Consider the following 139,849-nt stretch of genomic DNA (forward strand, 5'->3'; position numbering starts at 1 on the left):
TTTGGAACCAGGGCCCCACTCCTGCCCATAGGGGGTTGGCTCCTGCCCTGACCCAGCCTGCCCGCAATGTGTTTTCCCAGGCAGCCCTAGAAACAGTTACTGACAACATCTGGCAACAGCCTCACCCTACGCCTGGTCCTTTCAGGGCCCTCCTGGTCAAATTTGGGATTTTAGAAAAGCTTTAGACATGAATGTTAATCTCTGGTGCTGCTTTCTTTTTCTCTTCTAATTTTTTTTTTGACAGGTCAGGCTGCTCTGATACAAGGTCTCACCCTGCCTGCTACCACTCAACTGCCTACCAGCTTGGGTCCCTTTTTAAGCTCAGCTAACAGCACACTAATCCAGGGGTGTATGGAGTAAAAGCTTGAGCCAGCTCTTGTCAGGCAGCATGTGGCTCTGGCTCTACCTGATGGCCACATTTTGCTTTCTGGCCACAAGCAGTTTGGGGCAGGAGAGGAGCTCAGGCAGACAGCTCAGATCACAGCTCAGACCACCTCCCTCCTCCCCACACCCCCTCTGTAGATGCCTTTCCTCTCTCTCCTGCAACCTTTTTCTGTGCCCAGCTCGGCTGAATCTCACTGCAGAGCTGACATTGGTGTGGAGGAAGTGGGATTGGTGTTTTGTTAGACGGTGCTTTTCTCTCTTCCTCTCGGCTGGTATTGAACTGCAGAGGCAAAGAGCACTTACTGAAGATGGTGTCTCGGGTGAGATGTCTAACACAGGTCCCGACTGCTCAGCAGTCATTAAACATCTCAGGGAAGATGTTCCAGGAAGAGGAATGTTAACCTTGTGGTCCTGGACCAATTCCAGCTCGTTTAATTACAGTTTTCATCGCTGAAATTTGCTCTGCACTTTTGACCAGTTATGGGATTTTTTTTCCCCATCTCCTTGAAGTTGTTGAGCAGCCTTGCTACGAGCTGACACATTCCCCACACAAGCTGAAGTAATACAAAACTACAGCTGCTCCATCTCCCAAGTTTCTCAAATTCATTGTATTTTCTGATTACTTAACTATTCAGGATTCTGCAAAGTATCACCAGCTAATTATACAGAAACATTTTATCTGTTTAATCTGGATATATGTATATACGGATATGTATGTATAGTGCTGAATATACATGAGCCAAATACATGCTGTTTTGGGAAAGAGCATGACCTTTATCATTAATATAAATATAGATATAAATATAATACATAATCATACAGAAATATAAAAAGTAATTTGAAAAAATGCTGTGATGCAAGCTAAACAACCTACACAGTCCCTTATAATGAAAAACTGTGAGTATAAAGCTATATAAAAGCACTGCATGATTACATACACTCATATATGAGTGTATCTGTTTATATATATATATAAACTCTATGAAAGTGCATTAAGGTGTTTCAAACCTCACACCTTTGTATATGTGGGATGAATCTCCCCCTTCAGCAAGCCTTGGCAAACAGTCCAGGGTTATTAAGGAAGTGTTCAAGGCCAGGTTGGATGGGGTTTGGAGCAACCTGGTCTAGTGGAAGGTGTCCTTACCCATGGCAGGGGTGTGGAACCAGATGAGTTTTTAGGGTCTCTTCCAAGCCAAAATTCTATGATTCCATGGAGAGGCAGCAAAATGCCACTGAACCCAGCTCATGTCAGAGACCAGACCCCAGCCAGAGGATGGATGTGTCCCTGCCCCACAGAAAGCCTGGAGAAGGTTGGTTTGGGCTTGGGGTGTCTCTCCAGCACAGGGAGTTGTTAATGAGGTGATTCGGAGAGAGAGACTCTTTGTTAGGAACTGCAGTGATAGGACAAGGAGTAATGGGTACAAATTGAAAGAGTGGAAACTTATGTGAAATATTATGAAGAAATTCTTCCCTGTGAGGGTGGGGAAGCCCTGGCACAGGTTGCCCAGAGAAGCTGTGGCTGCCCCTGGATCCCTGGAAGTGTCCAAGGCCAGGCTGGACAGGGAGCAACCGGGGGTAGTGAAAGGTGTCTCTGCACATGGCAGGGGCTGGAACTGGGTAATCTTTAAAGTCCCTTCCAGCCCAAACCATCCTGGGATTCCATGTAGAGGCAGCAAAAGGCCACTGAACCAAGCCCATGTCAGTGACCAAGAACCGGGCCGTGGGGTGGACCTGCCCCTGCCCACAGAAAGCCCGGATCCCCGCGGCTCGGGGGGTTGTTAGTGCGGCGATGCGGCCCCGGGGCCGGCACAGAGCGGTTTAACCGCCCGGAGCCCCTCGGCCGGGGCCGCTCCCTCACACCTGCCCGCGCTGCGCTGCGCTGCGCTGCCCGCCCTGGCCCGCAGGCGGCGCCGCGCGGCCGCCGTTGCCGCCCCCGCCTCGCGCCCCGGACCGCGGCGGGGCGGCCGCGCCCGGCGGAGCTGCCGGGGGAGGCAGCGGCCGGCGCGGCTCCCGCCCCGCCCCGCCCCGCGTCCCCGCCATCCCCGCCCCGCCGGCCCCGCCCCGGAGGCCGGCACGCTGGCTCGCTCGCTGCCGGGGAACATGGCCGAAGTCGGGGAGGACAGTAGTGGGGCGCGGGCTCTGCTGGCGCTGCGCTCGGCACCCTGCAGCCCCGCCGCCGCGCCCCCTCCCGGGCCGCCGCCCCCGGCCGCGCCGCCCGCCGCCTGCGCCGGGCCGGTGCTGGCGCGGCTGCAGGGCCGCGAGTTCGAGTTCCTCATGCGGCAGCCGGCCGTCACCATAGGCCGCAACTCCTCGCAGGGCTCGGTGGACGTCAACATGGGGCACTCCAGCTTCATCTCGCGGCGGCACCTGCAGCTCAGCTTCCAGGAGCCGCACTTCTACCTGCGCTGCCTTGGCAAGAACGGCGTCTTCGTGGACGGCGCCTTCCAGCGCCGCGGCGGCCCGGCCCTGCAGCTCCCGCCGCAGTGAGTGCCGGGGGCCGGGGACGGCGGGGCCGGGCCCGCTCCGCAGGGCAGGAACGGCCCCAGGGGCCGGAGAGGGACCCTCTGTCCCGGGGAGGGGACGTGGGGCTGGGCGGAGCGGGAGCTCCTTCAGGAGGGGACGGCGAGGGGATCCCTCGCCCCACCGCGCAGACGGTGAGCTGCCTGTGTCCCATGCAGGGGATGTGGGTCTGCCAGGAGAAGGGCCTGAGGTGATGGTGAGGGACCACAGCTGATGAAGGAAACAGGGGTCAAGGATCCCCCTGCCCACCAAGGGTCAGAGGGCATGGTGAGGGTCTGCCTCTGAAGAAGGTGGAGGGCTTGAGATAGCGGTGAGGGATCTCCTTGCTCACGGAGAGCCTGAAGGGACAGTTAAGGTCCCCTCCCTTGAAGCTGGTCACAGTGGGTGAGGGACACTCACCTGGTGGAGGGCCTGAGGTGGCAGTGAGGGACATCTGCCTGTTGGCGACTTCAGCATCAACAAGGGATGTCCTCGCCTTCCCGGCCTTGCTGCTGTCCGTGGCTGACAAAGGGATCGTGTTCATCGGGACTGGGGCTGCTCACTCTGCGGGAACCATGCCTGGGGAAAAAGTGTGAAGAAGTGTGAGCCCCTCGCTGCAGGGTATCCCCCATGGTCATCGTCCTCCATGCCTGCCTGCAGACAGACTCATGTTCAACTGGTGGCCCTTAAGGGTTTCAAAAAGACAGAGAAGGAGGGACTCTCAGTGGGCTAGAACTTGCTACACCCAAGGCTTGTCTTCGTTGGAAAAGATCTAGTGGAAAAAGTTGGAAACCACTTTGCCAGAGTGCTTACTTAAGGGTTGGCAGGTTAGGTGGTGTTCCTGGTGCCTCTCTGGAGCAGCAGAAAAAAGGAGTCAGGCCAGGCTGGGAGTGATGCTGCTCACCAGGACAGCAGGTGCCCAAGGTGTCTTTGCTTCCTTAAGGAAGAGGAGAAGGGTGCAGAAGGGTTTGCTATGCTACCAGGGTCTGTGTTCTGTTAGACTCTTGCAGAAAGAAGAACGAGGTTGATGTTAAGCTATTTCTTCCTCTGAAAACATTGTTTATGGTTGCTGAGTACTGTCCAGCAACTGCAGTGCTTCACCCCAGGGCAGCAGCATGGTAGTGGTGGGTGATGTAATTCCTGTGTGCATCTCCTCAGGTTGTACCAGACAGACTGTGCCTAATGCCCTCTCTGAGTGGAAACGCGCTGTAAAGGCAGGAGACTGGGGGTTTGTTGTTTGTACAAAACATCTCTTTGCATCTGTCACGTTTTGGCTTTGGTACTGTTTACCTCCAGCACCAGGGTCCTGGAGTTATCCCTCTCTTGCCAGCCTGTCGCTCAGGGGAGGGTTTTTTAATTACTCATTTCCTCTGCAGGCTGCTTCATTTTGTACTTAGTAATTTAGTTATAGCTCCCTAGCTGCTCACTCTCTGAGGCGTTTTGGTTTGTAATGTGTTTCATTTTCTATAAGAGATGTCCTTTAGTGTCTGTTTAATTAATCTGGCTTTGTAAAACAAGACCACCTGAAGCCCTGGGCACTTCTGTTGTCATTCCCTCTGGCTCTGGTGTCTGTGCAAGCTCTCTCCTCCCTGCCATTCATTCTGTTTCTTCACTTGGTTAATTATAAGCATTGTGATAGAAAACTATGTCAAGCAGCAACCTCGTTGCTTATTTCTATCCCCTTTGCTCCTGACTCCTGGAGTGGGAATGGCAACTTTCCTTCTGCATCCCTTTAAAGGGAGGAGTTTAATGTACACTTACGAACTGTACACAATAAGGCATCCTCATAGCTTGGCTGCTGTTTGAGCTACATAAATAAACTTGGTGCTCCTCCCTTTCTGACTTCCAGAGTAGGAAAATGTTTTGCATCAATCTAGAGGAATTTGCCCCCTTGCTTCTATCAGGTAAACAACTTACTGGCCAGTCAAGGGTTTGTAACCCAGACCAGGAAGAAGAAAATCTTGTTGAAGCTTGGTGTACACAGTCTTGATTGAGGCTTGAAACTCTGCTGTTGTCTCATTATCTCCACTCTTGAAAAATCAGACAATTCCCTCCAAGTCACCCTCTTCACTTGCACACACACAAAAATCTCCTCTCCCCAGTAAACACAAAGTGCCATTTCTTTTCTGTACAGAAACCTGTGTGCTTCCTGCCAGCTGATGTCAGGAGGACAGAGTGAGGACGGGTTGTAGTACACAGACTTTACACGATGTTTTCTGCATGTTATGGTAACACTCCTGCCCTGTTTGATACAGCCACACCTTCTCTGTGTACCAGCAGGATGTACAGTTTATATTAAGTTTCAGGAATTAGTGATCATTCCATTCAGTGTTTTAGAGGGAGGCCCTTGTGATGTGGGGAGCTCTTGCTGGTAATATTTTAAGAACCAGTTGTTTGCATGGTTGTCCTCCCTTTTTTCCCCCCCACACCTGCAAAGGACGGCAGAAATGTGCAAAGTGCTGTTTGCTTTGGACCACTGCAGTCACTGCTGCTGTTACATTACAAGCAAAGGAAATGCTTGTGCATCATGAGATCATGAATGGAAGCAGAGGGTTCCAGGAAAAAGTGTCTTTCAGTTTAGTTCATACAATTGGCTAAAAAATAGTTGCTGAGCTCATAAATTCTGTTTTCTGAGGTTCTGTCTCACTTCACTATTTCTGTATAGAACTTCTCTTTTCTAAGTTTAGAAGTAATTCCTGAAATGTACAGAAGATCTTGTCAGGAGGGGTGGGGAAGGAAGGAAAGGGGGAGTTCGAGACATCTCTTGAAGGCTGTACTTACCTCCTGTCTCAACAGCCCTACTCAAAATCGAGGGCTTTTGAAAATCTTTGTATCACTTCCTCCATCATCGTGGTGTGTGTGGATTATCTGCTGTAGCCAGGATTTTACTGCTGGGCAGGAGTATCATATTCCACAGCTGTGTTGTTACGGGAGGTTGTATTTCACAGATGTGACGACATAACTATACCATATAATTAAACAATAATAACCAACAAAGAGGACATTTCCTAGAGGTTAATGACACTTAGGAACAAAGTGGGTGGAAGAGTGGAGGGCCTATGGTACAGCTGAAGATCCTTAATCAGTTTAATTAATAAGTGCCACAGTGCAGCAGACATTACAAATACGAATCAAGATGAAATGATGGAAGTACTTACATCAAAAATAAGTGCTTCAAATCAAATTAAGGATTTGCTAGAAACTCTTTTTATAGCTTGTGATGTTTTTTTAGCTGTGCTGGTGGGAGCTGGAAATCTGTAGATAAATATCTGGGTATAAGATACCCAGAGAGAAAGAGAGGAACTCAAAACTACCAGGAGAATATGCACTAGATTTAAAAAACTATGGATACCAGAAAAAGTGTAAGATAGAGCAGGAACTATTAACTGGAGTATTTTTTCCTGTTGAAGACAGTAGTTTCTTCAAATTTACAGTGTAATCAGGTGTTTACAGGATCAGGCTAATGATGAATTATTAACTTTTTCTTTGTTGTCTTCAAAATTGACTCAGTCTTAAAAATAATTGGCAACAAGAAGTTAGGGGCTTTCAGTAACTAAAGTAAGCATTTGTTTGGTTATTTATTTATTTTATGCCTCAGAACAGAAGGAACTGTTAACAGCTGAAAGTTAAACTTGCTAACCTGAATTTTAATCAGCTATGAGTCAGGTCTTCAGATGCTCCTAAATACAAAAGTTCTATTGACTACAACCTGCAAATGTTGCTTGAGCATAGCCTGATAATAGCACTTGAGCCTTTTGAACTGTGAGCTCAATAGATTGGAAAATGATGCTTGTCTGGGAACGTTTCATGGGATATTTGCTTATTGCTTCTGTGACCATTTAGAAATTTTGCAGTAGTGTAATTAATGGAGCCTGAAGTTGGCGTTTTTCAGTGTAAATGGATTGTTTCAGTATGAGATTTCTAAGCATAAAAACAAGTTTTTAAACCTGTAGTTCTTTTAGCATTTAGGAAATAAATGGAGGAGCTTTTTTAGTTTGAGAATAAATACAAGAGAAGTAAATACATGGATGTATGAAACCGTATTAAAACACGGAGTTAAAAAAAATATGTATATAACCCCCATTATAAATTGAAAACTTACCATGCATGTCAAGTTTTATTAAGAGCATGCTGCTTTATTTATAATGGGATTTTTCTAGGTGCTCAATAAACTTGACAAAAATAAATACTTCAATACTCTGACCACACACCAAGGTGCTGATCCTGCAGAATTTTACCCGTGCATTGATCTTTCCATATTGTGAGTACACAAGTTCCCTTCAGTGTTTGGGTAGTGGAGGTGTCTCAGCAACTGGGGTTTAGTAATTAGAAAATGGAGAGTTAGATCCAGTTTCTTAGGGACATAGCTGTACAGTCTATTAGCCAGAAACTCGGCACTAATTCAAGTTTAAAAAAATGCCATATTCTAGAAAAATGGAGATGTGCACAATGCACTGCAGTGTTTTGGTGACCTCACCAACCACTCGAGCTCCATTCTTGTGGTTGGAGCGATGCCATCACGGTGGGTACGAGGGAGGGTGTCCTTACATCTGGGGGCAGCTGCACACCCTGTGTGCACACACTAAGGAAATGCTTTGACCACATAACCACGACTGCAGAACTAGTTGTTTCTGAAATGCTGCATATGTATGTTGTCTCTGGTAACTCGTTAGGTAGTTTTCCTTCTTAAATATTGCATTATCTGCATTTGCAACTTTTCTTTTTTGTTCTTTGTTTGAAATACGCTGTTTGCTGTGCTACAGCTTGTGGATGGTGGTTTTACTCTTGCTAGAAACCCTTTAAAGATTTGCTTTCTTAGTGCTTCATCTTGTATTTTTCATGCTCTTACTTAATTTCAAAGACTCTCTTTGAGAACAGGTTTTTTTAGTGCACAGCAAGATGTGATAAAGGATTACCTGATTTTAATTATGGAATTCATGTCAAGTAATAATTTTTGGCTAAGCAGCTCAATTTGTCATGAGTTATATTAAACGTTTAAGGGAAAGTTTCTCTCATGTGAAACTGCTGCTCAATTTGTTGATTCAAAAATAGCTGTGCTGTAAGTCAGGTTGTGAGTATAAACTAAGGTTATGCAAAACTCAGTGTATGTCCTTATGGATTCTTTTAAACCAGGCTTGGTTCAGCTTAGCTGATGTGTTGATTATGAAAAGATGAATCTAACAAGAACATGCCACACTTGTCTTGTACAGTTTTGTGTGGAGTCTCAGCTATAAAGTCATAAATGTGGATTCAAGTTGTGCTGGTGTAACTTCTTTGTGCTAGCAAACTCTTAATCATGGCATGTATCTTTAGGTGACTGTGGGATCCTTCCTGTGGGTACTGTTGTGTTTTCATATAAATCTAGAGGATGAATGAGTGTGAAAGTTTTTGCTTTTCTGAAAATGGGGTCTAAAAATGATGAAATCTTTAGTAATTCATATCTTAGTTATTTAGGTGCCAGCTGTGTGAGCATACTCACTGTAGAGCATCTGTCCTGGTAACAAATCAAAATATGCTGTTTGCTTTTTTTTAGCCCCTGCCCTCCCCGAAAACGTGATAGGCAGCCTTGCACTGAATCACTGAAAGCATAAATGACAACCAGATTAATGTGCTTGTTGTCTTTGTAAGCAAGCTCCCAGTAACTGCTCCGCTGGCCATTTGGCGTCAGAGCTGTTCTGTGGGACGCCAAATTCTCTTGCTCGGTGTTGCAGTTTCCTGGAGGAGTAGATGTGGCAACAGGATGTTGGTAGAGAACAGGAAACTACTTGAATTTGCCACTTATGCCATGCAAATAAAGGCTTATTGGTGGCCCAGGTGTGGTAATTAGTGTCTGTTGTTGAGAGGAGTTCGTGCAGTGGTGGCAGAGAGTGGAGCCAGAGAGGATTTGGGGGCTGCTGTGTGACACGGTGGGGTGACAAAGGGGACAGGCTGGTGAGGTGCTTGTTAAACCACTCCGATCTGACAGTTCCCTCCAGCTGGCTTTCGTATTCTGGGGGGATCTCTGCTAGCACTCAGCCCCATATCAGCTCCTCTGGCATGTGGTGATGTACTTTGAGCTCCTTCTAGCTCAGTGTCGGAGCAGTGTCTGGGTGTTCTGCCGTCAGAGCGATGGGGCTCTGTAACCAGAAATGCTTCACAGACCAAGCTTGACCTCACTGCTGGTTAGACATGATGAGACAGCTTTCCTTTCCAATCCAAGTGGAAATGTGGTTAAAAAAAGAAAAATCATGTGCTTTTGAGCTGGTGGTGTTAATGAAAAGGGAGAAATTTTCTCCGTTTCTTTTAGTACAGATTCTTTCTTTTTCCTTAATAGCCATCCAGAGCACAGAGGCTTCTCTCACATGTAGCCATGTCCAACACCAGCTTTGTTTTATTATCTTTGGTTCAGTCCCTGTACATCCAATAGTTTCCTGAGATTGCAGACTCATGACTAGGATATCCACTGTAAAGAAAGAAAAGTATGGAAGTGAAATGTGCTGTAAAGCTTAGTCCACGATGCATCAGGTGGTGGTCTTTGTTCTCTTACTGTTGCATATGCTTTGCAACAAATGCCTAAGAAGTCCCTTGAGCTTCTGCAGTGTTTTCTGACAGGTAAACTTAGGTTAGAATGTTGTTTTATGCATCTGAAATGGCTGATGGGCCCTTATGTAACTGAATGCAAGACTGAACCCAAGGAAAATGTGGAGCTGAAGGTCTGAGTGTCATTTTGCAGTGATTTTTTTTGGATTTTTTTTTTTTTTTTTTGACAAATTTGTAAGATGAAAAAGCTGAAGCATTTTTTTCTGTCTCCTGAATGTGAGCTATGACAAGACATCTTGATGTACTTCCAGACATGGTTAATCGACTAATTGTGAGTACAAATTATTGTCTGGTCTTAATGCATTCACTTCAGTCAATAATTGAGTATTAATCACTGAACTGTTTTTTCAAGTATTTATAGGTCTCCCTATTTCAGTTGACTGCAGACTCCTCATAAAAGCAGATTGATGAGATACTTATAGAGCAGATGAATTTCTCCCTTAAGTAAATCTGAGTGAAAATTTCCATCCAATTGTATATTCTTTGTTTTCATAGTACAAATACCATTTTACTGATGTCTATTCACTCTTGTCCACGAGTGCTTTTTGCTAGTAATTCACATCTTTGGTTTCTTCAAAACAACTCAGTAAATGCATGTGTACATTCCTTCTGCATGGCACTTAATTTTTATGAGATACATATTTTATTGGACAGTAAAACATTTAAGTATCTTAATGGCCTAATTAATACTCTGTATCCACTTCTGTCATGTGTATTTTGCTCTTCGTTATCCTTCTGCTCCTTTTTTCATGTCCTCGTGCATTTTTTATCATAAAAATTTCAAGCAGTCTTGAGAGAGCAGTCTATTACAAGGCTGTTCTTTGAATATTCAGCAATTCTAAGATTTGATTGATAGTCCCTTCCCTCCCATCCTGTCTATTTTTAGTAACTTAAAAGTGAGTTTAATTTCTTGGGTTGTCGTTTGTTGTATATGCACAATTTACTTTGGTGGTTTTCCTCCCTCCTTTAAATGTACCAGATATGTAATTTTCATGTTCTTTGAGGATATCTTGACAGTTGGGGAGAAATAATGTAGAAGTTAATTGGGAGCTCTGCCTTAGCTGAAGGAGTAAAGATGGACAGTCTTTGTCTGGTTCTGTTAATATATGCTGTGTGATTAGGATAAGAGGAGGAGTAGAAGGAAACTTTCAGCACACTGTTAGCACTTATTATCCTGCTCCAAGAATCTTCTAGCCTAAGAGCCTGTTTTCATGTAAAAGTGCAATCTGCTTCATTTTTTAGGACAGAATGAGGAGACAAAAAGCCTTGCAGAGGTGGTGTAAGCACTGTGGAAAAGGATGTCCCTCCATCTCTCTCTGAAATACAACCTTGGAACTGTACCCCTTTTTTCTGCTTCATGCCACTTCAAGGAGAGCTTTGGGAAATCTTCCCACACAAACTGTTTTAATCTTCTATCTCCCTTTAGGCCACATACAGAAGCCACCAACAGTTTGTCTAAGCAGGACTGGACTCCCTGCAGAGCCAGTTTGTGCACTTGCTGAAGGAATTGTTCTTGAGCAACTTCAGGCCTTTCCTCTCTCGAGGGTATAAGAACTCTGGACTCTTACACACTCGGAATCCTGATTGTGTGGGAGGAGAAAAGGACTAGACACAGAAAGCAAATTTTGTTTCTATCTGATGGGTAGACCAAAAAGGATTTTGCTTTTCATATTCAGTTTGAGGCGTAACCCAAACTAGTAAGGGTAGGCTCTTGGTGTGGGAGATGTGCCAACTGCTATTTATTTATTGATCTTGTTCCTTTTTTTACTTGTCTCATGGCTGGCGTAAAGTGGTGCTGGTGGCTGCCTGCCCACCATGTGTAAAGGGGTGTTGACTGTCAACAAGCCTGGCAATTGGGTAGCTTTGCCTCCTGCCTTGTCCATTCAGCTGGATAATTACTATGGCTCTTCTTTTCCCATGTCTCCCTCAGACACCATCTAATGAGGCAAGATAATGAAACTGTTTTAGTCCTGGGAAGACCTGCAAAGGAAGTCAAAGGCTGGCTGCTAATGCCTTTATGGAATATTAAGGCAAGCACTGAAGTTTCCTTCAGGCATAGGAATTTTTAGGAGAAAATTCCTGATTGTTAGTGGTTCAATAAAAGGATTGCTATCATTTTTTGTGTGTATTTTGTGTAAACAAGGCATATGCAAACTGGCTGTTGAAAATAGGCACAGTCGAGTAATTTAGACTTGCACATCATCTGTTTACAATCATGTGTCCCAGAGCGATGCTCACTGCGAACAGCCACGGGATGAAGCTGGGAAACAAGTTTGTTTTGATGGATATTGATTCTGAATCTGAGGTCCCTAGTCACCAAGTGGGTGCATCCTCTTCTCTAAGACGCTACAATTTCTTCTCAATTTCTTCCTGCTTTGTTCTCCATTGCAAGAATGAGAATTCCTATTAAAAAAACCTATAGCAGAGAAGGGCCAGAATTGTGTTCCCCAAAAAGCTGATACTGCAAACTGTGAAGTTCGTATAAATCTTCCAGGTAAGGTACATCCATTGAAGTAAAATGTTTCCCTAATTCTGTATATTCTCTTGAAGCAAAGGAAAGGGAGTATTAAACTATGCCAGTAGTATGACAAGGTAACTCTAAAATGTTCCTAATTTAAAAATAATGAAACCACTGTGGTGACAACTTCCACATGTGCTGCGTTTTGCAAGAGTCATTGTCACTTCAGTTGGTTAAACTCTTTGCAAGGATTAAACCCCTCAGCACAGTTGTATATACTGGCAGGATTTAAAATACCTTAGAAATCTTGTGATTGTTTTATATTGTTTGCAGTCTTAAACCATCTCCTGCTAGGTGGTCTTTCACAAGCCAATTCAGTGCATCATCATCTGAATCATAGTAAAATTATTCTCTTCTTTAGTAGAGGGAGGGAAGGTTGTGCCTGGGATTCTCTTTTAACCTTTATTTTAAATGTCAGTATTTGGAAGGATGCAGGTGGATGTCACTTTTGTAGACACTTGTGTAAGAGGCTCTGTGTTGCCCCAAATGTTTATTTGGCTCTGAGTCTAGAAGTTGTCAGCTTTTAAAACATTTAAACTACCCTCAGAGCTGTTTTAAAACAGTAATCCTGGGTTCCTCTACTGGGTATTGAATGGGTTGTGAAATGTCTTCAGAGGGAGCGGAACGGACTTGTGTGAACATTTTGCAAAGTCTTAACTCCATATGGGTACTTTTTTATAAAGTACATAAATAGTACATTAGCTTTTCCAAATCACTTTCTAAATGAACTGAACCAGCCTCAAAGGAAAATACATCATAGTCATGCTCTGCGTGTTAGAGCCCTCTTAGAGAGTCTGATTGAATTCAAAGGTTAGTACCATCCCACACACAGGCTTTTTCTGGCATATATATGTGGAAATTAGGATTTTTTCCTGAGCTTTACTGAGGTGATTTTGTTTTGCACAGCCTTCCCTAATGTGTTTATAGGTAGTTCCCTGGCTTTGGAAGGGTGAGTCTGCTAAATGGCTTGTGAGACCTTTCAAGGTATTGGGCTGGCTACTTGAAAGCAAACCCTACTAAGATGAATGGCCCATTAGAAGAAAGTTGATGGCATTGTAAATGAGATTTTACATGAGAATCAAACTGCTCTAGTGTATCCAGCAAAGATGCTGAAACAAGTGCCTCTCTCTGAAAAGGTTATTAGGAGATTTTATGAACTGCTATTTTAACGATTAGTTTTCCCTTATTCTCTCGGGTATAAAAATTTCCCAAGAGTCTGGATACTTGTACTAATAAAGAGTCTTCTCAAGGAAATGGGAGTTAAAATGAAAATGGGGATAGAACTGAAGTTGCTGCTTGCCTGTGGCAGCAGTGGACAGACTTGTGTGGTAAAAGGGGCAGGATGTGCAGCCAGCTGAAAGTTCCATGGCAGTTAAGCAAAGATTTAAAATTCTTGGTATTGAGTGAGGTATGGAAATGAATAACCAGTGCTCCTTGTAGAGGCCAATTGTGGCCCTGCAGTTAGTTCCATACTGTCAGTACATATTTAATTCTTGGTGTACTGTTTAATTTCTTATTGAAAACAGAACTCTGTGTAGAAGCTGGTATAAGGAAGTTCCTCTGAGTGTGGGTGCAGGTGGGGCTTTTTTTTGGCACTGAGGTAGGTGTTAATTGTGGTTTATGATTGAGGGGGAAACATAGTTGAGTGTCTCTGCCAAGATGAGCAAAGAAGGAAAATAGTTAATATTGACCTTTTTCATTTTAACCAAGATCGGTGGGACCAGCAGAGGCTTGGAAAACCTCTCAGAAGGGCTCTTGAATTTCACAGAAGCAGGGAAGGAGTGAGAGGTGGTGGCGAAGGCTGAGTCACTTCTTGTGGTCTCTGCTGTGGTAGAATGGAAGCCAGACTTAGGCTCGTATCTTAAGGTTTATCTTGGAACAGGGAAAAATTGAGTGTGAATGGGGGCTAGGCAGCCTTTTCTGGTGCAGAAACACTGCACCAGAAAGTGGGTAAGTGTGTGTGTATTACAGAGCTGGTGTTAGGAATTTCTGTGGCATCTCTGAAAAGCAATGTCAGGCTCACTGCCTGGTGCTGCCAGAGTAGCCACGGTCCAGGAGTCTTCAAGCAGCCAGGGGCTACGTGTTGTCATTGGGATTGGGAGCTGTGGTTTGGCAGTCTCCCTTAGGCCTGGGGAAAGTGGGAAAAGAGAAATCCTACAGGAAGGTGAGACACATCAGACCTCTAAGCCCTTGCAAGGGCTGAGCAAAGCATGCTCCTGATCCAAGACTATGCAGTGTCTGCCATTTCAGCCTTAGAGTGTAGAATTTGATGTTTAGGGAAGGATCAGTACAGGACGAGGTGGCCAGAGCAGAACATAGAATTAAGTGTCATCCTGCATTGTTTCATAAGAGTTGCTTTTCACTGTGCACTTGAATTAACTTAGTGGGACAGCAAGTTACCATGGGGGTGGATGGACTAACCTTATTTATCGCTCTACTGTATTTTTCCAATACCATAAAACCTTGGCTGCTGCCAAGCACACACTTGAAGTGTATTTATCTCCACAGAGTGCTTTTCTCTTTTGAACTTCTGTTCCACTCCATAGTTTTGCCAATTTGATCTGTACTTCAGCTTTGTTTAGTGGCTGTTATCTGGTGGGGTTGGGATTTTGTTTTGGTTTGGCATTTTTCATTTGAAACATCTCATTGGGATCTAAACTGAAGCTGCTTTAGAAATGAACACTTGGATATGATACTTACTTTTTTTACCAGTGTTGTCAGAGTGGCAACCATCTAAATGAAGCTCTGTGTCCTCTGAATAAGCCCCAAACTTCTGGGAATGAAGGGTCCTCCAGGGCTTTGTGGAGATGCTGCCTTAAGACACATTTTAGCTCTCTGTCAGAGCAGGAGTGACAAGTGTGATGTTCATTCTTCCAAGATGGACACTGGCTGAACAGGACTGAAATCCCCACTTGCATGCAGCCTGTTTTACAGAGGTCCATAGAGGCCAGTAATGAATAGAAGTTGTTCAGAAGTGTTTGAAATATTAGAGCTACTTATTCTGTCACCCAGTCTAAACAGCTACCCAACCCCATGATAAAAGTGGTTAAAATCCCTGGAGAGATCCTGTAAATCCTAAATATACATTTACCACATGAGCAAGGTGGGTTGCAGTTGCAGAGAGAAACAATTGATGCTGTTGCCCATGTTGATTTTTGTGGCTCTGGCATGTGTGGTGAGCAGGAGAGGAGTTAATTTTAGCTTGATTAGCAACACAGAAGGGAATCAAGATGACTGTTGTAAATGGCAGTGCGATGAGATCAATGAGGGTAGTTTATTTCCATGCATCTAAGTGGGTGTTCTAAGCAATTTAATTTTTCTTTTTTGTTTGTTTTTAAGAGAACCAAGAATGTTAATGCATTTAGTCCTTGAAATCCTTCTGGGGCAGCAGTTCTGGATACTTTGTTGTTGTTGCGTGGTCATTGCTTTAAATGAACACCAGGTGCTTGTGCTCTGTTCCCCAGCAGTTGTTTCCCTGCTCTCTGTTACCTGGCTCAGCAGCAAGTGGTGAGTGATTCTCAGTACTGCACTCTCCATTTTTCTCCTACTCACCTTTGTTTATATTCTGGAGCATGTTCCCAACTGTTTATGATTAAACATTGCTCAAACAGCCAGGTTAAGATTTATTGACACAAAGGAGGCTGGGAGGAGGGAGTGGCTGGCTGGTCATCTGTGTCTACTTCCAGCTGATAGTGATGTTATTGATGTTGTCCACGTGTCTGTGCAATGGCTGGGGTTCGTCACAGAGGCTGCTGTCCAAAAACACCAGCAAGGGACTGATCCTTGTCAGCACAGCCTTCTTCCCTTTGTGTGACACAGTAAAAGCCTCGAGCATGGCAGTTTGTGTAGGTGATGTACTCCTTTCTCTTCAGCTTGGCTTTCTGGAAACATCCCATGGCTCTTGAGGAGGGGGCCTCTATTTTTCTCTTGGTAGGAGAGGCTTGCTGATCTCCACAGAGAGAAGTCAGGATTTGAAACATGCTAAAAGGGTTGTGACCTATAGGAGTTTTAAGCAATTATCCTTTTAAAAAAGACATCTTGAAAAACAATGCTGTTATATGGAATGCAAGGAAGTTCAAAATGGAAGATTGGAAGGTGAGCACTATTTAGGAAAATAAATTTAAATACAGAAATACTAGCGTTAAAAAGAGACTGAGTTCAGTAAAAAAAAGCCTTCTCTGGAACTAAACCAATTTTTTTCCTGGCCCTTCTTAGCTATGTACTTAGCTATGTAGCTTTTGAAGTGTCTGTGTGTAGCATGTTAAGTTTTGGTTATTTATTTTCAAGTCACAGATACTGATAATTTTCAAGTTCTAGGAAAAAAATTAAAATGCAATATTGACAATATACTAAAAAATGAACAGATTGATCAGCCTAACATGGAAAGAGACTTTTGCACGTATAAGATTTGATAATACAAGTGAGATACAGACACGTGTTGCACGTAATTTACGTTTTCTCTGAAGATCAAATATTTCTTGGCTGGTGCAGAAATGGTTAAGATAGGATCTAGACCTCCACAGGCTGGAATACCTGATTAGAGCAGCCGTGGTACACAGGCTGTTGTGTGCTATATAGAGTCTCTTAACTCTCCTTATTTTTATGTATACAACCACACACACAACAAAATAACATAATAGGCTTGCTATGTGTTACAGATGGTATCAGGCATCTGCAGTGCTGATAGTGAAACTTTCTGGTGCTGGCAGCCAACTTCATTTAAATAAAAGCCTCGTCTGCTCTTTGTGCCAGCCCACTTCTTCAGTGGCAAACTTTCATATCAGGTTTTTGATGTCAGGCCACTCATTCTGACACATAAAACACCTCCCTATTCCCAAGCTTCAAAATAAACAGGAGCTTTATGGTTAATTTTATCTTCTAAGGACATCTTACTAAATGTTCTCTGCAGGTCTGTTAACACCCCTGGGAATGCAACTACAGGGCTTTTCAGCATTGTCACTGTACTGAGAGGCAGAATAAATGAGAGAGTGGAATTGACTGGCAGAGTGTGGTGCTGGGGGGGTGGTGAAGATGTGGTTTGCCATATGACACAGAAAAAAGTTCACTGTAACTTAACTGTGCTCAGAGACATGAAGTTGTTTATAGTAAGGACTGGACAGCAGAACAGAGCAGCTTCTGTAATGCTGTGGTGGAAGCTCTGGGGAGCCTTTAATAAAAAAAAATCAAACAAAACCCCTACCCAATATTGATCAAAAGGTAGATGTCATTGGTGCTGCAGATTAATTTATATTGATGTAAAATCACATCTGATTTTTGTGGGTGTGGGCAAGACCTTCTAAGGCTCATACATTTAGCACTTTGGCAGACTTGAGTTAGGTCTGCACTGGCTGTACTCCATGAAATCTGCCCTGTGTGCTGCTGACCTGCAGTGTGCTGGTGTGCAAAGGAATAGGAGCACTCGGGAAGGGAGCAGGAATTTGTCTTCTGATAGCCAGCCCTGTGCCCAGCGCTCCTGGTTTGGAATGAATGGCATATTTTGAAGCTGACTCCAATGTTTTGAAATGTGAAGCTGAGGGAGGTACAATTACAGCACCACCTCTTTGTTTCTCCATGCCCAGTGGATGGGCACCAAGTAACAACTATGTTATGTTGTCACAAGTATTTAAAAGGCAACTTTGGTGGTGGGCTTCAACAGAGACCCTTCACCTTAATGGTGTTTGTTATAAAAGCCGAGTAATTATATTCTTTTGATTATACCAAGGCTTGGTTTCTGCCATCATCTTGCTTATCATTTGTCTGGAAATAATTGTCAGAATTTTTCTGAATCAGTTTTAATATAAGTTTTAGTAGTTGAGGCTTTTCATGTTTTAAATAGGTAAGTGAGTTAATCCCTAGTCAGATGTGGATTCAGTTTGTAAATAACTGGTGATAGTGATGGCAGTAATGTGAATGAACAGACACTTAGAGCTGGATTATAGTTGCTGCTGAAAAACTTTAAGAAAGGTCACTTTTGAAAATGCATGTTCCTGACCATTTGAACTTTGATGGCTTTCTGGAGGAGACTGGAGCAGCTTCTGGTAGGTAGGGGATTTTTTGGCATTGAACTGAGCGGGATTATTATAAGATGCATCCTGCTAAGCTGGGGATAGTAGAATCTGGAGAAGACCTGTTGATAATGTTAATTCTCCAGGCAGGGTGGCAACTTCAGAGAGAGCCTCCTGCTATTCCTGCTGGCTCTCCATTAGCTGATAGAAACACCCTTCTCAGCAGTTTTGGCAATTTCTCCCCTGTTCTTCTATGAGATGCTATTTTGATACTCCATGAATTTATTCCCTGACCTTGCTGCAGTGTTTCATCACACTGAAAAAACAGCAACTATAATATCTTACCTAGTTTGCTCTCTTTTTCCCTTTTCTGCACTGTTTTACTCAAAGGGGAGAATCTGAAAGTGAAGCTGTGCTTGATGTCTCAAATAATTTTTAAAGAGTGAAATTGGAACGTTATTAAAGAGATGTAAGGAATGTAAAATAAAGACATATATACAAAAATACAGCTCTTGATTCTTCACTGCTAATTCTCCAGTGTGAAGCAGCCTCCAGTGTTCTCACTTGAATGAAAAATTAACTCAATTTATCCATTTGCTCTGTGACAGCAATTTAAAGGATTGCTAAGAAAGATAAGAACTTGTGGGAAAGATGCGTAGAATAAAATGACTGTTGAAGTTTCACAACATGGTATCTATAGTGCAAACCCTCCTGAAGGTTTTACTTTTAACATCCACTTGTTGGAGCCTAAAACCAAAATGCTCGTCTTCTTCTGTGTGCTTTTAAAGAAGATAATGTATGAACCAAACCAGCATTTTGTAGTTCTTTGGGTTGGGCTTCTGGGATCTCTTTTCCTTTTTAGCCTTCCTTATCAGCCTGGGGGTGTTTATACTCCTTCCCTCCCACCACCTGTTTGGCTGAGTTTTATTCGCTGCCTTTTCCTGGGATGGGCAGTGGCCGAGAGCTTGCTGTTCTCAGTGCTGTGAGGGAGGATGTCTGCAGGGACTGAAGGATCACAGATATTTTCTGTGTGTGCCGGCTGCTGGCAGGGAGAAGAATCCCAGAAGTTTGGCCAAACTTTGCCATGAACACTGCTGTCTTCAAAAGGAGTTTGCTGAAATACCTACTTGAAAATATGCCTCTGTGTGGAAGTGTTTCTCAATTTGTTTGAACCTTGATGAAATGGCATAGAGGGAAGCCCTGTGCAACTGTGCTCAATAGAAACATTCATTACAGCTAATTTACTTGGTGCTTTTAAGAGACATAGCTATTCATAAGTTGTGGTTTTGCCTGATGCTGCTGGTAGTATTTGTTTTAAGTAGATACACTTGCCTGCACACGCTCTTCGCCCATCTGAAATCTTGTCTGGCTGTGTTGGAAACCTTGTTGTAAACTTGGTGATCTGCAGTGTTAGGCAAAGCCCAGTGCAACCTGAGTGCCTTCTCATTAAGGGAAAAAAATCCTTTATCATGTGTACAATTCCAGCTAAACAGTAATAAGGAGCATAAAGAAAAGGTCTTGTCTGTGACAAGGAAATGGCAATTTTGAATTTTCCTGAAGCACTGTCCTTGTTCAGCCATTTTACTGCACTTGCTTTCTCAAGGCCGTTCAGTGAATAAGCTCAGGAAGCACAAAGGTACTAAAAAGTATTGATTTTGCAGCATGCAGAGCCTGTGTATCCCAGCTGAGATAACCACAAACCCACTCCTACTCCTGCAGACAGGACCTGCCAGTTGCCATGGGAGGATTGCCATGGGTACACAGCCACAGGAAGCTCCTGTTGGAATGCAGAAAACATTTTTGGTCTTTGTTTTGTCCCCTTGTGCACAGGGAAGTGACTTAGGGTTTGAAATAATGAGGCTGAATTTTAAAAAGACATGGTAACTTCTCTGATTGAGGAAGTTCTGAAAATTTCCAGTCTGAGAGTATCAGCATGTGGCTGATGTGATTTGCCTGATAAAGACCAGAGCTTTTCTCAAAATGAATGAATTGTAGTTTGTTTTCTGAAAGGAGAATGCAGTGTTTGGATCATGTGATGCTTAAATCTGAGTCTGTGGTTACATGCTCTGTCTTTTTTTATAGTCTGTTATAAATCTGCAACATTTTTGCTGGTATCTTCTTCTTTCCTTTGTCTACTTGATAATTTTCCCCTCCACCTTCTTTGTATTGGTGATGCCATCTGGAAGGCAAGCTAAGGGATCTGATCTGCCTGGCAACTTACTCCCAACAAAAAAGGAAATTAATAATTCTTCCAATTACCTGGTTTGCCTTGCTGTGCAGAGGTTTGGGTACTGTTGGCATGAGGGTGATACTGAGAGAAAATGGCAGAAGAGAAGGAATGGTGGTGAAGGAGATGCCTCTTACAGCAGAGAATCAGATTCAGATTGTGTTAAAATAAGTCTACATGAGATTGAATGACACAGTTGATATCTGTTGGGGGAGGTTATTTTTAAGGCTGAGGAAACCAGTGAGCCATCCACATGAAACACAGAATTTTGCCCAGTTTCCCATTACTTATCCCAGCAGGTCTGGGAAAGATGAGGATTTCCAGCTAACTCAGATGCATTTCAGGGGAAGGACAGAAAATCCTCCCAGTAATCTGGAAGCACAGGGTAGTTGATAATAATTCCATTGGATCAGATATAAGGAGTTCCTGATGACTTCAGTGTGAGCTTGCCTTTACTAGAACTGGGCTTACATTATTTCTAGTACAGGAACAATACCTAAGGCTTGGGTAAATGCCAGGGACCCCAGAACACTGCTGTTCAGCTACTTGGGCATCTGGTGGAACATGGCAATGGAAATAGTTGGGAATAGTTGGAATAGTCTTTTTCCAGAAAAAGTTCCCTGCAGAAGAAAATTTAAATTCATGAAGTAGAAGTAAAACCACTGTCTTTTGAATTGAACTAATTATTTCAAACATGAGCTCACTCACATATGCACACAGGGAGTTCTGGTTCAGTCTTGGCTGACAGATGAACTGCTTTGTGGATCTGCAGTGTGAAGCATGACAGCATATATTAAATACAGTGAGTGTGCTGCAAAGCATGCAGGGCAAGTGATTTGTGAGTTCAGGGTAACTCTGAGGTTAGGAACCCGTCCTCCAGATCTGAACTCATGTGGTGACTTAGAGAATAGTTGTGACCAAACATTACAATGGGTCTCTCTGTCATTGGAGCAGTGGGGGAGATCACTGTACTCCTTTATTTGCAGATGATCTCAGTACGTTTAAATCTAGTTTTCTGTCAGTTATGTTACAAAGAGTAACAGTGATTTTTCTAGCTTTTCCTCTCACTGAACAATAGTGGATAATACCAGAGGCATTTTTGCAGGGAGCTCTGCAGTTTCTTTCCTTGCCCTGCTGCTATTTGGCCAATTGCTTGTCTTCCTTTTCTTCAGATTGAGTTGATTCACTTCAGGAAGAACAAATGTGGATTCTGGACTTCACCATTTACTTGCAGACCCTTTGCTTATCTTCATGTATACAACAAATTATTTTACCAGCCACGAGGTATTTCACTGTGTGTTTGATAAAGGACTTTATGGGTAGGTCTTCAATAGGATTTCTGTGCTAAAACTGCTCAGAGCAGTAGAGCAGTTGAAAGGGAAATAACAAATGCTGAAAACTCTGTACTTCTAGACTGCAGTAATCTCCGAAATGAGCCAAGCACTCTTAAAAATGTGGTGGTTACACTGTGTATGTCCCGTAGCCTGTAGAGATGTGTAAGGAGAAGCATTGTAGTGACTCTTAAATTGCCATGGTGATAAGCACATGCTTGTTTTGTGAAGTGTTATTTAGACTAAAAAGAATAAAATGTATCTGTCTTCTTTCTTGCAGAACTGTCTGTAGTGTCAGTGCAATTGACTTTTTTGTTTGGAATGCAGATAGCACTACCCAAGTAGATGATATAACTGTTTTCTTATTGGTATTGCTTACCAAGTGCTATTTACAGGAAAAGATTGTAGGGTAGGGAGTGGAACAGGAAATGTTGGATGATTTTATTATTATTATTATTTTATTACAAAGGAGGGGTGAATAGTACCTAATCTCCGGTGACAGCTCAGACAGCTTTCAGAGCTTGTTGTATGGTTTTATGACAATCATTCAAACTGATACTCATTTTAATTCACTTGTGATTGAAAGGTGATTTTTGTACTTGTGTTTTTGCACACCTTGCTGCTTCAGACAGCTTAATTCCAGCAACATAATCATTTTGAGCAAAATACTTGTGTTGATTATTCCCGTTGGGGTGTAAGGGTCGAGTTTATTTTTGTGAAGGTAGAGAACATTGATTTGATTATTTTAGTTACTGAAATGGGAGACGTCCTTCTCAACATTTTGCAGTTGAAGTGTTTTGTGCTAGGTGATAGAGTGAGGCTTTGTGCTATAGAAAAGCTGAAGTTCTGAAAAGCATTACTGTCCCTGGGCAGAGTGCAGCATCACAAAGCAACAAGTCTTGGTAAATAAATACTCCCAGATCAGCTGTTGCAGAGGTCACAGCAATTCTCAGAGCCTTGTTTTTGAAGAAATTAGAATCTCAAGTAGTTCTTGTCTCAGTTTGCTTATCTCTCTGTGGGCAGACCTTCAGGGCTTAGATACATGTTTAGTTAAGTGAAGGAAACTCTTATCTTTTTCTAACCAAATTTAGTTTCATTTTTGGTGCACAGGTGCTTAAACTTTCCCAGTGAATCTTGTATGTTGTCCAAGGCATGTCCTTTCACACTGCTTCAAAGGGTTTTGTGAATAGGGAGTGGATTTAGGATTTTCATAGATGCAGGCTTGTGGTTCTTTGCTTAGCTGGTTACAGAAGATGAAGAAAATTAGTTACAGGAGGTAATTGGGCACTTTTCTGTAATGGCTGCTCTGCACAGCACCTGCACATTGATTGTAGCCTGAAATTTTGGTATTTATGGTACGCATTCGCTGAAAGGGTGACAAGTATCCACCTTGCCCTCCAGTAGAATTATGTCAGGTATCTTGAAATAGCTGGTAATAGCCTGACAGAGATGACTGACAGCAAATTCTCACTTTTACTGAGAAACACAATCTAATTTTGGAATTTTGTGCATGGAAATGGTACTGTTATCTTTGGGGTGAGCTACATGTAATTGGCACAAAACAAACGATTTTCAGAGAAATTACAGGGGACAGAGAAACAGCTGTTTCATGGGGGGGTTGGGATTTTTTCCTCTTTTACAAGGGTTTTTGTGGGCATTTTTGGTCAAACTTTAGCTAGTAATGACACAGTTCTGTTTCATCATGACGTGCTGCTGTGATTAGAGCTCTGGCTGGCCACCTCTGCTGAATCCAAGGTATTTATTGATGGTAGAGATTAACTGCCTCATCCTCAAGAGTTGGACTACTGTCCCTTCACATCACAGAATCACAGAATTGTGTAGGTTGGAAAGGACCTCTAAGATCGTTGAGTCCAACCATTTCCCCAGCACTGCCAATGCCACCACTGAACCATGTCCCCAAGTGCCACATCTACATGGGGACAGTGATTGTGCCACTGCCTTGGGCAGCCTGTTCCAGTGCTTGACAACCCTTTAGATGAAGAAACAGTTCCTAATGTTCAATTTAAACCTCCCTTGGCACAACTTGAGGCAGTTTTTTCTTGTCCTGTTGTTTGTTGCTTGGGAGTCTGAGCCCTCCCTGGTTGCACCCTCCTGTCAGGGAGTTGTGGAGAGCAAGAAGGTCCTCCCTGAACGTCCTTTTCTCCAGGCTGAGCTCCCTCAGCTCCTCCTCAGGGACCTGTGCTCCAGACCCTTCCCCAGCTCTGTTCCCTTCTCTGGACATGCTCCAGCCCTTCAATGTCCTTCCTAAATTGAGGAGCCCAGAGCTGGACACAGCATTTGAGGTGTGGCCTCACCTGATAGTGGACAGTCACTGCCCTGGTCCTGCTGCTCACCCGAATGCTGATACAAAGTCTAAGTGATGGTGGGAAAGGCTGAGATACTGAGTGTCAACTGGGTGGTTACAGTATCTGCATGTTTAAAAAGGAAAGGGGCCCTTGCAGCAGAGGGAGACAGTCAAGCTTAAGCAGGTTTTGAATGAAACCTGAGGCCTGTGGTACCATTGGATTCAAATTGTAAAAAGTGGTATTTTTAACAGAACACCTCCTGCAATGTTTCTTGCTCGACCTGCATCTCAGCACTGTACCACAGATGCTACTGGTGCAGTTATACCCCCAACATTCAGGAATAACAGGATTTAATAAATTATGGCGAGATAAAGTAGACAAAGATGGTACCAACTTGCTGGTTACAACACATGTGTAACAGTTCCAGCTTACTTTTCTGGTTATTCCTTTTGCATGATGAACTGGAATGTTTATATATAACATAACATACTACATTATGTTTATATGCATAACATTATATATATACATATGTATATAATTCCAAGTTTTATATATACATTATTGTATATTTTTTATATATGTTTCACCTTGGCTTTCTCATGATTTGCCTTCTTTTTGTCACTGTGCTTTTCCTCCATGTAAGTGTACAAGCATAAATCCAGCACAGTTTCCTGCCTCCTTTTAAAATCTTTAAATAGCCTTTTCTTGCTGTCATGGAGCAGATCTTAGCAGAAGTCATTTGGTGTTAACAGCACTCAGGGTGCTTTAACAAAGAAGTCAGTGACTGTAATAGCTTCTATTGAACCTGGTACTATGTTTTGGCAATTGCATCTCCGTTCCCTTTGCAACTGTGAGTAAAAGGTGCTTTGAGGAGGAGGAGAATGTCTGCTTTTTATAGAGCCATGCAGGGTATGCAGTCATTTTGTTGGGGTTTTTTCCCTAACCATCCTTCCTGAAGTCTGCTGTAGGGTGACTGTTTATGTAAAGTCTAGTGTTTCCTAGCACATTATTTTCAGACTCTATGTAGATGAAATGCTTGTGGTCACTGTCACTGGTTCACCACATGAAGGATGCCTTAATAGCATGGGAGCTGTGCTGTCAGTGGGAGGAGCTCATCCAGGAAACTTTTGGAAAAATCTGTCTTGTGTAAAACAAGCAAACAAAATTCTAGCAACATCTTTTATGTGACTGTAACCATGTGTGGAATGTGCACTCCTTCTCTTCCCCTTGGTCTCCAGTGTATATATAGCATGCATTGAGCCACTGCTATGGATTCTGTGCACTCCAGCAGGCAGCACAGAGCCAGCAATCCATTTTTCTCCTGCCTGTAATCTAAGAAGGCAAGGATTGTTTCTGTGCAGTTTTTGGTGGTTGGGGAGGCTGTTTGTGTGTCTTTAGTTTTAATACAAACTAAAAAGAAAAAGCTTTCTATTCTCACTGCCTTGCAAGGCATCCTAGAGAAATTAGAACCTTTTCCCACAAGGAATTATGTATGTGCTGTGCTGTAACTGTGAGTTCAGACCATATGGTTTCTATGGCCAGGGACTGATTGCAGCACGTACCTGTCTGTAGCAGGTTATTGAGTAAATTCAGCAGATCTGTAACTGAGGCAGGCTCTTCCTGCCAGTAACAAGACCAAAGATTTTGCAGACCATTAATTCATCCATCTAATCAGCTGGAAATTTCAGAGGTGCTTGAAAGAGTTGCTTCTTGGGCACCCTTGGAAATACCAGTTAACTCCATTATGCTTTTTATGTTGAGTCCAATCTGTGCTTTCAGATTGATCTCTTTCTCATCATGAAAATGTTAAGCGGGAGTAAAAATTGTTATTGCATCTTTGGTAGGAATCATGCAACATGGATCAAATAGTATAACTCAGTTTAAATAACCTGAAATATATACAGTAATCTTAAGGAATGCATGCTCAGTTCTGCTTGGGTTGTCTGTCTTGTCCGGCTTATCTTCTGTAGAAGTGTAATTCTCAAAGGCTTAAGTCCTGCACTAACGTGCCTCACTCCTAAATAGGACTACCTGATATAATTTGAGTTTATCCTCTTGGTTGGAAAGAGGGTAATTAAGGGAACAATAGAAAAGCTCATTAAAACTGTATTCAGGTTCAGTGTAATGAAAATTCCTGTGACAAGATGATTCCAAAATCATGTTTTTCTGATTCCTCACTGACATGGTTCCCCAGCATTAGGCTGTGTTGATTTGAAGCAGTTGCTTGAGCTGTGCTGGTGCCCCTGTTTGCATTGCTGTGGTGGTTGTGATAGACTGGAACAATAACCTTAATCCCAGGCACCTTCTCATCCCTGAGGGAAGGGAGGAGTTCCGCAGGAATTTACAGTCTGCTTTGCATTGCATTTCCATTTCTTGGGTCTCAGGTTTTTACATCAGGAGAAGCATAAATTCGGCTACATTACCCCCAGCTTGGCTTTTCAGGCAGTGTCAGTACTGAAGCCAGCACAGAGCAGGCTGCAGGACTTTCTAAAGCTGTGAGCACCCTTACATGTGTCCACTCCCTGGTTTTCCTGGGACTGGTTCCTTACAAAATGGCCATGTTCGTGCTAGTTACCATAATCCACAAAAGCTGGTTGTACATCCTGGGTTCTGCTTCAGTGAACTGGGAAGCCTGTCTGTCTAAAAACAAAATCACAGCAGCCAACAAATTGTTTGCTTGTGTAGTCAGCCCAGGCTCTGTTTCTCTCCCCTGGTTGTAGCCTGAGATTGCGGGTAAATCACATGGCTGGATCGGGTGGCTCTGGGGAGGCTCACAGGGAAAAGCACTGCTGGATGGGTCTTTTCAGCACATGTTTGCTGCCTTAGTTTAGACTTCACATTTCAGGTTGACTCATGATTTTGGGAAAGTAACAGATTTTCTTGAGATTGCCCGCACTCACAGGCTGATGGGACAGCCTCTCACGGTGGTTTGGTGCAGGTATCACTTTTTAGCTAACGTTGGTGCAGCGTCAGTGAGTGTAGTAGAGTTAAGGAGTTACTTTACTATCACCTCAGAGCAATTTAAGAGATATGGATCTTGCATTACTGGGTCCTTCTGAAAAGGAAGGCTTAAGTGGCAGTGGGATAGAGCTCGTTATTGCTATGAGGCTGCAGTGGGGGATCTCCTGGCCTCAGCAGTGCTGCAAAACTGCCTTAGGGCTCTGTGTAGTCAGGCCTGTTGATCAGCAGCAGGCTGGGATTGCACTGAACACTGTTGAACAGGGACTGATTTGTCCTTGACTCAGATGTTGGAAAATGCTGAGCAGTTGGTGTTACAGCAGAGAATTCCATCGCTCTCTGACAGGCGGCTCAGCTTTTTCCCTGATAAGGGCTTGAGAAATGATGAGGCTTTGCTCATACTGGTTTTGAGCCTTAGTCCATGTGATGCTCATTGCAAATGTATGTACTTTGAGCTTTTTCTCTTTAAGCAAATCCATGTAGCAGTACAAAGCTTAAAATCCAGGGCAGTGGCTCAACATCCTTGTTTCAGGTTCATCTCAGGAGGTTGGTGCCTGCTGCTGGCAGACACTGCAAGGCACGGACACTACTGTTTTGAACTATGCCTTCATGTTGAGTCTGCGGGGAACCCTGTTTAGAAGGGTTAGATAAACACAATTAGGCTGCATTGCCAGCAATGATGTTCTTATTTAATGCATTAATGAGTGCAGGTGGCAGGACCTCTGAAGTGAATTAAATGCAATGCAAACTCCTGCTATACTAGCAGAGCCATTGTGAGCCACTGAATGCTGAGCCAGCTCATTTGAGAGATGAGGTGGGAGATGGGAATGAGCTTCCCATGCCTGAACGATAATTTTGAGTATTACCTTACAGCACAATCAGCTTGTGCCAAAGAACCAAGAGCAATCGAGTGTGTTTTAGAGCTGCATTTCTGTCAATAGCAGCATTAAGATAAGGTGGTCACAAAAAACAGACTGACTTGCTTGTCACCTTGTTCTGTTACCTGGTAGGGTTCAATAATGCACTGGTTAAAAGAATTCTGCTCAGCCCACACCAGCACTTACAGTGCTAGAGCAACATCAAATCCCTTCTTTTCCTTCTATAGGCAAGATGCTGGAATCCAGCACAATTACTGTGCTCTGCTGGCCTTTCCCACGGTGAAACCTGGTTTTTATTTCCTGCTGCTTTAACCTTGGTATCAGTGAAATGATCCCTGGAAAGCTTGTATTGATTGCACATGATTGTCTAATTAAAGTGCAATAAGAAGAATTGCAGAACACTCGCTCTCACAGCCCTGTGCTCACTGTAGACACTGGAAATTAGAAAGCTTTCTGTTCAGATATGGAAAATGTCAGTGCTTATTTCCTTTTGAATTTCCCAGCATCTCCTGAAGGCTGCACTTGTAGATGTATGATTTTTTTTTCCTGAATAACAATTGGAAAGAAGTGTTACTTAGAGAAGAAATGAGGCCCCCATAGGCTTGCTGAGGCCCTGTTCTAACCCAGCTAGCTGTAACCCTAAAGGGAGGCACTTCTAAATGAATATATGTTAATCTGAAACCTGCTAGATGATCCTTTAGCATCATGTGCACCAATATAAATAGATACCAATTTTACAATGTATAGAGACAAGTCTTCAAATAAAGCTCTCTAGTCTTACCTGGAGGCTGTTTGTTGCTCTGTCTGGACTTTATGGCTGTTTTGCTCCCTGTTGCTTGTGGTTTGATGCTTTCTAGTGACTTGGATCTTCCTGAGATGTGTGCAATGAGCTAATTAAAAATAGATCCTAGTCCTTGATACATTTCAGGAACCCAAGAGTTTGTTGTTACAGGAGTGCATCTTGCTTAGACACTGATTGAATACATGGCCTTGAGGAAATCACTGAACTTACCCAAACCTTCAGTTTGCATCTAATCACTAAGTGATCTATGATTCACTGTGATATATTTACAGAGCTTTATGAATGATCAGTAAATCAACCCAAGATACTGGGCAGAAAGATGATGAATGGTGGACTTTGAATTAATTCATCAATTGCATACAAAACCTCTTAAATATATTCAGTATCATCCGTGAAACTGACTTTTCCCTTTCTTTCCCTTCCAGATGTACTTTCCGATTCCCTAGCACGGTTATAAAGATCCAGTTCACATCTTTATACCATAAAGAGGAAGTAAAAGAGGAAGCCTCAACGCATCCCCTTCGGCCACTTTACCCTCAAATATCACCGCTGAAGATCCACATCCCGGAGCCGGATCTCCGGAGCGTGGTCAGTCCCCTCCCATCCCCCACAGGCACTATCAGGTAAGATGTTCATTCTCCAAAATGTGTTCTCTGACATCAGTCTGTCAGCCCTCTTTCGTTTGGAATCCTTGCTGCAAGAAATACCCCATTAAAAATAACTAGTTAAATCTCTGGTGTTCAAAACGATGGAAGACTGCTAAAAAACGTTATGGTGGCTGGCAGTAGGGCACAAAGGATTTGTTTAAGAGCTCAGAGGATTCAAGGAGAAACGTGAGTGTAAGTTTCACACTATAGAATTACATATAGAGTCTATCTTTGGCAATGGAATTAGAAATATTTATTCAGAGCTACCTATGTGCATGGAGAAAAGAAAGCAGGCATATACTTTCTATCTTAAGACTGCCTGCTTTATTTTTATCTCAGTAATATTCTGTTGTTGCTGGGTGGTGCTGCTGTTATCTGAAGTTAGGGACAAGGGTGGCCATTGGCACGTGGTTTCCTGGGAATGGAAGGAAATGGGGGTAGGATGCTGACCATGTACTGAGGGGCTGTAGCAATCTGAATGTACATCTGGGCGAGTATCCTGTTTTGTAAATGATCTGATTCGTGGATGTGCAGTAGAAGTAAGCTGAACATCAAGTTACTGTCTGGAATATTTTCTCTTCAGCAAAGACTTGAAGTTACAGAGTTTCATTGAAATCTTTGTAAAAAGGTATAATATGCAAATCTCCTCTGACAGCACTAATTCAGTGAGTAGTATTCAAATTTACATGGCTGAGACTGAGACTTCAGTGTCACAATGAAGCTGGTTTGGGTTTGCATGATCTGGAGGCTTGTTTGGGTTTTTCCGACCGTCTTACAAAGCTGCACAGATGTGCAGTGCAGATATTCTAGAAAGAGGGGGCTGGAGGTAGCTGTGGTTTTAGTCCTCTGTTCAGGCACTGCTTTTAGTTTATATTTAACCTTCTCTTTTTAGATGAAGCTTGTTGCTGGGAGGGGAGGGGGATGGTTCCTTTGCCAACATATGGTAGTTAGTTTCCATTCAGTCATCTTGTGCAAAGCAGCACAGTGTGGTTTGTGTTGCTAACAGAGGCTGTATCTTTTGACTCTGGCATATGCCTGCCACTGGTATTTGATTCCCTGAGAATGTTTCTTTTGCATAAGGAGAAAGTGGAAATAGTAGTGTTGAATTGTGCTCAGCCCCTAACGCAGTGTTTACTGAGAGTGATTAATGATTGCATCCGTTTGTCTTGAGCAGAAGCTAATCCAGCCAAGTCTTCAGAAACCTCAAAAGACATCTGAGGTTTCGCTTGCCAAAGCCCTTTCATTTCCAAGTTCCGCTTATAGAGGAGGGGCTGACACGTTTGTAAACATCCCTGCTCAGCCCCTTCAGCCTGCCCCTCTACCCCAGCAGGGTCTTGCAGCTCTCCCCTGTGGGCCAGGTTTTGGGAAGTGATTTGGGTGTTTCTGCCCGAGAAGGGAATGCTCCTTTGGGAGCATGTAGCTATGCATTCTGGCCATCTGGCTTCCAGGGCAGCTCTCTGCACTCTTGGTGGCTTTACAGGGCTGGGTGAGCCTGGCACAGCGTCCTCTCTTCCTTCCCAAAGGCAGGGCTGGGAGGGCTGGTGGAGCTCAGCATGGAACTGAGACCCCTCTCCCACTGTGGCTTTGGGAGGTGGTTGCTGGGTTCTCCTCCTCCTCCTTCCTCTCCCCCTTCTAGTATTTACTTTCCTAATTTGGTGCGTTTGCCTTGCTCCTCCCTGATTGGCCCATGGAAAATTATTGCAGTTTGGAAATCCTGGGCAGGGTGAAATTTCCTTTTTGGAAAGTGGCTCCTGGCCCCCTTTTCCTGCCTCCACCCTGGTGTAGGCAGGGGCTGTACCTGCACTCTCCCCACCAGATCCAGCCCTGCCCTCCTGACCCCCAGCCCTGCTCTGCCTCCCTGTTTACACTGCAGCTTGCTTCCCCGCAGGTTCTCTCCTGCAAGCTTCTGGGTTTTTTTCCAGCCTATTTATTTTCTCTCTGCAAAGTGCAGTGCCTAGAGAGGGAATGAGCTTTAGTTAAACAAAACCAAACCTGCCACCCTCAGCAGCTTTGGAAAGCAAGATTCCTGCTTGCTCCTGGGGAGAAATGTGCTCACTGTTTTCTCAGCTAGGTGTTTTGTCTCCAGGAGGGGCCGTGTGTGTGGATGTGTTTTGAATGCTGTTGTACAGCTGTAAGGGAAAATGTTGGTTGGCAGCATGCTGTGAGGGTTACAAACAGGCATGGATTATTTCTTCCTGCTTTGAGTTCAAAACTCCTTTTTATAAAAATCAGACTTGCATGTTCCAGAAAGGAAAAGGCCACTGTGGTTTTAAGAACTCAGCAGAAGCAGCCTGCCATTTTGCATAACATATGAAAGGGCAGAGTAGCACCAAATCACGTCTTAGTAGGTTCAAGGCATAGAAAAGCTCTGTGAAAATCATGTGGGGTTTGGTTGAATTCAGCTCTACCTTTTGGGAGATAAAACAGAGTCACAATTTCAGGAGTTAAGGAGCAGCCTATCAGTACATGACTTTAAGTTTCTGCACCTTGAGTTCGGAGGATCCTCTTTGAGGGACAGTGGTTCCACAAAGTTCCTCACCTATGCTGCAAACACTTATCTTTGCCTGATTTTGTGATAAATGTGCAACATCTACATATATGTGGCTCTGTGTTACAACCCAGTCCCCAGGGTGGCTTGTGCTTGGATTATTATCACATTCACAGAGACAAGTTGTGATGCAGGACTCTTTTCCTGGTCTCAGTCTTGCAGAGTTGGAGTTCAGATTTACAGTGTTCCATTTCCTTTTTACTGTAGTCCAGTCAGTGTTAATGGCCCTGTAGCAGTAACTTAACTCAGTTTACCAAATAGCATCTCTGTGCAGCCCTCAGAGCTGGGGTGGTTTTAATATTTGAGGAAATTAAATTGTTTCTCTGTACTTGTTCCCCTATTCTAAACAGCAGTTGTGTTCTCAGTGAGATTAGATAGATAGATATACACACACATACACACACACTACAATACAGAAATACTAAATGTCCTGCTATGGAGGTCAGTACTATCATTCATATTTTACAAGTGCTACTTCTGCCTTATCTCTGCAGCAGATTAACTTTGGGCTTGAATGCTTTGTCTTGTACTTGTTTGGGTTTTTTCACAGAAAGGGCACGGATTCTTAGCTCACATACACAGTCTTTATCAGTAAAAAAATTTCTTTGACATGTAGGAGTAAGAGTCCTTAGGACCCTGTGAGACCTGCTGCTTGAAAAGTGCCTGGTGAGGTTCAGTGTTAACAGCTAAACTGGTACATATTTGTGTGTGAACCCGAATTTGTATTTTAACTGGTAGTACTTAATGTGCCTGCCCATGTTTGGCTGTTACTAGCAGGGTTAATAACTAGTTTACAATGTAGTTAATGGTATGAATAATGAAAGATCAGCTTCTTTTGTTCTATGAGCTTGATTAGTAAACCAGAAGATGTGAACTGAATTGCTTGGTTTCATAAGCTATGGTCCTTTTTTCACTGAGAGAAATGAGTTCAGTAACACATTGCATGCTCTGATAGCGGATTACTCAGAGGTAGCTGCAATTATCTTGACTTAGCCACCAACTTGTTTTGTGGCCTTTAACAGGTCATTTAAATTCATTGTCTGATTTTTATGCATGCATAGTGTAATTACTACTTCACAAGCGTGTGTAGTAGATAAATTATGTATTGAGCTTTCATTCAGTAAAACTTGACAAGAGTGTGTGTGAGCCATGTTCCAGCAGACCTGCAAATGCTAGCTGTGCTTTGATCCAGACTTGGCTTGGAAAGAGGGGGGGCTTTTTAATGGGCTCTAGGATTGCACTGCTGTTTCACAACTTTGGGATTTACTCTGAACTTGCACATTTACTCTGAAGGTGTGTAGGGGGAAGCTGGATGAAAACTGGTTTCAGTGGATGCACTCACTCACTGGAGCAGGATGCATAAATATTCCTTGCTCCATTTCATTCAGGCTTTGCCTCTTCCCAGAGCACTGTGAGCCATTGAACTGAAACGCCGCTGAAGAGCTCCAAGGCAGGTTTTTTGCAGGCTCTTTTGCATCGTCTCGGTTACACATTACTTCCTGCGCTCAGGCAGAATGCACAGCTCAGGCAACTCCCATAGTTGGACAGAGTGGTGATTATTTTTAATCACCCAAGTCTCCAAACCACAAGCCAAGGAGGGTGATGCATATACATCACATAAGAGAAGCAACAGTCTATGCTGGGTTGGGGAGCTCCTACGCATGTTTATTGCAGATAATGGACTGTGTGCCAGAGGAGATGTGCCAAGCCATGTGCTGGAGGAAGGGTTGCAGATGTCACCAGCTACAGGAGCACTTCCTCTTCGCCAAAGAGTATAAAATGTTCACTGAATCCACAGTCAGAGTGAAGTCACTTCCTTTCCAGGGGAACCACTGGAGCACTGACGAATAATAACAATTTCGCCTTTTGTGGATAGCTCACTTTCTCTCACTTGTGGCTTGTTCGACAGCTTTGGTTTTCTTCAGCATTAAGCAGGCAGGGTAGCTCTCAGATTTCTCCTTTCACATCAAAATCCAGCTTGGTTTGGCAGTCTCACCACTTGTGATTGCTTCTGAAACCTGTCTGAAACATGCAACGTGCAAGGACTCGCCTTTCTTTGAGTTACGATTTTGGGGCTAGGCTGGGGAAGGTGAGAGCAGTGGAGGATTCTCAGCCATTCTTGCTGATTGGTGTATCGTGGAAAGGCTTGTTTCGCAAGTCCAAAGGCTGTACTTTGACCTGATTCTTGCTTATTGCACGTAAAAAGCGTCCCTGTATCTTCATGCCCTTTTTTGCAGGCTCATGAAGTGGAGTATTGGGGTAGTCAGAGGTTTGTGCTATTTCTCTAACCATAGTCCCTGTGCCCAGGGCAATGCACCTCCAGCTTGCATTCGAGGAAGAGACTGGGGAGAATTTTAAGAAATAGTGATTTTTTTCTCTGTACCCAACAGGGGCTTAAAAAATGCCCAGTCAGACTGGAATCTGTATACTGGCAGCGTTGCCAGGGCTGTAACTCTTATCCCTGCTGTGTCTTTGTACCTGCTTCACAAATGTGCACATGGGAATTTTTCAAAGGCACTGCTGTGTGCACACCATATCCTAAACCAACAATGGTTTTGTTCTTCTTCAGCAGTACAGATTCCAAGTCAGGTGAACAATTTTTTATGGGATCCCAGGTAATCTTTCCTCTTTGTCCTAGAAAGGATAGGTGCTTCTTCCATATACCTGGCTTAAATTTAGCCTCCATAGCTTGATCCCTCAATTGAGTAATAGGGCAACTTCCCTGCATTCTAGTACCGCCTCTCCTTCTGGTGAAGTTGGCACTGGAATTTGGGAGTGTTTCTGTTTCCAGATTGTTCACAGACTTGTAATATGACCATAAATAAATAATGTAAGCACTTGTTGCTTCATTTTTATTTTTATTACCCCCTAGTCCATAAAATGTGCCTAGTATTGAGGGACTGTGGAAACCTTTACGTAAGAATCTCAATGTGCCCAGGGAACAGATCCATCTAGCACAGTGTTCTACCTCAGACATGGGTATCTTGGGGGTCATATAAGAACACAGAAAACAGAGTAATGCTGACTTAGGTGTAGTTTGCCTCCATTTTCTTGGACAGGAGACTACCTTGGAGCAGGAACTTCCTGACTATCTGTCTTACAAGGCCCCTGATGGCTTCCCTATCTTTCCCCTTCCCCAAGAACTTGTGTACTGGCCTTTTGCATTCACACAGACTTTATAATCAGCCCTGTCTTACAGGATGTCATTCCACAGTGTAGCCACAGAAGCAGAAGCACTTTCTTTTGTTTTGGACATGGGGCTTAATTTCATTTTGTGCTCACCATCTCTTCTGTTGCAAGAGGCCAGGACAATTTTTTCTTGCATGAAATCCATTCCATATCTCCAGTCATCCTACTACCTGTCAGTACCTTCTCTGGATCTGCTCTATCCTTTTTTCTTTTTTCTTTTTTTTTTTTTTTTTTTTTTTAATTAGAGTAGACAAGCAACACAGAGTGTCCTGGTGTGAATGTACCGTGCACACTGTTTTTGCAGGCTGATTCTATGGTTAAACAAACTGATTGTGGACATTCCAATAGCAATGCAGCACGTTGTACACACTCTTCAGCAGCTTAGAGTTAATTGCTGCTAGCAAGTGCTGTGAACTTACAGGCTGGGTTCCTCTTGGCAGGAGTTGAAAGTGAATCGTGGTGCTACAAAGAACGTTCAAGACCCGTGTTTAAAAGGCATCCTGCCACTTACGTGGGTGAGTGTATTGCAGACACTGCCTTCAGCCCTCATCTTTCTGGCCTTCCTGCCAAGGAAGGGTTAAGTCTGAAATGGAAAACATGCTGCAGAGGACTGGTGTGATTCAGCACGTGGTTGTAGTCTGATTCTAAAGCTGAGTTCTCAGCATGGTATTTAGAAAACTGTGGCTCAGTGGCTGCCTGCAGTCAGTGTTTCAGTTGAGATGCTGAATCCTCAGTAGATATCAAAGATCTCTGGCACTTGGGGCATTAACCATGGTACCATGGGATTAAGACTGTGGGCAAATGCAGCTTGGTTGCTTCCATGCTCTGTGTCTTTCAGTGGTGTAAAACACTTGCTTCCTCTCCAAAACGCTCTCTTCCATAACAGGCAATCTTAACCCAAATTAGCTGGGATTGCTTGTAAGCTAAGTTTGCCAGCATGGACAGTAAGCATGGATCACAGCAGTGTGTTAGGATGTCAGAGCAGGGTAAAATTGCAGACCTTGCTGTGCTTTTCTCAGTGAAAGGTTATAGTATCAACATGGATCAAGTTATGGCCAAGTATTGATGCAATGTTAGTATCCAGCAAATCATTATTACTGTCCTTGCAGTTGATTTTTGTTTTATAGCACAAACTGGTGTTTGGAGGAAAAAACTCTTTGTTTCATAATATTTTTAAAGGGGGTGTGAGTGCATGCAAGCATCCCCGGCCAGCCTCTGGATCTGGGTGGTGAGGAGAATTCCAGGAACTCCAGGAAACTGATGTCACTGCATTGTGTTTGCTTGTTTTCTTTTGACTGCACTAAGTTTAATTTTAACTTAACCCTCAGAGGGGTATTTTTAGTAAAACTGTTTCTTCACTCCTGTCCCATGTTGGGAGGGGAACAGGTTGTGTCTCCTTGTTTTTTCCAGTAGTCAGCTCTTTCTGCCTCCCCTCTGAAGAGCTGTGATGATTGACTGAGAGCTTGAACACTCAGCAGCATGTGTTACTCTGTCTGTGCATGGAGTGGGTACATGCTGGTGTTTGTTCTGTCCTCACATCTCATGATTTGATCGTTGATCCAGGCTGAAAGGAAGCAGATCTACCTGGGCAAAAGGGCTTCATTCTGATAAAAGATTAGTATCTCTTCCAAATCCTTGGCTATCACTGTGGTCGTCCCAAGAGGCAGCTGCTTCTTTAGGGGATGGTCATGACTGTGTTCTTCAGTGAGTATCTGCTGGGAGAGGCTGGCTTTTCTAGAAGTTATTAACACCTTAGTTTGGAGGGGCTTTGTCAGCACTCCAGAGAATCACAGCCCTGCAAGGGATGGGTTTCTCCCTTTGGGTTTTTTTGTTTGTTTTTTTAAGCAAGAGATCATACTTAAAATTCAGAAGCTAGAGCTGGAGAGGCAAAAGCTGAGCTGCTTGCTCTGCTGATCTTGAATAAAGGAATAAATTCTTTTATCTATTTTTATTTATGTATTTATTAAAAAGGAAAAGAAAAAGCAGGAAATACAGCTCTGCAGAGCATGGATTTATTGGAGAACTTTTCTCTCTTCCATATCTTTGTCTTGAGTTTTGGCTGCTGTCTCAGTGGTTTGCTGTTTGTGTATTTCTGCAGACAAATAACAAAATCAGAAAACTGTTTCATCCTATTCCATTTCTAGCCCGTGTGTTGAAATAATTGCTCTGGTGCCAAACACAAAAAGAATCGCTGTGTTTTTGGCTTGTCATTGTTTCATGTATGAAAATGGCTTTCAGTTGTAATTATCTGCACATTATAAGAAGTGTGTATGTGAAGAAGCTATTGAAAAATGACAGCAGAATAATTAAATTCACACCAGCTCCTCATGCAAATACTAAGACATCAAGAGTGTCTTCTGTGGTTTAGTATTATCCATTTCCAAAGCTTGAAGTAGCAAATTTTCATTCATTTTCCTGCACAAAGAGGTCTCTGCTCTTTGAAAGGCTGGATAAGAAATGCCTTTATCGCTGGCAAAGGGGGATCTATAAGTACAGGCTCATCAACATTATGTACCTTGCACGGCCTGAAAGTTTTCCCTTCTGCTGTGCTTCTGAACAGCATCACCTATTAATTCCAAGGACTACTGGTGGGAACTGAAAGGGTTACCAGGTGCTGTACGAGGCTGGTATATGGGACAGGGGTGAGCTGGGTTCCCTGTTGCAAGGGTTTGTTGTGGCTGGATATTTCTGCTGCCGTTTCTCTGCCCCCCAGCCCCCCCATCCTGTAATTCACTTTTCAAAGAAACCAGTCTGGGTTGTGCTGAGCTCAGCACTGCAGCCATTTGCAGACACCCCTCAAGGAGTAGCAGCACTTCTCCGTTTACAGGCTGGACTGTGGTAGGAAATGGTCATTCCTTACGCTGTCAGATTGCTTCTGCACCCAAGGTATTGCCCATTGAGCAAACAAGGGTTGTCTCACTGCTGCCTCTCCATCCCTATGTGTGTGTGTATCCAGACAGTCACCTTTTGAGGAAGGGACCATGTTGTGCATTTTTTCATACAGCATTTGGTGCAGTGCTCTGATGGGTGTCAGTTACTGCATTTGTTTGTGTCAGTTATTGGACATTTTACCAGTAAGAGGATTGTTTATGCCAGTTTTACTGAATTCTAGTTCCAGCTGTGAGCTTCAATTTGCATCTTTTCATACAATTTGAACTGCTTGTTTTGCTATGTAAATCTTCTGTGTATTGGTTTGCTTTCTTGTTTACTGTTTCTCTGCTCCTAGAAGACATTTGTAATCCTGGGATTTGGCTGTGCATCCTGCTGTTCTGGCACTGCATCCCTCAATTCTGGACAGCACAGGACAAGGGAGAGACAGAAAAAGGGAACTTCAGCTTCCCAGACTCATCCCTCTCCTCCCATCCTTCCAGGCCAGGTTGGATGGGGCTTGGGAAAACCCGGTCCAGTGGAAGGTGTCACTGCCCATGGCAGGGGGTTGGAACAAGGTGATCTTTAAGGTCCCTTCCAACCCAAACCATTCTTTGATTCTGTGATCCTTCCAACCCCACAAATCAAGGACGTGTGATCCCTAGACAAGCCTTTCTAATTAGTTCTCATCTTGTAGCACTCATTTCTGTGTGCCTGAGTGATGTTGCAAATTATAGCCCCCTTTTATGTGTTTGTAGCTTTTTATCATCTTTTACAGCCTGTGGTGCTCAGTCGCCGTTCCTGTAATGCCATCTTGTGGTGGCCCTGCCACTCTGAATGTGCCTTTTCCAGCCAAAACTGATGTTGGGCTACCAATGTGCGTAGGCAGGGAGTGCTGCTCCCCTTTGCTGGCTGCAGGAGTGTGGGGCGAATCAAGGAAACCCCTGTCCCCAGCTGTATGGTGTCAGGGTATGGGCTTGTGAAGCTCAGCTGTGGTATTAGACAGGGACCTTCATGGCAGGTCCCTGCTCTGGGTGCTTTAGCTCTGATACTGTAAAAGAACTGTCTGTTAGAAGGATTGATTGAATATGATCTGTGTTACAAGGAGATTGGTGTGTGGTTCATTCACAAGTCATAATAACAAATTATTCCTTTACTTAAATACTCATCCCTGATACACCGTGTGTTGTTTGAAGTTTTAAGTGCTTCTCTAAACACAAAGGAGTTTAATGCTTTGAAACACTGCCCTGTTGTGATTGCAGGAAGTGTATGTGGCAGGGAGTGTCAGGATTTTGTAGGAATTCCAATTTTATCTCTGGTGGGTTTTTTCTCAATCTGTCTGGGCTTTGGATAAGCCACAGGGGCAAAAGAAAGGCCATTGCATCTGTTTCTCCGTGACCAGAGAGCTTTACTGTACCTTCGAGAGTAAGAACTGCATGCCTTGTTAATAAATGAAGTAACAACTGTATTTCTTTCTTTTTTGCCTCTCCAGTGTTCCCAACTCTTGCCCAGCCAGTCCACGTGGTGCTGGATCCTCAGGATATCGTTTTGTTCACAACATTACCTCGGATCTGCAGCTGGCAGCAGAGTATGCAGCAAAGGCAGCATCAGAGCAGCAGGCAGATGCATCTGGCGGGGACAGCCCAAAGGTTCACACAAACATTACTTACCCAGCAGTGCTCCTTGGGAGGATTATTAAATCCTGGGGCTTTATTGCTAGTTCTGGTTAGAGTTCAAAGGGGTTTAAGAACAGCCTGGCCATAAGGGTGCTGTGTACAGTATCCTCCAGATGCTTAAGGTCATTTCTTGAAACTGTCTGTGGCTTAGTGGCAGTCTCTGCTTGCTTAGCTGCCCAAAATGTATTCAAATCACTCACTAAAGTTTTTAAGCAAGAATAACTTTTTGCTTATTTGATAAATCAAGATCCCATAAAGAAGAGGCACATAAAATTCAGTGTCTCATTTTCTTCTTTTCATTAATGGTATTTTGCAAAATACAGTTGGAGAAAGCAGAAGCAGGGGAAGAAGCCAGATCCTTGTCATGAGAAGTCTGTAGTCAGACTTTAAAACAAACATGAAGGCCTGTCAAGTAGGCGTTAAACAAGGAGAGTAGCAAATGGAATTTAGATTAAAAAATAACTTAGTTAGAATGATAAAATGTAATTTTGGTGAGCTGATCTTCAGATCAAAGTTAAAAGTTCCAGATCCAAAACCACCTGATTTGGGATTGGGTGGAGGAGCACACTACTAGATGGCTTTTTTTTCTAGACTTAATTCTCCCTCGAGACAAGAAGGGTTGTTCTTGATGGACTAATGCAAAGAGTTGGAAATATGAGGTCTAGCAAACAAATTAAAGTTCCTAGAATGAAACAAATCCTGCTGGAGTAGGGAGGGGATGGGATCAGGTTTCATGTTGGGCTTGTTGCTGGGAGGAGGGCTGATAACATACTGCTTGAAACCTTTCTAAGAGAGTGTAGTTGGGCAGAACTGAAGGCTTTAATTCATGAACACAGAAAGCAGTGAATGTACCTATACTCTCTATTTCTTGATTCCAGTTGCCTGTCTTGACCCTGTTCCTTGTGCTGGTGTGAGCATGTGTGGGAAATTCAATGGGGAATGGAATCAGGTTGAAGTTGGGGTTTGTGTGTGTTTGTGTGGAGAGGGAAGGGGAGATAGTTTTCATCTGGCTCAGCCCTATAGCTCTGTTTGCACACAAATGCCTGTGCTAAATGGGGTGGTGGCAGCATAAAACAGCAATGCTGCTCTCTTGGCATCAGTGAAAATTACAGCCCAATGTGCTTTTTAAGTTTGGGTTGTGGTACACTGCACTGTAGGAATTCTTTGTTAGTGACTAAATTTTTGTTTGTTTTTTGTTTGGTTTTTTTTTGTTTGTTTGTTTTCTTGCTTAGGATGAATCCAAGCCACCCTATTCTTATGCTCAGCTAATTGTGCAGGCTATATCTTCAGCACAGGACAGGCAATTAACACTAAGTGGCATCTATGCCCACATTACCAAGCATTATCCATATTACAGGACTGCTGACAAAGGCTGGCAGGTGAGTTCTTGGCACTGACAAGCTTTTAAACTACTTTGACAGGGCTTATCTGCTTTGAAATGCATTTATTAAAGATTTGGGGCACTGGGAATAGAGCTGCTTTGACTGTTCCCAGAGTGAATTTGTTTAACACAAGCTGACTAGTTCGTTTGTGGGGGATTAGGGTTTTTTTTGGAATACATTGCAGGGCAATGTAATGTTACTATTGGACTCTCTGGTTCCTCTTTTAATGCTGTAGTCTTGTGTCTTTCATTTTGTACTTTATTTGCCTACATCCTTGCTGTCAGTCACTCCTCTGCCCAGATACTTGCTTAATCCTTTACCTCACCTTTGTTTGGCATGATTTGTCCAAACCAAGGATATCCAACCTAAAACTGAGGCTCCAGTTTTTAGTCATAGCACCTTAAATCATTACAGATGTTTTGTTTTCCCAGTGTATCAAGTGCATTGCCTAAGTCACAGTTTGCAAGTTTTGAATTTGAGTGGGAAACTGGGAGTCCATGCGCTCCTTGTGGTACTCAAGGAAACCTGACCAGCTTCATAGGAGAGTTTGGATGTGGTTAACACATGCTAAATCAAACTTCAATGTTCACTTGAGGGCTGCTTCCAAAGTTTCAGGAACCTCAGCTCCACCTGCTTTCAGACTTTTTCTTGGCATCACACCTCTGCCATGGGTGTTGTCATTTGAATGTAATATGCTAATACAGCTGCAAAGGCTCTCACAGCTGCTGATTTCACTGTATGCAACTGGCAGGAGCAGTACTGCTTGGTGCACTTTGAGTGCAGTTGGAATAAATACATTTCTGCCTCCCTGGCTTTTCCCTGCAGTTCTAATTAACTGTGGAATTCACTTCCTGCCCTAACCTGCTCAGCAGAGTTGTGCTTTGTGAACCAGTTGCTGCATCCTGCTTCAGAGAGCTGCATTTCAGCGGGGAGTGAAGTTGCCTTTTTCTCTCCTCTCCAGTGGCATTGTAAGGCTTCACCAGTGAAGAGATTGTCTAAACCTGCTAGAAAAGCTTTTGTTTTGTTTTGAAAGTGGAAGAGGGATGAGTTTGTGCCCACTGAGGCTTGCTGAGCCCTTCCCCAGCCCAAAAGCCAGCGCTACGGCCTGTAAGAGATGGGCTGTCACAATGGAAAAGATGAACAGTCTTGTCATCATCTAGAGAGCTGCAGAGTGCCACACAGCTCATGGATTCCTCCCAGAGCTGGCTGAGGGCATGTTGGCTGCCTTGCATTGTGATTACTGTGAGATGCAGTGTCCTCTAGGGCATGTTTGGACACCCTGGTAATCGTTTGGCAGGTGAGCAGTTAGCACAGGCTCAGGCAACTTTTTCCACTTGCCGAGAATAAAGCCTGTCTTTCGAGAGAGTTCTGATGTGGTTTACAGTGATTTCCCCCTGCCTCAGCAAAAGCTCTGCTTTCATGGCTTTCCACAGAGAAGTCACTGCTCTGCCTGGCTCCAGATGTATTTAATAGTTAGTACCAAGCAAACCCATCTTTCAGCTTGGTTAGGAGAAACTGACACTTTTCCCCAGGTTTTCTGCTGCTGTTCTGTGACTTTGAAGCTGTGTGAGTTGAGTGACTTGTTTCTACCTTCAACACTGATTCTGGCAGGGTGGATTTATTTTTCCAAGCTGTGTGGTGCAACCCATTTGTCTTTGTTACATACTTCCTCATGGCAAAATAATCACCTCATTCCTCTGCTTCCTGCAGAATTCCATTCGGCACAACCTCTCCTTGAACCGTTACTTTATTAAAGTCCCACGCTCCCAAGAGGAGCCTGGAAAGGGCTCCTTTTGGCGAATTGACCCTGCCTCTGAAGCCAAACTTGTAGAACAAGCATTTAGAAAAAGAAGGCAAAGAGGAGTGTCCTGCTTTCGAACACCTTTTGGGCCTCTCTCCTCCAGGTAACTTCAATTTCCTCTCATCTCAGTGCCAAACTCATTACAAAGAAAATAAACTAAAACTTCTCCTGAAGTACAGTGAGTAAACTTTGCTGCTGTTTATAGTTTGAGAGGTGATATAGTTAGTCCTGAGGCATAATCTTAAAATTGTTCTGACTTCTTAAGTGTTTAACAAAAAAAAAATCCAGAATCAAACTGCAAAAATGCATCAAATAACATATCTGTTTTGGCATCATTTCAAAGAAATTCAGAGCAGTTATCACTGGAGTAAGTGTTTTCAGATGGCAATCTCTGATTTCAGGAAAGCTGTGTTTAGATGTGGATTAGATCATAGTGGGAATAGCTTCTGTGGTATTTAAAACACTCTCTTATAGGGAAGATCAGGATGATGGTTGTTGTCAGCAGTGAAGCAGCGGGAGTTCTGTGTGGCTGCTCCAGTCAGCTCCACTGCCTTGTGCAATGACAGCTTCTCTGAGCCTTGTGACTATGAGAAGATTTGGAATTCAGCACTAGCTGGAGCAGTTTCATGGAACATTCTTCCCACACCTCCTATTTTCTGTCTGTTAAAATGTGGAGGAAACAGGAGGAGAATTTTTCAGCTTTTTATTCTGGTTTGTCATTAAAGAAATGTACAATTCCTCACATGTTTGGGGCCAGAGGTGGGAACCAAGTGGTTGGGGAGGGAGGCAACAGGGAAAAGGGGAAGCAACTGCTCTGTAAGCATATGCAGGGCCAGACACTTGCCTCTACTTGCATCTTTCTTCTTCTCCCTGTCACTCTCAAACTCTGACAAAGGTTCTTTGAGAATGATCTGAAGCTGTAAAACTGATCTGAGCATGCAACATTTGAGGTTTCTCTGTCAGCAATGGGTCTAACAATGAAATGTTAACCCTACTCCGAAGGGTCCAGTTCCCTCCCGCAAGGAATAACCCAACAGTGTTTAGTGCTGGAGTGTTTGTGGGGTCACTGTGTACCTTTCAGCTCTTCCTAGCAGGAAGGATATTGTGGAGGAAAGGCTGTCCTTCCTAGAGAATCCTGTACTGGACATGATTCCGGGTCTCTGCTGCTGTCTTGTGGTCAAAATGCATCTGCACTTGCCAACGCTATGTTTTGGTGTTTCAGGAGTGCTCCTGCCTCCCCTACTCACCCTGGCCTGCTGTCCCCTCACTCTAGTGGCCTACAGACTCCAGAGTGCCTGTCACGGGAGGGTTCACCCATTCCACACGATCACGACTTTGGGTCAAAGTTGGCCTCAGTTCCAGAGTATCGGTATTCCCAGAGTGCACCTGGTGAGTAGCTCTTGTTCCAGAGGGTGGCTGTTCACTTGCCCCATGTGCCATGCCAGGGACACCACAGGAAGGCTTCTGCAGTGTGTTATTGGAGGATCCAGGACTCTCTTCCCACTTTGTTTTTAGAGACTGATGGTGCAAGTACAACTTTAAACCATTTTTCTTACTACTCTTTGGAGGAGGGGCAGAATGTGTAGAGACACCTGATCTAACCTTGAACTAGGTGGCTGTAAAGATCTGACAGCAGAGTAGCCATGGCAGCACACAGCTCACTTGCACTCATTTACCAGCCTCTGGATAAGATCGACTTGGCTACACCAAGCTCTGGGGCTGTGGCCAGGGCCTGGTAAATATCTGCTTGTCAGCTGTGCTGACCTGAGGTGTAGGGTGAAGTTGGAAGGCAAAGCTCATAAAGGAAAGCTTGGTTTGGGGGGATTTTCTTAATGTTTATTATGGCTTTTATTCATAGAAATGTGCTCAGATGACAAGTAGTGTTTGTGTATATTAGGGAGGAGAAGTTTGAAGGTGGTATTTTTGAAGCCTTGGTTTGTTTTTTTATTTTGTTTCTACCTTCTGCCTTGCCAGTGCTGAAGCCTTGAGTAGACTGGAAGTGCATAGATGAAATCAGTGGTGGTCTTTTTGCCTCTCCTGTTAACATGTGCTTCTCTCTTCTGTTCAGGATCTCCAGTGAGTGCCCAACCAGTGATTATGGCTGTCCCTCCCCGACCATCCACCCTGGTGGCCAAACCAGTGGCCTACATGCCAGCATCAATAGTGACTTCTCAGCAGCCTTCGTGCCATGCAATCCACGTGGTTCAACAAGCTCCCACTGTCACCATGGTCCGAGTGGTGACTTCCTCTGCAAACTCTGCAAACGGATACATCCTCACAAACCAGGGCACAGCAGGAGGAGCTCATGAAGCTGCAGGAGCAGTGTTGGACTTAGCTGGTGACCACCGAGGTAGCTTTTCACCTCCCTTGCTACTCTGCTAATAAGTCTTGAGCAGGCTTGGAGGGGAGAGTGGTTGAACATTTTCACTCACTGGGCACTGAGCCCTTAAAAAAATGTTTCTCCAGGTAAAACTTAAACCAAATGAGAGCTCTTCCAATTTTTTGCTTCCACCAGAGAGCAGGACAACTGTGCTCCCTTGTCTCCTGGGGAACAAAACTAAGAGACTTTGGAGCCTGAAAAAACATGCAGTGCTTAAAATTTTCTTATTATATAGAGTCATCTATGGAGGTTGGAAGGTACCTTGAAGATCATCTCATTCCAATCCCCCTACCATGAGCAGGGACACCTTCCACTACCCCAGGTTGCTCCAAGCCCCATCCAACCTGGCCTTGGACACTTCCAGGGATGGGGCAGCCACAGCTTCTCTGGCCAGCCTGTGCCAGGGCCTCCCCACCCCCAGAGGAAAGAATTTCTTCATAATGTCTTACCTGTACCTACTCTTTCAGTTTGAAGCCATTCCCCCTTTTCCTGTCACTTCATGCTTCTGTAATTGTCCCCAATACCAGTATTATGCCTGTATATTGGCTATGAAAGTGTCTGCATTTTCCAGCCAAAAGAGAGAGCCTGGGAAAGGCTGCAACTCTGCTTCAGGATGGCCTTGTAAATAAATGATTGAACCCTTCCTTTCTGCAGGCCTGGATTCCTAGAGGAAAGCATGTGCTTCTGGAAGTGCAGGCAGTGCCCCATTAAAAGAATCTTCAAAAACCAGTTAGAACAAAGGCCTTTTTTTGTCCCTAAGCTGGAAATTCCAGCCTTGGGGGATTTAGTGAGTTAAATATTCTCTTGCTGTGATCTAGACAACACCTTGTCTGCTCCCCATTTCAGAAGGTCTTAGTGCTACAAGGTCAGTGTATGTTGTACCAGCAGCAAGGCTGGTTTCTCTGACTGCTTTTAAGTTGGGCAGTGGGACAGTGGTCCCTCTCTAAGGGAAGGAAAAAATGACAAAGAGCTTCCCCTCCTGCAGCAGCAGGATCACTGGCATTTTTAGTTCAGCACTGATTATCTTGCTTGAGTTTCACTTGCATTCCCTAGAAATTCCTGTCTCAATCCCATACACGTTCCTGAAGCGCTAACAGTTGCAGCTGCCTGTCACCTGCTCCCTTCTTTCATTCACTAGTTCTTGCTGCTGCATGTTCCTTCCCTACTTGTCCTACTCATATCCTTTTCTAGCCTCTACTTTCCCTGGTTGCTGCATTTTCCTTCCTGAACTCCCTGTTTTCCTTGCCTTCTCTCTACCTATCCCCATCGGCTTGCCTGCAGGTTTCAGCTCAGTGCTTATGTCCCATCTAACTCCACTCTTGTGTGCAAATGTTAAAATGGGAGAGGCCACCTTTTCCTACAGGACTAATGAGATTGTGCATCCTGCCCTCTCTCTGAGACGCACAGAGCCCCTGGAAGAGTGGTGTTCCTCTTCTTTCCTGCGTGCCTGGCAGGATGCTGTCCTGTATCTGTTTCATACCTGTGAATTGACCCCTTACTTATCCTGGGAAGTGAGAAAAGTGGTTCAGTGCTCTCAAGCAGTTACCTCTGTCCAGGAGCTCAGCTCTCCTTTTTTATTTTTTATTTTTCTTCCGTCCTGTTTTTTTCCTATACTTCCACAGCAAAAACTGGCAGTTGTGGGAAGACCTCCTTGTAAATCAACCTCCATGCAGACCTGACAGCAAGCTGCTGCAGACTTTTGGCTCCAGGCATTGTTTAAGATCTTAATGCCTTCTCCTGCTGTGTGGTATTGAAAGTCAGGCCAATTTGTTTGAAATTGCAAAGTAAGCTGTGAGATTTGCAGTGCCTGCTGTCCATATCACAGCTGTGATGTGCCAATAAGGGAGATGATGCCTTTTTAGGGCAAAGGGTCATATTGATGGTTTTGATTTTTTAAAATTTTTCTTGTGGCTTATGCTCTAAGAAAAATGTTCTTGATAGAGTAAGTGTGCAACAGAGGATATTTTAGTGTTTCCAAATACTCATTCTGTGGTGCTGAGGTATTGTAAGCCTGGAGTATGTATCCCTGCTCAAGTGTTAATGAGAATAAAACCTGCCTCTAAGCCAGGGCACTGACTGATTGTTGTCTCTTCTGCTCTCCACAGGCATGGACGAGAAGCCAACGATCGCGTTTGCCACAATCCCCACAGCCAGCCGTGTTATCCAGACAGTGGCCAGTCAGATGGCCCAGGCTGTCCCTGGGCAGACTGTCACCATCCTGCAGCAGGCAGCTCCGGTGGCCCTGGGGCAGCACCAGCTGCCGGTGAGGGCGGTCACCCAGAACGGCAAACACGCCGTGCCCACCAACAGCATCGCCGGCAGCACCTACGGTGGGTCTGCTCCCCAGCTCCTGGGCTGGCAGTGCTGCCCGAGCTTAGCAGGCAGGGTGGAAAGCTGCAAGTGTTTTCTCTTCTTGCTTACTGTGTACCAAGTTATTCCTTGTGTCCATCTCAAAGATATTGCAATTCTTCCACTTCTGGGGCTGTAAATGTCAGTGGGAAGTACCCTTCCATCCACCTCTGCTCCCTTTCTTGGGGGAAAAGTCCTGCTCTCTGGCAGAAAAGCACAGTGTCCTTCCTTTGCCCTTGGCTGTGCAGTTATTGCTACTGAGACTCTCTACCTCTTGAGGTTACTTGTTGAAAGTGTCAGATTCTTGTGGAGAGCCTGTTTTCATTTATTTTCTCTTGACCAACAGCCTTTGCTTGCAGCATGCCAAATAATAAAATTTCCATGGTGCTCTTTAGATCTTGTGAAACATGACTCCATAGAGTAATAAGAAAATAACGTACATTCCCATCTTAAAGTCTTAGAGCCTGAGAAAAACAAGATCTATTTCACCAGGTGAATGAATGTAGGATTTTTTGTATACACAGTATGTGTTCTTGTCATTTGTCAAGCATGGTGTTTTGAAATTCCATGCAAGCCATGTCTTGGCAGCCTCCTTTTCTTGCTTGCTCAGCACCTCAGATTTTATTCAGTTGAGGATGGGAATATCCAGGTTTCTTAAGGCTTTTTTCACTGAGGTGCCAAGCATTTCTGCTGCCTCAGGCTGTGCTTTTTGGGAGTTTGAAATGAAGGGCACTGCTGAGCTTTGGATGCCTTTCATGAAGGTAGGAATGTTTCTACAGAATTTTCTGCCACATCTCTTCATAGTTACCACCTGGCTTGCACTTGAATTGCAAGGATCTCATTGGAACTATCAAAAAATGGTAGTGTTAAGGTTTTTATGCAATTATTGTAAGATATTAATAGATCGGATAGGTCAAGCTTCTACTAACCAGCTGTAGTGTGTGGATACAAAAATGCTGCTAGCAAGGATTTTCTTGCTATTTTCTAAGTCCGTGAGAGACTTTTCTCTCTCACAGAAGAGGTAGCAGGGAATGTAAACAACCAAACACCTGCAGCCTTGAAAAATCTTGTTTATGGTGCAGTAGAAAAATATTTTGACAATGGATGTTTTAGGATTTTAGCCAATCACCCCCAAGGGGTGGCTGATCCTTTGTCCAATTAGACTATGAAGAAAAAAGTCTATAAAAGAGTTTGTAAAATAATTAAGTAAATCAATCTTGCTGCACAATTCCTGCCTGCTGGATCTTCTCTCCTCCTCCCTACGGCTGAGGGACACGGTGATAGGGCCTAGGCCTGTGGTAATATTAGTGTTTGTCTAATATAGAATCAGACAGTTTCTTATTTAACATTTTTATGTTAAAATATTTTTATCTCACCAAACTTTTTTTAACTGTCATCAAACTGGGAAGTATTCCAGTTGCATCTGAGGTTTTTTTGTAAGTGGCAGTAAATTTTCTGGTTCACAAAACAAAGCCTGAATCTCTTGACTCTCATCTGTACTAAGTTAACTTCTCTTCAACTGTGTGATTTAGGTTCTCTTAAGTCACTAAGCTGTAATTGCTGACTGCCCTCATCCTTACCCTAATTTTTTTTCCCTTCATCCTCTTGATACTCTACAGCTTCCTTCTCATGCCTTGGTAGAAGTTACTGGGCTTTGAGGGCCTTTGTTCTGTTTGCTTTGTTTATTTATCCTAGGGCTCCTTTTTTCATGCATTTAGCAGTGAACACAGCACTGATGTTCAGTCATTCCATCCTTTGCAAATGAGTCTGGAGGGCAGAGGATGTGCTGTCTCCTGAGTCCCCTTTGGCTTCCTCTCTGATTGATGCAGAGTCCAAGAACTGCATGTGTTTTGTTTTCCAAGCAGTGGTGTGTGCCAAAGTCAGTGTGTAAGCACATTCTCTGTCTGGAACTAGGAATTGTCGACATTTTTACGGAGGGTTGCTACTTAGATCGTCTTTTTTCTCACCACTTTTATTAATGGGAGGGTGAGACCTTGTGTCAGTACTGCAATACAAGATTGGAAGCCAGAAATTCCTATGTTCTGATCCCAGTTCTGATGGGAACACATGTGGTTGTCTAGGGTAAGCTCTTTCCTGCCCCTTTTACAAGTGGGATGTCAGTACCCTCAATATTTGGATTCTGTTTTCCAGCAGCCTGGTTTGTTCTTCCTGGGTGAGCAGGGCTCAAGAGAGCGTCTAAACCTCCAAATAAAAGGCCCAGCACACGGGTGTTGCAGTTCTTGAGAAATTCTCTGGCCACCTACAATCAGAAGTACCTCTCAAAGAGATGTGCTGTAATTATAAGCAGAGCTTGATCCTCCCTTGCTTGGGGTGAATACTTAGCTAGCAATGCCCTGTTTGACAGTGGATAGGAAGAAGGAAGTTCTCCTGTCAGAGGGGTTGGTGCTGGTTTGGTAAACTTGAAAAGCAGAGGTTGTGGAGGGAGAGGGAAGGACAAGACAAGCCAGGCTTTCAGAATGCACTGGAAAGCACCACCCGACCGTGTGCCAGCTGTCGTGTTTGATGGTGGGGTTTTGTTTTCTTTCTTTTCTTGGAATAGCTTGTTCTGCTTCATCCCACTAATTCTGCTTCTCTTATCCTCCTTGCCAGCTCTTACAAATCCACTGCAGCTCCTTGCAGCCCAGGCCAGCTCATCCACTCCTGTTGTAGTCAGCCGGGTCTGCGAGCCAGGGACCGAAGAGACTGCAGCAGCCTCCTCCAGTGAACCTGAAGTGAAAAGACCTCGGATAGAAGAGCCCAGTGGAGCAGTGCCAGCCCAGACTGGAGTCATCACATCCACAGTGCCACAAGGACAGGCAACCAGTGAATGAAGAACCGGTGGGAGGAGATGGAGTGATGGTGGGGTGGGCATGGGATGGCAGGAGCCCTAAAGCAGCTTTCACAGGAAACCAACCACAACTGTAACAGCTCAAAACACAGCTGATAAAGAGCTCTTTTTAAAGGCAGATTTTTCAATGGGAGGACAACAGCTGTTAGAATCACAAGGTGCCAAAAAGAATGGAAAATCCCTCCCAAGAACTCATATCTGGAACTCTGTTCTGTCTCTACTTACGGGATTTTTTTTCCTTTTTCTTTTTTTTTTTTTTTTTTTTTTAAGGTTCAAAAAAATACAGACAACTGATTGTATGACTGCTGGGATATTTTTAACTATCTTTTCCCCTTTTGGCTCCAAGGGGATGGGAATTGCAGTTCAGAATCTAAAGGAATGTAATACAAACACAGTCTGCTCCCTGGAAAGAAAACTCCTCACGTTCTATGCCTTAATACCACGCTTCTGAGAGCTTTGAACCATAGCACCATTTTAAAAAGGTCACCTAAGGCAACCAAATGCTGAAAGATGGGTGCAGTATCTCTCAACAACATTAAAGAAACATGGTACCAAGCTTAAAAAAAAAGGCAAATTATTCTGGTTTTTAAAAAAGAAAATTCTGAAAATAAATGCTTATTTCTATGGGGATTCAGGAGGAAGAGTTACAGGACTCAGCCACCTGGATTTCCAGATGCAATTTCTCTCCATTCCCTCTGAGGGAATAGGATGACAGAGGAACTGTATTAACTTGGTTCCTGTAAAGATGTTAAAAACAAAGGGGTTTGTATCTTCAATGATCTCTTATAATTATCCATCACTTGCTCTGGACAATAGCCAAAGTATCTTGATGCGTGAGAATCACATGGGGAAGGGTGTCTCCAGGAGGTTCTGTGTGCATTTGATTGATCACAGCTTGTGTGGAGCACCAGCTTTTGTTCAAATTAGCACTGTAGGCGAAGGCATGGGCACTGTCTTTATGAACTTGAGAAAATACTGGTTGATGGTCTGCACTAAAGCATTCACCTTCACCTCCTGGTGGTGGTGTGATCCTCAGCTTGATGGACCGTGGTCAGGAGATCAGAGCTGACCCTATTCCATGGCTAACAGCAAAATTCTGTGTTACTCTTCGGAGAGGGAAGTTTAGGGCTTGGATGAGAGGCAGCAGAGGTCATATTGTGGTTCATGCAAATTCTGTCAGGGTGTAGTAGACCAAGGCAAAAGACTTCTCTTTTATTTTCCATGTGGCAAAAGTCACTGGAGGTCTTAAACAGTTTTACCAGAAGGAATTTGGAGGTTTCCTTTCATTGCTTGGCTCCCTCTCCCATGTCTCCTGCCTTGAGGACCATTTGAGTTGGCCAGTAGGAGGAGGCCTTTACTCAAACTGTATTCCAGGCTCCTCACATAGTACAAGGATGTCTTTCGAGGAAGGCAGGTTTGACTCACTTTTCAGCCACGTGGAACAGTGGGTGCTTGTGACACCTTATGACTGGCAAAGAAATCCACCCCTGCCTGTAGCCTCCAGCAAACCCCTTTGGCTTTACACCCTTTGCAATCCCCTTGGCTAACATGTCTTCTGGCAGCACAGCAGAGATCTTTTAATTTAGCAAATGTTACGGCTTTGGTTATGGCAAGAGAGACTTAAGAGAGGTGGACTGTGCCTCTGGTGGTTTGTCCCCCATCTGTACTGATTTGCTGTCCTGTACAGTCTGACAAGGCAGAGGCAAAACCCACTGCAGAAACATTGCAAAAGCCTTCGCCAGTGTGCAGTAAATGATACTGTCAGCATATCCATAGGGATTAGGGGTCAGGCACAGCCCTTTGGTGCCTGCTGGAATCTGAGGAGGAAATCTGCAAGGTAACAGCTGGCATCACTTGTTCCCTTCTAGGTTTCCTTTGTCTTTGCCAAATCCTATTCAATAGCCAAGTCCCACCACTTGAATAAAACCCAGACATGTTTAATTCTCAAGTCCATTGTTTTGTGAGAAATATTTCTGAAAGAAGGAAAGAATTTCTTGGTCTCGTGATTTGCGGTTACTTTCTGCGGAGAGAGGCACATAAAATATTCATGACAGATCATTTATCTCAGCTGGGCTTTCAGAATTCAGGTGTGTGCCCTTAGTGACAAGTTATTAGATGGGATTTTAGTACTTCAGAATGGTTTTGTGAAGGAGGATTGTTAAGAGACCACAAAGTAATTGAAGCAGGCTGGCCTCCAGCTGTCCCTTCTCCTGCTTGGAAGGTGAGGTGTGGCACAGCGGAAAAGCACACGGATTAGCTCTTGTTTTCTGTAGCCTTTTCAAAGCCAGGAGTCAATAAAATGAACTTCAAGGCAGAAGGCACAAGTGAGAGTGCAGCACAGTCTGTCTGTGATGAATCATTACTTTCGGGTGACTGCTGGTTTAGATACAGGCACGCCTCTGAAACAGCCCCGAGGCTCGGGAGCGCTCCGGAAGCGCAGGAGTCCTTGGGCTTCCAGAGTGTTGGGTGAGTCAGAGCAAGATGAAAAACCAACAGAAAACTGTTCAGGATGTGGAGCTGCCAAAATTCTGTGGATTTTTTCTTTGCTGATGCTTTTATCTTGGAGAGTCTAAATAATTAGGCCCTAAAGTTCTGTAAACTAATCCAGCACCATAGAAAGACATCAGCTGAGTGACAATGTTTTCATCCACCATAAAGCTGCTGCTTTATAGATACCTCTTGAAAGTCCATCCTCAGGTTGCATGTGTGGATCTGCCTTCTGAATATGTAAAACAGAACAACACTTCCTCTCTCTTTCCATGGCTCACAATGCCTGCTGGTTCAAATGGGAGTACAGGATAAGCAAGTATCTTTGTTCTGTTCACCTTTTCTGCTTGAGGTGTCTGGAACTTGTCATTTCATCCTGTCAGGGGTTTTTTGTTTTATCAGTCTGCTGCATCCCCTTGCTACTGTAGGAAGCAGTCCTGCCACTTGCAGATTTTTTGGTATGTTTGCCTAACCATTGCTTGGTAAAATAATTGTTCTTGCTAAATTGTGTCGAGAGCTGTGGAAAAGTGTAGTCCTCATCCAGAACATGTGAGATGGAGACATTTTGTTTCAGGCCTCCAGATGAATTCTTTCAGCACTGCTCAGTCTGGAAGACAGCACCTTTCTTTTTACATACCAGTCCTGATTTGCCAGGCTGCAGAGGAGAGAAAATTAATGCGGTGGTAGAATTGAGTCTTGAGCTAGAAAGAAAATGTTTGTCTTAATGGTTATATGCCATACTTGGATTATTTTAAATTGATAATCTGACTTGCTTTTGGTGTCTAAAAAGTTGCATCTCATCTTTGATTACATTAAAGAAGGTTTGAGGGGAAGAGGAGGAGGAGGCTTCACCAGATTTTCTGCTGTCTGTGTAACAAAGGTCAAGGCATATTGAATATTTAAACTGTGATAACTTAGACCTGGGAAAACTGTAAAGCCAAGTTCTTAATGTGTGAATTCACTTTCCACCATTCCCTATTGATTTTTTTTTCACTTTAGGCAATGACATTGACTAATTTTACTTTGATCACAGTTAGTTTATAGCAACTTTCTTTGCCCTGGTTTGCAAGAGTTGAATGTAGTTGTTCTTTGTTTTATTCCACTGGAATTCCATGTTGTTTGTCTTGACCTTGACTCTTGTGATATAGAAAGCTTTTTAGAGGAAGATCAATTTAATCTGATTTAGTGATAACACGGCACAGTGCTGAGCACAAAATTGAAGTTCATGATTAGCTCATATATTCTTTTCAACTCCTTTTCCTTCCCATATTCCTCCCTTCCTCATACCATTAATGCTGTCCCCTGTAGCATATCCAGTCATTTTTATCCACTGACAGGAGCAGCACCTTGCATTAAGCTCTGCCTGAGGACTCAAGGATGAAAATACCTGTGGAATACATGGAGCTCCAGAGCAGGCTGAGAAAGGTCAATTTGGTCACCCTGTATTAATTTTCATGCTGTGTTCTAGACATGTTGCTGTTGGGCAGAGCTTATTCAGGAGAGTGTTTTCAGAGACATGTTAAAGCTTTGTAAGAGGAAAGAAATAATAGCTGAAGCCTTTACAGTGCTTCTGCAATCAATGTCATGGTTTGGCGTCAGATTTTGGGGGGAGCAAACTTGATTTTGCATGTTTGGCCTTGTGTACTGACTTAGAGTTGTCATTCAGAGTTAATTTCTACTTTTTTTTTTTCCTTTTTCAGTAAGGAAATGCCCACAATGAAATAAAAACCTAGAGTACAGAAGGCTAGGGACCTGTATCAAGGCAAGTGAGAGCATCTGACCTGAACTTCATTGCAGTGTGGTGTGGAACACTTTTCCCTGCCTGCTGGGGCTGTTCAGTTGATGTTGGAGCTTTTCATCTGGTTTATCAGGGGGTGTTCCCAGTGAGATATTTGGTATCACTGGTGTGTGCTAGTGTGTAAATGAATGTCAAAATGTAGGGTGAAAGGAGAAGTGTTTCCCTGCTATACCTGGGTTTGGGGATCTTGGATGACAAGGATTTAACCTGGCAATAGTTCTGTACCTTTCCTTCGAGAATCCACTCTCACCACACAAGGTGAAAACTTCTCAGCAACATGAGAAGAATTTCCCATGCAGCTGCATATGTTCCTTGCCTCTGTGAAGAGCCCAGCTCTGCCTCCTCTGCATGTTGCAGATAGGTACTTGAAGATTCCAGGAAGATTTTCCCCTTCTCTTAAGGTTCAATCAGCCTGGTTGTTTTGGTCTCTTCTTGTCCATCAGGTGGAATTGCTGCAGAAGGTCTTGTACTGGGAAGCCCAAAGGCAGAGACATGATCTGGGGAGTGCTGGATGGATTGGAAGAGGAATCCTTTTCCTTAGCCTGGTAGCTACACTTTGCCAGTACAGCCCAGTATCTGTTTGGTCTCTTGCTGCAAGACAAGTGTGAAGTGTAAGGAACAAATCACAGAGTGAACTGGATTGCATTTGTGCAGATGCAACTGTGTTGTTCCTCTCTTCCAAGGAACAGTCCTAGCTTGGGTCTTTTTGAGCAGGAAGCAGCGCTGAAGGATCCTGATCACTTTTAAAATATCTGTACTTTAGCTTATCAAATGGTAGGTTCAATCCAATGTGGAACTTGCCTTGAGTTTCTACCTGATATAAAATCTTTGAGGTTTTTTTAAGTCCTGCTGCTAATAAGTTGGACTAGGGCATTAAGAATGAACCTCTAAAGGAACAGGACTTGCTTCATAATTTTGCCCTTGCTGCACACTGAGTTTTTGAGTTTCCAAATGCCATCCTGCAGCAAATCATCTGTCTTCTGTTGCCAGCCAGTCTCTTGGGCAGCTCCTGTTTCTGCTCCTCATCAGTTTTCCGCCTCTATTTGTAGTTATTTCTGTCAACTCCAGAGTCCTTTAATCCAACTCCTAATTTAATTCCATTGCTTGAAGGTCTGCATCTGGTGAGGATTCCTGTGTTAGGTTGCAGTTACATGACTGAACAATCTGTTGTATAACTTTTTGTGTCCTTCTGGGTGAAAAATTATGCCCAAGCTGCTACTATTATAGCATACACTACTGCTGGAAAGTGTAGCTTCCAATGGAGCCAGCTGTGCTGCAGAAAACTGTTACACTACAAGGTCATCTGGATTGCTGGAGCTGATGGGATTGGGAGGCGATGCCTTCTTGCATGTTGATCTGCACCTGATCAAAATGTGGTTGGGGCATCTCTCTCTGGGCTGCCTGGCAGCTGTCAGGCTGTGATTTGTTAGATCAGCGTCTCTCTCTGCTGGGTGGGCTGTTTGCAGGACAGTGCACGTGTTTGTGCACACAGGTGTGGATGTATTCACAAACCATAATCAGTAGTGGGAATTTCCTAGCTGTGAGGGTGGGATTTCTCTGTTAGGGTGTCTTTCATGGGGCAGTAATACAGCAGGGAGCGTTTTACTTTGGCCTGAGCAAGACATTTTGAAAAATACTTGGTTTTCTTGGAGCACTATATTTAAATTCCAAATTTTGCATCAGTTTTTGACGTTTGTATTAATATGTTCAGAAAATTCTTTTGATACCTTTTCAATTTACCAACACTGAACTAAAACCTTTCAGAATGTATGGTTGGTCCTCTCCTTATGTGTCACTTTAAGTTTCAGAGCATGAGGGTAGTTGTGGCAAATCTACCCCTTTGCTCTCAAGACAAAAAAAAAACATTGACAATTCATGGGTGGCAGCTAAGGAAGAAACCCTTTAAATATTTTTTTTCAGAGAATATTAAATTAGATCTGTGTAAACATAAAATTTATATTTATTAATGTGTGAGTGTGTGGGCGTGTGTGTCAATATAGATATATAAATGGTCCATGACTATTTCTTTCTCTTAAATGGTACTTACACAGACTTTTATGTAGTGTATTGGTAAATTCCTGCACCAGGCACTGACTCTGAAAGAACGATGAACCTATTTTTGTAACGAATGTGAGCAGCCAGGGGAAGCAGCTTTACTTCAGTGATTGCTTTCATTCCTCTCGCAGAGCAGAAGAGGCAACTTGGTACTTGCATCTTCCTTGTGTAGGAATCCCTGCTTCTGGTTTTGTCCTGCTTTCAGCAACCCAAATCCACACTGCTTTTCTGGCAAGAAAATCCCCTAAATGGCACTAATGAAAGCTGGAATCCTTTCTTGTCTGCAGTTCTCTCTAGATGCAGTAGCAGGGAGTTCTTTACAGATTCTGCTCTGTAAGTAATGGGACCTTATTTCTAACAGAGGAGATTTATGGGGGGTCCACGAGGATGCTTGTAAGGCTGAGGAATTCGTCCCTGTCAGGTGGCTAAGCTAACACTGGGGCACTATGAAATAGTTCCTTTTCCTCTGTGGTGAGATCATTTTCCTTTTATCATGCTTCTGTCTCTTTGGGGCGTGAGGTGTGTCTATATCACCTCAAAAACAAGGACAGAAGAGTTTTTCTAATGTTTCCATTCACAGGGAGTAAATTTTACTGAACTGGCCAAATTTCAGGTGTGGTTTAATTCCACAAGGATCACTAAATTCACAGAAGGGTATATTTTGAACCACTTGGGTCTTCTGAGAATAAAAGCAAGTGATACTTGACTTCCTAATCCTAATTGCTCTTCCAGAAGCAAAAATTCTCTATGAGGATCTGAGTGAAAGCTTCACCTCAGCAATCAGTGGCTGGTGATGGGGCTTCAGTACTTCAGGGAGGACAGGGCTGGTGATAGGAAGAGTGACCAGAATAGGAGCAGTGAAAGGAAGCAGCTTTCATCCTCATCCAGCAGAACACAGCCCTTGTGAAACCCAGACTTCCCCTAATATTTGGTTGTTGCCTCATGTCTGCTGCCAGGTTGTGCTGTGATCTGGACCTCTCTGTCCTGCTTCTACCCCACCTCAGTTTCACTTAAAACAGTCTGAGACAGAGCCTTCCTTAAAGCTAAGGGCAATGGTGAGGAGAAATGTCTGGTAGCTGAAGAAAAATGAGATTTCAATGGAGCAGAAAAAGTGAGAATTCCTTCTGTTTCACTGTCTTGCTGCTAAAAGTCTGGTGCAGAACATCCTGATGTTCTGCTGATTTATATGCTGCTCTTGGGAGGTGGGCAGGCTGCTAAGTTGGCTCTGTAGCAATTGAATTACTGTAAACCTAAACTTGCTTAATCTCTCCTTTTTTTCTCCCTCAAATGGGCTTGAAGTAGAGGGAACCAGAGTATTGTTTGTAAGATCTTTTTGCTTTAATAGAAAACAGAATGTTAAAAAAAAAAAAACCAAACTCATTCAAATACAGTGATACAGAAAATGGCTTTAAAATGCAAAAATCCTACAAGACCATATGTTGTGTTGGGTTCTGGACATGCTGTTTGTACTGAGGAGACTGGCCTTGTCCAGCCTGCCAGCCAACCCCCGCATAGCCAAAAAGAGCATTTTAAGAGTCTGTAGCTATCCAAAGGACTGTTATCCAAAAGACTGTTAAAAGCTGTTGAGGGATAAATCAAAAGCTGTGTGTGAGCAACGGATGGTAAAGCTGGAAATTCAGATCCAACTCTGAATAATTGCTCTAAAAAGTAAAAACATTCAGAAAAATCCAACTCTCCCCCTGTTCTGCAGATGCTCATTCCCACCAAATCCCCGGGGAAGGCTGAGAGGAGAACCTGAAATACCTCAATGGCTTCACAGAAGGGTTTGCTACAGAGATCTGGGCCAGCCTTACCCCTTTCACCTCGGTTTGGCACTTACTTTATAAAATAAGAAGGTGATGGAAAGGGGAAACTAAAGCCATGCTTGCATTTCAGTTCCTGGTGTTGCCTGTGCAAGACACCTCCAGCCAGATGTTTTGGGGTTTGTGGGGTTTTTTTTTTTTACAGCTGATATCAAAAGTTGTTGTTTGTTTGTTGTTTTTTTTTTTTTGTGACTTGTTTTCGTTATCAGTGCTTTCTGAAAAGCAGGTGTGTATCCCAAGGGGGAAGCTCCATGTGGGGCAGTGGATGTGAAGTTCATGTTCTTCCTCTGGCCATGTTGCAGCACTGCTCCTGTGAGATGCTCAACTGCACAGGCAGCCGTGGCTCCCACCAGGGTGGGATCCTGCATCCGAGGAGCAGGACCTGCAGTTCCACATCAAATGGGATACAGTGGTTTTGTTTGTTTGTTTTTTTAATATAGAGCCATACATTTTTTAAGTAATTTGAGATCTGAATGTGATTTCTAATGTATCGAGAACGTTAATATTTTAAAGCTATAACAAAGGTTTAAATTTCTACTTTTTTTTTTTTTTTTCATTTATTTTAACTGTTCTGTTACCTTAATTTGATGTATGTGGTTGGGGAATGTTGCTTCTCCTCTTAGCATTTGTTTCTATAACCAGAAATAAAATTATATATGAAAGAGAAAATGCTCTGAAATTGCTTTGCTGCTTTGGGTGACAGACTTGGATCCTTCCAGTGTAGCATCATAGGGGGGTTGAGTTTCCTGTAGCAGTGAGGGGATGGTGTGTTTAATATTTTTTCCTTTTCTTTTATGTAGGAAGGAAGTCTGTATCTGCACACCTTGCAGTGTTTAGAGTTCAGACACCCCACTTTTGATCCCGTCAGTTATTTGGGCAGCTGTTGGCTCGCAGCAGAGTGAACATATGGACATGTGTGTTTGAGATCCGTGATGCTTCCCCTGGGGCTTATAAACTGCTCCTCCAGCTCCAGCTTTTGTTTTGTCATGAAGTGAAACATTGTTATTTTGAACGTTAAAATATTCCACTGCATTCCCCTGTAATTTATAATAATTGTTTTCATTTAAGTGTATGAGGTCAGGAAACAGTACTTTATCTGTCTTGTAGCTAGACTTTTCCCTTCTTTGTCCTCCTCATGCAGCTACAATTTAAGTTCTGGGTTTATTTTGACTGAACATTCTGAGCTCCACAATTAAATAGGAATATCTTTTAAGTCCTCAACTGACATAAAGTAGCTGTAATTCATAGAATTTTAGAACCACAGAATGGTTTGGGTTGGAAAGAACCTTAAAAATCATCTCATTCCAATCCTTGCCATGGGCAGGGACACCTTCCACTAGCCCAGGTTGCTCCAAGCCCCATCCTGCCTGGCCTTGGATGCTTCCAGGGATGGGGCAGCCACAGCTTCCCTGGGCACCCTGTGCCAGGGCCTCCCCACCCTCACAGGGAAGAATTTCTTCCCAATATCCTATTTAACTCTGCCTTCTGGCAGTAGGAAGCCCTCCCCCCTTGTCTTGTCACTCCATGCCCTTGTAAAAAGTTTCTCTCCATCTTTCTTGTAGTCTCCCTTCAGTTACTACAGGGAGGATTTTTTTTTTAGTTGACTAACTAATTAAAAAATTAACAACACCGTACAAAGTGAACAAATATATTCATCCAGAGCCCTTTGAGGGGGTGTCTTTTAAAATTTTCCTATCTTTGGCTCCCCACGTGCTGCTGCTCTGCTGGCTGATTGCCCAGGCATGGTGTTAATGAACTTTAATGCCAGGAGAGCACAGGGCAGGGAATTACCAAAGGGCAAAGTGCCAAGTTTCGTCCCGTCATCTCCTCCTTGCGGAGCAATGCTCAGCATGGTGGTGAGGGTTTCAGCCGTGTTAGCAGTCGGGAGAGAGAGTCCTGGTGGATTTTTAACTTCTGGGAGCGCTGAAGACCTGAGCAGCTGGTTTGAACATCTCTTACCAGTTTTGGAAAGCTCCGTTTTATGAACAGGTTGCAGGAAAGGCTGATACATCATCTTTTACCATCACACCCGTAGAAGCCCCAGCTCTTAGCTCTCTGCCTTGTAATGATGTTTTCCATACATCTGAGTGCCTAGAGCTGCTCCCCTTCGTTCCATGCGGGATGGCTTCAGAGCCAAGCTTCTCCTCAGGCTTCTGAGGTGGGGAATAATAACAGCAACACCTCAGAACGATCCGCGAGCAGCCGCTAGTGATGATTTTGGGCACACCTTGTCTCTGCGGGCCTTTCCCGCCAGGCGGAACCTTCGTGCAGTAGCCACCGCGTCCCCCCGGAGCCGGCGCGACGTACCGCCCGCCCATGGGGGACGGCTTTGGCCGCGTACCGTGGCACGGGCGGCGGCGGGGCCGGGATGTTCACGGCGGCTGCCGAGAGCTTCCTCAGGCAGGCGAGGTGCGGCGGGGGACGGGGGGACAGCGGCGGGAACCCCTCGGGCCGGGCGGGGGGTCCTGCTCGGGGCTGAGCGGGGAGCCGGGCGGAGGGGAGGGCGGTGTGTACCGACCCTGCACCCCGGAGCTTCCCAAGAGGGCCGGGAATGGGGGCCCGGGTTCCTGACAGCCCCGACTCTCCCGGCAGGGAGATCCAGGAGGAGGAGCTGCGGAGATTCGGCGCCCGCGTGTCCGCCCTGCTGCAGGGCCCCGAGGCGGGCCCCGAGGCCGTGGATGGGCTGCAGAGGCTGCACCTCACCGTGGCCGCCACCAAGTACCCCCGCAAGTGAGTGGCCTTGTGTGTCTCGGGTGTTCAAAGAAGCAAAGCGTTACCTTCCTAACCAAAAAGAAAGGAAGGGGGTGGGTTAGGGCTTTAAAATAACACCCTGCCTTGAAAGCCCTAAGTTCAATATAAACTCAAAGCCCGTCTTTGCCTTTCACCCCCTTACTAAGAGAAGGTGCCCATCTCCTTTTGCAGCAGGAATAACAAGGGTTGATCTCTCTGAGCCCTCTGTCAAACTGCATTCAGAAGTGAAGGTGATGAGATGGCATCAGTCACTGTCAAGGGGGATTATCCCGAAGCCAAGAATATGCAGGAAATAAACATCTGAATTTTTTCTTGCCTTGTGGTGATGTTTACTGTGACTCTTGCAGGCTCGATGGCAAGTTTGTGGAGCTGTTGCAGACTGTGCTGTGCTCACCCAAAAGTCCTGAGCAGATTCAGGTGTTATGTGCTGCCATCCTGAGAGAGATGTCACCTTGCAACGATCTGATCCTCTCCTGTGATGAAATTCAAGATACAAAGCTCTTGAGCCTGGTATCCTCCATCCTTCTGGCTCAGGTAAATGGCCTGTCAAGTCAGAGATTTTCCTTTGTCAATATGGATTTGCTTTTTGATTGTTCCCTGCTCCTGAGCTCCTCCCTGAGCTCAAGGAGAGTGAAAGTCAATTGGAAATATGTAGAGAAAAAGCAGAGGCATTTCAATGTTCATTTAAGGAATCTCATTATTCTACTTTACGTATGAAAAAATGGCAACTTTTTTGTGTGTAGCACTTAACAACAAAAAATGCTTAAAATTGTAATGTTTAGACACTGAGGTCTTGGAAGCAAAATGAACCTTTAGTGCTGGCTGCTGGAATAGATTTCAAATCAAGGCTGCTTGAACCTGGAAAGCAAAAGATTTTAGAGTGAATTTACTACTACTTCTTATGATATTGGCTTTCATGTTCACATATAAAAACTATACATAGAGCCTATAAAACATGTAGGGCTGTAAATGCAAATGACACTTCAAAGATCCAGATTCTTCATGGAGAGAAGCAAACATGAGGACCTTCCTCCTGTTTGAGTGCTGCCTGGGGAGCAAGCTGGAAACTTCTCTTTTTCCTCTCCTTCTTTTACTTTTATTGTGCCTGTTAAAGGTAAAATATTTTTCTGAAACTTCTCATTCTGAGTTTCACTGTGTGCTTAGAAATGTCTCCTGTTTCTGACATTCATCTGAGTCTACTTAACTAAAGGAAGTGAAACAAACCAGCAATGTGCTTATGTGCTGCCTTACAAAGCTCCTCTCTCCCATATCCAGCCTTGAGACTGTCCTGCAGTTCCACAATCCAAAGCAGCCCCATAGTTTGGGACCTGTGAATTCAAATTGCAGAAAATCTCTGTAAAATGTGGTAAAATCATGTGTGCTGGGATTTCTTTTTGTGTTTGATGCCTGCTGGAAGAGACTGTACAGTGTTGGTCTCTAGTGATGGTAGATTATCTGTCTGTCTTTACCTTTGCTTTATTTTTCAGGGAAATAAGGGTAAAGTGGCTGCTGTGGGGCAGCGTGTTGTGAAAGTCCTTGAAAAAAGACTGCCCGAGGGTCAGAGTGCTCGGTTCCTTCTTCCTGTCCTGGCAAATGTCATCAGCCTTTCACCAGAATCTCTAACAGAAGGTAAATCCATAGGAAGGGCTGAGATTGCCATCTGACTGTGAGCTGGGTAGTGATCAGAAGGCTCTCAGTTGGAAACTGCTGTCAAAAGTGACATCTCTGCTACAAGGAAAGAGAACTTACTGGGTGAGATGTATTCTACCTCACAAAACTGGGACTGGGCCTTCCAGTCAAGTCCTGGCTGTGGGTTTGTATAACAGGATCATGTACTCTAGCTGAGGTCTCCAGATGCAGTAGGAGTGTGAAACTGTAGCTGAAGAGCATCAAGCAAAGAGAGGGAGAGGAACAGAGATGTGCCTGTGCATGTGGTCAAGAGAGCAGCAGAAGCACCCGGAGGTGCTCTTCATCACAGAGGCAGCACTAAATGGGTAGCAGTGAGTTAACCTAGGAGAGCATTCCAAGCTTAAAATGCTGGGGAGTTGTGAGCAAGGGTGAGATTCTGGGAGTTCCCTGGGAGGTTTGTGTGCCTTGTGCAGTGTGCAGGAGAAGCTTTGGGGAGGATGTTGGGCTGGGTGCGTGGGCTGGCAGAACAGGCAGGATCACCTGCCCCAGCTTCTGCAAGTTGCCAGTCAGGGATTTGTGCCTTTGGCTGCAGAGCTGAAGCCAGACACTGTCTGAAGAGAGTGACAGTGTTTTTGCACATTCCTCCTAATAGCAGCTGTGGATGGAGACAAAGGAACAAGTATCTCTTGAGTGATCTGGTTCCAGCACTCACTCCCTGACTGAGGTAGTATGAGGAGTACAGGACACCCACCTCAGCATACCAGTTTCTTTATGGATTGCTGGATCAGAGAGTGGTCTAGGCTGGAGAAAAAGCACAGCAATTGAGGATTAGCAGGGACATGTTACAGAAGCTGCTTCTCTGCCCAGCCCAGCAATGACCCTGTCACTTCCATTGTACAGAGCAGACCAATGTTGTTAGTAAAAAGCTGGCTGACTGGCTGAGGTATGCAAGCATTCAGCAAGGAATGGCTCAGCCCTCTGGAGGCTTCTTCTCCAGTCCCAGAACCAAACAGGTGAGTGCTGAGTTGCCATAGTGACCTTTCAGGGGCATTTGTTAGTCTGTTACCTGCTGGTTTGGGTTCCCAGAATCACCATCTTTTGGAAAATGGTAGCCTAGAAGTGCTACTGTTCTTCAGAATGGGATATGTGAAGACGCATAGGAAAGCAAAGTAGGGGGATTTACAGCTCTGAGATTTAGGACTTCAGCTGTAGAGCCAGAGCTTTTATCCTTGAAGTAGTTTTAAGAGAAGAGTCTCTTAGTGACCATGTAGTTCAGAGTAAAAGGTGATTGCAGATGAGACCAGTGTCAGAGTAGCAAAGTTGAGTGTTTCAGCTGGGGAGGGGGATCTGGCACAGTTGGCTTTTCTCTCTGGATACCTGCCCTCCTGCAGGACCCCAAACAAAGGCTACTTATCTCCATGGGCTTAGTGGGTTTTCCCTGCCCTCTCACTTAGCTTTTCCCTGGGGCTCTGACCTGCTGCATCTTTTCTCTCAGCCTGCTCCTGTCACAGAGGTGGATGGTGCTGTTGCCACAGACTTCTTCACAGTGCTCTCAGTGGCTCAGCACTACACACAGGACCAGTGGCTCAACATGCAGACCTTCTCCATGCTGAGAAGCTGGCTGCTGTGCTATGGGGGCAAGGAGCTGAACACCACTAATCCAGGTAGGGATTGAAGGTCTGCGGGCCACTGTGCCCCAGTAGGGCTGTGTGCTTTCAGATGTTGTATGAGGTGGCTGCATCAGCAGCCCAGCAATCTCCTCCCTTTCAAACTGATTAGGTATTAGGAAGAAGTTATTCCCTGTAAGGGTGGGGAGGCCCTGGCACAGGTTGCCCAGAGAAGCTGTGGCTGCCCCATCCCTGGAAGTGTCCAAGGCCAGGCAGGATGGGGCTTGGAGCAACCTGGGCTAGTGGAAGGTGTCCCTGCCCATGGCAGAGACATTGGAACTGGATGAGCTTTAAGTCCCTTCCAGCCCAAACCATCCTGTCATTCTATGATTCCAAGTGACAGGAATGTGGGCAAGAGTTCAGAGATCTTGGACTCGGAGGAGGGAAAGTTTGGGAAGGAATATCACTAAACCTCCTGACTGATACTTATTGATCCTTCCTTGGAGAATTAGTTGTTTGGTGAGTCTCCTGTTTTCAGGCAAAGCCTCATGGATTCCTAGGAAGGAAGGCCTGGATGATGTGAGACAGCATCTCCTTGGTATTCTTGTAACATTCCCTTCTCCCTCAGCCTCCCGTTCTTCACTCTGCACCCGGGTTCAGTCAGCTGCCTTTCTGTTGCAGGGCCACTGTGTGGGTGACATTGCCTGTGATGAGCTGACACATGTGTTGTTTATTGTGCAGGTGACAAAGCAGGAATGGACAGGTCTGTCACATCCATGGTCTCCACTGCACCCACGGCTGGCCGGCTGCTTCCCCCCAGGGAGCGTCTGCGGGAGAAAGCCTTCGAGTACTGCCAGCGCCTCACTGAGCAGAGCAACCGGCGTGAGTCTTGCCATGAGCCCTCCTGGCAGTCTTCTTGGTAGTGTTCTCCAAAATATTTCTGGTTCACTGCATGCTTGGGCTGGGATCTCACTCCCTGGAATCCACAGTTCAACTCCTAGGGATAGGGCCTGCTGCAGCTGCTGGGGCAAGTCACTGACCAGCCCTGAGCTGGGGTTTTGGGAGGGATTTGGAGGCAACAGCCAGGTCCTGCCTCCTTGATTTGCAGGAGAGGCTGTGGGACTTGGTTCTGATTGGCCTGGAATGAGGTTCAGTGTGTTTTCCTGCCTGCCCTGAAGTCGGGGTTAGTGCTGCAACTGACAGCCTCATATTCCTGTGTGGGTTCAAAGCTTAACTTGGACTCATTTTTCTGGCAGGACCCCTGAAGAAAGATGATGGAGACCTGCAGAAAGCTGTAAGCACACAGAGGTGGGGCTGAAGCTCTAGGAGTTGTGGCTTCCCCCACTCCAATCTTACTCTCTGCTCTCCTGCAGTGTCTCATTGAGGCAGTGACAATCATGGACATCATCTGCAAACAGGACTCCTCCTACGTGTGCCGTGCTGTCTCCTTCCTGAAAGTCCTGCACAGCAGGATCTGTGGGGATGCCTCTTACGCCAGGGCACTGCTGCCCATTGCCCAGTTCTTCCTGAACCACAGTAAGTCTTCAGCTCCCACCCCATCCTCCACAATCCAGTCTTGCCTGCTCCAGCACAGCCTTTTGTCCTGGCAATTTGCTGCCTGCCAGAATAATTCCGTCTCGCCTGTGCTCTGGTATGGATGATCCCACCCCAGGAGACCCAGGAGCTGGGGTGTCCCATGCTCTTTAGAGAAACAGAACCCAGATCTGTCTTAGCCCCTGGAGCCCTGGCCGGGCTGCTGGGTGGGTTGTGCTCAGCAAGGTGCTCTGTCCTCCCAGGCAAACTGGCAGCTGTGGACTCGGATGCCATCTACAAACACCTCTTCACAGATATCCCAGCTCAGCTTTTCCACAACCCATCACTGGCCTTCGAATTTGTCCAGTTCTGCAAAGACAACAGTCAGTTCTTCACAGACTCGTCCATATTCAGGCAGAGTTTCCCAAATCTCTTCAAGGTACAGCGTGTTGGAGCAGCAGAGGGGAACGCCTGCTTCACATTCCTTTCCATGCCCTAGAACTTCCTTTGTGCACCCCAAAGCCCACCATGTGCCTCCATGGCAGTGCTAGGGAGAGCACAGGCAAGAAGGACTGTTACAAAACAAGTGTGAGTTCGAAGGGGAGGAGGGTTCTGGGTGTGTTTAGCACTGCCAGGAGAGGAGAGTCTGGGTTGGCAGGACTGCAGAGGACTGGGAAGCACAGTGAACGCAGGACACAGCACTTTGTTTCTGGAAAAGTTTAGTAACTTGCAGCTTGCCAGCCACTGAACCAGCTGCCAGAGGCCTCTGTTGAGCTTCTAACAGGCTCCTGGGTTTTTGACCAAACCCTCAGACTTCTTTGGTTTTGCTTTTCAGACATGACTTTCCCTTCCCCATTCCATCTGGTCATAGTGTGGAGTTGTCTGGGTGTGTGATAGAGTAGCAGGGATAGTGCAGCAGTTTGTGCTTGTTCCTTGCAGTTCCTGGCGTGGAACAGCCCACCTCTTATCTCTGAGTTTGTGGACCTTCTCCCGTTTCTGCTGGATGCAGGCACGGCCATTGAGATCTTCCATTTGCTGCTTGACCTGCCCTGTTTGACAGCAGCTCTGGACGTCCAGCTGAGGTAATGCACCTTCCCTTCCTCCCACTTGTTAATCAGCACCTTGACACTGACCAAAGCCCAGTAGCCACTTCTGACCCTCAGCTGTCATAGAGCAAGAGCCATCACTGCAGGGTTAACACAGGGCTGCACAGATGTCAGCCCAGTTTTCCTAGTAATGTGTTGTACATGGGAAGAGAAGGTGACCAGCTCTCACATTTCAGTACTGGACTGTCTTTGGAGCTCAGGGAGCTGTTGTCATTCCCCTCTCCCTATCCAGCTCCAAATGGTTGCCACATATTTGAGGCTGCCATGAGCTACCACCTCAATACAGAGGTGCAATACCAATTCTTCCTTCTCTGCTCTTAGCCCTATTTTTGGCTTTGTTCTCCTGGAGACACACAGAATTTTCTTCCTGAGATCTTAGGAACTGTGAGCTTCCAGGAGGATGGGGTAGGACTGGAACTGGCTATACCGCTGCTCTTGTCCTCCTGACATTACAGCTCTTTCTGCAGTGCTTAGAAAAGAGAATCATCCTAAAGGCAGATGGTGGTGGGCTTAGATGACTGAGGGATACAGTGCCATTTTCCCTTTCCCGGGCATGACACAGAAACAAGTCTGGAACTATTGCCTGAATACGGGGGGCCTGAGCTCATCAGGTTGGCTCTCTGGCTTCCAGAGAGCCTGGATTAGACCAACGTGCTGTCCAGTGTTCAGGATCCCAGCTCTGGCCTGGCCCATTCTCAAAGTGCAGCACATTCTGTGTGTTCCCTGCTAGGGCAGCTGCTCTTCCTGCCTCCGAGAAGTCCAGCAGCGACCCAGCTGGGAAACCAGCCAGGTGTCTGGAGGCCTTTCGCCATCCCCTCTACAAGAGCATGTTCCAGTATCTTCTCCGCACCAAGTCTGCTCCTGAGGATGCCCCGGAGAGGTAGGAGCCTGCCTGGAGTGTGGTTCAGCCATCCAGCTCTGGGAGGCAGCACTGGGATTACTGGGAAAGGCACAGCCACTCTCAGCTGGCGTGAGGTGGATTTCTCTTCCCTGTGTCAGCTTTGCCAGCACTCAAAGGCCTTGTGGGGGATAGGGAAGGGCAACTGGGAACAAACCTTCAACAGAAACTCTTTTGCCCACAGTCTGGTTCCACTTCGGCAGCTGCTGGGATCCCTGGCTGGCAGCCCAAGGGTGGTGCAGTGTGCAGAGACTGTCCCTGTCTTACTGGAGCTCTTTTTTGGGGTGGTGGCAGAGGTAGGTCCTTTTGGGAGGAGTTCTGTTCCCAGTTGTGGGGATCTCTTGTTATGTGAAGAGCAGTTGTAGGAACAAAATTGTTAAGATGCTGCAGCTTTGAGAGAGGGGTGCATGAGGGGAGGGTGGGATTGATACTGGCATGAACAGCACTGAGCTGGCCACTTCATCCAGAGAAACAGAAAAGCTCTGTGATGCAGCATCAGATTCACTCTGCTCTCAGTCAGCTGTAAAGGAGAGAGGTGAGAGCACAGTGTGTACCTGATGCCTGCTTTGTGCACTGCTCCCCTCATAGATCAGGCAGTTTCTCTGCCTGCTGTCTCACCTGGCTGGTTAGTTTGGGTTTGGCTGCTGGGAGTCACTGGTACTGCTGAAACAAGGGCTGACTTTCAGTTTGCAGATGGGTCTCTGATAAACCAGCTGGGGGTGCTGCTGCTGCAGAGGAGTGACCAGCTCTATGAGATCCCGTCATTTAAAGAAGATGTGTACAGGTGAGATGGGACAGGAGGCACAGCCCAACTCCCAGCCCTTCCTCCTGGCATCCCAGGGCAGCCCAGGAGTCTTTTCAGTTGTGGCCCAGTCCCTGCTGTGACACATCTTTGAAGGGTGCACAATGGGGGCTGCACCTTCATCCCTGCTGGGAACATCCAGAGGGTACAGCCCTGTGCCAGTGGCTGGGTGCTGCCAGCCCCTCCTGGCTTTGGGGATCACCACCTTGCCCTGGTCTGAGCTGTGCCCTTTTCTCTGCTCCAGGGTGCTGAGCTCACAGCTGGTGATGCTCTGCAGGCTGCGCCCTGCGCTCGTGGTGGAACTGTCCACGGAGATCCTGGAGTTCTCGGGAACAGTCAGCAACATCCAGAGCAAGGAGGCCATCTTCACCCACATGGTGGGCAGGACCGCCTGCTGCTGCAACTGCACTTTGCTGCTCACCTTCCCTCTCCTCCTCTGTCCTAGCATTAGCTAACCTAATTTTCTATTCCCTAAAAGTTATTCAGTTCCCTTTCCCTGTGCTTCCTTCTGCCCTGGCCTCAGGTGTGGGCTATCGGCGAGTACCTGTCGGTGTCCTACGACAAGCGCTGCACAGTGGAGCAGATCACGCGGTTCTTCGAGACCCTCGAGGCTGTGCTCTTTGAAATCACCCAGCTCCGGCCACAGGCCAGCACCCCCAGCTGTGCCCCTCGTGCCATCAGTGTCCTCATGGCCACCTTGACCAAGCTGGCAGCCCGCAGCCAGGACTTGATCCCCAGGTGAGCACCAGCAAGGGGTTGAAACGTGCAGATCTCATGCGTCCGAACATGGGTTTGCTGTTATTAATTAATAATTGGGTCTGGCAACTGGTGGAACCTGAAAAAGGGCAGAGGTGAGCTGTGGAGGGGCACAGTTTGGGGGGAGTGAGATTCATCTGCTGACTAACACTCTGTCACCTGCACTAGTCTGTTGGAGTTTACACACTTGAGTTGTGATCTGGCTGGGTGCAAAGGTCCTGCCAGTTGATATCCATGTCCTTCTCTCCTTCAGAGTGTCCATGTTCCTGTCCAAGATGAGGACATTTGTGCAGAGCCCTGCTGTCACCTCTGTTTACTGCGAGGAGGACCTAGAGGAGATCCTTATTCGGGCAACTGAGCTCATGAACCTGCTGAAAATGCCCAGCGTGGCTCAGTTTGTGTTCACCCCACCGGTGGCCAGCACACGCTTTCAGAGGGAGGTGAATGACTCCCTCCCTTTGGCCCTCAGGATGGTCACCCAGCTCCTGGAGCCAGCTCCAGGCTCCGTGCCAGTGTGAGGGCAGGAGGTTTCTGGAGTAACTCACTGGACACTGCTGACACTCAAGGCTGAGGCCCTGATCTTAACTGGAAAAGAGGAACAAATGATTGTGAATGAAACAGAGAACAGGAATAAGGAGAGCTGAGGCTGTTCTTCTGTCTGAGGCTGTTTGTATTTGTGTCCTAGTGCCTGTTGCTTTTTTATCTCCTAAGCTTGTCTTATCCCTTCCTGGTGAGTATGCATTGAAAATCCTGGTGGATTTGTGCAAATGTTGCAAGAGAGTGAATGTGTGCATTAATACCCTGCCAGCACACCCTGTGCCTTTGGAGATGTACTTCCCTCCCTTCCTCTGCCTTGTTTCCCCATCCCTTTGCTCTCACTACACCTGCACGTGCTGCTTTTCTTGCCTCTCCGTGCAGCAGGTCGAGCAAAGGCATGTGTGAGCTGGAGCATGCAGGAGTGACTGTCACATCTGGGAGCCCTCACCACTCTTCTGTCTCACCATCAGAATGAACACAGAGAGATCCAAGAGACAGCTGTCAGAGCAGGGCTTAGAGAGATTTATTGATCCAGTTTATTGTTGATACAGAGCATTTCTTAACATCCACCGAGTCCGACAGGCGCCATGCTGTGCTCAGTATCTGCACCAGAGTTTTATACACATCCGAGCTGTACAGTATTAACACACAGGGAAGTCAGTCCATCCCACTGCTCCTCCCTGGAGAAGCCAGCCCTCATGCACACTAGTAAATAGCAGGGTTTATTTACAGTCTGTTTCAATACGTGACTGCACTGTGAGCGACACACAGCTCTGGGGCTGTTTTCCAGCTCCAGGGGTGCTCAGTGGGTTGCGCTGGTACTGCTGGAACGTGCCAGGATGCAGCCCCAGCGCTGTCTAGTGCAAACCAAGCCTCCCCCCAAGCCCTGGCTCCGGGGCAGAGGGGAGTAAGGAGTGCATGCAGTTTGCCCAGGGGCTTCAGGCAGCCCATTTCAAGTTCTGTGGAGGACGACAGGCCAGCATACCTACTTGATTGAAAGTGAAGTGATTCACCAGGAGCCCTGAGCCTTTGCTCGCCTGCTTGGTAGAGCGAAGTCAGCAGCAGGAGGATGCACTGCTCCCAGTCCCTGGTGGGGCAGCACCCCAGGCCAGGGCTGTGAGCATGGCCCAGCAGAGCAGCAAGGCACTCGTGTCTCAGAGAAGGTGCCTGGTCCGTCTTGCCTAGAAAAGCAGGCCAGGGTGTGTTGAAATCCAGTAGTGGAGCGTTTCCCTTGCATGGAGTGTTTTGACATCTCTCTCCTCCTGCAATGTGCAAGACTAAGCACAGGAACCAAAACTGCAGCAGTGAGGCGTAACTAGAGCCAACCCTGTTTTAGCATCACAATCCTCGGAGCACTGTTGTTGTGAGATGCCGTGTGAGTATCTGATCTGCTGCCAGAGCCTGGACTGTGCAGGGTGTGATGGAGGGCTTTGCCGCAGGCTGTTTTAATAGGGTTCAGCTAAACTAGGTCTCAGTATCTGTCTATATGTGGAAATCAGGTCGGGTTTATCCCGTTAATGGTGCTAAAAGCAGAGGGAGGACTCGGCGGGCAGGAGGCCAGGTGTGTGGGAGCCCAGGCAGCCACACGATGGAGCTGAACCCTCGGCTGAGCTGACACCGTGGTCAGCAGCAGGTAGCAGAGCAGTTCCTGGGATATTCAAAACTCCTCCCAAAGGGAGTCTCTGCTGTCCATCATCACCTGTCAGCATTTCAGCAGCACATGCTTGGGAGATGCTCTGAGCAGGACACGGAACAGGGTGGCCTTGCAATGGGCTGGAAAAGCTGGAGGGAGAGGACCAGGACATGGTGCCAAGCTGTCGTTTGTCTGCCTGGGCTGGTGGCAGTGCCGTGTGCTGCTGGGGTCACTCAGGTTCCTGGTGGCACCAATCTGTGGGGACATTCTGCCAATCAGTCCTGGGGGCCTTCAGCCGGGATCCTGGTGCCAGAGCTGGGCAGTAAATCTGCGGAGCAAGGCCAAGGGAGTTCTTCTCTGCAGGGAGCTCTCCCCGGGACTCACAGGAACTGCTGGTGGTGTCAGCCCTTTGCCATAGCTGCTTCCCATCCTGAGGCAGGGCTGGAGCCCTGCGGCAGAAAGGCACCTGAGTGTATGGCACCAGGGGAATTCACTCCTGGTGATGCATCCTGTGTGGAATCCCACTCCTGGGTGCTTGTGCTGCCTTCACCACGCCCAGAGCTGAGCATGCTTTTCCAGCCTGACGTGCCAGCACCTCAGGTGGCCACTGCCACAGTGAAGCCCAGGCCTGCCCCACATGTTCATCTTCAAAACACAAAGGTATTTCAAGCTTTCTGCCTGCCAGCATGAAATACCACACAGGGCTGCCAGCCTAGAGGAACAGAGGAGCCTGCCTACAAGTCCCCATGGTGAGAGCATCCCCTTCCCTCCCCCTGCCAGAGGGGACAAAGGAACAGGAAAGGAGAAGAACGTCCTTCTGAGTAGGATGACACTGGGTATAAGGTGAGGCTGGGCAATGGATCAGGAATGATGCTCCCAGCCAGTGCAGTGGGAGAAGCGTGCACCATCCTTGCCTGTCCTTTCATCTGCTGCAGTGCAGGGGCAGAGTGTCCAAAAGCATATGGAGGGTTGTTGTGGAGTCCTGGTCCTCCCTCTTGCACTCCAGGCTCCCTGAGGTCAGCCTTAACCAGAGCTGTAGCCACAGGCTGCTGCAGAAGGATCCTTGCACCACAATGACTAAGAGGAAGAGGAGCTGGAACTGATTTTTTTGGCTATTTCAATGTCCGACTTGGCAACCAGAAACCGTAGCTTCTTCCCCCCGGAGCGGATGAGGTCCACGGCACTGCAGGGAGCAGCAACAGGGAGAGAGGTGAGTTCTGGCTCCCTCAGGCTGGCAGCCCCTCAGGAGCCTGCCAAGTCACGGACATTCACATAACACGCCTCCTTTGCCAATCACCTGCCCCTCTGCCCTGTGCCTGCTCAGGGTTACACGCAGGGGTTGTTTCTCTCCTGCCTGTAGCTTTGTGGAGGGCTTGGCCTCCAGGTTAGTGCTGCCAGGATGAGGACAAACAAGCCCTAAGCTGCTCTGTCCTATGGGCACCTGGGCTCTGCCTCTGAGCTGCCCCATCCTGCCACCTTCAAGAGGAAACCTGGGGTGGGATGGGGCTGGAGCAACTCTGCATTGCTGAGACACACCTCTGGAGCTCCCATTTATTTCCCATATATGCTCCCCAGTTGTTGCTCCATAATCCCTCTTCCAAACCCACAGCCTTTCCCCCTCTCCGGTGTCCTGTGCAGGTCACTCCTCTCCCTGCAGCTTGCTCGTACCGCAGCATCCTCAGGACTGCAGCACTGGCAACTCTTGCAGCAAAACAGCTGGAAACCTGGGCCTGACAGTAACTCCCCCAGTGCTGGCACCACCCCAGGCCCTCTGCTGACATGAGACTCACCTCTGATAGTCTGCCCCAATGAGGCTGGTGCCGTTGACAGCCAGGATGCGGTCCCCGATGGAGAGCCTGCCGTCGGCAGCCGCGGGGCTGTCCTCAATCAGGGTGCGGATGTAGATCCCCGGGGAGCAGAGAGGAGTGTGCTGTTAGCAAGAAAAGGAGGTGAGCAAAAAAAGGGACACAAAGATTTGTGGTCCCAAAGGGCTGAGCTCCCCAGATGGGGTAACTCTTCCCCAGAGCTCACAGCCAAGCCTGATGGCAAGTGGGACCTTGGAGATGCTTGGGAACATGATGGGGATGGTGCTAACAGTAACAGGAAGGAAATGAGATCCTTTAGTTTTATATCAATTTATACACGGAAAGGAGAGGTGGGGGCAATCTGCTCTTATTCAATTTAATTAAAAGTAAAGCATCATTAACCTGCAGCCGTGTTGGGATGGGAGCTCTGCTCACACTGTCCCAGGGCTCGGTGATGCTCTGTTTCCAACTGTCCAACAGCTGATCCACCCCACAATGCTAGATTCCTCCTTATGCAAAGGAGGAGCTGTTTTGACACCCTGTGAGCCTCCCTGCTCCTCTCCACTTCCCCTGCCACCGCTGAAGGGTGGAGGAAAGACCTCGGCTGAGTCATTTTCCTTCCACAAGAGAGCTGAGCCTGTTTGCTCTCTCCAGCTGCAGGACAGCTGTGGCCTTTGTATGCATGGCACTGCAACCTAGGAGTAGAGATCCTCTGATAGATCTCTCTCTGCCTCCTTGTCCCCAGGAGAAGCACCCTAGCTCCCGTGGGAAGCCATCAGCTTCTTTGCTGGCTTTTCTTGGGGTATAAACCAGGTCCCACATGTCCCACTCCAGCAGTGTGAGGGACACGAGCTGAGAACTCACCACACCATCGATCAGCCCCATCCCCAGCCCGATGGGTCCCCTCTCCAGCTCCACCACGAAGACGTAGCAGAAGTCGTCGGTGGCAGAGCTGCGGCTGGAAGACTCCGGCGTGGGGTAGTCATAGGGGGTCGGCGAGCAGCCTGGCAGCGGAGAGAGCGGCTTACGGCTCTGGCACCGCCCAAACCCAGCCTCACAGCCCCGGGGCAGCGCCAGCACTCGGTACCTTCGGGGGTGCTGCCTTTGGTGCCGTTCATCCCGTTCCTGCGGGGGTCCTGCAGCCCTTTGCCGGTGCCCTGCGGTGACTCCGGGCTCCCGGAGTCGAAGTTCAGGGGGGTGGTGGGTGGTGTCAGCAGGCAGGAGGAGTCTGTGGGCGCCGTGCCAGCCTTGGGGACCAGACTCCTGCCCAGCTGCAGCTGCTTGAGCTTCTCCTGGAGCTGGGGCTCACCAGCGGGGGGCTCACAGGGGCAAGCGTTGGTGGCCAGGCAGAGCTGGGGGTTGCCCTCTGGCTCGGCACAGCCCCCCAGGGAGCAGTAATCCTCCTGGGCAATGGTGCTCCCCAGGGCGGCCGCCGGGCCCTCGCTCACCTCCAGCACCTCCGGCACCGTGCATGCCTCTTTCTTAAGAAGGAGGAAAATGCTGTGGGACCCCCTGCGTGTGCTTTTCACTCCCTACCTGTACCCCACCACCCTGTCGCTTTCCTGGCTGCCAAATCCATCCAAAGCCTTGGCAATTCAGACACTGCCAGGCTTGTCCTGGCTTCCCAGCACAGCTCCCACACCCCCGTTTGGTGGCCAGGGCCATGCTGGGGATGTTTACAGCCAGCCGGGAGGGGATTCCTGGTCATGTCCCTGCTGGGGGATCCCACTGGAAGGGAACACTGGGGTAGCACAGTTCCTCCTGTGCCACAAGGGCTGGGCAGTGTAGCCCCAGGGTGACAGACAGTGCCTGTGGGTGCTGCAGGGGATGGGGACAAGATGGGAGAGGAGAAGGGGACCTGCTGGAGGGACGTAGTTGAGCTTATCACCCACAGCACGTATCACCCTCCCTGTGCTTTACAGGCATTAGCTAATTAGTGCTTTTGTGCAAGCCTGGCTGCTGGGGATGGGCAGGGTGCAGCGCAGGGAGGACAGGGAACACGCAGGGAGAAGGAGAGCGCTGCCCACAGACATCTCCCCTTCCTCCCTCCTCCCTGCTAACGAGATTGCTGGGAAGAGCCTGTCCTTCCAGCTCACCTTCCCGGGCCCCCCATGCTGGGGGATTAGCAGCACTAATCCTTCCAGAAGCTCTCCCCGAGGGCATTGCCACAGCTCCAGGCTGCAGGCGAGGGCAGCAAGCCCTTGGCACTGGGCTTGAAGAGGTCTGCAGAGGGACCCAAGACCCTCCTGCCCACCTGGGAGAGGAACAACCCCCATGGGATACAGGATACCTTTAAGGGTGCTGAGCTTGGCCCCTCGCTGGTGTGGGGGCTCTTGCTCTGCAGGCTCCAGAGGAAGTGGCGGATGTAAAGGAGGTGTTTGTAGATGTTGTCATCCAATGTCTCCACCTCCAGGTCCACTTTGAAGCCCCCGCTGGGCAGGATGATGGGTGGGTGGTTGTCAAAGGACTCCAGCATCTCATCTGAAAGGCAGAGGGATGGAGGTTAGCACTGGCCCAGGATTCACCCCACTCCTGCCTCCTGGCTCTCAGCCATGTGCAGTCTCCCAGCTGGGATCAGGGATTTAGTGAGCTTGAGCCAGCAGCATCCCTCACTTGGGACCACAGGAAAAGCCTCACACCCATCTGAATGCACTTTGCATGCTTTGCAATATCTGAATCTTGGGGCTGTGGTTATTCCCAATCACTGCAGTTATTACAGGACACCCAGGAAGGGGAAGGGAATTACCTGTTTGGTTTGTATGTGACTGGAGTAGGCTGACCAGGACTCACCAGGCTGGAAGGCGGCCGGGCTCTCCTCCTCGCTGGGCTGCCATGCTGAGATGCAGCCCACATCCATCACTGCCTGGCACTGGCTCAGCACCCGGTGCAGCTGCGCAGGGCTCAGCGCTGGGAACTCGGCTCGCAGGGATGGCCAGGTCATCTGGGGGAGGACACAGAGCATGAGACCAATGGCAGAGGTAAGAAACTGCTTCCTCTGAGGAGCAGGAGCTTGCAAGGGGCACAGGAGGGAAAGACTGGGTAAGATGGAGAGAGCCAGAACATCCTCTCCTGGGTACTGCCCACCCACGGACCCTGGGAAAGGGCAGATGGTGGCGGGTTGCAAAAGGGATGCATCAGTGTAGGGACCCCCCGGACACTGAGCAGGCACTTTCCTGCCCATGCCTATCCAAATGCCATGAGGCTGGGCATGCCTCACCTGCACCAGCTGGGAGCCAGGCATGGCCAGCAGGTTGGCCACACTGGCGAGTTTGGCGAAGAACTGCTGGGCGAGCTGCTCAAAGCCAGCGCCACGCAGCCATTCCAGGAGCAGCCGCATGCTGGCCCGCAGCTTCACCCCCTGAGACCAGTGGAAGCAGCCCAGAGAGGAGCCTGAAGAGGCAAAGCATCCATCAGCCATGTCAGGGAACAGCCCCTCAGTCCCCCAGCACCTGCCCCGGGTTAATGTCCCCAGCATCCTGTGGCTGTAATTCCTGGTGCTGGCTGGACCTTGCCTGGCACTGACAATGGGGCAACTGTGTTAATGAGGGCTAATGAGCACCTCAGGCTGCCATAGTTTATTAATGAGCTGCCCCTATCAACTGCCCTCAGCCTCCTCTGCTCAGGCTCAAAGGGGCAGTGGAATGGGGATGGGATCCTTGTGGGGTTTAGCCTCTCCTGGGAATGGGGACCCTGGTGCCAGCAGCGGGGTCTGTGCTTGGCCTCCCTGTAACAGTGCCCATCCCCAGCACCCTCCTTCCTGTACCCTCCAAGGTGGCACTGGGATGGACTGGAGTGCATCCCAGTAAGTCAGTTCTCCATGTGTCACCCAATTCAAGGAGGACTGACCCTTATCCAGGAGCTGGTTGAAGAGCAGGGTGTTGGAGAAGAAGAAGAGGTAGGCGAACATCTGGGAGGTGATCTCGGGGTGCACTTCGTACTGGTGGAGCAGGTCCAGCACGGCCTGGTAGATGAGCACGACCCTGCGGAGCTCCTCAGGCAGCGGCGGGGTGCCCCGCCAGCTCTCCCGGCACTCACTCTGGAAGGGATTGCACTCCAGCAGGGCAGGGAGCGACACGTACAGACACTGCAGGGAGAGCAGCAAGTTCACAGCAGACTCAGTTTGTTGGGTTTTTCTATTTTTGCATGAGCCAAACTTTTCCTTTACCTCCGCAGCTAAGCAAACTCTGCCAGTGCTGCTCCAGCAAGGGGCTGCTCCTACTCACCCCCTGCCTCCGTGGGCTCCAGTGTTGTGCAGAAGTTTAAAAAAAATCATAAAAATTAACATGTTGGCCGCTTTTAGCACTTGGAAGTGATGGTGTGTGACAGCAGCTAAAATCTGTAAAATCCGATGTGAACCAGGGCAGAAGCCGATCAGTTGGGCACGAGGGTGAAAGAAAAGTCGGGATCGGTGGGGCATTTCCCTATTGCTTAAATGGGAGAGCAGTGCCTTGCACTCACTTCTGCGGGGCTAAGGGAAGGGGAGGGCGCAGGGGAGGAAGGCGCTGCTCTGGAGCGGTGCAGGAGCAGCCCCTGTGTCCCCGCGGGCCGGTGCCAGTGGACAGGAGCCGTCCTGCACAGGGCAGCCTTTCTGTGCCTCACACTGCCCGCTCTGTTCCGCTGCTGCTGCCGCCCGGCTCTCGCGGTCCAACGGCGGCGGCCCAGGGGCCCCTTTCCATCACGCCCTGAATCACACCATTATGCCGCGCTGGCCGGAGCCAAGCAGCCCTCCCCAAACACCTCCCCCGAGCCGCTGCACTGCAGACAAGGAAACACGCCGCAGTAATTCAATACTTTTCCTGGGCCGCGACCAAAAATCGGGGCACTTCAGCCCGAAGGAAAACACCTCAGCGTGGTGCAACTGCCAAGGAGTAAAAGCTTAAAAAAGTCCTTCCTGCACAGCCCTGGGGATGCTCGTGCTGGCCCCGTGTGGCACCGTACCTTGGAGACGTAGTAGACACACTGCTGGAAGGTGTACATGATCACCTCCTCCAGCACCGTCATCGCCTCCTCGCTGGCCGTGATGGTCGAGGAGAACAGAGACTCCTTGGAGCCTGCGGGGAGGAGAGGAGGATAGGGGAGCAAACCCGCAGCAGCAAGGCCCCCAAATTCCTAGGCTGTGGGTTATTAGAATTTCCAGGTTTGTATCATCACCACGGAATCCCTCATCAGGGCAGAGGCTCCTCTGGCCGCAGGGAGCTCCCATCTGCCATCCCCCACAGCTCCCATCCCTGCCGGCAGCTCAGGGCTGCACCTTCCTTCCAGCACCTGCCTGGCCTATGAACATTTTAACTTTCTGCATAGACCAGAAACTTTCTGAGACTAGTTTAATACCTTTTCATCTTTTTTTCTTTCATTTTGCTGGCGTTAACATAGACTCACTGAGCAGTTCTGCAGGGCTGCCTACAAATCCAGGTGCCCCCACAGCAGCCAAGGGTGAAGAAAGCCCCCCCAAGGCATTAACCATAAGCTGCCATGGTGGCAGAGGATGCTCATCTGTGAACACAACACAACCTGGCTCTGGAGCTGGGCAGCACCACGGCAAGACGTGAGGCTGCTCCTCCCACAGATTTCCCCAGCCCACACCACAGAGATGTCCTTGCTGATGAGGATTACAGAGGGTTAACGGAGTACCTCGAGGGCACCAACCACCGCCTGTGGCTGGGGATTAGCAGAGCAGGGCTGCTCCAGCTGGAAAAACAGGCAGGATGCTGCATCCAGACTTACCTTTGATGTCCAGTTCCTCCTCCATGCTCTGGATGTAGGTGGGTGATTTCTGCTGGACAAAGTAGAGAATCTCGATGGCATTGGCCATCCAGAAGATGATGTGCTGCAGGTCTGGGAGAAGGTCTGTGATGGTGAAGCGGGACAGGGTGGCTGGGTCCTGGCTGGGGAGACACAGCAGGTGTTACACCTACTGCTCCTCAGCATCCCTGCTCAGGCTTTTGGGGAGAAAACAGCCAGCCTGGGGCAATGCCAGAGAGCTTTCACACCCCTCCACCCCCAAGCCCAGCACTCTCTTTAGAAAGATCCTTTACAAGCGAAAATTCAGTGGTTCCTGCTCTGGGGTGGCCAAGGTCACCTGGCCTTTGTGGGGTGCCACTTTTGGGGTAGACTTCCCCTTGATACAGCTGAACTGCAGTAAGTACTGGTGGCTGAAAAGCAGCCCTTCCCTAGGGGTATGTGCTGCTCCTGCCAGTTCTGGACAGTTAAACCCAGCTCACCCGCCCTGGGCTGTTCAAAAATAAAACAAAAAACATCTGGGAAATTTCTCAAATGCTAAGCTCTTTTTCTTGCTATAGGAAAGGCCTGGGAAGTATCCTTGAAGTTTATCCTACAGGAGGGCTCACAGCAAGCACCAACAGTTCCTCCAGATACTGGTTATGGGATGGGATTTTGGAAATGGCTGGGAAGACAGCTCCTTGCACCACTGTGATTGCACCAGAATGGTGCTCCCAGCACTGGGACACCCTGTGCCACCACCCCTGGATGCACATATGCAATGCCAGCTCCATCTCAGCTCCACTGAGGGGTCTCCAGCATGAAGAAGGTCAAGCTCACACGTAAGGGACATTCCTGCTATATCCCTCAGGGATGAAGCCACAAGTGCAAAGCCTTGGCCAGGTCTTGGATCTGCTGCAGGTCTTATTCCCTCCCAAGCTCGCCAGCTTTTCCAGACCCACACATTCCATGCAGGCACCGTGGTTAAAGGACCAGAGAGCAGAATGTGTGGGATTTAGCAGGAAAACTCATCATGCATCACTGCTGACAGGCTGGGAGGGTGGTTTTACCAGCCACAGACTCCCTTCACTCATGGAGGAAGGACCGGTGTTGAGTTTTCCCTGTTTTGAGGCAAAACAAGGAGGGTCACACTTACTGCTGGGATTGCTTTTCAGCCAGCTCCCGCGTCCGCTCCTGGGCAGGGAGAGAAGGGAGAGCACAGTGAAAACCAGTGGGATGGGATGGCATGAGCATCATCCCCATCAGCACACGCAGTCACCGGGGACCAGGCTGGGAAGATCCCAGGGAGGGGTCCAGCAACACCCCCACCCCACAAACACCCCCTCACACCGCCGACTGACCCACACTGTCCTCTGGATCATTTTGGCCGCTTTGAGCAGCAGCTGCCCGAAATCTCCTGGCTCAAAGTTGGTGGCCGAGTGCTGGATGCAGAGGCAGAGCAGGAAGGCGGGTGTCAGCTTGTGGTCATCCCCCCCGGGCTCGATCAGGGTCATGATGCGCCGCAGGAGCACGTCCTCAGCCGCTGGCTCGAACTCCAGCTGCAGCTTCCTGCGGGGCGTCCTGGGGCCGCCGGAGGGCGAGGGGCCCCGCTTTTTGGCAGCAGGGTCCTTCTCCTTCAGCAGGCTGCCACACGCCCCGCACACGTGGGGACCCTCGGGGTGCAGGGCTCGCAGCCTCAGCAGGGTCTGTGCCGGCAGCGGCTGCGCCTTCATGGGGTCCTTGTAGAGGAGCAGGTAGTAGAGGCCGAGGGACAGCAGGTCCCCGTGCCGCAGCACCACCGTCCGGGCCACCTCGGCAAAGTTGACAGAGATGCCAGCGCCGGCGATGGGCTCCAGCACCAGCTTCTCCTCCGAGCGGTGCCGGGAAGGTCGGAGCTTCCTGATGGTGCAGTGCAGGGGCAGGATGTCGGGGGCTGACAGGCTGATGCTGGGCTTGCTCGCCTGTGTCCTCTGGCCCACCGTGTGCTGCTCGCGGTTCAGCAGGTAAACCAAGCTGTCCTGCCAAGCCAGGAGACGCAGCATGAACCGGGGAACGGGGAGAAGGGACCCTCTTCCCTGCCATGCAGTGAGTGCTGCAGCCTCCCGCTGTCCCCAGCAGTCCCCTCGCTGTCCCCAGCTGTCCCCCATGCACCTTTGCACGGCAAAAACATTTCTTTTTTCACTCTCCTCGCTGCCAAGCAGGACAGCAGCGATCCCTGCCTTGGGTACGCCAATAAATGGGCACAATGACTTTGGGCATGCAGTAAATGGGGCTGCTTTGGGCAGAAGGAGCCCTCCTTCCACCTCTCCCCCTCATCCCTTCCTGCAGCTGTTTTTCCCTCCCACCTTCTCCCCCCAGACTGCAGCGATGCCTGCACCCCCAGCCCGGGGGGACGGTGGGACCCCAGTCAGAGCATCCACCCCTGGCCCTGTCTTTCCCCACAGTCTGCCCGCACACCCCGGTGCAGCTCAGGGGACCACCCCGTGCCTCAGTTTCCCCGGCAGCACTAACGGGATGGCTGCAGTGCTGGTGTCACCCTGCCAAAAAGCTTGGAACAGCCGGATACTCAACGGGCACAAAGTAGCCATTAACTGCAAGAGCTGTCCCTGTCCTTTGCAGTTCTCCAAGTGCCTCCAGCAGACGCACTGTTCTCCTTGCAGCCTCTGATTCCATTTGCCGCTAAGGACGCAGCCGGACAGGGGACGGGGCAGCTCAGCCACCCCCGCAGAACCAGGGCTGCCTCGGGCCGGGGCACGGATGCTACTCGGGGATCACCTTGCATCCCTCTGGGGCATTGCAGGGGGTCACGGGTCCTGCCTCCGTGTGCCCCGTGCTTGGGGACAGACTGGGGACAGACTTGGGGACAAGGCTGCGAGTCCCAAGCCCGTTTCCTAAAGGATGCTCATCCGCACCACCACCGCCACCCCCCTCGACCCCAGCAGCTCCGGCCATGCAAGCAGCCCCGCTCCCCAGGGCTTTGGAGGGTGGGAGGGAAGCGGGGGGTGCCGGGGGTGCGCAGGAGGCGGCGCGGTGCTTACATGCTGCTGGCTGTAGCCCTGCAGGAGCAGGAGGTGCGGGGACTGGTAGAGGGAGTACCGCATGCTGCTGCCGCCGCTCCGCGCCGCCGCCGGGCTGCCGGGCAGGGTGGAGCAGTGCCGCTGGAGCCGGGCCCCGGCCCCGCTGCCGGCCCCGGCCCCGCTCCCTGCCCGCCGCGCCGGGGTCCCCAGGCTGGTCTCGCTGAGGCTGCGCCGCAGGGCCGGGGGGGGCCCGCGCCGCTCAGCCCCCTCCGCCCGCCGGGCCCCCCGCGCCCGGTGCCGCTGCAGCTTCCGCGCTTGGGCGTTGATGCCTGCGGGGATGGGGGGGAGACAGAGCGGCGTTCAGCCCCTGCAGCCCCCCCGGGACCACCCCCCGCCCCGCCGCAGCACCCCGCGGCTGGGGGGATGCTGCAGCTCGGAGCGCGGAGGGAGCAGCTGGAGCCCTCCCGGCGCTGCGCACCCACCCTGGCTTGATGGCCCTGGTCCTTTGCCCTCCCCGAAAGGTGACGCCAAGACATCGGCGCGGAGAGTTTAGTGTCCTAATGCCACGGCTAAAAAGGGGGTGTCCCAGCCCTCCCTGGCCCCCAAGCCTCACTGAATGGAGAGCAGCCGGTCTATAGTATCCCCCACCTGCCCTGGCCACGCTGCAGGGCTGGGGGAGAGAAGATCCCTGCTAAAAAGAAATTTCACTCAATCTTTGCTAAAAAGAAAAAAAAAAAAGAGCCCGGATTCTGCTTTCAGCCCTTCGGCGCTCAGTGGCCAGCAGCAAGTGGGAACCGCAGGGACCCCCTCCCCGATTCCCCGGAGCATCAGCCGGGCACAGGAGCTGCAGTGGAGCCCGGCTGCAGCAAGAACAAGCTGTAATTCACTTCTCCCATCAATTCGTGCAGAGCTGTCTGTCCGTGAGACAAACAGGAGCCGGAGTGAATGAATAGGCCTGGCCGAGCTGCAAAAGCAGCCCCTCACACGGCATACCCAGAGCCGGGGGGGTCCCCGTGGGTCCCTCCGTGCTGCAAGCGTGGCTTGAGCTCTGCAGGAGAAATAGGAAGTTGTGCGTCCGAAGGGCGATGCTCGTACCTCAGCTGGGCAGCCTCCTGGGAGCAGGTCACTGGCACTCGGGGAGGACGAAGAGAGGGAAAAAACCTAAAGGATTTGCTTGCTGGAGCAGCAGTGCAGCGTTGTCGGTGCAGCTCCAGAGCCAGAGCCCCGCTCCTGGCTGGGCCGACCAGGGAGCAGCCTTTGGACAGTGAGATTTGGGGACAGCCAGCGGGATTTGGGGACGGCAAAGCAGAGAGCCTGGTGCCCAGGGCTGCTTAAAGGGATACTCACAAGCTCAGACCCAAAAAAAAAAAACCCATCTGCCTTATTTGGTGAGGAATGGGCTGCCGGTTCTGAAATACATTTTTTTGTTTGTTTGTTTTAAATGGAGCGCTCCTTTGCTGGGAAAATCAAAGAGATGTGGATGGGGAGGGGGGTGGGACAGGGAGAAAATAGCCCCTGCTGTTTACATGCCTTGGGATTAGGGCAAGGCACAGTCAAGCCACCCCAAGCAGTCCCGTGCCCCACGTCCTTCTTAAAAAGGCAATCGGCCCCGCTCCCGTCCCCGTCCTGGCCACGGCACGCATGTGAAATCCAGGGAGAACAACAAGCCCACCCAAGCCACGCTGCTGGGGATGCCAAGGGCCACCCCAAAGGTGTCTGCAGGACACCTCAGCTCCCCCCAGGAGCCCTGTCCCCAACCCACAGCATGGAAATGAGCCAAAGGGATGAAGGACAGTTGGGGCAGTGCAGATCCCAGATCAGCCTGTGGGAGTAGGGAGGAGTGGGGCTGGATTCTGGGGAGCAGCTACTGCTGGAGCTCAGTGGGACAGACTGGGGTCCCATTGCCTGCAGAGACAGACCATCATCAGCCCCTTATCGAGGGGAAAGGAAGCTTCTGTATTTATTTTGTGTAGGAAAAAGTTGCTTTTTCACTGCCAATAGAGCCCCCGTCACAGGCTCCCACTAACCCCGGGGCTGCGCTGGAAAGATAAACACAGCTCTTTTCCTGAGCATAACAAAGTCCCTCCATAAAACTGGTCAGGTTTTTTTTAATCCTTTGGTACTGTTTTGTCCTCCCAGGCATTGCAGGTTATTCCACACAAAACTCAGCCTGAACATCTCCAGTGCAGCATGACCAAGGCAGAGCCAGTGGCTGCTAAATGCACATGGAGATTGGGATGGGAACAGGGTGTAAGGAGTTAAGGAGCACCTCCCAATATTACATTCCTCCCTGGATATCCAGGACTTGGATTGTATAAAGGTGCTGGTGCTATTGTTGGGGTGTTAGGCCTTGTTAAAGTTTAGGGCTGGACAGGCTCCAATGATCTCAGGCCTAGGGGGAGGTTAATAAGGCTTGGGAAAAAGGATGTACCACTGATAGTGGGCACAAAGAATACAGAATTTACAGGCCACAAGGACATTTGACAGAACTCCCAAGATAAGGAAGAAACTAACAGAAGCAACTCAACAACGTTGAGTTGAATCAGCTCTGACTGGGTAAGAGGTAATTCTGGCAGGGGGAGATTCACAACCACCAGCCCAAGAAACCACTGACTGAAAACAAGAGTGCTCTCATTGTCTCTGTCCCCTCTTTTCTCCTCCTTTCTACCTCACATTAATTATTAATAAAATCTGTATTATTTACTTTGGCATTTGTCTCATTTGCACCTCAATTCAGGCAGAGGCATCTCTCACTAATCACATCCTAACACAGGGCTGGCTCACATCCTTAGGGAGAGCTGGGCACCCCGTGGGCAGCACCCACCAGACCCCACCAATCTGCTGCCTCTAAACCCATTCTGCATCCCAGGGGAAAAGCTGCTAGCTGTGGTGCCTGGGATCTTGGCTGGGATCTGACTCTTTTTCAGCTGAGGAAAGAGGTTCCCTTTTCCTGGCTGAGAAATAAATCAACAAATAACTCCGTGGGCCCCAGGAAAGGAGAAATGCTTTGAATGTACCCAGGAGGGACTAACACCAGGCTAGTCCTTCCTAATGTAATTGCTCGGCAGACTCTGCAGGGAATCTTCCCTGGATGCTGTTGTGCTAAGGTATATCAAAGCCAGATCCTCAAAGGCACTTGCCAGAGCATCTTTTAGAATAATAGGCTTAAATCCTGAGTTTCTGGAGCTGCGTGTGCAGTTCAGCTTCCAGCCTCTTGGGAAAGCTCCAGTTAGGACAGGACCTGGTACAAAATGGGGGTATTTTGGAAAATGAATGCCACTGAGATGCCAAGTGCTGCACCTCCTGCCAGCCCCCTCCAGTTTGTGGGTGTTTTCTCTACATCTCCATAACTGCTGCCTCGATGGCCCCCAAAAGGAGCAGGGCTGGGAGGTAGCAGGGAGAGGGGGCTGCCTCGTTTGCTGCAGAGAGGCTCTACCTGTGCTGCTAATTAGTGGCATGAGGAGCCAGCACCATCCTCCCCAGTGGGAAGCAGCTAATAAACTAATTAGGATAATGGGTAACTGAGCAGATAAAACTCTTAAGCTATTTGCTAACAGGTCATGGATGGGTGTGGAGCCTTTCCCTCAGCCACCAGCCCAGCAATGCACCTGTGTAACCCCAGTGGTTCCAGTCCTCCCAGTCCTGCTGCTCCAGCGATGCCCTGTGTGGGGAAGGGCCTGCAGGTATTGCCCTGGGGATGATTTGAGCATCTCTCTGCTTTTCTCTGAGGGAGCTGCAAGTCTGAAGTCCCTTTATTTTTGCACAGATGTTGTGTTTTCCACGCCAATGCCTCACCACCCTGGGCAGGCAGCTGCTGCTCAGCAAGGGGACCTCTGCCAGCTTGAGCCTGGTGACAAGGGTGACCCTGGTGGAGGGCACTCATGGTCAATACCCCTTACTCCAGGAGTTTTGTGTCTTTTTGGGGTGCTGGGTCACAGGCTGCATCGCTCACATTCATTCCTGGCAGTTTGCAGATGAGGGGGGAAAGTGTGGCCCCAGCCTCATGGCATCCCAGGGCCACCAGCTCAGGGTGAGACTGGTGACAGAGCCCCTGGTGCCACCAAAAGAAAGGGCTGCAGGAGTGAGATTTTACCAGGTAAGACAACTATGGGCTGTGTACTCTGCAGAACAGACAGCCTGACTGACTGTGGGTGTAGCTTCTGTCTTGGAAGAGCTTGGTCAGCTATGGAAAATGCCCAAAGATTAAAAAATGGGGAATTTCCATGGCCCCACCCAGGAGTGCTGAAACAAATGAAGTGATAACGAAAGCATAACGGGCTTGTTTCCAGATCCAGAGCACAGAATCCTATCAGGAACTGCTCCTCCATTGGAAATGACTGAAGGGTGCCAGTCCCAGGCCAGCTCAATGCTGCTCCTGTGCTGGGCAGCCCAGACCCTGCTGCTTCCCCAGCCTGTGTGGGAGCCTTGCGCTCCCACGGCTCCCAGCCCACCCAGGATCCAGGTCATGGGCAGGAAAGTTGCTTTCTGGGTCCGAGGGGGAGGATTAGAGGCCGAGTGGATGTGACCTTGGGCTCCAGCAGGGAGCTGCCACATGGTCCTGCCCACCGTGTGCTGCAACCACTGTGCTTGGCTCTTGCCCTTCCCTCTATTCAACAGAAGCTGTTTTTAGAGTCGCTGCTCTCCGAAAGTGCTTCACATCTCTCTGATCCTGGCTGGAGAAAGAGCTGAAGAGAAGAGCAGAGCATCCACCTTCCTGGCCCAGGCTCTGGCAGGAGCCACCTCTTTGTCCGTGTGTCCCACATGCAACGAGCTGGGACCACCTGTGGCATCCCCTCCCTGAGCAGACAGAGTGGACACGGTGAGGATGGAGGTAGCCCTCCACTTGGCTGCCAGGTGAAATCTCAACTGAAAATTGCAGCTGGGGGGGCTCCAGCTGCCTCTCCTCTCCCCCAGAATGCCCATGGTTGGATTCCCTCACCCTTTGCCTGGGCTCCTTCCAGCCTTTGTTAGGATGGGTGGCAGAGGAGCTGTGTCCCCCTGGCGCGGGATGGGTTGGACGGTTTGTTCTGGTGCTGGTGGGGGAGAAACTTGGCTCTTCTCTGGCAAGCACACAGAGTAATCCTGCATCATCATCAGTTTAGTTCTGACAGTAACAATCCTCTCCTACAGGCGTGAGGAACTGCTCGGGGCCCATCCCAGCAAAACCCCCTGGCTGACACCTCTGGAGCCTGGTCCAGACCCCTCTGTCAGCAGGCCTGACACAGCAAGCACACCATGCAAGCAAAAATCTGATTTTAAACCTTTCTGCCCTCATCCTCACAGGGCTTTTATCTGAGGGTGGGAGGAGGAAAGCTTCATTACTGTGCGCTGGGGTCACTTATTAACCTGCTGGTTCCTAATGACGCACTTATCTCCTCCTGCCAGCCCTGGCCTCCATCAGGCACTGCTGCAGGGGCTCTCCTGCCCTACATTGCTCTCTCTTCATTAGCTTTTCATTTTCCTTAATTGCTCCTGCAGATTTGCCGGGGGTGTCAGGCCTGGGGGATGCCCAGAGGGAGATGGGGGTGGAGGGGAGCAGGGCAGTGCTCTGCCAGGCACGAAGCTGGGGATGCCATGGTGCTGGTTCACTGATGGGAAGAGCAGGAAGCACTGATGGTCTTCCCTGCTGCTCCCCAGCCACGAGCAGGGTTTGGTACTAACCCCTAAACTGGCTGGGGTAAATATTTGAGGTCGCAGATACCAAATTAGTGCAGGAGAGTGCTGAGTCCTGCCTCAACACAGGAGCCTTGCAGCTAAAATGTGGCCAACCTCCCATTTGCACCACCCCCTGCACCCAAACCACATCTCAAAGCTGCTTGTGTGGGAGGGTTTCTGGGGGTGCATCCCAGCCCCTCTCCCTGCCCCACACCCAGCTCTGACCTGCAGTGGTGGTGTCCACATCCTTGGCTGCCATCTCCTCCACCTCCGCCCTCCTGCGCAGCTCCAGCCGGCGTGAGAAGCCCTCCCTGGGCTTCCAGAGGTCCTGGATGAGCAGTGGCTTCTCGTGGTCACCCAGGACCCTCAGCCCCTCTGTCTGCCACTGCTTCTCGGGGCCCTGGAAGCGGCCGATGACGTCGCACAGCGCGTACTGCCCGGCGCTGAGCTGGCTCAGCCCGTAGCGCTCCAGGGCCTCCTTCACCAGCTCCCGCGCGCCAGAGCTGCCCGTCACCAGCACGCTCTTGTAGTTGGTGCCCGCACAGATGTTGCCCCCGAAGATTTTCAGGATGCCAGGAGCCGAGAGCTGGGTGGAGAGCTCAGCCGGGTCGTCCTCCGCGGCCGCCGGGGAGGTGGAGGCCGAGCTGCGGTCCTTGTAGCTCAGGGTGCGGTACAAGACCTGGGAGAAGAGCCGGCTCTGGCGCTTCAGCCGGTTCTTGGACGGCGGAGCCATGGTGGAGGAGGGCCCATAAAACATCGTGCGTGAGGTCGTCATGAAGCACAGCTGGGCAGGGAAGAGCAAAAAGGGGAAGGTGAGTGGTTTAGAGGCCAGATGTGCAGCAGGGGAGAGCGAGCAGGTGGCCACGGAGGAGCCACTGTCATCTCCAAGGTGACAGATCAAGGGACGGCCATTTCCCTTGTGTAGCCCAAAACACCAGTGGAAAAGCTCAGCCAAACTGCTTGGCAGCAGCACAGTTACCTCTGGATGGATTTGTCCCTGGAAACAGTCTGGAGTGGCCCCATATTTCTCCATCATGTGTACTAAGAGGTCCCTCTTACCCAGGCAAAATGCAGCGGGAGGAGAGCAGAGCCCAGCAGGACTTGGCGGGGCCCATCCTGGTCAGGAGCCAAGGCACCAGGAGTTACTCTCACTAACGAGTTTACGGAGCAATCCCATTTTTTAGAGGTGAAACGAAAAGATCAAGTGCAAATTCACTCACTCTGAGGTCACTGCTAAGTGCTTTTGCTCAGCGAGAGGCACAGGGTGAAAATGGGCTTTAATTAGCTTTTCTAAAAATGCCCTGACTCCAGCAAATCTGTTGGCTGTTGCTTGTTTGCGGAGGACATTCAGGCACAGGGTGGCATCGCTGACAAGGCTGCCCTTGTCACGTTAGCCCAGGGCAGGGCTGCTCAGGGCAGCCCCAAGTGGGCAGCAGCGACTGGAGAAGATGTGGCCAGGGCCGTGTGGTAGCTCCCAGTGCTCCGCAATCCCCTGGAATGGACTGGGAACCACCAATCACTTCTGGATTTAGGGGCATAGCACACCTGCCTGATGCCACTGTCACCATCTGGGGATGGCTTTGAAATCCCATCCCGGCTGCAGCAGCACCTGGTGCTTGCGTGGTGCTGATAATCCACAGCTGCACCGTGACCTGGGAGCTCTGGAAGAAAGACAATCCAAGCATTCCTGATTTGCACAGGGCTGGGAACCCCCTCACCTCCAGATTTATAATGTGCAGGGATTCCATGCATACACAGAGGACCCCCAAAATGTCCCATCCGCAGCTATCAGAGCACAGGGTTGTAGCAGTTGGGGTGATCCAGCTGTGCCTGGCCAGGGACACGCGGGGCACCAGCAGCTTCCCACGGCTGCAGCCCCGACTCGCTCGGGCACAGCCGCGCCTCCGGAGCAAACTCAGCGCTATCAGGCAGAATGATGTCGGCCCTGGAAAGCCTCCAAACCACCATCCAATCCAGGAAAAAAGAGCGTCCCTGCTGCTAATGGAAGAGGTCACCTTCTAACCCAGAAACCACCTCCCAGCCGTGCACGGAGGGCTGCTGCAGGATGTGCATCCCCCCATCCCGCAGCCAGAGGCCCATGGAATGCTGCAGATCAGGGAAACTGAGGCACCAAGTACTAAGGATGTGGCCAGGAGCTGTTATGCTGCTGCACCCCAAGTCACCCCTTTCCCCTCTCTCAGCCCCACCAGGACTATGAAACTGATGGGGTTTGTCCTTCTTTCCAACCTGCTGGCTCCAAAACTGTCTCCTGGTGTGCTGAAGGGTGGGAGTCCTGGCACAGGACAGCAGGGCTGAGGACCTTGTGTTTTATAGTGCCCCGGAACTTCACCCCAACTCACTGGGTGCAGGTAAGGCTGCTCCTGTTCCCACCTTGCAACTGGGGAAACTGAGGCAGGGATGGGTTTGGGGCTCTGGCTCCCCCCCCACAATGCTGCTCCTCCTCCTCCAGCTGAGCCCAGAGCTGCTGCTCCCGCAGGGGACATCCCTGGGGCCATCCCTTGATGTGTGCTGTGTGACATCTCCCGGGAGTGCCGAGGCAGCCCCAACCTGGGGAGCAGGTCAGGGCACTGGCAGACAGTCAGGTTCAGGATCAGCTCCCCCAGGCTGTGAGCACGGCCCTGCCAGCCCTCATTAACATTGACCAGAAGGAAAACTGCCCCAGTGTCACTACAGGACCTTGTCATCAAGGATGCAAAAGACAAAACTTTGTCATCAAATCACTGGTTTCATGAATTTAATCTTCTCCACCCCAAACTACCCCCAGCACAAAGGGAAACCTTTTACCGTCTGCTGGTGGCAAAATCATTTGTCCAAGTCCACATCACAGAGACTTGCTTCTTGCAGGTCCCTGCCTGGTTTTGAACGTGTTATTTATAGCTCAGCTATTTTTCTGCTCTTTCTATCAAATGCAGCTCCTACAGAGTTCGGGGGCAAGCCTGGATCAGGAGGAGCTTCCAGCCTGGTCACCCCAATTTTCAGCATCTAGAGCAGCACCGGTGTGATTGCACCAGGCTGGGTGACCTGAGAAATCGAAGCCTTCTCCCAGAGACAGAGGAACACACCTGGTCTTAATCCCCCGGAGGACTCTGAGGGCCAGGATAAAACGATAACGCAATGGGCTCCTCCCACATCCGTGCGCTCGGGCACGCTGGGCACCGGCATCTCCCACCAGGAGGAAATCTCTGGTACGTGCAGTCCTGCTGAGTCCTGCTGCGGGAGCGGGGATGCTCCAGCTGGACCCAGCTGCCCGGGGACAAGCCAGCAAGAGTGCCAACTGCTGGGCACAGCTCTCTGCAGGTCAGTGGGACACGTGCTCCCGGATGGACATCCCTAGCCCAGGTGAGCTCCCTTCTCTCTGCAAACCAGTTCCCTGGAAGGACACAAGCCTGCAGCTATGGAGCACGATCCAGATTTTCCCAGGAGTCCCTTTCTCCAGCGTTCAGTGACGTTGTCTCTCTAACGGCTACGCAGGAATTAGTCAAAAGCCTGGGATTGCCCCCCAGCGAGATCTGTCAGGGATCCTTCACCTCTTCTCAGCCACACCAAAACCAGCTATTTTCCACAGCCAGCTCTGAGCTCTGCAGAGCTGTGACAAATGCCCTCCGTATTCACGTGGCCACCACATGTCCTTCCATCACCACAACTGACTCTGCAAGCGCTGGGGACTTTCCTGCGGGCCCAAGGTTCCTGCTCCCGTCACGGGTGAGCAGCTCCTTCCCCGTGCCTCCACCCAGCGTTCAGGGAAAGCCTCTCCCTACCTTGCCATCCTTCTCACGTGCCTTTTTTCCTTCCATTCATCCTCCTTCTCAAAACAATCTTTGCCCTTCGTTGTGCATCATCCTGGGCAGGCGTCGGTCGTGTTTCTGCGAGAGGAAGAGAGGTGCTGGGCTGCTCATGGACATCGGCTGCTCGCAGTGTGGTGGGTTTGGAAGGCTCAGAGGTTCTGCAACATGCTCCTGATGTGCTGTGTGTGTTTGCATTTGGGCTACTGAGCCACATCTAAACCCCCTATAACCAACAGCACCTACCCCCATCGCATGGGAGAGCAGGAGAGAACAGCAGGAGGAAAGGAAAGGAGAGGAGAAAGGAAGGAGATGGAACCAGCACCAGCCCCGTGACCTTTATCTCCTTCTCCCTAGCACACACATGCCCAAGGATGCCAGGCTGGGGACCCTCTGACCCATGGGTGGACAGCAAGCCCTGGACCAACTCCTTTCCCCAATAGCCACGGCACACTGGGATGCTCACTGAGTTTTGTTTTCCTGAATCTCAGCCTGTTCTGCTGGACATCAAGAAGAGCCACCCAGCACTGTCCCCTTGCCTTTTCACCACAGATCTGCAAGAACACAACCACTGGTAACCAAGAGACAAAGCTAAAAGAAGCACCTGCTAAGTGCCTCCAGGGATTTCACGAGCGTTCCTCAGAAAGAGCCATCAGGGCACGAGAACTACTCTTTTCCATGGCTCCACTGTGATTAAAGACAAATGCATCATCCTCTAATTAATCACCTAATCAGGGCCTCGGTGTGGTTCGATCCAGTGCCTCTTGCTGGCCCAGCCCCGGGGCTGTGGGAGAAGCTCTGCGGGTCATGATGTGAAAGGCAAAGAGGCGCTTGCCCCACCTCTGCTGCTCCATGTTTCTTCTGATGATTAATCGCTCCTCCTGGTAAAATATTTATGCCTTATTTCCAACGTGTCTGGCCTCAGCTGCCAGATATTGATTCTTGCCATCTTTTCTCTGCTCAATTAACAAGCTTCTGGCTACCATGTATTTTCTCCTCTGTGAGAGTATTTAGACGCTTTTGCCAAGCCCTCCTCTTTCCTCTTTGACTTGATTTATGAGTGGACTAACTGGATGGCCTCTCCTCTCCAGCTGTAAGACCCTTTCTGCAGCCCCTTTGTCCCTTCCCCTCAGACTCCACATCTCCTCTGCTGAGATGGAGAGGTTGGATTTGGCTACCATAAGCCCAAATTTGGTTCTGACCAGAAATGCAAATTACTACTATTTTCCCTTTTTCCTGAGCCAAATTTCACATTATCCTGAAAATTTTGAATTCTCCAGTGCAGAAATGTGGACAGACAGGCAGCCACCCCCCAAACTGCTGCCTAGTGAACCCCTGTGCTGCCTCTCCCAGCATCTGCAAGCAGCTCCAGCTGAAAATTTACCATCGGGATTAGGGACAGGAAACCCTGTACAGCCACAGTTATTATTTTTGGGTGTAGAAGATTTCCATGTTCCATTCTGCTCCAGTTAGGATGCCTTTCACTCCTCCGGTTTACCTCCGGATTTATACAAACCATTAACACTCAGCTGCTCGGGGTCACATCCAGGTTTTTCCAGAAATAATTTTCATCTCCTTTCTTCCAGATTAGTGATAAAAACACCAAGTGCATGTTACCAGCTAGCAGTGCCCAGCAGTGATAATCTCCCTGATAACTGCCTTGGATATAGATCACGTTTATTTAATACCAGCTTTCTTGACACGGTGTAATGTCGACTCTAAATACTGGACTGGATTGACTTCTTTAATATGGGGAAGTGCAGATTTTTACAAGAATATCACCTCACATAACTCAAATGCTTCTCAGAAGTGTATTACAGCCAGAGAGTCACCTCTCATGTTGGAGACTGAAATAATTTCTGCTTGCCAGGAGTTATTTTCCATATAGCCACGTTGGATGGCAGGAATTTATTCCTGGTGCTGAAGTCTTTAATCAATTCAAGCCCAAGCCAGGTTTCTCCCTCTTCTCCCTGGAGGGATGCTATCAAGCCAATCAACCTGTAGCTACCAGGTCATCTTATTCGCTTTTGGGAAGAGCAACAACACTATTAAAACACTTTTTAATCATCTGGAATTTCCCCGAGGCTCATCCCAGTGCACAGATGGGTGGTGAGACTTCAGCTATAACCATCCCAGAGCAGGAACCAGAAAAGCTGTTTCCTCAGGTCTTTGTTTGAAAAAATTGTCTTTTTTTTTTTTTTTCTTTTTTCCTCCTTTCCTTTTTTTTAATGTTTTTTTTTGGATGGAAACTGCTGGAGTGGCAGCCTCGGACTAACGGCACCGACCGCAGCCTGGATGCTGCAAGTGGAGGGAGAGGCCGCCCCGGCGCTGCAATGTGGAACAAATTAGAACTCGGAGAGCAAAGGAAATGAGAACGCCCTGGACGCGGCGGCTTTGACGTGCGCTCCTCGGCTCCAAATCCTGCCCCTCTGCTCCAGATCCTGCCCCTCTGCAGATCCCGTCCCCACAGCCCAGGCTGCCGGGGCAAAGCCCAAACCCCTCTGCTCTGAGCCGGAGACCCCCTCCCTCCCTTTCGGGATCAAGTCTCCGCTCCCGAGCCCGGCCTTTCCTTGTGTGAGTTTTATCCATCTAATCTAAGGGCAGATCGGGGGCTGATGATGTCCATGGCTGCCTCGGTGTAGTCTTTAGCCGGATCAGGGCGGGTAAACTCCTTACCATGTTATTCTTAGCAGCAGGCACCCTGCCGCAGCCTGGACCCCGCGGCCCCGGGACTGTTCAGACAGGGTGGAAAGGCAGCCCCGGTCCCGCAAACACGAACAGCTTGTCCCTAGGGCAGCTATCGCTCCACAAACATTGTCACAGTTTGGGACCTGATTCCACAAGGACAACAGGAGTCCTTTCAGCAGGTTCTCTTTTATTGCTTTTTTCCCCACCTATAATTATTTTTCAGGGTCTCTTGAGCCACCAACGTGCACCAGCTCTCCTTGGTAATGCACCAAGGCAAATGCCAGCCCTCTGCCCGGGCAGCTCTATTCACACACACACCCCAGAAACACTGCACAAAGAGCATTTGCTTTCTGCTGCCTCCCGAGCTCCAGAACCTCTGTAGGCTGCCTAATTATAAGATCTTAGCAATATTTTTTTTTCCCCAGCGATAATTAACTGGTCCTGGAGAGAGCTGAAAATAAGCACTTCCCAAGCAAGTAGCAAACTCCCCTGGGTTTTTTTCTGCTAAAGTTACAACTCAGCATGAAACTGCTCCAGCCTCACAGGGACACGGATCATCTCCGCACCTCCCTGCCACAGCCTGGAATGGCACTACAGTCGCAGGCAGCTGAATACAGGTGAAACGGCGGGTGTGGGATAGCAGTGGGATCCCAAGGGGCATGCAACGGGGAGAAGGATCCCAAGGGGTATGGAATGGGGAGAGGGATCCCAGGGAGTATGCAAGGGGGAGAAGAAGCCCAAGTGGCATGCGACTGGGAGAAGGCTACCAAGGAGCGTGCAGTGGGGAGAGGGATCCTAAGGGGTATGGAATGGGGACAAGGATTCCAAGGAGCGTTCAACAGGGAGAAGGAGCCCAAGGGGTATGGAAGAGAGCGGATTCCATGGGGCATGCGATGGAGAGAAGGATCCCAAGGGATGTGCAATGAAACACGGACCCCCAGGGACTGGCAATGTGGGGAAGGCTCCCCGTGTGCCCGGCCACGGGACAGGGACCCCCGGGCGCTGCGGTTCCCGGCAGAGCCCTCCCGCCGGCCGTGCCCGCTGCGGCTCCGCGGGCAGCGCGGGTCTCCCACGGCAACCGGACAAGCCCCGACCGCCGCGCTCCTCCCGCCTCCGGTTCCCAGGGGACGAGACACAAACGCTCCCGCCCGACCCAGCGAGGGTGTGCGGGGACGCAACAGTGGGGATCTGCCCCCCAGGAAAGGGGGGTCCCTGGGGTAGGGTCTGCCTTCGCCCCTCCCCCGCGCCCCCCGGGCCCGGTACTCACCGTCGGAGCGGGGCTGGCTCGGCGCGACCCCGGCGGCGGCAGCGCCCGGAGCCGCCGGGGCTGCGCGGGGACCTCGGGCCGGTCCCGTCCCGCCGGGGCGGAGCGACAGCGGCACCGGCGCCTCCCCGCGGCCGCCACCAGCACCGCCCCGCCGGGACCGCGCCGGGGAGAGAAGGGTCGGGATGTGGGAAGGGGGTTTTCCCCCACTCTGCCCCCCTCTCTGAGACCCCAGCTGGGCCTTCAGCACAGAAAGACGTGGAGCGGTTGGAGTGAGGCTGCGAAGATGCTCCGAGCGTTGGAGTACCTCTCCTATGGAGCCAGGCTGGGAGAGCTGGAGGTGATCAGGATGGAGAAGGCTACAAGGAGATCTTAAGAGCCCCTTCCAGGGCCTAAAGGGGCTCCAAGAGAGCTGGAGAGGGACTTTGGGCATGGAGTGACAGGACAAGGGGGAATGAATTCCCACTGACAGAGGGCAGGGTTAGATGGGATACTGGGAATAAATTCTTGCCTGTGAGGGTGGTGAGGCCCTGGAACAGGTTGCCCAGGGAAGCTGTGGTTGGCTCATCTCTGGAAAGGTTCCAGGCTGGGTTGGAAGTGGCTTTGATCAACTTGGTCTAGTAGAAGGTGTCTTTGCCCATGGCAGGGGGTTGGAAAAAGATGAGCTTTAAGGTTCCTTCAAACCCAAGACTTTCTAGGATTCTATGAAAACGCCAGGAGCAAGCCAGGCAGGGCTGTGCAGGCAGTGGTGCCTCAGCTGCACAGGCTGGCTTTGGCCAAACAGGTTTTATCAAACCAGCTCCAGAGCTGACCTGGAGACTGCAGAGGCTGCACACAGGCCTGCACACTCCTGAAAGGAGTAAGGGATGGATTGTGACTGGGTAGTTGTTCAAGTTGAGACAGTCACTGATGCTCTGCTTCCCTTGGTGAAAACGTCTCCTTTCAGTGAAGGGCTGTTTCCCTGCCCAGGGGTGCTGGGGCGCTCTGGGTGGGAAAGTGATTCTGCCTCCCAGACACCCTCTGGGAATGACAGCACCAGAGCAAAGCAAAGTCAAGAGGCCTCCCAGTCCAGCCCAATCGCCAGCAGCAAAGAAATGATGGGTGAGGTGGAAGTTGTGGGTCAGGTTTCGGGTGAGTTCAGCTGTCCCTGGAAGCAGGGAACCCTCCCTGGCTTTCTGGGAAAGCCCTGAGCATGGTAGCCTGGGGGGAACTCACCCTGTGTAATTATGGCAGAGAGGGCAGACAGTGGATGTGCAGAGGGCAGGCCAGGCAGCTCCAGCACGGGGGCAAATTCTCCCCTCCAAGAAGAGCCAGTGCCCACGGGAGAGGCCGGTGGGAGCTGCTGGGTGCTGGTGGGGCTCCCCTGTGGGGTCAGCAGCGAGCTGTGCTTACCCTCTGCCCAATCTGCCACAGGTTTTCTGCTCCTCCGTGGCTCTGGCACCCTTCATCCCCCTGCAGCGCCAGCCCTGGGGCTCCACACCTCAGCTTCTGACTCAGCCATGGAGGAGGGAAAATAGCAGGGCTGGAGCAGGCGTGGAGGTCTCTGCGCTGAAGCCACCGTGGTGAGATGCTGATGAGCCTTTCAGCCAGCACTTCTGGCCACACGGGCACTGTCAGCAAACTCATTTATTTATTTCTTTATTTGTTCAGCAGCTGGCAATGCCATCCCTGCATCAAGGTGAGTCAGTGCTCAGCATCCCAGCACCCTGCAGTTGGTTGAGTGGCTCCTCTCCTCACCAGGGACCAATGCCGTGTGGGTTGAGTCAGATAGAAAAAAAGGTTTATTTCCAGATGCTGCAGGGGAAGTAATTTTGATTTAACAAGCAGGCAAGAGTGAGGTATCTTGAGTTTTTATTTCGATCCTACTCCACAGGAAACAATATCCACTAGCATTATCTTCCTTACATTTGTTTGTATTTGACCCAATACTGTGTTAAATATAAAATACTGATTGAACAAGGATGGATGGTGAAAAACATGAGATGCTAAAAAGATCCCTCGAGCCCTCCTCCACAAACATCCTGAATGTTATGAGTCATTTAAAATTAGTATAAAATAGGAGGACAATCCAATAACTTGCTCTGTGTCCCCCATCCTGCTTTGCAAGGGGAGGATTTAGGAGCAAGAGAAGAGGGGGAGCCTCTCAATTACAGAGAAGCCCATTCAGCAAATCCAGGCTGAAGGCAGGGTGGCGATGTTCCCAACAGAGCCCAGCCATCCATTCCTGCCTGGGCATCTGTACCGCCCTGGATTCTCAGCAGGAGACTGAGATGAAACAGCCTCAGAAAGGTCCTTCTGGCACCTCCCTGTGCCTCAGGAGCCCTTGGGACAGATTTAGGGCCAAAAGACCACAATGGCAAAACAGTTTCCGAGATAAATCCCCTGGGATGAAGCCTACAGACAAAACACAGTGGTGGTCCCTGGGCATCCTCAGCCCCTGCCAGGGGACATCTGCCTGTGGCTGGGACTGCTGTTTGCATGGTCTGACCCCAGGGTGGTTCCCCATGGGATTTAGTGACAGAGGGGAAGGAGAGCCAGGCACACTGAGCCGAGGTTGCCAGTGTGCCCCACAGTGGCCCTGGAAACTCGGTCCCCCAGACTCAGTGAAAATTGAAGCAGGTGTTTGTGAAGCACTGGCTGCCCTCCAAGTGCTTCACAGGGTCCTCACATGAGCCCTGTGAGGTAGGTCATTGTTTTCACCCCATCTTACAGATGGGGAAACTGAGGCACGGAGAAGGGTAATGACTTGCCAGACAGAAAATATGGCATCTCCCATTCCAGGACCTCTGTATCCTGCTATTCCCACCCCAAATATGCTCCATCAACTGCTTGTTACTCACAGCCCATCCTTCTCCACCCCTCCATCTGCAGCAGGTGACAGGTCCGGAGCTCGGCAGAGGCAGCAGCACGGTCTGGGCTCACACCAGCTTGTTCATCCCCATCCCTAAGACCACCCATCACCACAAGGGCAGTCCCAGCCCAAAGGCTGCTTTGGGGTGCCCTGGGCACGGATCCCCAGCAGCCCCACGCCAGGCTGGGGTGCCAGGTACAGCTCCCAGAGCCTTTTACAGGAACCTTCTGCCTATGGAAGTGAAAACCCACCGGATATTTTTGCCAGCCTGGTGACCACAGCCACCACGTCAGGAGGGGGTGAGTATCCAGATGCTTCCTCTTTGGTAATTTGCTGCAAAATGGCCCTGGAGAGCCAGTCCCAGGGTGCCACAGGCTGGGGAGCCCTAAGCTCTGCGGGAGGTGGAGCAGAGCTGGGGACTCAGCTCCCTGGAATGCTGCTGGAGGAACGGGAGGTGTGGGATGGTGGCCATAAACCTCCTTCACTTGCCACGTCGTGCCAGAGGCTGCAGCTGTGATTAATCAAAGGCCAAAAAGAGGTGATGGGCAATCGATGCCTTCGGGAGCTGATGGGGAAGGTGCAGGCAGAGCCCAGCACACACCACACCCTCCTGGCTCCAGCAGCTCTGCCAGGGTGTTTGGGAAGCTGGACCAGGTGTGGTTTTCCCGTTCTGCTTCTCCCAACAGCTGGATGGATGTTCCATGTCTCATTATCCTGGGTTAGCACTGTGCAGCCATGGTCAGGCATTTAAAAACTGAGTCTCACTGGGATCTCTCCATCACAGCCCACATCCAAGCTTCGTGTGGATGCATTCCTGCCCTGCAGCAATCAGTGGAATGACAGAAATCTTTCCAAAAGTGGAATTAAATCTGATGAGCAATAGGCTCATCAGGAAAACGGGAGCAGAGGAGGCAGGTAGCCCCGTGACCCCAGTCCAAGGAGGTTCACTTCCCTCCCTCGAGGAGAAAGGGATCCCCTGAAGTGGATGGGCTGACCCCAGTCAGGGAGACGCCAGGAGCTGGATCCCAGCTCTGCTCCCTGCTGAAGGCACACGTGCAGCAGAGCCTGGGAGCAGGGCTGTGCTTCAGGCTGCCACTGGCATTGAGGCTGGAGAGGAAAACCAAGCACTCCAGGGAGAAAATGTCCGTAGGGGATCCCAGTGCCCATCTAGGGGGGATGCACTGATTTGTGCACTTAATATTGGCTTAGATAAAGGGTTTCCCAGTGCTCGGGCACTGGGATGCCCTGGAAGAGATTCAAGTTTCAATCTCCTGTAAGGCTTGTTGAGTGTGGACCATCCCCTCAAGGACTTGGAATGGAGCAGTTAATGCTGACATGACTTAGGACCATTTAGGAGCTGAGTCCAGATGGTGCAAGGGTGTCACCACATCCCTCTCCACCACTGGGCCTCTCCCCTCATCCTGACTCCTCCAGTCCCCTCAGTGGCACACACTAAGGACTCCAGTAGCCAATCCCAGGGTGTCATAGCCAGGGGCATGTGGGGCCAAGGTTCCCAGTCCCGTGAGATGCTCAAAACCAGGTGAGTGAGCAAAGATCCCAGCAAGTGGTCACTCCCCTATCACCCACAGCCCAGTCAGTCACTGTGTTCCGAAACCTTTGCCTAAAAAAACCAGTTTCCAAGGTTAAAAAAGAAAAATATTTAAAATCAACCTCCAGGCTCTCCTGTCTGCACAGGAAGGGCACCAAGGGCTGCTGTCCATGGGGCCAGGGGGTGGTTTGGGACGAGCCTACGGTGCAGGCCATGCCCCCACTGCCCTCTGTGTCTCCATGTGCCAGGTGGCACAAACAATGTCTTTAAGGCTTCTACCGGGACGTTTTGGTGTCCAGCGCTCCGGGCCGGTAGAGGTACCTCCAGATGGCATAGTAGTGGATGCCAGCTCCGATGGCCACGAAGAGGTGCCAGATGGCGTGGGCAAAGGGGACACGGCCGTCGCTTTTGAAGAACACCATGCCCAGGCAGTAGAAGAACCCACCGGCCACCAGCTCCGGGAGACCGTCCCTGTTGGGCTGGGAGCAGGAGGGGCTCAGTGAGGCCAAGGGGCATCTGCCCTCTCCCCACCACCCCATTAAGACCAGCTGCAGCTCCGGACTTCTCTGCCTTCTGCTACCCCCTCCTCTCCAGCAAGACAGCAGGGACCCAGCAGCCCTGGGAGAATTGGAACTAGATGTTGTTTAAGGTCCCTTCCAAACCAGATCATTCTACGATTCTGTGATCCCACAATTTCAACACAACAGAGCCCAGGCAGGGGGGGCCTGGGGAAGATGCATGTGGTGCCTGCTGCGCACCCAAAGCACCTGCAATAATACCAAGCTGAGCCACATCATACTGGGGATGGCTTTATCCATCAGACAGCCTGGAGACTGCACCAACCCACCGGAGACAAACTGTTCCGGGTTTTCAAATCCCTCCTGGGATTTGTCCCTCATTCTGAGTCCAAGTGCTTCCCAGCAGGGGCTTACCATGGAGAGGATGACCAAGGCAGGGAAGAAGCCCATGATAACGTAGCACACCAGCTCCACCAGCTTGTACCTGCGACAGAGAGAGGCAGCTTGGAGCAGGCGCAGAGGGAGGTTGAGTTTTACGCTTGTAATTTCCACAGCCATGCTATAGGGAAAGGGGTGGCGGTGCCATCACAGCAGGTCCCTTGTCCTCACGTGTGGGCTGGCTTGGGACCAGGCACTTGGGACTTCGGGGAGGCGCCTGGGGCCTTTGGCTTTTTATTTGGTGCCACCACGCGGAGGAAGCAGCTCACGGCAGCGCGTCCCTGCTCCGCGGCCCCGGCCCCGCACACGCACCCGCTCGGCGCCGGGCGCAGGCACTCACCGCTCATGGAAGAAGAAAACGTAGACGGTCCCGATAGACGCCATGATCCAGATGATCCAGCGCATGTGGGAGGCCCAGGGACCCAACTCCCTCAGGTTCAACCTGCAAGACACAGGTCTGTGGTGAGGCGGGTCTAGAGCAGCACCCGGGACTGGGCTCACCCTCTCACCTCCATGGCTGTCCCACCAAAGGGTCTTCCCAACTTGTAACTTCAAGAGGTTGAAATCTACAGGATGTGAAGGTTTTGTGGAAAGGGGTAAGGTACAGCCTTGAGAAGGGGCAAAGCCAGAGTGGGAAACCTTATTTATTGGAACCAGGCTTACTTATTTCCCCTTCAGCGGGGCCAGGTGAAGGCCTCCAGCCACCAGCAACTCACCACGGAGCGTAGGACGCGGCGATGAAGAAGTAGATCACCATCCTGTCAAACATGTGCAGGCAGTGCTCCACAGTCCTGCAGGACAGACAGATGGGTCAAGCACTGGGGGTATCGGTATCTGGACCCTCTCCCCTTCCCGAGCCCTGAGCAAGCAGGGAAGATACCTGAGATGCCTCTTCTTCCAGGAAATGGTGTGGAAGATGGTGGAGACAATGAAGAGGCTGGACAAGCCAAAGCCATAGATCCAGGCTGAGATGGTTTCCCACTGGTCATCAGAGAGGATGTAGAGGATGGAGCTGCCGAGGATGCTGGGCAGGATCCAGAACTGGAAGGGGAAGCAAACCTCCTGTTGACTCTCTGCATTTCCATTGAGCAGCTACAATAGAGTCTCCACTTTTCCTTTTAGGTGTCTCTCTAGCTTCTGGTCAAAGCTACCACCCGTAAGGGGCAGGCAGGGTCCCTCCCTGCGTGGTGCAACTCCAAAATAGTTTGTCCAGAAGGTAGTGAGGAGGAGGAAGGCACAAGGAGGATGGCTGCCTCTGAGTCATCTCCCAGGACTCGGGGTGGGAACTGTCAGTTCCCAAAAGAAACCCTGATGGGGGAGAGGTCCCTCCCACTGCTGCACAGGAAGCCCCATGGGCACCTGTCACAGTTCCTGCTGTCAAACAATCCATTTTCAGGGAGCTTTGAAAATGCTCCTGCCTCACCAAGCCACAGCCAGATTCCCCAGGGACATGTGGCCACGGTGGTTGAGAGCAAGGAGGATGCACATCAGCTTCCCAGGGCAGAAGCAAGGAGAGCATCCCAGTCCCCAGGAGCTCATGGGGGACATCTGCCTCGTCACAGCCCTCAGATTCTCAGTGACTGCTCCAGGGCTGAACACAGACATTCTTAGGTGTCCTTTGATGTTCCTCAGTGGATCCCCAGAGATATGAGCACCATCCTCCCTCACCCAGGGACAGGGACTCACAGCGTGGGTGGCACAGTTGGCCGCGTGCTCGTACTCTGTGGGCTGGTACCTGCAGTTGGACGGGACACGGTGATTCATGAACCTGCAGCGAGAAGCAGGGAGAGAAACATGCTCAGGGGATGGGGATGGAGCAAAACCCTTCTGGAGGGGTCTGCACGGGGCCACCCCCAGCCTGCAGCCCCACCTGAGCTCAGCTTTGCTCCCGCTGCCCTGTAGAAGTGACCTGAGAGCACAGCGTGTCCATCTGGCTGTCCCCAAGTGCCAGGTCCCCAGGTCTTGGCCATGGCTCAGGATGAAGCAGCTCCTGGGAACTGCTGTTGCTTGGAAAGTAGAAGGCAGGAGCCAGCTCTGCCTGTTGCTGTGGGCAGACATGGGAAGAGCCCCAGCAGTGAAGAGGGAACACAGGGTAGTGGGCAGACCTGCGGGTCCCCAACCCAACCAGGGGTGACACCCTCATGTCACAGCAGCGTGCCCAGCTCCAACAAGGGTATCCCTGCGATGCCTTTGGTTCCTGGGTACCACCTGCATCTTCCCCCTAGCCCCAGGGCTGCACATCCCAGCACAGACTGCTGTGTGAGGGAATGCTGCTGCCCTCCCTTGGAAACCTGAATCTTTATTTCTGTTTCTCTTAGTCTTAGGAAGCATCAGCTTGCTCTTGGCATTCACAGGAATGTATTGATTTCCCCTGCTGGATCAACACACAGTGATAAAAAATAGTGTCACTCCATTGTGGGTATGTAACAGCAAATTAAATGTGCATCCGTGATAACAGATCGGAGCAAAGCCTCGCTCACCACCCTCTTCTGGCAGGAGACAGCCATGGAGGCTTAGCAAAGGGAATGAGAAACAAGAAAATGGAGAGGCTTCCTTCCCTGGTCCTGAGAATCAGGGTTTCAAAGACTTTTCCTGCTGTGGCTCAGGTCAGGACGGCCGAGCTGAGCGGGTGCTGGTGGGGCTGCTCTGCAGGACCTGGGCTAATTGCTTTGTGACCCTGTTTGCCCCCAGCTCCAGCACCATCTGTGGTGTTTCACAGCTGAGTTGTGCCCAGCAAAGGGGCTCAGGGGCTGGCAAGACCTTGCTGCTGGGCACAGGGTGATGCCTCAATCCGGGATGCTTGGAAAGGCAGGAAAAGTCCCCTCTCCCTGTCCCCAAGCCACCCACACCTTTGTGGACTCCTCTGCCATCCCCCACCTGCTTGGTCCCACTCACTGCTGCCTGTTAAAACTCAGCCAGGATGGATTAAATAGCTCAAATGACAAGGATTGGTGTGGGGGGAATTGTGTGGCCACAGCATGGAGAGGGGCCCCCCAGCAGGTGACAGTGACACCCCACACAGGGACCCTGTCCCCAACCCCTGCCCTGCTGTGCCTCCTGCCAGACCCTGGCACTGTGGGAAGAGATTCATGGTCCTCATCACCAAAAAATGTCTGGAATTAAGAGGGAGAATGGAGGGGCCAAGCTCCCCCTGCTCTGCAAACCAAGGACTTGTGTGGGGTAAATCAGGGCTCAGCAGGGCAGGAAGCAGCTGGGCATCCCTGGGGACATGGCTGTGCCCAGAGTGCTGTCACCTGCACCCCAGGGACATCAGGGATGCCCTCCCCATCCCACCACTCCAGCCACGAGGCCTGGCAGGGCTGCCCGTGCTGGAGCCACGTCCCCCTGGCAGGAGGACATTACTGTCCCCAGCGTTGCCAGGAGACTGTCCCCAGCTCCCCTTCACTGTCTGCTTCCCTTATTTTCCCTTTTAATAATAAGAAGGAGGAGGGGGAAGGAGGGGAGGCCAGACGTCCACATGACGTCACAGTTGCTGAGGAAACACGTTCAAGGCCTTTTCCTTGAATTTATTGATTTTAACAAAGCCTGCTCCATCTCCTCTCCGCTCTGACGGAGCAGTAACATGGAGCCAATTCCACAGCCCCCTCCCCAGAGCTGGGAGGCACCAAGACCCTTAGGGAAGGTGTCCCTGGGTTGCAGATATCCTCCCTAGCTCTGGTACAGGGATAGAGAGGCCAGGAAGGACCACCCAAGCCATCCCCATGGAATGAGTTTGAAGAGCATCCGTGTTCCTGGAGCCCAAAGCCGTGCTGGTGTGGGGCACCGTAAGCACCTTCTTTCCCCAGAGGGACAATAGCCTTGAGGAGGAGCCTTTTTTTTTTACCTGGGGAGAGATCACTCTTGTTTTCCTGCCCTGCTTTCTAGTAAGCATCATCCTGTGGATGGTGGGAAATGGAGCATCATGGATATGGGACCTGGCTGCACAGTGCTGGGTACAGCAGGGCCCTCCTGGGACCAGCATTGCATTTTGGGGCTAATTTGGCACATTTCTGTGGTCCTCTATGCTGTGTAGAAATGGGAGCAGCATATCTCCTGGCAAGGCAGATAAGTTCCGGGCTGCACCTTATTTCCCAGGGGTGCAGAGGCCATTTCCTCCCCTACTCTCCTGGGATTTCATGGACCAGCTCACGTCATCCGTGTGCACACTGGGACAGATGCAGGGCAGGGCACAGGGAGCCCGGCAGCATTCCCAGCCTGCAGACAGCTGCCATGCCGGTGTGCAGAACCAGCCTCAAACCACAGCTCCAACCTGGACAGACAGACAGATACACTTGGAAAGAGCACTTGTGATTCTTGGGTCCAGGAAGCCACAGGCAGGTGTTCACACACCACTGGGTGCTCCAGTGCAGTTCAGCAGGTGCTTCAGGATGGCGAAGTCCAAAAGACACAGAGAAGTTCAAAGACTCCTGCCCAGCAGGAACACAAGCATGTTCATTTCCAGGGATGGTGTGTGGGAAGCAGGGAACTGAAGGGTTCCCGGGCACCTTTTCCTCCTGGTGCTGTTCCTGGCAGACTCCCTACAGTTGGCTGTATGAGGAGAGGGGGCTGCTGAGGGTCTGAGCAGGGGTTATGAACAGCAGCCCCAGGGTTTTTGCCTGCCCTGGTTGTGCCTGCTTTCCCCTGGCCTCTTTCCCAGGGAGGGAGCCTGAAAAGGGCCAGTACAGCAGGCTCTGGCCAGGGAAACAAAGAGCCCCTTGTCCCTGGGCGCCGGGGCAAAGTGCAGAGCTGGCTTCCCAGGCCTGTTCCTTTCTCCTGCTCTTTCTCCCACTCTGTTGGGTTGGGGTGGTTTTTTTATAGCTTTAGGGGTTTTTACAGAGTTTTTAAAAGACTTTTATCCAAGAACAAAATTCCAGCCTCAAAAATCGTGCAGATCTGCCTGGCTTTTGCTTTGCCAGGATGGGAAGAAGAAGGTAAGAAAGGGATTAAGTTAAATTATTCCTCAGGAGGGCTCAAAAGGGACCATCTAAGCTCTCCTGAGGGCACCATGAGAACCTGAATCAGTCACTCCATGGTCACCACACACTGACTCAAGCAGAGCCATGGGACACTTTGCAGGAAAGCTGTCCCCTGCACACGTGAACAGCCCTGAAGGAGACCCAAGCCAGGCTGCAATTTGGGACAGATGGGGTTTAGCCCTGACTTTGACACGACTCCTTGGTTAGCCTCTGCCACATCTCTTCATGTTCCTCTCATCCCCTTTCCCCCTCCTCCAAGTGAGGATAATAATTCTGACCTGCTTTAGGTGAGCCAGTGGGTGGATAATGTGAGGAGGGTGTAAAATCACCACTAAAATGTGGATGGGGAGGTGTGAGCTGGGTTCCTGCCCTTGGAAAGAGCTGGTCCAACACCTGCCCTCCCCAGCCCTGCCATAAATCAGGCTGTGCATGTGTCTGTGTGTCTGTGCACTGTGGGCTGGGTGCCACGGGGACAAAGGGGCAGTCAGCAAGTCCAAGGTTATCCCAGGTGATACAAATCTCCCCAGAGCAGCTCACATCTACAGGTTTCACCTGCAAATGGCTTATAAAAGGGCTGAGCTTACTCAGGAGTTGGCCTAAAGCCTGTGGAGATGGATTTGTTGTGCATCTACCCTCCTGCCCAAGGAGCTGGGGCTTTTCCAAGCTGTGTTCTCTGCTGGGCAGCTCTTGGGGTCTGGCTGCAAAAGAAGATTTCTCTTTCCTCTTGTGACTTGATGTCACAGCTGCTTTTAAAGTAAAAGAGGAAGGACTGAGGAAGGATTTTCTGGATGCCAACCAGCAGTGGCGGCAAGCCTTGCTGGGGCTGTCCCTTGGTAGAACAAGTGTTGTGATGCCTGAGGTGTCAGTGATGGAACAGATGTGTCCCTGTAGGGTAGACTGGCCTCTGACTCTTCAATGCATGGCCTGGGTTTGCTCTGACAGCCCTGAGGCTGCACACCCAGCACAGATGTCAGGGCTTGGTCCTGGGGCTCGTGCTCACGTGGGAGCTGCTGTGGTGGCATCCCCGTAAGCTGGGGCTTGGCAAGTGCCCTGCCTCTGATCTGGAATCTGGTAATGCTCCAGCTGCATCCCTGGTAAGAGGCTTCAATCCCTTGAGCTCCTCTGTGGTTTGTAATTAGCTCAGTCCCAGGGAGTTGTGTGTGCTGGCATGGAGCCTGCTCGCTGTTTGTGTATGGGACACAATCACAGGCTTCAGGAGATGCAGCAGGACCACGACGAAACACCCATGGCCCACCTTGAGCCCAAGAGATCTCCCAGACTTTACTGCTTTATCCAGCCCAGGAGCACTTGCAAAATCCTGCTTTTCCTTCCTACCCATTGACGTGGGAGCGTTTGCCACTGGGAAGCAGAAACGCCAAGGCCGATGCTGCCCGGCACTGCCATCTGCAGAGCCACCCACGTGGGCATGTGCACGGCTGCGTGGCACCCGCTGGGAGCTGAAATCTCCCTTCCATGCCCATCCCTCAGCACCTGCGCGCTCCCACGCAGGCACATGGCGCTCCTGCTTTGCCAGGCTGAGCTGTGCCTGCTGGAAGCCTGTGGGGCAGCTCCTGGGGCCAGGGGAGGTGGGGCAGCTGGGGCAGGCCTGGCCATGGGCCCCTCCTGTGACTCCAGCCCATCCCATGGGAGAGGGGCAGGAGGGCTGATGGAGCAGGACAACTCAGTGTTTTCTTTTGTAACGCTTCCTAGCACAAGGAGCCAGCAGCTTGGGTAGGGAGAAGGAAATGGAAGGCTTTTTATCTAAACCAGCATTTCCCTACCTTTCTCTACCATGGGTAAATTCGTGGATCACCAGATTTCTGGAGTAACCCACCCAAATTCCCCTGGTGCAAGCCTTGCTTCCACAAGGTGAGTCAAAACGAGCAGCAGATCCAATTGTCATCCATCACCTCATTACACCCATCCCAGTTTTGCTCACTCCCAGCACTCTGACGTGTACCAGCACCCTGGGCTGGCTGTAGACCATCCCCTGGAACTACACAACCTGCATGCCCTGAGAAATGCTGAGCAAGTGCTGCTGCTAACTTAGAGATGCTTCCAGGCAGGGACCGTGTGCTCAGCCAGGTCCGTGTTGTACCTGGCTCTGAGCCCTGGGCACAGATGTCCCCTGAGAAGGGACAGAGGAGGCAACCCCTGACACATCCTGCTGCCTCAGAGGGTGCAGGAGGGCATGTGCTGCTCTTCCCCTGAACATACCAAGGGCATACACCCTTCTGTTCTTGCTCCTCATCCTAGCAGGGACAAGCATGGGAGGCTCCAAGCCAGGCTGGATGCGGGCATTGACAATTTCTGCACCCACAAGAGCCCATATACACCCAGTAGGGCTCAGCAGCAATTCCCAGCAGGGTCCTAGCTGTCCATATTCCCATCCTGTGGGCAGGGATATTTATTTTTCTCCCCAGCTCTCTATGTAGATGGTGTCTCTAACTCTTCCAAGGCAATTCATGACCCTGCAACCACAGCAGAACTGTTTGTTTATTCACAACAGATGGGATTGGTGAGTGTTTCCCAAATTACTTTCTGAGCTGGGACTTCTTGTTTCATTTGGTACTCATGAGACATCCAACAACAGCTGATTAGTCACAAAATGACTCTGATGTCCCAGGTGTTTTGTGAACGTTGGAAGGACTGTTTCCAGAACTGCAAATCCTCTATTATTCATTAATTTCTTGTTTGGAAAGTCATTGTGCATGTTCCTAGCTGCCTTGCCTTGAGCGAGAAGTTAGTGGGATAAATCCTGAGCTGGCTCTGCCTGTTTAATTGCAACAGCCCAAGGTGGGCAGGACTGAGCATGACCACTGGATCCTGTGCCTGCTGGCAGAAGATTTGGATAGTTTGAGGGCTGGAGCTTTCCCAGCCTCTAACCCTGGCTGTGACTGTGAAATACATTGGCAGGTGACCGTGTCCCAGGTTCATAAAATCTCCCGACAGCGTGGCCTGAGAGACACAGCCAGGCTCTCATGTGGGATTCCTGGATGCCGCTCAAGTACAAATAATTTCTGTAAATTATTCAGCAAATGCCTCTGGACAGCGAAGGCACAGAAGGAAAATCATGTATTTCACCAGCCAAGCATGCAGATAGTAAGATTTCCATTAGTATTACTTACAACAGAGAGCAGGGCTCTGTCTAACGCTGCTGTGCCAGCCAGTGCTGCTCAGCACAGAGAGGAGGCAACTCCTTGCCCTGACCTCATGATCTCTTTCTGCATAAAGTCCTTTCCTCAGCAGCAGCAAACCTGGACTTTAAATTCAAACAGGAGCACAGAGTTGTCTCCAAATTCTCCTGAAGGTCAGCACTGCTTGGCTCAACTCACTGTATCTGACTCACCCACCAGGAATATGACACCTGTGGTATCGTGTTATCACGAGAGGTTGCAGTGTTGTCACAGAGAGCCCATCAGGCTCTGGATTCTCACTGCATGAAAATGTTGAGTTTCCATCACACCTGAAGAGACCTGACACCTGTGTTTGGCCATGTCTCAGACCCAGCCCTGAGCATCCATCCCCAGCCAGCAGAATCTCTGGGGTCTCAACCAGCCTCCTTGTGCAACTGCAGCCAGGCACCCCTCGGGAGTGAAGGACTGGAATAAGTTGTGCTCTTTTCCCTTCCTTTCTTTGGGAGTTGTAGTTGGTTGGCATGGCTTTGTCTCGCTCTGGAGCTGGGGGTGTGGGAAGGGAGGAGGAGGGGAGGGGAGCCCAGGACCCGTCCTGGCAGAGCCCCATTTCTCATAGTCACTGACCTGCCGTGCTGGGCAGTGGCTTGAATTTCCCATGGGTTGTTGGCTGCTACCTCGTGAAGCTGGCCACAGCAAACCGTGCCAAAGAATCACATCAGGCTGATATCCAACACCAGCTGAAGGAGGGGAAAGATCATGTGCTTCCCAGGCAGCCAAGAGACCATCCTTCCCCCAAAAGCACAGGGCATGGGGCTTGGTTTGCCCACTTAGGCACATCTCCAGTGTGGTGGTCCCCACCTGAGCCTGTCCTGCTGGGTGCCCCAACCCTTGCAGAGGAGGGAATGGGGTAGTTTGAGTGGACATCCCATCAAAAATGATGCTCCAAGGGCTTGTTGCCTTCCAAGTACCTGGCTCCAGTTACGCACCCTGAGCATCTAAACCTACATGAAATGACTCTACTGGTGCCATTTTAAGAGGTTACCTGAGTCAACCTGGCCCCACAGAGCAACCGGCATGGAATTGGTTGGTAACATCAGCTGATCCTGGTTTTCAGGCACTTTGGGAGCCTCTCCATCTCTTGGAGCAGTGCCTTTTGCATCAGGGGGGTCTGTCTTTTCAGGTGGGACAGGCAGGTCTTGATGGGGCCGGTGCTTGCGAGGTGAGCAGCCCCTGCCTCTTGAGGAGCTTCAGGCTGTGGTATCAACACTGAAAGCATTTTCCTTCTCAGTGCTTCATCCCACATGGGCTGTGGGGGAAGCAGAGCTCTTGGTAAGCATCTTGGAGTGTGTGGGAGCAGGCGAGGGCTGCTCATATTTTCATGGCAAAGCAATGGGGAACAGGTCTTCCCAATGTGGTGGCTCTGTCTTGGCATTGCTTTCCTTTTGTTGGGAGTCTGAGCACCCCAACATTTCCTGCTCCTCCTATTCCTGCTGGTTCTCCTCTCCCTGTCTTGGCCAGAGATGCTGGAGTAGCTGATTAATGTCTCTTTGCTCAATAATTACAGGTGCAGGGAGAAACAAGGAAGGTCTTCCCAGCTGCCTTTCCCCAAATTCAGAGGATTTGGGTTTGAGCAAGTGTGGAGTTCAGACCTCCATCCCCTCATGCTGGTGAGGAGGTGGCAGTGCCTGCATTGCAGGCACAGGGGGATGAGGACAAGCCTGGCCCATGCACCTACAGAGACCCCCACAGAGCCCCCTGCTCCTGGGCTGAGACATGAATGGGGATTTTCCCAGTTGCTCCTCTTTGTGTTGCTCCACGCAGGGCAAGCCAAGCAAACACAGTAAGATTTAGAGCCTTTTACATGGATAAATCAAAGGAGCTGCTATCAGTTTGTGAGGATGATTCAGTGCCCTGCAGCTCCCGGCAAGCCCCTCTCCACTGCTGCTCCAGAGATGCTGAAGCTGGCTGGATACAGCAGCTCCCTGATTAATCAGGTTTCCTTCCAATTACAGCTCTGGATGGCCAAAGTCTGGGAAGCATTCAATGTCCCCACAGGAAGATACTCAGCCCCGTGACAGCTACATAGGCAGGAAGGACCAGACCATGTTTGAGTTAAAACTGGGCCAAAATGGGGTCAAAACTGGTGGTGAGGTGCAAGGAGGGTTTGGTTACCAGGTCAATGTAACCTGACCAATGAGTCCAGTGATAAAGATGCAGCTTGGTCTGATCTGTTGGTCTGGGAGGGACCCAGCACCATTTTGGGTGAGCTGAGAGGAAGAGTGGAGGGGGAGTGGGGGGATAACCCTCTGGTGGTCAGACAAAGCAGGAGGAATCACATCTGCCTGCACTTTGTGCTGCGCTGGTGTCGTGGCTGAGCTTGGCCTGTCGGGCAGGAGATGGATATTGCTTGTCAAGCGTGCAGGTTGTGAGTGACAGGGAAAGCCTTGCAGCAACTGTGCTTTGAAACTCCATTTCCCCTCGGTGTCAGTGATGGAAGAGCCTCCTGGACCCCACAGCAGAGCAGAAATAACCACGTTCCTCATTTATAACCACGGTGAGCTCAAATGGCACTGCCTTGCACCCTGTTCCCACCACGGTGACAGCCCCTGCCTTTGCTTTCTTCCCCTCTGCCCCAGCTCTAACGCTGCATCTCCAAAGCCCAGCCAGGAGGGATTTGGAGACAGCCTGGTGCCCCTTCGGCCCTGAGTTTTCTCCTGGCAGTTCACAGAACGTTCCCACATTGATCACTGCTTTTCATCTCTTTGTTCTCACACAACAGGTCTTTCATCACCACACTGTGTTTTATTTATTCCTTTTGGTGGGTGTATCAATGGCCAAGTTCCTCCTTTCTTGGTCCTTGCTCAAAATTAGATAAAATGACATGAAAAATGAAGCCTGTTCCAGGCTTTTCCACCACAAGGAAAACTTTGATATTTTTCCTTTTTTCAAGGAACACCACAAGCAAGGCCACATTCTCTGAAACGATGTTGCAAGATGGAACCATAGAATTGTTAAGATCGAGTCCAACCATTAGCCCGGCATGGCCATGTTCACCCCTAAACCATGTCCCCAGGTGCCACATCCACACGTGTTTTTGAAAACTTCCAGGGATGGTGATTCAAGCACTTCCCTGGGCAGCCTGTTCCAATGCCTGACTACCCTTTTAATCTAAACTTCCTCTGGCGCAGCTTGAATCCATTTTGTTTTATCCCATCCCTTGTTCCCTGGCAGCAGAGCCTGACCCACACCTGGCTGCACCCTCCTGTCAGGGAGCTGTGGTCAGTGAGAAGGTCCCCTCTGAGCCTTCTTTTCTCCAGGCTGAGTCCCCCATGGCTCCCTCAGCTGCTCCTTCTCAGACTTGTGCTCCATTATCTTTCTCTGGAGCTGCTCCAGCACCTCAACATCTTTCCCGTAGTGAAAAGTGAACACCGGACTTGAGGTGCTTCTGCTGCCTTGAAGGACACGTGCCACCATGAGTCCCCTGGCTTCTTCTCGCCCCAATTCCCACCTCAGAGCTCGGCTGAAAAAGCACCCCTGGCACAAAGGAAGAAGCAGCCTTAGGGTTTCTTTTGGGATATGGCCCAGCAGAGGATTTCCAAGGAGAGCAGAGTTGGTGTGCATGGAGTGCAGGGGTACGGGGATTATCCCACTGTTATTTTTAAGCACTAGGCTAAGAGGATCTCTGCGATGATATAGGAAGCCCTGGATTAGCATCACGTGCTGGTGACTTTCTTGGGGTGAAAGCCAAGGGAGCACCCATCTCCTGCTGCTCCCCATCCAGCCCTGGCACACAGTGAGAGCTGGAGGATTCCCTGTGGATCTGACCCTTCCCATTCCCCACAGCCCCTGCCCTGCAGGTGGGCACCATCCCTGCAAGGCTGTCTGTAATGCCTCATCCCATTTAAAGAGTTGTCTCCAGAACTGACCACAACAAGGCTGGAGCACGCTGATTCAGGATAAATCAAGCAACAGGTTGGCAGATGGGTTCTGCTGGGGGAGACTGATGTCAGTGGAGCAGCCCCTGATCTGCTGCCCAGCTCCCAGAGAGCCTCTGCACCCCTGCCATGGGCTAAAGGTATGGTTTGCCTCATGCTTTGGGGGGTACAGAGCTTTGCTCAGTTCCATTTCCCCCAGCTCTGTCCTTTGCATGCCAGCTGGGGTGGGGGGTGGGGGGGGGGAGAAGTCTTGAATTGTCCATTTTCACAAGGTTTTGTACCAGGCACATTGTGCAGACCTGCTGGGTGCCTCCTGCCTTTCCCCCAGGCAAAGGTTATCAGGAGGCAGATACAGCATCAAAACTGTCTTTGACCAAGTGGCCAGCATGGATTTTCCCCATGGGACACCTGGAGGGAAAGGAGCCGATGGCTGGAGGGGGTAGGAGGATGGTCTCCTGTCCTTACCCAGCCCAGACAAACATCCCTCAGGGATCATCCTGCCTGGAGCAGGAAAGAAACACCGTCACCACTTCTTTTCACACAAGTTTTTCTCTGGTATCTGCCCCTAACAGGACCACTGGGAGTCTGGAAGTGGCAGCACAGAGCTGAGTACCCCCAGCAGCTGTGCCAGCCCGCGGGACCCTCCGCAGGCAGGAAAACCTCCCCACCACAGTCCCAGGGAGCTGGGAGCGAAGCGTGTCCTCGGTGCAAAGCTGAGCACCCCCAGCACCTCCCCAGTCCCCATCTGGCTGAGCAGCACCCGGTGCCATCTGACTCATCCCGGCCAGCCGGGGAGCAGAGGGCTGCAGACGTTGTCCCCATGCCACCTGCCAGCTCCCTCCTAAAGGCCACATCTGATCCCGCAGCAGCGCGTGTGGCCAAGTGCCCTCTGACTTGTGCTCAGCAATCCTCAGGTTTCCCCCTGCACAGGTAACACCGTGAGGTTTCCTGCTACACCTGAGCTTTTAAAACAAGTCCCGGCTGCTGCTGGAAAACCTCCCTGGGGATTTCATTGAGGGAGAGAAGGATCCACCACCGGTGCATCCCATGGGAACCCTGTTGAGCCTGTGGGTCCGGGCTGGGAGAGCCACCTCGAGGGGGTTTCACTTGGGTGCAGCTGGACCCTGGACCACACTGGTGCCTCCATGGGGAGTTCGGAGCCAGCGCTGGGGTCTCTTCCCTCGGGAAGGCAGGATCCTGCTCCCCCGGCAGCGCGGAGAGCCGCGGTGAAGTTAGACCCAGCGAAAGGCAGCGAAGGCTCCCAAGGATGCTGAGAATCCTTTAAGGATGCAGAAAAGCAGGTAGCCAAAAGCCCAGCCCGCACTTGCCCTGTGCTTTGAGGCACTCAGCAGCTTTTGAAGATCCTTTCGGGCTCCATCCCAGCGGAGCCGAGCCCGGGGAAGGGTTGGGGCTGTCCGGGGGCTCCGCGAGCACCGGAGGTCGGGGACCGCCGCACCGACGGATTTACCTGGCGTAGCGCGTCTTCTGGAAATCCAGGAGCCGGGACACGAACATCGCGGCGGTGCCATGGGGGTCCCGGGGGGCGGCGGCTGCTCAGCCCCGGGGCGGGGGGAAAGTGCCGCCCGGGGGAACGGCACCAACTCGGCGAGCTCCGGCGAGCGAGGAGGAGAAGGGGCGGCCGGTCCAGCCCAGCCCAGCCCAGTCCGGCCCGGCCCCGGCCCCCTCCCGCTCCCTCGGTTGCTCGGGAGAAGCGACACGGGGAAAACAAAGGCGACCTCCGGGAGGGGGGAGCCAGCCCCGCTGCTGCCTTCAGATGTGCAACGAGGAGGAGGAGGAGGAGGAGGAAAAAAAGGAAAGGGGGGTGCTGGGGGGGAATCCCTTCTAACTCTTCCCGGCGCCAGCAACCTGCGCGATCTCCCTCCGCCCCCCGGCAGCTTTAAGCACGGCTAAAAATATCCCCCACCCTCCCCGCTGCCACCCCCGAGGGATCAAATAGCAGCAGATTTGAATTGAAAATGTGATTAAAGCATCGGGGAGGAGGGGGAGCGGCGAGTGCCGGCAGCCGGCCCGCACCCCCGGTACCCACGGCCGGGTCCCCCCGAGGGTCCCCGGGGCATCTCTGCCCGCCCCGGGGCAGCACCATCCCCAGGGAGCTCGTTCGTTCGGCTTTACTTTTATTTATTTGGCTTTAATGATTTTTTTTCTCATTATTTTCCAGAGGCCCCAGCAGGGATGGGTGGCTCTGCCTCAGCCCCATCGCTGCGTGGTGCCCCTGGGTGGGGACACAACTCCAGCATCCCACCATCCCTCCCTGCTGGGGAGAAGGGGGGACAAAGAAGCACGACAACAAGGCAAGGACTAAAGACCCCACAATCAACTCATCTCCATCCTAAAACCTTCACCCCTCCCTCCACTACATCACCCAAGGAGGATCCTACAGGAGGTGACATCCCGAGGTATATCTGAGGTTGGGCAGCTCAGAGAGGGGATACAAAAGGTGATGGGGGCTTTTCTGGGGGCAGATGGGTGTCATCCTTGCCCTCGCTGTGCCAGGGACTGCAGGCACCCTCAGGCCAGCAGCTAAGGGACAAGAAAGGAGAGGTCAGCAACAACTGGAGGAGCAGAGTCTTGGTCACCCGGACACAACCTCTCCTTGCTGAAACTGTGGTAATGCTGAAGGTGGAACAGCTGAGGACATCTTGCCAAGAAGGGTTGTACTCATATGGCCATTTCCATGGGAGATCAAGCACACGTAGATCTTCGAAAAGACAAAACAGACAAAAAGGAAGAAATCCTTTAAGTCTAGGCATGAATTAATCCTGGCACCTTCTGCAACCCCTTCCAAAAGCAGCTCAGTCAGGGGATGCAAAAGGTGCAGCTGCATTGTGGGGTGTCCCCAAGGCACACAAGAAGCACCCCAGGAGCCAGCAGCAGGTTCAGCCTTCCTGTACAATTCCCATTGTGAATGGAAGACACCAGTGGGGACCAGACTGGTGACAGCAGGATCCAGGAGGTGTGGGGACAACAAAATAAACCCCATCTTTAGTAGGATATCTGGGACAGCCAAGCCCTGGCTGAGAGTGGCAGGTCCAAGCTGAGATGCAGAGTGAGATCATCTCCGAAAACCTCTCCCACGCTCTGCCACTTAGCCGGGAAGATATTTTTCAAATTCCTTCCCCAGATGATGAGCTTTGGCAGAGACTATGTCATGATTCCTGTGCCCTGCTGTACCTGTTCTCTGGCCCTGAAGAGGGGAGGAAGAGGAAAAGATGATAAATCACATTTAACAAAAGAACCCCCATCCCCAAAGCCCCCAGCCAAAGGTGCTGGCAAGGGACACCTGAAGCAAACCATCCATCCCAAAATAGATCCGTCTCAGAGGGCAAAAGGCAAATTGAATGAAAAATAAGTTACTATTTTTGAAGCCTGAATCCAGTTGTTATGGCAACCAAAGCCTCGAGCATCATGCTGGGGAATGGCTCCAGCCCCAGCAATGCCTCCAAACCTGGCAGATGGAGAATCGCAGGCAGCCAGGGGCTGCTCCAAGGTGGGGTGTGGAGATGTCCACGCTCACACCACCTGTACCCCACTGGGATGGGTCCCCTCCCTGCACGGCATCTCTCCTCATGTACTCTGCCCACCAGCCCAGCTTGCTTTTCTTCCCTCTCCCACCCCTGGTGCTCTCCTCACCTTGCAATGATCTGAGTAATTGTAAGGGCATTAAGGAGAAATTCCAATATTCTGGGCTACCCTGAATGCAGCCGGGTTTTTTTAATGTTACCAAAACAGGGGGGGCTTGCAGAGTTTTCCTTTAGATGAGGAATGGCTCATGAAGCCCAGGGATGTTTTCTTCCTTCGTTCTGATCTCTTCTCACTGGTTACAGTGACAGGACCCGAGGGAGCAGCTGGAGCTGTGTCAGGGGAAGTTTAGCCTGGATATTAGGAAAAAGTTCTTCCCCCAGAGGGTGGTCAGGCACTGAACAGATTCCCCAGGGAATGGGCACAGCCCCAAGGCAGCCAGAGCTCCAGGAGCATTTGGGTAACTCTCAGCCACAGGGTGGGATTGTTGGTGCAGGGCCAGGAGTTGGGCTCTGTGATCCTTGTGTGTCTGTTCCATCTCAGGATACTCTGTGATTCTCTGCAGAATTCCCACAGCTGGAGACACCTCTGTGCACTGCCCCCAATGAAGGATTCCAGGGGCACCCCAGCAGCAAACAGTGTCCACACCTTTGCAATGATGGCAGTGTTTGGCTCTCCTGGCAGCACATGCTGTGATCCCATTTCCTCAGGGAGAGAAGTTTCCCTGCACATGAAACTGCCAGAGCCAACAGGTAAGAAAAGAGATAATTTGAGATTAAAATCTGCCATCAGCAGGGAAAGTCTCCCTGGGAGAAAAGAAGCTTTGGATGGATAGAAAGAGCTACAGGATATGTGGATGTGCTGGCAGGTGTAGTGGAGGCAGAGGAGAATGTGGGGGGCAGTGTGGGGGACAGGACTGGCTCTGGTGGCCATGGCAGGGTGGGCACAGGGCAGCAGGGAGCTGGGGAATGGCCACTTGTGTTGAAGCCATTTGGAGGGGTCTCCTTGCCAGCAGCTGGAGGTTCCTTTTGCCTCACAGGCTCGTGAAGGGGAGGCTCCATCACTCCACACTGCCCCATAAGCATCACTCATGAACCCTCCGGAGCCAGCTGGACCCACAGGCAAAAACCCAACACCCAGTGGCTCGTTTTTGTGAGATTTACCCTTTTTCGTACTAATCCCTTGATTTTGATCCCATTTCCAGACATCTCTCGTTCAGTTCCCTTTTTCTTTTTTTCCCTGCAATTTGTGTTATCTCCTTACAAGTTGTTCCCTGAGTCACGGCTCCCCTTGCTCTGGAATTCACAGAATGGGTCAGGTTGGAAGGGAGCACAATGGGGCATCTGGTCCAAACTTCCTGTTCAAGCAGGGTCATCCCAGAGCACACGGCACAGGAGTGTGTCCAGATGGGTCTGGAATATCTCCAGCGAGGGATACTCCACAGTCTCTCTGGGCAATCTGTTTCTGCAATCTGGGGACCCCCACAGGACCCCTCGAATGGCCAGAACAATTGAGATCTCCCTGGAAGAGACTGTGCCAGGAGCAGTCATAGAATCACAGAATGTGAAGGGGTTGGAATGGACCCTAAAGTTCGTCTAGTCCCAACCCCCTGCCATGGGCAGGGGATGTGTCCACTAGAACAGGATGCTCCATTCAGCCTGGCTTTGGACACGGCCAGGGCTGGGGCCTCTGCGATCTGTTCCAGCGCCTCGCTGCCATCCCAGCAAAGAATTCCTTCTGTGTAACCATCTTCCCTTTCAGAGTGAACCCATTACTCCTTGTCCTATTCCTACAGATTCTGGCCAAGAGCCCCTTCAGATACTGAAGGCTGCTCTGAGGTCTCCACGCACTTTTCTCTTCTCCAGGCCGAACAGCCACAACTTCTTTTTCCCTTTTCCCAAGTCCGGAGCGCCCGCCCGCTCATCTGCTGAGCCTCGGGGCCATCCCGTGGCACGAAGCGGAACTGCAGAGGCCCGGGCGGGCGGGAACGGCGCGGGGCGTGCCCGCGGGGCCACCGTGACAGGAACGCGGTGGCCGCGCTCAGCCTGGGGACAGCGGGGGCGCGTCCGAGCCGGGCACCACCGGCCGCGCTCCGAGTCTCCCATCCACCGCCGGCCGCGGCGGGCCCGGCTTAGCTTCGGAACACGTTCCGCCCGGCGCCGCCGCGCCCGCGCAGGCTCGGTGGCCGTACGGCGGCCGGGAGGGGCGGGAGGGCGCAGGCGCGGGGGCCGCTCCGCCGCCCGCCGCGTAAACAAGGGCCCGGCGGGGATGCGGCGGGGCCGGCGCGGTCGCGGCTGAGGGGCGCAGCCTTTCGGAGGTGTTTCCTCGTCCTCCCCCCGCCGGACGGGGGTGGCGAGGGCCGTCCCGCCATGAACTTGGCCGGTCAGAGTGGTGACGCCGGCAGCGGCCATCTGCTGTTCGCCAACTTCAACCAGGACAACACGTACGGGGGGCTTAAGGGGGCGGGCTGAGGGGGCCCGGGCCGGGGAGGGGGCAGCTGAAGGGACAGAGGCCTGGGGGGCCCTGAGCAGGCCTGGCCGCGGGGGGGGGGGGCGTGGTGGGGTCTCCCCGGTGCCGCCCCGTCCCATGGCGGGGAGCGCCGCTGGAGCCGCCCCTTCGCGGGGCCTCGGGGCTGCGGTGAGGCCGGGGTCCCCCGCGGGGAGGAGGGCCGGGAACAGCCCCCCTGTGCCCTTCGGCTTCAGTGCGGAGCCGCGGGGACAGGCCGCTCCTCCCGCGGGGACACGCGGCTCTGGGGTCGTGGCAGCGTGTTGCCCTCTTCCTCCCCCGGATCGCTGTCCTGGGGAGCTTCTGCTCCTGCTTGGGAAGCATCGCTCGCTGTTCCTTGGGGGAAGGGACGGGAGTAGGGCTCCTGCTGCTCCTTGATGATGTCCAGCCCTAGGAGGGCCTGACATGAAGCCCCAGGTCTTCCAGGACTTGCAAAGACTTCATCCAAAAGTTCCTCGCAGCTGTCTTTTCATACAGCTATTTTATTGTCACCTGCTGTGTCAAAGAAGTGAGACAGGCTTGAAGGTATTTTTATGAGCCCATGCTACTTTTAGTTTTGCTTTTGAAAAGAGGCCTTTCTCTGATCCTTGGAACTGCACTTACTTGGGCTTCAGATGGTTCAAGCTGCACGTCTCACAAATTACTTAATCATTGCAGCATATTTAGATCAATTAGTGCACATTAGTTTTTATATGGGGTATTATAAAGCAGTATTTTTAATTTAGGAACCTCCTATTAGTTGGGATTGGAGCACCGAATATCATTTAAAGAAGGATTTGACTGTGTTAAATACCTGAGAGATGAAGCTGGGAAGTAAGAACCGAAAGAACTTGTACTCGAGAAAGGAGATTTTTTTTTTTTTTTTAGGAAGTGAGTAAGAGGAAATGATCTCAGGTTGGCATCACAGAGTATAACCCACGTGTGTGGTGGAGGGTTTGTTTTTTAACAGCTTGTTCTTTTTGCAAGCAACAATATCTTGCCCTCACGAGGGAGACCTGTGCCTGTCCTCAGCACGTCCTGTAGCATATGGGAGTTGTGAAGGTGAGAGGGTTATTTCTGGTGACTGCCAAGCTTGAGCAGAGTTACATCACAGCAGGAGAGGCTCTGTTTGCTTTTGTAGGTTTTGTTGGGGGTGAAGAGATGAGCAATTGGAGCTGGATAGACTTGAGACAAGAGACTCTGGCAGTAAATAAGTTATGGTAAATGATGGGGGGAGCAGTAGTGCTCTGTGTATTTGTAAGTAAATTATTATCCATATATTGATTCAAGCCAGAGACTTTTGCAACTGCTTTTCACATTTTTTCAGTGAGTGCCATATAGATCTCTCTCTGTCCGTGTAAAACATGCCCAAGTTTTGCTCAGCTACCATTCATTTTTTACCTGTTACTGGAAAAAAAACCCCAGTCATAATAACTAGGAGATTTGTCACCTCTTTAGTCTGCAGTTTATGAAGGTCATTATATACATTTTTGAAGTTCAACTCTGCTCTCCAGTGTGGCACCTCTGCATTTTCAGTTGCACCTTAGCTTTGTGGAGAGCTTTATGTACCTGAAGATCACTGAGCTGCGATAAAAAACCCCACTTATTTTGAACAAGACAGTTGCAGGTTGACTTGAGAACAAAAACAAGACAAATAAAAAGAAAGCAAATATAACATAAACTTATCTAAGTGGGTTTTGGCTTGTATACCTTGAAATCTTTCTTGTAGGAGAGTGGAGGTGATTCCTTTATAACTTCGAGTTTATAGGGAATAAAAAGGGACACCTGGCTAATGATTTCTTTCCTGAATTGTGTGTGTTACTGCACTACTTTTTCCATTTCATTTTTGTAAATAACCAAAAAATCTTTTTTGGTAGCTGGCTTGCGTTGGTGGTTTTTTGGTGGGGTTTTTTTGTTTTTTTTTTTTTTTTTGATTTGGTGTTCTAATATCCATTGTGAATAAATGATGCTTTTAAAAAATGATTTATATATAAATCACCGTGAGATTAGCTGATGGGAATTTTGGTAATGTATCTTTTATGTGAGGCAGGCCTGGCCCATAGATCTTTGCAATTACAGTTCTTGGACTACTTTTATGTCATTTTTGAGTATTTGTGAATTCAGCTATCTGTTGTAGAAATGACAGAAATATCAAAAGGCTCCTGTTCATATTTTTGTCTCAAAATTCTGAGAATAATTTAAAAGGCCACTTAATTTGAGATTAATGAGGTGGTTGATGATGTGGAATAATCTTTTCTTACGAACAGTGTCTCAAATAAAACTCTCCAAGAAAAGTAGTAAGTATAAAACAAGTCTTGCAGATGTGTTTGTTAGCAGCTTCTCAGTGAAACACTTGTCTGATGTGGTAAGTGGCCCAAACAACCAAGTTGCATTCAAGTTCCTAAACTGAGTAGAATTTAGTGGTTGTGTATGTTCTTTAAACTGAAGTTTATTTGATTTTTTTTTCTCTTTCCCCACCCATGATCTCTCCTAGTTTCTTGTTTGAGTAGAGAAACAAGAAGGCAGCTCTCTGGGTTTATAGTACACTATTCTATGTATCTAGGAGATGACAGTTCACCAGGTGAGAAGAGCTGAAAAGAACTTACTAGGAATGACTTACACTTTCCCATGCTGGGCCTCAGCTCACCTCTTTTCAACTTTTACAGGTAACTGGAGCCCTTCTCCAGACAGGCAAGGTAAACAAATGTATATTCTTTCAGGCAGTATATGAAAGACAAGCTTTGTTTATGTCTGCCCAGTCAGTAGAGCTCACATCATGCTTTAAGGTGCTTCAGTAATTAGAAAAATTGCTGACAGACAAAACTGGAAAATAAATGACATGGGCTCATTGTTGTTACTACATTTAAAGCTTTTAACTTCACCTTAGCGAGGTGCCAGTTCCACTCAGGCTTAACTGTGTCTTGCTTACCTCCACAGCAGAGCCAGTTCCTTGCCTTAGGAAAAGATGGGGCTTGTTACTGCTGAAAATAAGTGTCAAGCTAACTTTTCCTTGGTTTTATGAAGAGTTGGTAATTAGTTACTCTCTCCTCTAGGAAGATGAGCTTCATGGTGGCTCTCAGTCTTGGGAAATTGGATTGCTGGTAGTTAGGAGAATGTTGTCATCATAAAAGTTGCTGTTGCTTTTCCCGGTTGTTGCAATCCCTGGCGGCTGAAGCAGATATCCTCTATCCTGCTGGGTTTTCCCAGACTTGGCTAATATTCATTCATGTGCACCGTGTGTAGTGACATTGTCTCTTGGAATAGTATCTACATTATTGCAAGTGTTGTCTTGCCTGTTTATCCCACATTGCCCTAAGCTTTATTTACATGAGAGTTTTGAGTTACTGGCTGGGACTGGAACTCTGCCTGAAAATGCTTCACCTATAATACAGCAGAAGCGGTTGGTTTGTGGCTTCTCTTTGATATAATGTTTTCATTAAGTAAAAACACAGAGAAGGGTATTCTCAGAAGATGTTAGTGTGCTTGTTTTGGACGTAGCCCTTTCCCCCAGTGAATCAATCATTGCACAACTCGGCATGACTGGCATTCCTTGATTGAGAGGCTGAAGCTCCAGCTTGCAGATCAAAGTGGTGCAACCGATCGGAATTCAGGTGTCCCAGCAAAACCAGGCAGTGGAAGCTTGTGGGTGGCCTCAGTGCTAGGTAGGTTTTACAGCTGTAGATCTTTAACAATGGATACTTGGGAAGAAAAACCCGAGTGCAGTTTGTATTACCTCTGGGAGAACTGCTAAAACTGAGCACAGATACATTTATGAAAAATTAAACACTTCACAAACTCATAGAGCTTTAAAACTCATAAGGGAAATGCTAATGGCTTAGAAGTTTGTGACTTTTTAAGCAAAGCATAACTTCAAGATCCCAAAGCTTGTATGTATCTATATAATAGGTAAAACTTTCAATCTTTAAACTGTTGCACAGGTATTCCTTGGAAATACTTGCGAGTGGTGTTCAGGTTCAATTTACAAATACGCACCTACTTCCCCCACCCACAAAAAATAACCCCACCGAACAGCCTGCTTGTGAAATAATGCAAGTGGGCAGACTAGAGTAGTCACCTTTTTTTAAAAAATAAGTAATTGTGTGAAAGCATTTGGAAACAAAGTAGTCACTGCAGTTTTAAAAACAGGCTCCTGATGAAAGGGAAGAGGAAACCTTGTGTTTGGACTTCTGAGGAAAACACTGGTGTGTACCTTATTGCCAAGGACTTCTTCAGGCTCTGCTTTCATTTATGTCTGGAGTTACACAAGCCATGTATCTGTCCATATATTTCTTCTTTCCAGTTTAATTCTGCCCATTATTTCCCAAATAAATCGATTTCATTCTACATTGTGAGCAAATGCTGCTGTCCCTATATACAACCAGCATGCTTTGTGTCCCAGAAGTTGTATTCTCATTCACTTATTCTGTGATGTTTGGGTCTCTGTAGTAAGCTGCTTGTGGTGGGAGGAACAAGGGTTAGGTGCTGGGCATTCACTCCTCTGCCTTTGTTTCTCCTAGGTTCAGGAGAAAACACCCGTGATCCTTGAGGACAGGAGAGCTCTCTATTCCAAGGAGACTTTAAAGCTAAACACAGACCAAAAAAAGGAAGGACCAAGCGGTCACGTAGCTCCTACACTCAGGGAGGATAGCTGAGAGAGACAACCGTATGTTGTGTTTCTTGCTGTTGTTGCAGAGGGCACAGCAGCTGAGGGGGGCTGGCCAGAGGATCTGTTCCTCAGTGTGTGACCATTTGGATGGGGATTTGGCCCGAGAATAGTGATATTTACTTGGATTATGGACTTTCTGTTGTCCCAGCCTGCATGTTAAGTGATGAGCAGGCGTGCTCTCCTTTTGCTGTAGCAGATTTAAGTTCGTGGGTTTTCTTTTAATACAAGAATAATGGGAAAATCTCCTGTGGGTTATCAGAATGTTGCTGACAAAAACGTTGAATGTATGAAGTTCTGTATCTCTTTTCCAAATAATGACCTTTGATATTAAAATATGTCCATGAGATGTTACAGCTTTGGTTTCAGCAGGTATTTTGGAGGGGGAAATAAAGCAAGGTACATTTCCATAGTAATTCCTTAGCAATTCTTATGTCTTCATTGATTTTTCTTTTATTACTATTATTTTCCGCCTCTTCATCGTAAGCTAAAATGTTTTGTCTGTGGAAATTTACATTGGTTTTGAAATGAGGTGGAACATTAGTATAATGAGACTGTATAATAATGAAAGTAGGCTTAATTAACCAGTTATTTAAAGTAGTAATGACTTTTAGAGTCATGTTTATGCTGCAGCTGCAACTGATTTAATCTTTGAGAGAGCTGGCCTTGTTAGGAGCTTTCTGATTAATGTAGAATATTTCTGATTAATAGTTAAAGTCCTCTGCGATATGGAAAGGGAAAAACTGGTTTTCTTCCTTCTGTATGTATATTAAAGAAACAAAAGAAAACCTTAGGATTCTAATCCAGTTGAAAAAACTTGTTTCTAAAGAGCCAGAGAGATTGAAGCAGCTGATTTCCCCCTTTAGGTGAGTGCACTTAGAGTGAGTGTCAGCATCTTCCAATGAGTGTGTAAAATCTCACAGCACTGTTTGCTTGATGAAGATAGTTTTAATTATTTATGACAGCCACTCTTGAAAATACTATCAAGATTTATGTAGTCTGGGATCAGACTGCAGCATTATCTCTGGAAAAAGTGGGTAAACACAGTTCCATGAATCATGGCTATATTGATAATTTTGTACTGAGGAGACAACCTTCATGATGAAATAGCTCAGAGTCTACAGTCTAAAGTGTATAATACAGGCTACATAACAGAGCTAAAAACCCACATGTCTATGGCATAATGTTAGAAGAAAAAAGGCAGTTTTAGAGAATATTTATTTTATTTTCAATTTCGGTCTCTCATCAGCTTCTGAAAATTAGGTGTTATAAAGCATAACACCTACACTGTGAAAGGAGCTTCTGATAAACCACAGCAGCTTCTTGTTAGCCACTCTCTATCTGAGCAAGAGCTGAATGGCTTATTGATCATATTTCTTCCCCATATGCTTGCACATTTTTTTGGAGGTGAGGTAATTTTGGCTAAGTCCTTGTTTTGTGGATTTGGCCATTTAGATGGCTGTGGGATATCTTAAGGGCTTAAGTGTAGTATCAGTGCAGGGGAAGATGGGAGATTTAAATCACTGTGATTATGCTGGTATAATTCAGCCTAGTGGGTTCTTATTACATATAAAAAGCCTTTTTCCAGTAGTTTCATAAGAAGTAATTTGAGAGTACATTTAAAAATACCAAGCCAACAAAGCAAACCCTCCAAAAGCAAGACAGCTGTTCTAGAAGAAAAAGGGGTTATTTTGCAGTTACACTTGTACTTTGAAATGGGTTTAATTATCTTGACTTGAACTGCTTCGTGTAAACAAATAATTTGTGACTTCATCACTTCAATCCTGAAATAAATAACAAAAAACAGTTGTCATGGATGGAAAGGTCCATTCTATGCTGCTGCGTTTTGGGTTCTCCTCAGTCTAATGATTTTTATCGTGTACACAGCTCTTTTTTTGCCATTGTCTTAAGCTCATTTGAATGAGGTGTAGTCATAGGACAAGAAAAATGGGCTTCCTTACTGCTTTCAGTGATCCTGTCAGTAAAACAGTGATTCAGCAATATTCTGTATTTACTGTAAGTACAATTCAGGAATCAATTCTGCCTAGTAATACAGATAGCTACTGTGTGGAGTTCTCCATGAGGAAATCATCCTGTGTCTTTTGTGGATCGTTCATATTGCAAGGAGTCTTGTGACTCCATTTATTTTTAACTCTGTGGACTGCTTGTTTACCTTTGAAAAGTGACAGTTTTAATGTCATTCTTTGTCAAACTTTCTTTTGAGGAAAGCAGTATATATAAGAAAAGCTGACTTACTGCTTTATTTTACCAAATTAGAGTTTCAGGAGGTTTTTTGCACAGAATGTGAGTTTTCATTGAGTTGTACGAAAGTAGTTGAGCAAAACCACTGAAGTGTGTTTGGTGATTAATCAGATAGAGACTGCTGAACATACTGATTTTGTCTGAAGGAAAATTAAATTCAGTATTTCTAGGGTGAGTTAGAGGAGAAGCAGCAAAATTTTGTTTTATGATTGCTTCTCTATCTTTAAGCCTGATAAGTTTTTTTAATATCTTGGTTATTGAATCTGTGGAATTGAATCTCTTGCCTGCATGGTGCATATTTTAATTTGAAGGTTTAAACCTTCTCAAATATTATTTCCTAACCAGATTGTGCCAGTTGTATTTTCTTCTAGAAGAGGAGATCACACCATCCTACAGAAGTTGATTTTGTAGCTTGGGATGTTAATTTCACAGGGTGAACTATTTGAGGAGCAATTTTTAATCTTCTGGGTATGCTGAAGTTTAAAAAAGACTCACTTTGGAGCCACGAGTGGAAAATACAGAAAGAACGCGAAATGTAGGAATCTTCATTGTATTCCAAATGCAGCATTAATTGTTAGTGCATCTGAATGTAGAGAATCATCTTGCTGAGTTCAGGAAGGCATTTTGGCAGGCTGACTGGCAGGGTTGGATTGGAGCTCTGTGTTGAATGACTTGCCACAATTTAGTGTATCAAAATGTATTTTATTGGAATTTAATTAGTTTTTCCTTCATGTCTCTTGGCAGTTAGAAATATATGGACTATATAAACATCCTAATGCACTTCTGTAGAACTGTATTGACTGTTAATTTTCTTTATCTGTGGCATAAAATCGTCCTCCACATGGGGAGGGGAAACAAGAATGAGCCATTGTCTGCTGCCTTGATATGTAAAGACCTGCAAGACAGGCTAGAGGTTTTTCTAGCTTAAAATTTAAGACCTGCCTTTGACTCTGGCTGGAAAAGCAATTAACTGGTCTGTGAGCTAAGTGTGAAAATTGAGTAATGGAGGAAAGAAGGGGTTTTAGTTAGTTTTTTGGTGTTCTGCTATTGTTAAATCTCTTTAACATCAGTGACTGGCACTTTTTAGAGGGTGCCTCTGATCAAAGATTCAGTATGAGTATTTGTAAGACTGAGACCTAACAATGGAGGTGCTAGAACATCATCACCTAAAGCCAGAGAAAATTAGAGTTGGCAGTTTTTAATTACTTTTTTTTTAATGTGAAAACTCTTTTGGGATGCTCGGGGACGGTTACCCTGTAAAGAACAAAAATCCCCAGACAGCTCAGTTTAAAAGGTCTTGGAGGTCACCTCTAATGATGAGACAATGATGTAATTGGTTTGCATTACATTATTCAAGTCATCATCTTTCCTCCACACTGAAGCTTTTAGCCTGTGTGAAGAAATCACCGGTGAGAATTGGGCAGTAGGTTCACTTTAGGCTGTGAACTGTCATTTCGTAAATGTGAAGCAGAATTCCGCATCCAAATTCTGTAATTCTGAAGCTGTTTGGTCTAATCAGATTTGAAGACGCTCACTGTATCTGTTGTGGCTTTTTTGGACAAACTTTTCATCGCTTTCCTTACTGAGCTAACCCAGCTGGAGGTTTAGAAAGGGGTAAGAATCTGTCCAAGGGTAATCACAGCTGATGTCATTCGTGTTCCTGACTGGCTTGTTTCTTTTGCAGATCCCTTGCAGTTGGCAGTAAATCAGGCTACAAATTCTTTTCTCTTTCTTCTGTGGACAAATTAGAGCAGATCTATGAATGCAGTGAGTATCTTTTTTTTTTTCCCCTCTCTTTTTTAATGCCCTCAGTTGGCTTAATGTGGGAAGAATAAGAAATGTTTCATTTTTTCACAGGTTTTTTGAAATTGGCCTAAAAGGAACCTTGAATGTAAATATCACACAAATACAAAGCAGTGATTGAGGGCAGGGTACAATTATAAATCAGTTCTATATTTAAATTTAGCTGGTATAGTGTGAAATTCGAGAATAACGAGAACTCTGCTTTTCTAATTTTGAATCCATTAGACAGGTTACATAGCAGCTGGACATAAAAATAATAATTTACTCATGAGAGAGTGTCTTTTGGGTCTTTATACTGGCTGTTGGGGCATGGAAGCACTGATAATGCTTCTATCAAATAAGAAAACAAAGACTTCATTATATATTTTTCTATCCTAATATTTTCTGGTAGAAAATTATTCTTTAATGTGATAGCTGCAGGCTTGCTCATCCAAAAGGGTGAGTAATTCAGATTCCCATAACTTCTCAACACTGATCACCGTTGAGTAGGATCTGAGATGAAATGGAGGGAAGCCTGAGGGAGAAGTGGTATCCCCTGTTCTGCCAGCAGTTCATAGACTTCCCTTTTTTTTGGTGCTAATAAGTCAACTATGAATGTTATGCATGCTTTCTTGTAAACTCCATGTGAGCAGGTGGTACCAATTGCTGTGATGTCAGCATTTATAGTGGGGATCCCATGACAGAGTTGTCCTCAGACTCCATTCCCAAAGTGACCTGACCCTGTGGCATCTTAAGTTTGGAAATGGGGTGTGATTCAGATCACCTATTACCTGGGATGACAGCCTGCTTCTGTACACAGTCAATGGAGAGAAGTAATTGTGAGGTTCAAATTAGGTACCTGTGGTCAGGTTAAACTGTGTTGCAGCTACATCTTCCTATTTGAGTCATGGTCTGGTTGTACTGGTTAGTAAGTGGCTTGGATTCCATTTTCTGCCATGTAGTTTATGTACCTGACCTCTGCAGTATGTCAGGCACTTACAGTATCTGGCCTGGTATCACCCCAGGAGACTCAGTGAAAATGATTCCTCTTACACAAGACACTGAAAAATATCCTGAGAGGTCGGCTGCACTGTGCAGGACTGCATCTTCTGGGTAGTCCTTGAGAGAAAAAGTACAGGTTGGATAAAGTGCCTTGTTCAACATCTCACAATAACCTGATAAAGCAGTTGGAATTGGAATTTTGACCTGCTGATTGCAGTCTTGTCTTCAAATGGCTCTGGGATGCTTGTGTTGACTTAAACTCTTTGATATTTTAAGTTTTCTGAATGTTAAGTCCATGAAAGCTGAGCACAGAGTATGAGGTAACATTTAGTAGAATGTTTTGGGTTGGAAGGGACCTTAAAGATCATCCAGTTCCAGCCCCTGCCATGGGCAGGGACACCTTCCACTGTCCCAGGTTGCTCCAAGCCCCTTCCAACCTGGCCTTGGACACTTCCAGGGATCCAGGGGCAGCCACAGCTTCTCTGGGCAACCTGTGCCAGGGCCTCCCCACCCTCACAGGGAAGAATTTCTTCCATATGCCTAACCTGAAGTTCCCCTCTGAGTTTGAACCTGTTACTCCTTGTCCTCTCACTATGGAAAATTCAATGGTTTGGCCTGTGGAAGCCAGTCTTGGCTCAAAGCAGGTTGAAATATTGAGAGCCGTTCATTTTCTTTGTATGAGTCAAATAATGTTCAGTCTTGGACTTGCAAACCATGCCTGTTAAAACTTGATAAGAGGGTGGAGGGCTTCCTGTGCATTGGGTACCTCCTTTCCTCAAGGAAACATATCTTGAGGCCTCCCAAACACGGTGCCTCCCACTTCCCAATTTAGTTTAAGTGGGCCTAAAGACTTTTTGTGTTGAGTGAGCACTGTTAAGGACCCCTCCCTCTCTTATGGAAGATTGATCTGCTAACTCTTGTGTAGGTGTTTAAACTAAACTGCAGAATATGCCTCAGCTGTCTTGGGTTTGAGAGAAATAAAAAAAGCCATGGGAGATTTGGCTGCTCCCATCACTGACTTCTCCTGTGACTGCAAATCTCCTGACTCCCTGAGCAGTTGATCCCACTGTAAAAACAAGCATTAGATTGGAGAGTGCTTTAAGGCTTAATGAATGCTTCTAACATGCTTTATGTTCTTGGATTAAAAATGGAATAAAGGCACAGCTGATCATAATCTAGCTGGCTCTAACCAGCTCTTGTCTGTGATGCTACATGCTTGTGTTTGTGAAACTAATCTTGTTATGTGTTTGCTTGTTCTCCCCTCGATGCCGAGACTTAATTTGTTTTGCAGTTCTTTTTGTTGTTACTCTGTTTTGAATCTGAGTTTCTGGCAATGCTCAATTGTGTAGTGTAAAGGAGATAATATTAACAGAAGAAAAAACCGTGAGTAGCAGCTTTGCTATAGGGCTTTAGTGCTGCTAAAGGTATGATTAATTCAGGTCAGCTGAATGTAGGATGGGCAGTATAGCCTGGTACTCTCTTGAATAGGTGCTGTTGGGAAGCATAAATTACTTGGCAGCTGTGAAGAGATTTTATCTCTTCTTCCTGTTAAAGGAAGACAAAGGAGCAGAGGTGCATCCTGTATTTTTAAAGTGAATTTAATTAAATGCCCATCACAATGTCTTTCTGTAAAGGTAACTGTCTGTATTGTAGTCTTTTATGGTGAGACTGAAGGATTATCAATACCTTTGAGGCATTTTGCTTATTGAAAATTTTTTCTTCTGTCTGGTTGCTTAGTTGTTGATAGTGCTCTTCCCTGTGTGCCTTCCCTGCTGCCAGCCCTTCCCATCACAGCAGCATAGGAGAGCACTTTTTCCATATGAATCCCTGCTGCTGTTCCTCTTCTGAAATACCAGTTCTCCTGCCTGCCTGGGAGGGTGACAAATCCCAGAAGCTGTGTCTGAACACTGCTATCCCTGGATAGGGAAAGAAGCTGTGCTCGCCCTGGAGCAGGGAACAGTCCGACTGTGGATTTTGGGTCTCTGTGTGCTGGTGTTCTGACTATTGTAAAAGGATGTCATCATTTTGAAGGAGTCCAGGCTTAGATGGAGAGCTGATAACCCATCCTGTAAAATATTTGAGAGTCTTTTATGTAACTACTCTGATTCAAGGAACACAGACCTCTGCATTTCAAAGTCTCTACATACATTTATGGAAGCAGATTTTTGTGTTTCTTTTTCATGTGTTTTGTGTAGTATTGGGAAAATGGAGAACAATTCCTTGAAAACAAAGTAATTACTAAAATGCATTATCTCTGTTGCTCAAGAAAATTGAATTTTCAAAGCCTCTGTGAGCTATTATGTCTTCTCTGGGAAAGTACTGTATTAAATACAAGATGCAGATAAAAGTCAATTATGTTGCATGGAGTACTGAAAGTGCATAGTGTAAACCTGCTCCTTTTTCATAAGCAGGCTGTTTCTCTCAAAAAAATGTAGAACATTAAATATTTTGTGTTCATTTTCTTGAAATAAACTGCCCAGAAAAAGCACTTTGAAAGCAGACACGTCCCACACTGATAGCAGTGTCATATTCTGAGAATGTTGAACAGAACTTTTTCATGGAATTTCTGTCACTGCTGATGGGAACAGTGCAAATTAATTACTTAATGTTTCTCTTGGCCAAAACAGAAGCCTTCAGAAACAAGCTCTTTTGGGTTGTTTGGTTTTTGTTGTTGTTTGTTTTTTTTAACTGGCAGTTTTATGGTTTGGAATGTGTTAAGCATGACTCCTGAAAATTTTGTTTTGATGGATCAAGGCCAAATGCTCAAGTCACTTGTCTTGATTGGGTTCTGTAATGAAAGGGCAGGTGTAGCCCATGGCTGTGAAAGAGCTGCAGAGCATGGTAAAACCCTCTCCTGCTTCTTGCTGCCCTGAAAACCGTGTCTGCTGTGTCCCTGGGGCTTTTGGAGAGGAGCTTCTGGGGATGGGAGAGGGAGGCACAGATACCAGGATAACTGGTGGTGGGACTTGGCCTCCTGCCAGCTTGGTCCAGTGCTGGGGTATAATCAAATGCTGGGGAAGTGCTTCTTTGCCAGAGATCCTGGACTCTCCTCCCTCCTGCTGTCTTCCTCATGCAGGGATTTGTGTTCCTCCTTTGCTTTCAGTGCTCCCATAGTAGAACACTTGGCAAATCTGATGTTTTATGGCTCTGCATGAATACTGGGCATCAGTGATTCCTGCACAAATTGCTCTTAGGGCCTGTCAGGTAAAAGATGGTATGTGTGAAAATGCTAATTGGTGGCTGCAGCAGTCTTGTGGCAAATGAGGTTTACCAGGTTTTTTGAGTACTGTAACCTTTCTTTCTTCGTGGAGAGGTATATGGAAATGCCAGGGGTTTGGGTCATCAGAAACCCTTGCATACTTTAAAAACAAAACCCAAATACACCCACAAAAAAAGCCCAGGAAACATTTGCTTTCCTAGATTTCTGCTGAGATAAAAAAAGACTGCAAAATTCTGGAATTGACAATTTTCTGGGTTTAGTAGCTTTGGGGCTTTTTTTCTGTTGGATTCTGGGCATGGAGGAGTAGACACTGTTCTGAAACATTAACTTGTGTGACACCTTGGGGAAGGGGGAGGAAATCTTTGGAAATCAGCGCTCACTGTGTAGATTTTCTGCTTTCAAAGCCTGTCCCGTCTCCCACTTTGACTCTGAGCTGTTGTGGCAGAATGTTTGTGGTGTTAGGCTGTATTTTTACATAGACTGAATCTATGATTCTGTGACTTTCTTAGACAGTATTTCCTGTTGATGTGCATCATTCTTCCTCCCCTGAAATCTCCCTCTGTATTTTTCCCTCGTTCCTGTGATTCCCCCAGCTGACACAGAAGATGTGTGCATTGTGGAGAGGCTCTTCTCCAGTAGTCTGGTGGCCATAGTTAGCCTTAAAGCTCCACGCAAGCTGAAAGTTTGTCACTTTAAGAAGGGGACAGAGATTTGCAACTACAGCTACTCCAACACCATCTTGGCTGTCAAACTCAACAGACAAGTGAGTAGTGATTTTGCCTAAGTGGAAATGTGGGAAAGGGGCTGTGGATCTTACTCTGGCACTTCCTCTGCTGATTGGTGTCTCTTCCTTTGGTGACAGAATTGCTATTTGAAATTTACTTGTACTTTTCCAACTGTGGCTTCTGTATGGCATGTCAGTACTTGTATTTGGTTAAGTATTTTTGGTTCTATGCTTATGTATTGACATAGGAAAAGACCCTGAGTAACATGGACATGCTTTGAATTGGAGGTTGGACTAGAGACCTCCTGAGGTCCCTCTCAGTGTGAATCATCCTTTCATCCTAAATGTGAAAGTATGTGAGACTGACAGTTTCTCTTCAGGCCAAAATTTAAAGTTATCTATTAAATTCTTAGGTTTTTAAGTACTGTTTGCTGAATTCTTCTCAAAAAAATAAAATTTTTTTAAAAGGCACTCAGTGAATTTTTTGAGTTAAGTAGCTGGAAGTATAGTTCACTGTATTAATAAGTCATTAGTAGGCTCTTCAGCAAATACAGACTTCTCTGTCTTTAGTCAAACTAGAGAGAATGGCATCTGAAGGAGAAAATCTTAATGTCTGTCTTTGCCCCCAAAAACTGAGTGTGGGAGGAGGGGTTTCCTGTTTAAAGTCATGAGAGAAATAGTGGCTAATTTGATTTCTGGCACAGGGAGTTAGTGTTAAATGAGTAATGTCTAGTTAGTCATCCGTATGTAGTCTACAAAGTGTAAATGAGATTATGAACTTAATAAGAGTTTAAAAAAAAAAAGCCATTCACAAATGGTTATGGAGACATAATAGGCTTTATGAATGGTTAAAAAGTCTTGTCTGTTTTCCCTGTTTAGCAGAAGCAGAAAGTAATTTCCATTATTTACACATGTAAATTGGTACAGAGTAAGAATTAAGTGAAGGTTTCTGGCTTGCTGACTTAAACTAGTAATGGGAATGACTTCAGTTTGCACTGGTGAGATTGAGGGAAGTGGGGTGCACTGGTCAGTTCAAGTGACCACATGCAGTGTGTGTGTGTGTCAAGAGCTGGATCTTGTGTATCTTCTGTCAGACTCTTACTTCTCATCAGGTGGTACAGCCTCTTCTCTATTGGAAGGTACCTGCTGCATTTTGGCATAGAATTTTTTTAGGATTGATAAATACATATAAACTCCATTTCCATGTCAGCATTTTGTCCTCTTTCCCTTTTCTAGCGGCTGATAGTATGTCTGGAAGAGTCTCTTTATATACACAACATACGAGACATGAAGGTATTACATACAATCAGGGAGACACCTCCCAATCCTGCAGGTAAATACAGTGGTAGAATCAGCAGAACTCTGAAAAGTGCTTTCTGTGTCAGTGTATGAGGTTCCCTACAGGGAACTGTTGTGTTGTTAATTCTGCTTTCAAATAAAATAACAAATACGAGTGTTGTCTGAAAGCCTACTTGTTTGATCCAGCTGAGAACAAGTAGCAGACTCTGCCTTACACTGCATCTTCCCAGTATTTTGGTCTCCTGGAGTGGATGTGTTGAAATGTTAGAAAAGAACAGGAGAGAGAAAAACTGGATTTTGACAGCACTTGGTCTATTAAAGACTTTGTCAGGTTAATGCTTTAGGAATCATGGCAGACACTGGGAAGTTCTACTGTTTAATCAGTTATTGTAACTCTCTTGCTATTCTTCCTTTTCTGTTTTATATTAAACTTATGGTAAATAGTTGAATATGTATTGCAGGTTGACTGAGATTGCTCATCTTTGGTTCTATTTCTGTTGATAATTTAAGTTATTTTTGTGACACTTAAGCACAGAATCAGAAAGTTTTACTGCATAGGTCTTGGAATTTGCCTGTTTCTAATTCTGTTTCTGCATCCCTTCTAGGGTTGTGTGCTTTATCAATAAACAATGATAATTGCTACCTGGCCTATCCAGGAAGTGCAACTATTGGAGAAGTACAAGTCTTCGACACCATCAATCTAGTAAGAATCTTTGAATGCTGTTTTCACCTCTAAAGATGCAGATTTTGAAAGTTACTTAACTTGCTCAGAGAGGAATTACTGGACGCTTAAGTTTCTGTGCATCAATTTGCAGCACCTCTTGCTTCACAGAATGTCAGCAAAGAAAATACAACTGCTAATACTAGATTTGATGAATAGAATTGGGCATCTGGGTGGAACCAAGCAGTTTCTATTTGAATTGTCTTCCTGCTGCTTGTACTCTATGCATATGCTGCAGTGATAATTTTATGTACTTAGCACTTACTGAAAAAGTATTGAATCTGTTGTCCATAAAGTAAGACCCATATTTGCCTTGAATGTGCTTAAATATGCAGTCTCAAGCTGCACACATGTAGCTTTTAACCTGCACTGTTCTAAGGTTCTATTTTGTTGATTTGCTGCAGAGAGCTGCCAATATGATCCCAGCTCATGATAGTCCCTTGGCTGCTTTGGCATTTGATGCAAGTGGTACTAAACTTGCCACGGCCTCAGAAAAGGTAAGGGAGCTTTTGATTGCCTTGCCAATATTGATAAAAATCAAATTTGTTGTTAAGTATTTTAAGTTTGTGTGTGCCCTGTTCCATGTGCAAGTGCCAGAAAAGAAGGCTTACAGTTACAATGGGAAATCTGAGTTAAGATCTGTTAATGATATTTGACACAATTTCCATGCTGTGAAACGTTGGATAATAAGGTTATTTAAATAAAACATTTTAATCTGGCTGTAATTAGGGCAGTCCTCTGAGTGTTCCTCCCTTTAGTGCGGGATGCTTATTAGAAATTAGTTGTCTTGTTTTGATGCTGCCTTCCTAATGAAAACAAGACAGTTAAAATCCAAATAGAGAGAAGTGCCTCGCTAGTCTTTGGCATGCGATGACAAATCGTTCATGAAATGTGTATAAATTAGAGAGTCTGAAGCCTCTGCTCTTTGAGTAATAAGCTTAGACTATAAAGGTATAACTGATCGCATCTGATAAAGGCACAAAGACATCTCCAAGTGACTGCACTCGTGGTACTTGTCTAGTGTGGTCGTTTTCATGATCAAATATGGTGAGAAGGGCTGGTTTTGATGCACAGCTTGTTCTCTACATTAGTAGCTCCCACCTCTTGTTTCTGTACTCTTCAAACACATCCTACAAACAAGCTCCATAAATACTTCATATAGTATCTGGGGTGCATCACAGCAATGAGTCACCAGCAAAGTGGTTTGCTGCTTCTAGTTGTACTCTGCTTGCTAGAGCTAATACACAATGAATGAACTTGAAATGAAAAATGATTTTTTTTTTTTTTCTTTACAGGGGACAGTAATAAGAGTGTTTTCCATTCCAGAGGGACAGAAACTCTTTGAATTCCGAAGGGGAGTGAAGAGGTAAAGTTCAGCTGGGTTAATTACCTGATGCTCATTCCTTATGGTTGATTTCCAGTATGTTCAGCAATTGAGCTGGCATCCTGATTTTTTGCTTGTTTTCATCTTCATTCATCCCTGCATGTATGCTTATAACAGTTTTCAGCTTGAATGTTTTCCAATTTCATTCCCTTGGACTTGACTATTCTACAAATCAATCCTGTCAGAATTGTACTCCCTCTTGCCTTTTAAAAATTTATTGGTGAGGGAACTTGTTTAGAGTGGGTCACCTTTTGTAGGATATATTGTATTCTTGGGGCAATTGGAGGTAGTACATCTAATATTCTCACTCTCTTCTAAATCCTTCTAATACTCTGGCCATTGACAGCCATTGTAAAATGGTGGTGTGGTTTGTGGTTACAGTAACTCTCTAGTTCTACTCTACTTTATACAGGGGTAAGACTGAGTTCAGATTGTTACTAATTGATCCCATATCTGGTAAACATCAGAGCTGAACATCATTAATCTTATGCTTGAATAGCCTCAAGAAATTATCAGAGAATTCAGAATACTAATTATTTAAGAGTTTTTTTCTTATTTGCAAAGTAGTGGTGACTTTAGAAACCTGCTTAATTAAGCCAAATACTTTTACTTCATTGTTTTTCATCTCTTTTTTTCTTTTTTTCCCAGGTGTGTGAGCATCTGTTCATTGGCTTTCAGCATGGATGGCATGTTTCTGTCTGCATCCAGTAACACGGAGACGGTGCATATCTTCAAACTTGAGACTGTGAAAGAAAAGTAGGTTTCAAAGGTGCCTTAGATTTTTCAAGGAAAAGGTTTAGAAGTTGACTGTATTCAATAGGATGAGTTCTCCAAAGTGTGGAGAGACTTCCTTTGAGCACTTCTGTAAAGTAAAGGGCATAAGAAGTCACTTATGAATCAGCAACTGCAGCTGAGCTGTGTACTGTTCTCCCACTGAGTAGAAAAGGTGTTTTTCTGCCAAAGAGAACTTGGCCATCCTTCACAGAGGAGTGTGGAGCAGTTTTAACATTTTCAGTTACATTTGTTTCACCTCCTCTGATATCCATATGGGAAGAGCTATCTCAGCAATGCCTTCCAGCTGCATATAGGGGGCTTTAAAAGGCACCAGGTTGTAAAATGTTCCTATTTATGATTTGAGAGGACAGTCTTAATTACATTTCAGTGGAAGTTATTGGAAACAATGATTTGCTTAGTGATAAACAGATTAATAAAATCCTGAAGCGTGGCGCTTCCCAGTAGATTCTGCTCTTGTATAATGAATGTTATAAAATGCAGTCTTAAATGCAGAAATATCAGTTTACAATCAAGCATGCTTAAATAACAGGCTGAGAGTATTGGAAGACACATTTTGTCCTGCAGCACAAATGAAGTGCGTTAGAATTCTCAAGGGTGTTAGTTATTTCTGAAGAGAAACAGCTGCTTAATATCTTTAAAAATAAAATGTTTTCAAGTGTTTGCACACTTTTCTCTCTAAGGTGAAGGCAAAGTTGGTCACTTTTCTCTTCTAATTTGTAGACCTCAGGAAGAGCCTACAACCTGGACAGGTTACTTTGGAAAAGTGCTGATGGCCTCAACGAGCTATCTGCCCTCTCAAGTAACTGAGATGTTCAACCAGGGTAGAGCCTTTGCTACAGTCCGTCTGCCCTTCTGTGGGCACAAAAACATCTGTGCACTTGCCACGTGAGTACAGAAATGGAGCCTGCCCTCCCCACCCTGCTGGCTTGTTTGGGCTCTGGAGAGGCAGCCACTGTAAAACACAACTTCATCTGCAGCAGAGCACCTGTGATCATTCCAGTTTAAGAGCAACGTGTCAGAGCTAACACCTCACAGTCATGAGAGAGAAGGAGGAAAAGGCATAATATTTGGATAGGAATAGCCCATTTCTAAGTGTTGTTTAGAGATGTCTTCTAAAGGTGTCTTAATTTTGGAACAAGAATACTGAGAACAGACCCATGGGCTTTTATGGCATTTGCTTCCATTAGTGCTATGGGGAATGATGCTGTATGTTGTTAGTGAATTGCAAAATTAGGCAATCCAGCCTAACCATTAAAGAAGTCTTTGAAAGCAAGTTCATATAATTCTTCTCTAAAACAGCGTAGCATTCATTAAAGTTAATTTTGAGGACTAAATCTAATCTTTTATGCTGTCTTCCTCAAAGGCAGGTCCCATTTGGCACAGCTACCAAAGCAATAAGATGAGCAGTAGTAAACTTATTTTGTGGGGGTTTTATAATTTTTATGCTAAATTGACTTCATGTCTGTACTCTCACTCCTCTGATCTCAAAGCACCCTTTAAGCAATAATTAAGCTTTGTAACATTTCTCAAATAAGTAAATCCTTCCCGTTAGAATATTCGTCTCTGGAGTTGCACAAAGCTTGATAACTGGATGGTAACTTCTCAATCTGTTTTACTGAGTCACATGTAATTGCTTGATTCCTGTGGCATCCTGTTAGCCCCAAAATGTGGTTATGCTGTAATTTTTTTACACACAGTTCTTTCCTGGGTGCTCTAACTGTTAATAGCATTCCCTGTCTAGGAGCAAAAGTGCGGAAAATAATGCCTTAAAGTCATAGAATCGTTTAGGTTGGAAAAACCCTCTGAGTCCAACCTTTAAATCATGGGAAGGGAAGGGAGTGTGTATGCTATTTAATAATCTGTTAATTAATAATCTGTTAATTAATAACCTCTCCTCTAAACCTTTCTAGAATCCAGAAGATCCCTCGTTTGCTGGTGGGAGCTGCTGATGGGTATCTCTACATGTACAACCTAGACCCCCAAGAAGGAGGCGAGTGCACACTAATGAAGCAGCACAAGTAAGTCCACATTAGCTGAGAGCTGTTGTATTTTATTTCTTCTCAAAATCCAGTTTGTTCTCAAACTTAGTTCTGTTCTAGAAAAGTCTAATTTACAACAGCTCATTTCTTCAGACTAATCTTTTTCCAGACCTCTGATATGAATGAGTAACTTCAGAATCCCCCTGAGCCTTCCTTCTAGGTATCCACTACACCAAGCACCGCTTTACCAGCAGAAATTTAACCCTGTCCCGGTGCAGGGAGGGATCAATCGCTGTTCTCTCTGTGCTCCTGTTTCCTCTTGGCACTTTGAGTTGAGTTACTTAAACAAGAACTTGAAACGAGTGACACCGTCCTCTTCATCAATAAATGAAGTGGTTACAAACATGAGAAAGATCTTTCTCTGACTTCACAGAGGGGAAACTGGCCTATGAAATTATCCCTGTTCTCTCTCTGCTGGTGTCCTTATTAAACTTCCTTTTGCATATAGGCCAGGCAGCTGCTGTTCTGTAATAGTACTGTAGAGCACTTAGAGAAATAGGACAATGCACTGTTTTCCAGTAAGAGTTGGCAGGAAAAGCTGGGGTAATACAGTCAAATTACTTGATCAATCACAGAATTAAAGATAATAACTCATGATGATAATTCAGGTTTGCAGCTTTGGTCAACCTACAATTATGGTCAAAAATCATACATTTATCTGAACATTTTAAGGCATGACCTCTGGTTAGGGATGAAGTAAAGCCTCATAGAGGGAAGCTTTTTACCAAGCTGTTAATCTTTGAAGTGCTCTAATTTTTTCTCTAGAGGGTTTTCTAGTATCTGTGTATGAAGCAACCGCTTCTGTTGTGGACAGAGCTCAAGACAATCTATAATATTGCTGATTGGAATGGGGTTTTTTAATCATGCAGTCTGTTTTGAGTCATCTTTTCCTACTATGAGCTACTAGGACTTAGATCCTGATGCTGTGTCAGAAGCAAACATGATGCTGATGAGTCTTCAGAGAAATACCAAGTGTTGTCAGGTGCCTTC

The 139,849-nt window shown here is 48.2% G+C and overlaps 5 protein-coding genes across 7 annotated transcripts in view; 3 read left to right on the forward strand and 2 right to left on the reverse strand.

Moving 5' to 3' along the window:
- Positions 1-2,484: 2,484 nt before the first annotated feature.
- Positions 2,485-58,774, forward strand: FOXK1 (forkhead box K1; the record flags this gene model as incomplete). The annotated part of the gene is made up of 9 exons (XM_082292008.1): positions 2,485-2,867; positions 28,913-29,110; positions 39,232-39,388; positions 40,648-40,794; positions 42,508-42,701; positions 43,821-43,987; positions 44,667-44,948; positions 47,084-47,308; positions 49,938-58,774. 9 exons carry the CDS (start codon positions 2,485-2,487, stop codon positions 50,156-50,158), a joined length of 1,974 nt encoding a protein of 657 aa, XP_082148134.1. The 3' UTR covers positions 50,159-58,774.
- Positions 58,775-60,701: 1,927 nt separating this feature from the next.
- On the forward strand, positions 60,702-69,938 carry AP5Z1 (adaptor related protein complex 5 subunit zeta 1; the record flags this gene model as incomplete). Its single annotated transcript, XM_082292505.1, has 17 exons — positions 60,702-60,747; positions 60,931-61,068; positions 61,437-61,623; positions 62,577-62,718; positions 63,619-63,731; positions 64,214-64,382; positions 65,067-65,207; positions 65,582-65,619; positions 65,699-65,861; positions 66,122-66,297; positions 66,798-66,940; positions 67,695-67,844; positions 68,047-68,158; positions 68,549-68,646; positions 68,909-69,041; positions 69,188-69,402; positions 69,674-69,938. Exons 1-17 carry the CDS (start codon positions 60,707-60,709, stop codon positions 69,936-69,938), a joined length of 2,424 nt encoding a protein of 807 aa, XP_082148631.1. The 5' UTR covers positions 60,702-60,706.
- Positions 69,939-72,640: 2,702 nt separating this feature from the next.
- On the reverse strand, positions 72,641-91,640 carry RADIL (Rap associating with DIL domain). Its single transcript, XM_082292548.1, has 15 exons — positions 91,565-91,640; positions 88,011-88,569; positions 82,152-82,459; positions 80,475-81,131; positions 80,270-80,307; positions 79,120-79,280; positions 78,334-78,446; positions 77,242-77,479; positions 76,613-76,785; positions 76,186-76,336; positions 75,686-75,876; positions 74,483-74,876; positions 74,260-74,399; positions 73,381-73,520; positions 72,641-72,773 (listed from the first exon to the last, which is right to left on the reverse strand). Exons 1-15 carry the CDS (start codon positions 91,598-91,600, stop codon positions 72,668-72,670), a joined length of 3,405 nt encoding a protein of 1,134 aa, XP_082148674.1. The 5' UTR covers positions 91,601-91,640; the 3' UTR covers positions 72,641-72,667.
- An 8,394-nt stretch (positions 91,641-100,034) lies between these two features.
- MMD2 (monocyte to macrophage differentiation associated 2) lies at positions 100,035-114,812 on the reverse strand. The gene is made up of 7 exons (XM_082292480.1): positions 114,413-114,812; positions 102,583-102,664; positions 101,777-101,937; positions 101,613-101,687; positions 101,237-101,338; positions 100,873-100,942; positions 100,035-100,419 (listed from the first exon to the last, which is right to left on the reverse strand). The coding sequence occupies exons 1-7, from the start codon at positions 114,457-114,459 to the stop codon at positions 100,216-100,218; spliced, it is 741 nt and encodes a 246-aa protein (XP_082148606.1). The 5' UTR covers positions 114,460-114,812; the 3' UTR covers positions 100,035-100,215.
- A 3,887-nt stretch (positions 114,813-118,699) lies between these two features.
- Positions 118,700-139,849, forward strand: part of WIPI2 (WD repeat domain, phosphoinositide interacting 2) — a 22,935-nt gene continuing 1,785 nt past the window's right edge. For 2 of the 3 annotated variants that reach the window (XM_082292233.1, XM_082292234.1), the window contains exons 1-10: positions 118,700-118,927; positions 127,578-127,660; positions 132,491-132,660; positions 133,858-133,954; positions 134,526-134,623; positions 135,046-135,138; positions 135,937-136,007; positions 136,674-136,781; positions 137,541-137,705; positions 138,731-138,838. In XM_082292233.1, the coding sequence (XP_082148359.1) occupies positions 118,854-118,927; positions 127,578-127,660; positions 132,491-132,660; positions 133,858-133,954; positions 134,526-134,623; positions 135,046-135,138; positions 135,937-136,007; positions 136,674-136,781; positions 137,541-137,705; positions 138,731-138,838 (1,067 nt within the window). In that variant the 5' untranslated portion in view covers positions 118,700-118,853. Of the gene's footprint in view, positions 118,928-123,598; positions 123,632-127,577; positions 127,661-132,490; positions 132,661-133,857; positions 133,955-134,525; positions 134,624-135,045; positions 135,139-135,936; positions 136,008-136,673; positions 136,782-137,540; positions 137,706-138,730; positions 138,839-139,849 lie in introns of those variants that run through there. The other variant, XM_082292235.1, reaches the window with a different exon arrangement.

The sequence above is a fragment of the Coloeus monedula genome (assembly GCF_965178545.1).
Source record: "Coloeus monedula genome assembly, chromosome: 16".
In the NCBI taxonomy this organism is placed as follows: Eukaryota; Metazoa; Chordata; class Aves; order Passeriformes; family Corvidae; genus Coloeus; species Coloeus monedula.

What these genes read in the sequence shown, in the direction of transcription:
- MMD2 (XM_082292480.1), bottom strand. Translation starts at nt 114,459, where the DNA reads ATGTTCGTGTCCCGGCTCCTGGATTTCCAGAAGACGCGCTACGCCAG. An exon ending in TGGAAGAAGAGGCATCTCAG is followed by an intron (nt 101,688 to 101,776) that starts GTATCTTCCCTG and finishes TCTGTCCTGCAG; the next exon opens with GACTGTGGAGCACTGCCTGC. An exon ending in CCTTGGTCATCCTCTCCATG is followed by an intron (nt 100,420 to 100,872) that starts GTAAGCCCCTGC and finishes TCCTGCTCCCAG; the next exon opens with CCCAACAGGGACGGTCTCCC.
- RADIL (XM_082292548.1), bottom strand. Translation starts at nt 91,600, where the DNA reads ATGGAAGGAAAAAAGGCACGTGAGAAGGATGGCAAG. An exon ending in TGATCCAGAGGACAGTGTGG is followed by an intron (nt 80,308 to 80,474) that starts GTCAGTCGGCGG and finishes CTCCCTGCCCAG; the next exon opens with GAGCGGACGCGGGAGCTGGC. An exon ending in CAACCAGCTCCTGGATAAGG is followed by an intron (nt 76,786 to 77,241) that starts GTCAGTCCTCCT and finishes TTGCCTCTTCAG; the next exon opens with GCTCCTCTCTGGGCTGCTTC.